At 47.9% G+C, this 135,248-nt stretch overlaps 1 protein-coding gene across 7 annotated transcripts; it reads right to left on the bottom strand.

Annotated features, from left to right (window-relative positions):
* Positions 1–31,575: 31,575 nt before the first annotated feature.
* On the bottom strand, positions 31,576–125,954 carry LOC119431005 (stromal membrane-associated protein 1). 7 transcript variants are annotated; one of them, XM_037698472.2, is made up of 11 exons: positions 125,699–125,953; positions 125,015–125,148; positions 113,678–113,763; positions 103,568–103,655; positions 102,493–102,570; positions 96,418–96,520; positions 86,122–86,388; positions 73,942–74,018; positions 54,469–54,582; positions 54,265–54,407; positions 31,576–32,718 (listed from the first exon to the last, which is right to left on the bottom strand). In XM_037698472.2, exons 1-10 carry the CDS (start codon positions 125,814–125,816, stop codon positions 54,270–54,272), a joined length of 1,203 nt encoding a protein of 400 aa, XP_037554400.1. In that variant the 5' UTR covers positions 125,817–125,953; the 3' UTR covers positions 31,576–32,718; positions 54,265–54,269. The 7 variants fall into 7 exon arrangements, with proteins under 7 accessions (XP_037554400.1, XP_049513222.1, XP_049513223.1 ...); XM_049657265.1 differs by having other exon boundaries at positions 54,469–54,579; positions 125,699–125,952; XM_049657266.1 differs by having other exon boundaries at positions 54,469–54,573; positions 125,699–125,952.
* Positions 125,955–135,248: the final 9,294 nt, after the last annotated feature.

The following is a 135,248-nucleotide window of genomic DNA, read 5'->3' as shown; positions in this document are numbered from 1 at the left end:
GCCCTATCCTACTACCTACCCTCCCGCCCGTGGCACCACTGTAGTGAATGCCATCCTGTGCAAAAGGGTGGGAGCCAGACTCGTACACTTCCCGGTTACCTCCATTATGCCGTACCCGAGTGGTCGGCTCAGATCCCTAATGACCTAGTTAGCCTCAAGCACACTCCGTTCCATCCCGCTAGCCTGGCCCCGGACCTCTGGGATTGTGCATATGGTCACATGCACACTCGCAGAGGTTTCTCTGAGTTTACGCAACCCAACCTCTAACTGTCTGTTTAGGTTCTGGCTCCTTCCCTTCAGCACATCGTTGAGACCAGCATGGATAACGACCAGATGTTCATGCTCGAGGTTGTCCGATACCACCTTCTGAGCTTTTGCCATTGCGTCAACCATGCACTTCCCTGACTGGGCCTCCACCCTCACCCGCCTGTCTGCCTTCACTGTTGTAAGGACGCCCTCCTCAACCCTAGCTACGTTAGAGTCCCCCACCACTAGGACCCTTCGCTCTACACGTTTGCCTCCCGTCTGCGATTGTCGTCCTCCAGTTCGCGCTAGCTGGTTCTCCACCCGCCGTGCGCCACTGACACGTGACGATGTGCTCCCTGCCGTTCGTCCCTTCCCACCCGAAGCCTGCCGCACTACCTCGCTGTAGAGTTGTGGAACCGCCGTGTTGCCGCCGGCTCTCGCCTGCTGTTCAACGGCCCCTAGGCATCCCTCCCTGCTCTCATGGCATGCCTCTGCCCGAGTCTCTGCGCTGTCCCCGCCGCCCGCCTGAGCTGACCCGGGATTACGCGCCACCTGTGCCATTGGCGCCTCCACCCGCTCTTCCAGCACGGCCCGCTTTTCCCGTTCTTCTTGTAGCTCGCCAGCTATTCGCTTTACCAGGACGGCCTCGGCCCCCTCCTTGTCAAGCAAGTCGCCGATCCAAGTTTCGAGCTCAATTCGCCGCTCTCGCTCCACCTTTAGCTCCCCTTTAAGCTCTTCCACACTAGCTGCCCATTCACCTTCCATCCGGCGCACAGCCCCCTTAAATCCTTCACACGACCTGCATGCGAAGCTAGCCTCCTCAGCGTCGGCTAAATTGGCGAAGTGCGTCTCGTCCAACAGGGGCGTAGCCAGAAATTTTTTCCGGGGGGGGGGGGGGGTCACCGGCCCGACAGGGGGGGGGGGGGGGGGGAGCAAGCGTCTGCTTTCCTCTACGTGACGTGATCAATAATAAATATCGGTAGTTTCAGCAGACTCTCTACATATATATCAAAGACATGGGACCCCCCCCCCCCCCCCCCCCTCGCGTGTGCTTGTGCAGAAATTAAGTAAATAGTTAAGTAAGCTCAGTAAAATACAGTAAGTACGACAGGTACAGTGGGCATTAGGAGCAACGGTCTCTCAACGTGCCACTGAATGGACCAGTCTTCGAAAACGCATCATTGCATGAGACGACCCGCCCGATCGGAGAAGACATCATTAATTGTTAATCTTCGTTAAGCGTAGATGGCGTACGTCGTCCTCGTCGGGGCGAAGTGCGTTTCACAAGTCAAGGCCGGCTATACACATGAAAATGCATGCGTGACCAGGCTATACCTCCTCCCATAGCAATAGCTTGTTCGCTGCGTCTTTGCGCTAGCAAACTTCACTACGCGCAAAAACGCGTAAGGCTTTTTTTTTTTTTCCCGAAGCTTTCGTCGCCCTGCTCCCTCATACGAGAGGGTTGCATTTCCTGTGGCAAGTGCATGGGCCGCTGTGTCTTCCGCTGTGTGCGAGCGTGCAGCCGTCATTTGCCTTTACGTCAACAGATTCAGAATTGTACAGAACATTTTACCGCACTGCATAGATATGGCATGCGTACGCATTTTAAGTAGTGCGTGCTAGAGCACTGCACGGGCCGATTATTTAAGCCCGGGCCCGGCCCGGGCCAGTTTTAAGTTGGGCTACCCGCCCGAGCCCGACCCAAAAAATTATGGGGAGACCCGGGCCCGGAAATTTTCTACGTTACCCGCCCGGCCCGGCCCACCAACCCTTTATCTTAGGCCCGATACCGAAAAAGACATGTTTTTCAGAGTCGAGACGCGCGAGGATAACTCGCTGCACGTTACATGCACACCACCAGAAAGCCCGAGCCCGGCCCGGGTCAGAAAGCACATGCAGTGCCCGAGCCCGGCCAGAGCCCGTGAAAAAACTGCTCTACCCGGCCCGGGCTTTCGGGTAAGCCCGAGCCCGTGCAGTGCTCTAGTGCGTGCAACTCATTTCTGCTTCACTTACGCCGGTGCAAACAGGAAGCGGCCTCGTACCTCACAGAATCTCGACTGTTTGGTGTACTAGTGATGCAGGAATGAACTCCGGTCTTGTTCAGTGCATAGTGCAATAATCATTTTCTCAGGACGCGTGAACTCCGACGAGAACTGTCAGCACCTGCAACAAGAGTTTACTTACGCTGTACTGCGCACAACAGTAATCGATGCTTGTCGGCTGTCTGTTTCGTGCATTGTGTTGCGAGTCAGTGGAATTTCACTGCTGGCATCAACCCCTTCGTGTGTACATTGCTGGTTTGGGATTCCACAACACAACAGCAACTACCAGCCTTGCGTAATTGCTGGTTTGGGATTCAACACAACAGTAACTACCAGGCTTCCGTAGGGGCGCAATCGCAAACAAGAGACGTTTAGCGCGCAGACTAAAAGATGCTGCGCGAGCGCGGCCTAACCGCGGCACCTGAAGGGAAGCGGCGGAAATGTATACCGGAAATTTCGACCACCTGGGATCTTTAACGTGCACCTAAATCTAACGGGCCTCGAGCATTTTCGCCTTCACCTAAAATGCGGCTGCCGCATTTGTTGCTTCAGAATGCAGCCGCCACATTCCTGCCCAAAACCTCAGAGAGTGTCATTAAAGCCTTGACGAACACCGTGACAGTTTTTTTTTTTTTTTTTTTCATATGCAGAAATGATTCGCTGTAAATTACCAACCCAGACGGAAGCGCCCAGGAATTGAATTGTGATAGTAGCACCGGTTCCTTGAATTATGTCAGTGCGAAGCGACGAGAACAAAGGGTGGGTAAGTGGGGCGAAGGGGGGGGGGGGGGGGGGGGTGAACCCCCCTGGCTACGCCCCTGTCGTCCAAATAACACCAACGTTTGCACTCCTCGCACTGCACCAGCTCGTCATCACCCCTGTCCTTCCTAGCCTGCCGCACCATTGTCCACCCGACCACCTAACGAGAAAGCCCACCAAAATACCTGAACAAAGCCCCACCGTAAGCCGTACTAGAGTGTACTAGACATTGGTCGAGTGGGCCGAACGGCGCTCTGCCACTAAGGCGCCGCGTGTGGAAAAATAGTGCGAGGGCGCTGCGAGCAAACTAGATTTAGGGTGCCTCGATGCCCAGCGCTGCCGTCGGCGCTGGCATCGAGGCACCCTAACTATGGTGGCTAGATACCCTAACTGGATGCTTGGGAGGAGTTCCTGCTTGGCTGCTCTATACCCTTTACTCTGGATGGATGGATGGATGGATGAGGCTGAACCCTTTAAATCGGGCGGTGGCATACGCCACCTAGCCATGACCATTAACATAATTTGTACTTTGTGGTGGGTGAAATTTCACCCCTGCCATAATTTTATCCACCAATCAGATAACCTCTGCTTGGTCATTTCTACCCGCTTAAAGTCTATTTTGCCTTCACTGTCCCTAAACCCCAATGCTTTGAAAAAATCAGCCCCGTTGCCTTGCACTGTAGGGTTAAGCCCCTTACAGAAAAGTATGAGGTGTTCAGCCGTTTCCTCTTCTTCTCCACACGCACAGCACAACGTGTCTATACCTTGGTACTTGACTCGGTACATCTTAGTCCGCAATACTCCCGTCCTGGCTTCAAACAACAAAGAGCTTCCCCTAGAATTATCGTAGATATTTTCTTTGGCAATTTCTTGCTTGAAAGTTCGGTATGTGCCCAGTGCTGATTTCGTCTGCATCCCTGTTTTCCACAGACCCCTCTATGTTTCCTTAACCTTTTTCTTAACCGCTGTTTCCTGGTCTGCACCCCTCCTGCAGTCCAAATATTTGATTGACAGTTTTCTGGTCAGCTTCCTCCATTTTGTATCAACATTCCTCATGTACAAATAACTGAAAACTCTCCTTGCCCACCGCTTTTCTGCCATCTCTCTCAATCGCTCCTCAAATTCTATCTTGCTGCTGGCTTCCCTGCCCTCGAATGACGTCCATCCCATGTCACCCTGTACCCCCTGATTTGGTGTATTTCCGTGTGCTCCCAGAGCCAGTCTACCTACCCCTCGCTGCTTAACTTCCAACCTTGCTCGAACCTCTGATCTCATGCACAGGACCGCATTGCCGAAAGTCAAACTAGGGACCATCACCCCTTTCCAAATCCCTCTCACCACTTCGTACCTATTGTAATTCCACAGTGCCCTATTTTTCATCACAGCTGCATTTCTGCTACCTTTAGCCGTCACATATTTTTCATGTTCCGTTAGGTACTCAGCCCCATTGTTTATCCACACTCCAAGATATTTGTACTTATCCACCACCTCCAGCGTAACCTCCTGTATCCTATGCTCGCTGCCCTGATTATCATTAAAAGTCATGACTGCCGATTTTTCTTTACTAAACTTCAAACCTAAGCTATCTCCCTCTTTACCACAGATGTCCATTAATCTCTGCAAGTCTTCCTTGCTGTCAGCCATAAGTACAATGTCATCTGCATACATCAGTCCTGGTAATGACTGTTTAATCCATTCTCCCTGCTTGAAATAGGAAAGGTTGAAGCCAAGTCCGCTCCTCTCTAATTTTTTCTCTAATCCTTGTAAATACAGCATGAACAACAGAGGTGACAGAGGGCACCCCTGCCTAAGCCCCTGCTGTATCTCTATAGGCCCAGATACCTTGTTTTCCCATTTTATAAGCACCCTGTTACTTTTATAGATATCTTTTAAAAGATTTCTTACTCCATCTTCCACCTCTAGAGTGCCCAGTATGTCCCACAAATCCTTTTGGATTACACTGTCATAGGCTCCCTTGATATCCAGAAAGGCAAGCCATAGGGGCCTGTGTTCCTTTTCTGCTATTTCAATACACTGTGTCAATGAGAACAGATTATCTTCTAACCTTCTTTGTTTTCGGAACCCATTTTGTAGTTCCCCCAGCACCTCCTCGCTCTCCACCCATGCCTGCAGTCTGTCCTTTATAATCTGCATCACCACCCTGTAAACCACTGACGTCACTGTTATGGGACGGTAGTTGTTTATGTCGGCTTTGTCCCCCTTTCCCTTATATATCATGCTCATCCTGCTCAGTCTCCACCCGTCAGGGGCTTTACCGTCCATTATCATTTTGCTCACTGCCTCTCTTAATGCTTTCTTAGATTTTGGGCCCAATGTCTCTATCAACATAATTGGGATGCCATCAGGACCTGTCGACGTGCTACTAGGAACCCTCTTCTCTGCCCTTTCCCACTCGCTTTGTGCCAGTAGAGCTACTGCACTGACTAGTCCATCCTCACCTGATTGAGCACATGCTATGTTTCGTTCTTTAAATTTTTCTGTCATCATTGTTCTTATATGTTCCATTGCCTCATCTCCCTCTAGTCGAACACCTTGAGCTGTAACTATAAACCTCTGCTCTAGGCTAGTCTTATTCCTCAAGGAGTTGAGATGTTTCCAAAATTTCTTCGCTGCTTTTCTATCCTTTTTGTTTACTTCTGACAACCATTGGCTCTCCTTTCTTCTGATCTTCTCATTGATCAAATTGGATGCTTCCCTTCTACAGTTTAAGAAGTTGTTCCATTTTCTGCCTACATCAGCTTCTGGTTCACCCCTCTGCTTTGAATATCTGTGTTCCCTGGATGCTTCCTGGCGTTTCTCTATGGCCTTCTTAACCTCCTCATCCCACCAGCTCTTGGGTTTACGTCTTCTGTTCCCTTTTGTCCTGACTCGTACCTTAGTAAGCTCTAGCTCAAATAGTCCTGTTAAATTTGCATATGTTCATTCTGTTTTTGTATCCTCTGAAATTACTTCCTCAATTTGCTGGGTTGCTATTTCAAGCTGCTTTTCCGAGTAAAATATCCCACCTGGTTGTTCATCTTGCCTCCTACCTACTTTCATTTCCCTTCTAAAACTCACCTTAATATGTTTGTGATCACTACCTAGACTTCTGGAGCCATATTCATCTATGCTCATTACGTTTAGCCTATCGTGCATCCTATGTGACATTAGTGCATAATCTATCGTGGACTGCAGGCTCCCTACCTCCCATGTTATGTGCCCTTCACACTTCTCAGTACTGTTGCATACAACTAAGTCATGCATTTCACACATATCCAGCATCATGTTGCCTGTTGAGTCTGTGTACCCGTCCATGTCCTGGACGCTCAACGGTCCCTGGTGGCCCGCGCCCGAGCGGCGATCATTTCCAGTGGACTTCCGGAATAGGGAGACCACCCAAGTGCTTCTGTAGAGCAACTCTCTGTAATTTTCTGATTAAATGTTTCTCCACCACCACCACCACCACCACCTAACTGGATTGGGGCGGAGACGCGCTCGGCGGCACATTCAACGTACTTTCGCTGCGGGCGCCGAGGCCAATTGCGCATAGTACGCTCTTAAAATAGCATTTTATTTCTGTTGTGTTATCATCGCCGCTAGAGCGATAGCGGCGGCACGACTATCGTGATCGCTTGTTATATTAACCCAGTCATGTGGCCACCGGGCTGCATTCCGCGACGAGACGTCATGGAATAAACCACGTTTGGTTGTGCCTACGCCTTTTCCTTCGTCTGCGGCCCAAAGCGGTGGCAAGTCAAGTTCAAGTCGAGGAGCGTTTATGAATACGGGGGGGTATACTCTCTCAGCAGTCATGTGATGGCGTCGGCAAACGTGGTGCACGTTCCGGCATGTGTAAATGGCTGCGTAAGACGCTGTGGCCGCTCCCTCTTACTAGAGAGTACTGCACGTTTCTAACGCGTTTGTGCTAGCGTCCCCTTAAGCGGGAGATCCGATGATTCCCTCCGGAGCTTCGCCCACTCATCATCATTCACCTCGTGGATCTGCTGTCATTTTTTGAGTCTCATAGGCCCAAAGACGTACAGTCTTCTCAAGTCGTTGACCGCGCTGGAATTGCCGTCAGCTAAAGGCTTCGAGTTTTTAAAGAAACTTCTTGGTGACCATTTGTCACCGAAGCCGTCGGTAATTAGCGAACGCGCAAAATTTCACAGACGAGTGCAACTTGAGACTGAATCAATCTCGGAATATGTTGCGCAGTTGCGGAAATTGGCACAGACATATGCGAATTTGAATCCGCCCTCCATCAGTCACTGCGGGACCGTTTTGTCTGCTGTCTGTGCCGAGAAGATATACAGCGCGTGTTATTCACGGAGGACAACAAGCTAACCTTCCAGAAAGCCGTAGAACGAGCGCTAGCCATGGAAGCGGCGAAAAAGAGCGTGGCAGAAGTGCACGCTTCGGAATCAAGCGTATCAGACGTTCACAAAGTCGGAGCAGTTGGGAAAACTGATATGACTCAAGGAAATTGCTACCGCTGCGGGTCTGCGAAGCATGCAAGTAACATGTGCCCGCACATTGCGGCCATCTGTTTCAAATGTAATAAGAAGGGGCACATTCAAAGAGTGTGCCAAGCTAACAAGCAGAAAACGACGAAGGGAGCGCGTCGAAACGCGATGAAGGTGTTAAGTCCCATTGAAGCTTCTGTTAGCTTGAAGGGAATTGTTTCGCCTGGTCTGGAGCCGATTAAAATTTCAATGCACGTACAAGACGTACCCTTGGAAATGGAGCTGGATACTGGGGCTACTGTGTCCGTAATGTCTTTGGATCAGTTTCGTCAAATGTTTCCTTCAATGAAGGTCATGCCAACGACGCTGAAGCTGCGGACGTTCGATGGAGCCATCATCCAGCCTGTCAGAGTTGCTCACGTTGCCGTGCAATACGGAGAGCAGAGGGCCCAGCTGCCTTTTTACATCGATCACGAGAGAAAAAGGTCCCCCTCTTCTAGGTCGACAATGGTTGCAAGCCATCCGACTCGACTGGAGCCGTATGTTCAAGCTCAACGATATTCCCAGGTGGGACGATTCCTTCCTAGCCTGCCGCACCATTGTCCACCCGACCACCTAACGAGAAAGCCCACCAAAATACCTGAACAAAGCCCCACGGTAAGCGACCGTAAGCCGTATGGCAAACTCGCTATCCGGCTACCTCCGCTAGCTTCCCTAACGTGGTTTAAAACTGCTGCTTTACACTGCTTTCACCATGCAACACGTGTGCCACAACCCGCTTCCAATATATATATATATATATATATATATATATATATATAACAGTAAAAGCTCGATGATACGAATCTCACGGGGTCACGAAAAATATTCGTATTAGCCGAAATTCGTATCATCGAAACACAATTAAAAGTACTGTCGAATCTCGATAATTCGAACTCGAAGGGGCCCGAAAATTCGTTCGAATTAAAAGGGCGTATTTTTCAAGTATTCGTGCACCATAGCACGATGCACGAACGGTGCGAGTCGTGAAATATCGCGGCGCGCAAGAGCATAGCAAGCGCGGGCCACGAAACTGCCCACGCCGGCTAACGGTCGCTTCCCGATAACGACAGAAAACGAAGCTTCAGGGAGCGAGCGGGCGGCGCCGGCACACGGGTGCGCGCGGAGACCGTCGACGGTGAGGGAGGACGGCGCGCGAGGGAAGCGGATTTGGCCGCGTCAACTCCGCCGCTTCAGTGTCTCCGCTCGCCCTCCCTCTCAACTCCCTCGTAGCTCTCTCACCTTCGACTCCGTGCGCACATCTCCGTGCGCGCCCGCCGCCGTGCTGGCGCCAGCTTATTTTAGCCGCCCCCTGAAGTTTCGTTTTCTGCCGTTATCGGGAAGCGAGCGTTTGCGGGCGTGGCAGTTTCGTTGGCCCGACTGTGCCTCCGCCGCTGCTTCCCTCTGCGCTGCTGCCGCAGCGTGCAAGGTCAACATGTGACTAGAAAATAGAGGAGAAGGGTTCACTGCCATTTTATCCGCGTGGCTGAGACGTCGGCACTAGTGTGTGCCGGTTGTCTAGAACACTCTAGTTGGCACGTACACGCTTGTTCCGGCGCGATGCAGAAACGGCGACCTTGCAATTTGAGAGAGGGGGAAATTTCCGCCGCGGGTTCTTTTTTTTTTCCCCGTTCCTTCGCGCGCGGCATTGAGGGGTCTCTCCTGAGCTTTTGCTCTATGGCTACAGTGGCTAAATAGGGATTCTAGCCACTGTACTATGGCGGTGTCGGAGCAATGCCGGTCGGAGGCGCCGACGCGTTATTTGGCGCGCTGCTAAGAGCATTGTCGGTGCTGTTGAGGCTCGCGTTGATGTCCGGTTCCATCCTACCGCGATCCGCCAGTTGTTGGGGCGCCTGCTACTACAACCTCGACCGGCATCACTTCTAGGTAGCGTAGCGCTGCCGGCAGGCTGCAGACGTCCGGTAGATCATGGCGACCAGGCAGGGCGAGGCGATTTTAAGTCCGAAACTTGCACGGTTTATTTCATGTTGAAGGATTGCAAAGAAGAGAATGAATGAATATAAATACATGGCGGGGTCGCTTAAATAGGCCCTCTAACAATGAGGCGGGATTTCACTCAAGTCACGTGACAGGCAAGTCCAGTCGGGGGGGGGGGGGATGCGGCAGCAGCTCCCTCTCGCCTAGGCGACGTTTCCCCGGGCTTGCCTCCGCTGGCGGCAACCCGAGGCTCCCGAAGACGTTATTCGTGGAAGGCGGGCCTATTCCCCCCCCCCCCCCTCCACGCACATGTAGACAAAAGGATTAGTCACTTGGGCGTCTCAGTCCCCGCACCTGTACACAAAAGGATCGTACACTACTGCGTTCCAGATGCTCTGGAAGAACGTTTCGTAGAAGGCTGGCCTAATCGCCTCCCAGCACCTGCGCACAAAAGGATCTGCCACTACTGCGTCCCGCCCGCGACAACCAAGCACCATGGGGAGACCTCCTCCGTTAGTCCTTTTAAACGAGCTGTCGTATGTCAACCGTAACAGTGCGCGGTATGTTGGAAATAAGCGTGTTCGTATTAACGAGATTCGACTGTAGCTAAATTAAAGAGTCAGAGATGAACTCACTCAGGCACATGTACGTAAAAAGCATTTATTTCTTGAAGCGCCACCGCTTCAAACTCTTCGCGCGCTGTTCTCTTTCGCGGCCGTCGGTGGGGCGGCGTTTATTCGTATCAACCGACGCAGGCTGAAAATCGATTCGTAACAACCGTTCTCTAGCACGTTGCAAAGTAATGGGGCTCGGCCGGGACCACAGAAAAATTCGTATCATCCGGAAATTCGTATTAGCCGTGATCGCATCATCGAGCTTTTACTTATATGTATAACTATTCGCTACCTACTAACGTCCTACCAAACTAACCAAGAAACTAAAAAAAGCACGAAAAACAATTACAGAAGTTAGCGCCACCTCGCGGAAAGCCGGAGAAACACAGCGGCCCCGGGCGAACAATACGAGCGCGGCCAACGTGCCAGGCCACGGCCGCTCCATTCTATGGCCGCTCGATGAAATGTGCGTTTCATCGAGCGGCCGTATTACAGCTGCGTATGACAGCAGCTGTAATAAGTAAGCGCTCGTCCGTGTGTCTTCTTGTGTCGTCCGTTTGGCGCTTTAGTAATTCAGTGAGGCGCCGCGTGTGGAAAAATTGTGCGAGGGCGCTGCGAGCGAACTGGATTTAAATAACTGCATTGGGGCGGAGATAGCGGGGACACGCTCTGCGGCATCATCGTACTTTCGATGCGGGCGCCGAGGCCGATTGCGCATAGTACGCCCTTAAAATAGTGCTTTATTTCAGCTGCAAATTTATATTTACACCATTTTCCCAAACATATATATTTGAGGCATGGATTCTACAACGCGACGTATTCAATTTTGCTGTCGTTGTCAAGTGCGTCGTCTGCTAGCGAGCGCGCGTTCGCTACGCGGACGCCCAGTTTTTCTCGCAGAACGTCTGTGCAGTAGATTTTTTATGCTTTAGTTGCTTTGGTGCGCCCATGACTCTTGACGGCCGGTACCAAATGTAGTTTTAGCCAGGTGAACTGCTGTTTTTACCACTGTCTTCTAAAAAGTAACTGGTATCTCTGCAACATGAATCTACGTAAGAGAATTTTATTATTGATATCGTGTCATTTTACGCGCGCTTCTTGTCGTTGGATATTGATCAGGGACAATGATAGAAGAAAACAATATTAGAGTGAAATAAACCAGGTTTATTAACTGCGTGGCGCGAGGAATGACCAATGTATTTCTAGGTAATTAAATCAAAGGGTACATAGACAGATGTATTCACGATATATATGTGAAGGAAGAAAAAACAAATATTCTAAATGCACTAATTGAAAAAGTGAGAACTCCCGACCGGAATAAGCGCACTTGTTTGCAGTAACAAACACACTTATTAGTAAATACTGCACAGAAAACTCTTATTCGCAGAAATAATATGCATAGCAGGCGAAACCAACAAGTGTACCATCTTTATATATATATATATATATATATATATATATATATATATATATATATATATATATATATATATATATATATTGTGACAGAGCGATGAAGAAGATCGACGTTTTGAGAGCACTTGAAGAAGACGGAGCTCGGGACTTCGCGTGCTTACTATGATCTTGTCAGCCGCCGCCAGTCTTGTAAATACACTATAAATACATTTCTTATTTCTTTTCCCCGTAACATTTTTGGTGGAGTTTGCGGGCTCAAGTTCAAGACGGATTTACGCAGCGGGCGCTCCTTGGCTGCATCTACCATGCCAGCTCAAGGCGAGGATGCTTCGGGCTCGTCGGCCCCCACGCCAACCGTCATTCTGGCACAACCGCGCGACCCCGGCACCTTTTCCGGCACTGACAACACGGATGTTGAAGACTGGCTTCAACTTTATGAGCGGGTGAGCAAGAGCAACCATTGGAACCAGACCGCCATGCTGGCTAATTTGATCTTCTATCTCGCGGGAACGGCACGCGTCTGGTTTCAGAGCCACGAAGAGGAACTTACCACCTGGGACATTTGTAAACAGAAGCTCACGGATTTGTTTGGCAAGCCTGTTGGACGTCAGCGCACCGCTCAAAAAGAACTCGCTTCGCGTGTCCAGACGTGCACTGAGTCCTACCTCACATACATCCAGGACGTGCTCGCTCTGTGCCGCAAAGTGGATCCGAGAATGTCCGAAGCTGATAAGGTCGCACATGTCATTAAGGGCATAGCAGATGACGCCTTTCACCTCCTCGTCTTTAAGAATTCTTCTACTGTACAAGCCATCATTAGCATCAGAAGCCAAGAGCCGCCGCATTGCCCACCCGTTTCCCCGCCTCCCCAACACGGCTGCTACGTCCACCTGCGAAGACCTCCGCAGTCTGCCCACGCCCAATCGCTCTGATGACATCGTCCACATCATCCGGCGTGAAATCGAGGCTGCATCTCCTATCCAAACCCCAACCCTTGGCTCCGGCAATTGCCAGTCCACCGTTTCCCTGATCCAGACCGTCGTACGCCAGGAATTGGCCAACGTTGGCTTGACCAATGTCTGCTCCATAAATCGGCCTGACTACGCTTCGTCCACCTCTGCCATGCGCCCTCGCAACATGAATGCCCCTCCGCGGTATCGCAACCCGGCTGAATGGCGCACTCCCGACGACAGGCCAATATGCTTCACTTGTGGCCGTATCAGTCGTCGCATTTCCTCACATCGTCATTACCATTACGGACAAAACGTCCTGTCTTCCGCTAGTGAACTTTGGACTTAGTGCACAAGTTCTCCCGCGCGGCATATCACTTGCGCAAATCACGCCGGCCGAAGACTACCAGATTTCGGGTTTAAATGCTGACGACTCCTCGTGTGCAACTCTTGCTGTGCCTCCTGCCCCTTCAGACTTGAATGCCTCAATGAAAATGATCGCGCCCGACCTTCCGCCCCAGTGTGCCAATGAACTACGTTGCCTCCTTGCCTCGTACTGGGACTTATTCGACCTTGGAGACCGTCCTCTCGGACAAACATCTGTTTCCAAACATCGCATTAACACCGGGGATGCGAGCCCAATCCATCGGTGACCCTACCGCGTCTCTCCTACCGAGCGAGACATCATCCAACCCGAAGTTGATAAGATGCTTTCTCGTAACATCATTGAACCTTCTTGTAGCCCATGGGCATCCCCTGTTGTCCTAGTTAAGAAAAAGGACAACAGTTGGCGATTTTGCGTAGATTATCGGCACCTAAACAAGGTAACCAAGAAGGACGTCTATCCGCTACCACGCACTGACGATGCCCTTGATTGCCTCCATGGAGCACAATATTTTTCATCCATAGACCTTCGCTCCGGGTACTGGCAAATTGCCGTCGATGACATGGACCGTGAGAAAACGGCTTTTATTACTCCCGACGGCCTTTATCAGTTCAAAGTGATGCCTTTCGGGTTATGTAATGCCCCAGCCACATTTGAACGAATGATGGACGCCCTCCTACACGGTTTCAAGTGGTCCATCTGCCTCTGTTACTTGGACGATGTGATAGTTTTTTCTCCGACTTTTGCGACGCACCTCGAACGCCTATCGACGGTCCTATCTGTTTTTCGTCGGGCGGTGCTACAACTCAATTCGTCCAAATGCCACTTCGGTCGTCGTGAAATTTCTGTGCTCGGACATCTCGTCGATTCTTCTGGTGTCCGTCCTGATCAAGATAAAATCCGGGCAGTGAAAGACTTTCCCGTGCCAACGTGCGCCAAGGACGTTCGCAGCTTCTTGGGCCTCTGCTCCTACTTTCGTCGGTTTGTCCGCAATTTTGCGGACGTTGCACGCCCTCTTACTCAGCTCCTCAAGAAATACGCTGCCTTCATTTGGGGCCGTGAGCAAGCTCGTGCTTTCACTGAGCTGATCCGGCTGCTTACTTCCCCTCCCATTCTCGCTCACTTTGACGCGTCATCTCCAACAGAAGTCCGTACCGATGCCAGCGGCCATAATATTGGAGCTATCCTGGCCCAGAAACAACAAGGACAAGACCGTGTTATTGCTTACGCCAGCCGCCTTCTTTCCACTGCTGAGCGCAAATATTCCATCACTGAGCGCGAGTGTCTGGCTCTCGTTTGGGCAGTGGGAAAATTCCGCCCCTATTTGTACGGCCGGCAATTCACAGTCATCACTGACCACCATGCTCTGTGTTGGCTTTCATCTCTGAAAGATCCTTCTGGGCGCCTTGGCCGATGGGCTCTGCGCCTTCAAGAATACAACTACTCAGTTGTATACAAGACAGGCCGGTTACACCAAGATGCGGACTGCTTGTCGCGCCATCCTGTCGACCCACCGGACGTTTCTATGGCCGGCATTCCTGTCACCGTTCTCTCTTTGAGTGCTTTTGACAATATCGGAGCGGAACAACGCCGGGACGACTTCTTAAAAGACCTTATTCAACGGCTGACTTCAACGACGCCCGACCCTTCCCTTCGAATGTTTGAACTCCACGATGGCATCTTGTACCGCTGTAACATGCGCCCTGACGGCCCTGACCGACTCTTAGTTGTCCCTTCGCATCTGCGCCGGACTGTTCTCGCCCAGCTTCATGATGTGCCGACTGCCGGTCACCTTGGCGTGTCACAGACTTACGACCGCGTTCGTCGGCGCTTTTTTTTTTTTTGGCCTGGTCTTTACCGTGACGTCTGCCGTTATGTCGCTGCGTGTGACCTTTGTCAACGACGAAAAAAGCCGACCACACTCCCTGCTGGCCGCCTTCAACCACTTGACGTGCCATCAGAACCATTCTTTCGTGTAGGCGTTCATCTTTTAGGCCCTTTTCCTACGTCTGTTTCGGGAAATAAGTGGATTGCTGTAGCAACAGATTACGCCACCCGATACGCAATCACACGGCCTCTTCCGTCAAGCTGTGCAACCGATGTCGCCGATTTCCTACTAGAAAACGTCATCCTTCACCACGGTGCCCCTCGACAGCTCCTTACCGACCGAGGCCGCTACTTTCTTTCTAAAGTTGTTAATGACATTCTAAACTCGTGCGCGACTAAACACAAACTTGCTACTGCTTACCATCCACAAACGAATGGTCTATAGCTAGCTAACCGAGCGTCTCAACCGGACCCTCACTGAGATGCTATCCATGTATGTCTCCGCTGACCATCGCGACTGGGACGTTGCATTACCATTCGTTACCTTTGCCTACAATTCTTCTCGCCACGATACCGCAGGCTTCTCTCCATTCTTCCTCTTGTTTGGCCGCGACCCTACGCTACCTTTCGACACCCTCCTGCCTGATAGCCTGCATTTCACATTAGAGTATGCCCGGGACGCCATAATCCAGGCACAAGAGGCACGCCATATTGCCCGACGTCGACTTGTGGACTCGCAGGAAAATCAGCGGCGCTTATATGAAACCCGCCATCGTGACGCCCACTACACACCGGGCGCCCTGGTTCTCCTTTGGTCTCCATCGCGACGCGTTGGCCTCTCGGAGAAGTTGCTTTCACGCTACTCTGGTCCTTACCGCGTCTTGCGTCAAGTAACCGACGTCACCTACGAAATCGCCCCTCTTGACCCCACCGTGGCTCAGCCTCGTTCCGACGTAGTCCACGTCGCGCGTCTTAAGCCGTATCACTCGACCGCCTCCAAACCAGCACCGGGTCGGTGCTTCAGCCGCCGGGGGTCATGTGACAGAGCGATGAAGAAGATCGACGTTTTGAGAGCACTTGAAGAAGACGAAGCTCGGGACTTCACGTGCTTACTATGATCTTGTCAGCCGCTGCCAGTCTTGTAAATACACTGTAAATACATTTATTTCTTTTCCCCGTAACAATATATATATATATATATATATATATATATATTGCAACAAGAGTATTTTGCAGGTAGACTTGATAAAGCGGTTTAACAAGCCGGATCTTTGAAAACCGACCTAGCGCGAACCACACGATCCTCAACGTCTTCTTCCACACACTGGCTGGCACAGAGCTGGTGCCGATGTGCTCCGGTACAATCACTCCTCACGCAGAAAGGAGCCAACCTGGCGACTTAGGGGAATGACAGCACAGGAGGGTCGTAGCACGGTTTCAGGCGAGTGACGTGAACTGTTTCACGCCCTCGGCAGCGGTGGTCGGAAGATGGCTCGAGCGGCTCGATGATGTAGTTGACGGGAGATGTTTGCTCGACTACTCGGTAGGGACCGTGGTAATTCGAGAGAAGCTTGGTCGAAAGGCCGGGAGTAGTGGACGGGACCCAGAGCCAAACTAGCATTCCCGGGGAATAGTGGGCGCTAGATGCGGATTCATCATGGCGAGATTTTTGGCGACATTGGTCTTGCGCGGTAAACGAGCGAGCCAGTTGACGACACTCTTCAGCATAAGCAGCCGCTTCGGAAACGGGCGAGGCTTCAGAGACATCGGGTCGGTAGGGGAGAATGGTGTCCATGGAACAGGATGGTTCACGTCCATATAGAAGAAAAAAAGGAGAGAAGCCGGTGGTAGCTTGTGGCGCAGAGTTATAGGCGTACGTTACGAAGGGGAGCACCCGGTCCCAATTGGAGTGATCATCGGACACGTACATCGCAAGCATATCTCCAAGGGTGCGGTTGAAACGCTCCGTCATGCCGTTTGTTTGCGGATGGTACGCAGAGGTGGTGCGGTGAACAATGCGGCACTCTTGGAGCAGTGCCTCAATAGCGTTTGAGAGAAAGACGCGGCCACGATCGCTTAATAATTCACGGGGCGCACCGTGTCGCAAAATGAGGCGGCGAAGAAGGAAGCGAGCGACGTCTATCGCGGTGGCAGCTGGCAGCGCAGATGTTTCAGCGTACCGTGTGAGATGGTCGACGGCGACAATGATCCACCGGTTGCCTGCAGGAGTGTTGGGGAGGGGACCGTAAAGATCAATGCCAACACGGTCAAATGGTCTTGTAGGGCACGGTAAAGGTTGTAGAGGACTAGGGGTGCTATGAGGGGGAGTCTTGCGGCGTTGGCACGAAAGGCATGATCGCACGTACTGGCGAATGTATCGATACATGCCGCGCCAGTAATACCTCAGGCGTAGGCGGGAGTAGGTCTTGAATACGCCAGCGTGGCCGCATTGAGGATCATCGTGGAAGGCGGTGCATATGTCCGAGCGCAGATGACGGGGGATAACAAGCAGCCACCTGCGGCCATCGGTTCGGTAATTGCGGCGGTACAACAAGCCTTCACGAACGACAAAGTGATGCGCTTGACGACGAATGGTGCGTGAAACAGATTCAAGCGAACGGTGAGAAAGAACGTCAAGCAGAGAAGCGATCCAGGGATCTTTGCGTTGCTCGGCCGGCATGTCGGTGATGCTGAGGGACGACGAATCGCAGGTGGAAGTTTGTAAGCAAAGTAGGTCAGACGGCAGCGGAGAACGGGATAGGGCATCGGCGTCTGAATGTTTGCGTCCCGAGCGATAAATAACACGTATGTCATACTCTTGAAGGCGTAAAGCCCAACGAGCGAGGCGGCCAGTGGGGTATTTCATAGATGACAACCAGCATAAGGCATGGTGGTCAGTCACAACGTCAAATTGGCGGCCGTAAAGGTAAGTACGGAATTTGCTGATTGCCCAAATAATTGCCAAACATTCCTTTTCCGTTACAGAATTGTTCGACTCTGCCTTTGTTAGGGTACGGTTGGCATATGCAACGACATACTCGTCATAGCCGTCTTTGCGTTGGGCGAGGATGGCACCAAGACCGACACTGCTAGTGTCCGTGTGAATTTCAGTAGGCGCATGGGATCGAAGTGGCGCAGTACTGGAGGAGACGTAAGGAGCCGGCGGAGCGTCGTAAATGACTCGTCGCAATCGGGATTCCATGCCGATAGGTCAGCGCTGCTGGCAAGTAGCTGAGTCAAGGGGGCGATAATAGAGGCGAAATTACGGATGAAACGCCGAAAATAAGAGCACAAGCCGATGAAGCTACGGAGCTCTTTAAGAGTGGCTGGCTTGGGAAACTCGGCAAAGGCTCGCAGTTTGGCGGGGTCTGGTTGGATTCCCTCTTGTGAAACGACGTGGCCTAGAATCGTAAGCTGTCTGGCACCATAATGGCATTTTTTTTTCAAGTTTAATTGCAAACCAGCGGCCGTGAGACACTCAAGAACTTGCTCGAGGCGATCGAGATGAGATGCAAAATTGGGAGAAAAGACAACTATGTCGTCTAAGTAGCAAAGACAGGTACGCCACTTCAGTCCCCGGAGGATAGAATCCATCATCCTCTCGAAAGTCGCAGGCGCGTTACACAGGCCGAAGGGCATCACATTATATTCGTATAACCCGTCAGGGGTCACAAAAGCCGTTTTTGGACGGTCCGCTGCAGCCATCGGCACTTGCCAGTATCCAGAGCAAAGATCCAGGGAAGAAAAAAATTCGGCACCTTGTAGACAATCGAGAGCATCGTCTATTCGTGGTAGAGGATAAACATCCTTACGTGTGATCTTTAGTCGGCGGTAATCCACGCAAAATCTGATTGAGCCGTCCTTTTTCCGCACCAGTACTACCGGAGAAGCCCAAGGACTGTGTGACTGCTGGATCACGCCGCGTTGCAGCATGTCATCGACTTGTTCACTGATGACGCTGCGTTCGGTTTGTGACACTCGGTAGGGACGCTGACGCAGTGGAGCATGGTGAACAACCGCTGACGTGCGCCCCAAACAAGGTTGGCCGAGGTCGAAAGAGGTCCGAAAACGGTCAAGGAGTTGAACGAGCTGATTGCGCTGAGCTTGCGGGAGCGCGTTATCGACGCGGCGCAACAAGACGTCGTGGTCTGGTGAGGCGGGAGCGGCGGCAGAATTGACGGCATCGATAGGCAGTGGTATCGTATCGCAAGGCGCATCAAACGGAAAGATGACATCAAAAGTGTCGAGACGCCCAACAGATTCGTCATGTAATAGAGCTGAAGGGCAGGGAAACGGATTACACGCGTAAACTGCACTGGAATCATCATCAAGTGAGACGACTGCGAACAGTAGGACAACGTTCCGGCGACGCGCACATTCCTCAGACGGTACAAAAAGTGCAGTTGAATTGGGGACAGCGTCACAGGTGACGGACACTAAGGCGACAGAGAAGGCAGGGATGATGACGTCAGCAGCGACAACCACTTTAGCAGACGGGCGAGGGTCATCGTCGGTTGTGGTACAGGACGGAGACAAGGCGAGTTGTGCACGTGCGCAGTAGACAACTGCATGATGCGTGGAAAGAAAGTCCCAGCCCAGGATAACGGCGTGCGATGCATGAGAAAGGACAACAAATTCGACAATGTAGAGCACACCTTGAATTAAAACACGAGCGGTGCAGGTGGCCGAAGGCTTGACGTGCTGCGAGCTCGCTGTGCGTAGCGAAATATCAGAAAGCGGAGTCGTCACTTTGTTCAGTTTGCGGCAGATAATCTCACTAATCACACAAACAGCTGCTCCTGTGTCGACAAGAGCGTTCGTCGCGACACCGTCTATAAAAACAATACAATCTCGTTAGGCGGCGAAAGAAGAGGCCTTGCAAATTTCGACGACGGCGCAGTTCTTGCCTCAGGAACTGCGGCTGTTAGTTTTCCTCCTGGTCATGGTTGGAACGGCGAATCATGGGGCAAAGGGAGCGGCGGCGGGGAGAAGGAGATCGGCGTGAACTGAAGGCGGGGCGACGTGAATACGAGTCCGTGGCATCAGATGTAAGACGGTGTGTAGCTTGCTGAGGGACATGGCTAAGGTTGGGAGCGCCATCGCGAAAAGGAGTCCACGGCGGCGACAGAAGCGCGCAACATGTCCCGGAATACCGCAAGCGTAGCACACTGGCCGGTTGTCCGGAGTGCGCCAGGGGTTTATAGGTGGTCTCGGATGCGAGAACAGTACGTAAACCGGCCGTACCGGACTTGGCGGAGTGTAGAAGTTGGTGGCTGGGCTGGATGGGACTGGCGTCGGTTGGGCATGAGATCGTGTAAGGGCCTCAGCATAAGTTAGCGGCGCCGTTACTTGCGGCGGCGAAGCGGGGGACGGTAGGGCCTCAGCAACTTGCGTCTGGATAACCCGACGAAGCGACTGGTCCAGTGGGGGGAGAGGCTCAGTGACCGATGCCACAAGAGAGAGCTGACGTGCAACTTCCTCACGTACGTATTGCTGAATTTGAGGCAGCAACGAGGTGTAATCAATACCAGCGCTGCTGGGAGCCAAAGCTGAAAGGTCAGCCGTTTGCATTCCAGGGCGACGTGTGGAGATGCGCTGTTTAAACAGCTCGTCAAAACTTTGCAAAGTTAATAACTTCAGTAACGCTCTGTGGGTTTTTGGCCACGAGCATATGAAAAGCGTCATCGTCGATGCCTTTCATGATGTGTTTGATGCGGTCAGGTTCCGACATGGACGCATTCACTCGCCTACAGAGGCCGATGACATCCTCAATGTAGCTTGTGAAGATCTCACCAATTCGTTGAGATCGTCCGCGGAGGCTGTGTTCAGCGCGAAGCTTGCGCACCGCTGGCCGACCAAAAAACGAAACGAGGGTCTCTTTGAAAGCTGACCAGGTGGTAAAATCAGCCTCGTGATTCTTGAAAGACAGATGGGCCACGCCGGTAAGATAAAAGATGGCGTGAGTCAACTTGTCGCGGTCATCCCACTTGTTGTGTGCACTAACACGTTCATACTCGGCCAGCCAGTCTTCCACGTCGTGATCGTCAGTGCCACTGATGACTGGAGGATCACGCTGACGAAGCACCCCAGAGCACACGACAGGTGTGGGAGCGGGAGAAGCTCGCGAGGGTCCGGCGTCCTCGGTCATTGTGAAGGCAGGTGGTAGCGTACAGCTGCGGAGTTCCAGGACGCTGAAGGGGACGACCCAGCACCTCCACCAAATGCAACAAGAGTATTTTGCAGGTAGACTTGATAAAGCGGTTTAACAAGCCGGATCGTTGAAAACCGACCTAGCGCGAACCACACGATCGTCAACGTCTTCTTACACACACTGGTTGGCACAGAGCTGGTGCCGATGTGCTCCGGTACAATATATATATATATATATATATATATATATATATATATATATATATATAATGTGGCGCGAGCAGGAGGTTGCGGACGTAGAACATGGTCGCCCGAACACTGCCTTTTTATTCTTCATCTTCGTCTTTCTCTCCTTTCCACGCTATTGCACCGCACCATCCTTGTGCGCTATGTCACACGCTTCCCCCTGCCCCCGAGAGAGCGCGTGCTGCAAACAACATGAGAGGCAGCAAGGTGATGATAAATCAAAATATCAAAAGGTGCAGTTATTACGACGTCCTGGCTTTAAACCACGGTGTAAGATAAATACTCTTTAGGTGAGGACACTCGCCAGACTCGACCGACCAGATAAAGTAGCAAAGGCGCGCGCCGATCGGCCCGGTGACGGCAACGGATACCTATCGGCAGTACGACGCAACTTCAACACAAAGCTTTTTATTGGTTTACTCTCCCGTTGTTATAGCAACCGGCGGTTCGCGGGAAATCCGAAATGATTTGAGTGACGCACGAAAGTAGGTCACCGGGGAGAGGGCATGCGCGCGTTCCTTGTCGGCGCACGCTCTCGCCTACGTTCTAACTGAAGTTGCGTCGTTCCGCCGATAGGTATCCGCTGCCGTCACCGCCCCGATAGACGCGCGCCCTTGCTACTTTATCTGGTCGATCGCGTCTAGCAAGCAAGCCGAGAAGTGTCCCCACCTAAAGAGTATATATCTTACACCGTACTTTAAATTCATTCCAACTTCCGAGAAATGTGCGGCAGTCCGGTGACGTCCAGCATAGCTCGGGTGGCCGAGGCTGGCTGTGGCACTCCGGACGGCATAGGAATGCCCCGATGAAGGAAGGTTTTGACACATTGCAGCAGTGGGAAATCGGATGTAGTGGGTGTCGACTGATTCGTCGCGACTTGTAGACACGCGGTGTCTCTTGCTCGAACGTTCGATGGACTGAGTAGTCGAGGCGAAGTCTTCGCTCGTCCGGTATGCCGAGAAAGTTCCCGTGTCGTTTTCGTCGTTGTGCACAGCGTTGTCGCAGGAACCTTCGGGATGGGAGCATTCCTGATGGGTGGTGCTGAAGGTGTACTCGGTGACGCTCCTTTCTTGCAAAACACAATAGTACTCGTTGAGTTTCGCCTTGGATTGAGTTGGCTTGCGCACTGACGTTTTCCTTGCTGTTGCAACTGTGCTTTAGGCGGTGCTCTCCGTCGTCGTCTGTGTCGAAGTCGTCGTCGAGGTAGCTGAAGTTGACCATGGAGTGACTGATTTAGATCATTCTGATGTGGCAGCGTCAGCTGATGATGTAGCACTGATTCTTTAATAACGCTGGTATCTGGTTGGTATACTCGTGCCGTCAGTGGCAGGTAATTGACACACTGCTTGCTTTCGTGTGGCTTATCTGGTGGCGAGGGCAGTTCGCCAGCTTTCTCAGGAGACTTTTCAAAGGCTACTGCGACGTCATTCAGGCTGGACGCTTCTGTAATCTGACAGTGTGCGATGCTGCTTGGCAGGTGCGATGCTTCTGCAGCGGCAATCGTTTGTTGAGCGTTAGTACGCACACACAAGCTTGAGAATCGCGAAGCAGCTTGATCTTCAAATGTATGTGGCTCCAAATTGTCTTCGCCTTGAAAGGTACGTGCATTGGTGCTGTTGCTGTTATTCTGATTTCTTGTTGGCGGTAAGCAAGTTGGCTTCATTTGTGGGGTCTCACACATGTGCTCTTGGGACAAAGGAACAACACAGTAGTGCAAACAATCAAAAGGGCATTTATTGCACCTTTCATATACTAATACACACTAGCCGAATTACAACCAATAGAACATTCACACGGGCGCGCGACAAATCAAGGAAGTCCGACTCACCGCGACCCGATAGCGAGCGAATACGTTCGCCCCATGCTATGACACCATCGCCTAGTCGCGTTCACGTGTACAGTCACGCGAACGGTAGCGCGCTCGAACGATCCGTGTTCGTCCATACCGGTGTCCTGCTCTTAGCCTCGCGCGACGGTCGCGCGAAGCGGGCCGGGCCGGCGCACGCGCGAAGCGTCCGTGCGTGTCGGTCGCCGATCCCAAGCCAAAGAAAGAGCGCCTCCGACCTTTTTCTCCCAAATGACCTCGCCGTCGCGACACTAGCGCCATCTCTCGCAACGCGCCGCAACCACCGCCGGGCTAAGCCACGCAGAGAAGCCGGACTACAGGAGACATGCGGGGAAAACAACATCAGGGGACGCGTGAGAGTCGCGCATCCCCACAACCTTAAATCACTACACATACGCCGGCGAAACATGTCACAAGGCCTATCAACGCGCGCGTCGCGAACAGAAGTTAGTACATGCGACAGTGGCGCCGACGAGTAAATGTCCACGCGTTATCCACAACATGCGAGCCGACATTGACTCTGGGGTTCACCGCTGGCGTCCGTTGGTCACAGCACCACGTCTGCAGATTCGATGGCACGACTCCAGCCCAGGACTCCGGAAACGGCGACGCAGAAGTCGGCACGAGCAAGCGTCGCTCGCGCCCTGCTGACGAGAGCCGCAGTAGCCGCTGGTGACTGCCGGCTCTTTTCCCAGCCGCCGAGGGTTGCGAGCCGGACATTGGCGGCCGCCGAAGTCGCTGCGCCGAATTGACCACAGGCATCTCCAAAGCCTAGCTCGATTGTAGTCCGGGGCAGCAGCGCTGACGATGTGCAGGTGACAGCAAACCAGGGGTGACTCCGCTCACGCTGCGTACACTCAACGCACTCGACAAACACTAAAGTAGTGCAAGGGAGAGGAATTCGGCATACGCATCGCCCACGTGGTACGATGTTCAATTCGGCTAGCCAAAATTTCAGGCGGCATTTCAGATGCCAAGTTCACGTGAACAAAGCTTACTTTCTTGAGTCGAACGAGTAATTTCAATTCGTGCGAGGCGAACCAATGAAGGAAGCAATGTGCGACACCTCAACACCACGGTCCACCAGGTTGTGTCCCTCAACGTGCGACAGGCGGCTTTGTTAAGCCTTAGGCCTAATGCGTCGCTACTTTGACAACAACCGGCATCAAAAAAAAAAAAAAAAACAACACCCAAAATGGGCACAAGAACAGGCAGCCGCGAGGAGACGTTAGCTCTGTGAGGTGGTCCTACTCCGCTCGGTGCACACAGCATCCGAGTTGACGGCGCCCACCGTCCCAGACGGTGTCGGAGCGCCCGGTGCCAGGCCGCAATACCAGTCAGCCCGTAGCGGCACCCGTGGCCCGCGGCCACCCGGCTCCCTGAGCCTCGACATCCGAAGTCAAAGACGTAGAAGAAGCTATTTACATAAGAAATTCGGACCACCCACGAGGCTTCCGTACTCACTCGCTTCAGGCTTGCCAATGCTCCGCGGGCGCTAGGCCTCGCTCTCCCAGGATGCAGACCACGTGGCTCTCGTACCCACGAGTGTACTTCAAAACACTCGCGAAAAGGCTTAGCATGTTGAAAAGTTCAAACACGCTACAGCAACCGTCGCCTCACTCAAGAAAGCATGCCGCCGACACTAGCGCTCAAAATCCACGCTAGGACTACGCTTCGGTTGAAACATCTCGAACCGAGCAAAACTTAAAATTATCGTCCGATGCCCCAAGAGGCCCCACGTTGGGCGCCAGATGTGGGGTCTCACATGTGCTCTTGGGACAAAGGAACGACACATAGTAGTGCAAACAATCAAAAGGGCATTTATTGCACCTTTCATATACTAATACACACTAGCCGAATTACAACTAATAGAACATTCACACGGGCGCGCGACAAATCAAGGAAGTCCGACTCACCGCGACCCGATAGCGAGCGAATACGTTCGCCCCATGCTATGACACCATCGCCTAGCCGTTCACGTGTACAGTCACGCGAACGGTAGCGCGCAGTGACGCGAACGGTAGCGCGCTCGAACGATCCGTGTTCGTCCATACCGGTGTCCTGCTCTTAGCCTCGCGCGACGGTCGCGCGAAGCGGGCCGGCGCACGCGCGAAGCGTCCGTGCGTGTTCGTCGCCGATCCCAAGCCAAAGAGAGAGCGCCTCCGACCTTTTTCTCCCAAGTGACCTCGCCGTCGCGACACTAGCGCCATCTCTCGCAACGCGCCGCAACCACCGCCGGGCTTAGCCACGCAGAGAAGCCGGACTACAGGAGACATGCGGGGAAAACAACATCAGGGGACACGTGAGAGTCGCGCATCCCCACACATTTCACCAGAAGTGATTGTTGTATCTTCTCGATTCGTGTTGCTGATACAGAAGTTTGTGTCTATGCAGTTTGGAATTTCTGGTGGATCATTGCTGGGTGGTGTCACAGCAGGTGTGGCTTGACCATGTTCTTCCAAAGAAAGGTAGTCTGCCTGCTATGTCCTGATGTCGTGCTCAATTGCGTAGAGCATGCACTGCGGCCTAATGTTCATAGATGAGTTGTGTGACTTGAAAGTGCGTAGTGGCCAGCACATTATATATGAGTGATGGAATGTGTCAGAATCTTCAACAGTGACATGAGCACTGCAGCGTGCTGAAGGCGTACGTATGGTTGAATGATGTGCCGTTGTCAAACCTGGTTCAGAGTTGGGTTTCGAAGCAACGAATTCGCGTGCATTTCGCTTAGTGCGCAATGGCTTTTCGTTTACTGGGAATGTCAAGTTGATGCTATGCGTGCGATTGCGTGTCCTCTTCACGGGAGAATCACGACAAGGAAAACTCGCCGACGATCTTCTCATATGAGCCTGTTCATTAGTGCAACGTTGTGACTGTGCGTAACTGCATTGAAATTCCTGCTGCTGGTGAATGATGCAGGGCTCTTCATCATATTCTTTGAAGCGACTGATCATTTCATCTTTGCTTTCTTTCCATGATTCTTTATATTCAAATACGTGGGTCAGGTAGAACCGAAATGCCTCACCGGTCAGGTATTCATTGAAGCTGGCGACCATCTCCCGTTCCGACCATGATGCGGTGGTTGCGTGGACCTCGTAGAAGCGGAACCAGTCTTCCACGGGCCCATCGTCCGCTGATCCAGCGTACTTGGGGACGTCCAAGGCTTCCGATGGTGTGGTCATGATGCTGGTCGGTGTCGGTGGTAGATCTCTGCGCTTCGGGTTCACGGCGTGGTGTTTAATACTTGCATGATGATGTGAGCGTGATGCGGTGGCTGCAAGGTCTTTATCCTGTCGGCTAGTGTGGCGCGAGCAGGAGGTTGCGGACGTAGAACAACATGGTCGCCCAAACACTGCCTTTTTATTCTTCATCTTCGTCTTTCTCTCCTTTCCACGCTACTGCACCGCACCATCCTTGTGCGCTACACGTCACATATATATATATATATTTACGCAAGTGTTATTGACATACTGTACGACGCCGAATAGTCGTTACCGTTCGAATATCGCGCATAACAGCACTATTGAAGTCTCAAAGGTGAGTGACCGATGCAAGTGCGGACTGTTATTCCGTATGATTGTGCTGCCGGAGAGTCGGGGCTAGCTGTTGCGCAGAGGCGCAGTTCCTGAGAGAACTAACGCACGGGTGGTAATAAGTCCTGCTTAACAATTTCCTAGCTGTCATTCAATATAAACGCGCCTAATGGGGCAGCCTGTAAATCTGCTAACTTGATTCAGACAAGGAAAACTTTTTTTGACAATCTCACCATGTTTGCAATCCATTAAAACTGGGTGCCCCATGTAGTATCACACTTAATTATCTTCTTCAACGAACGTAACAGATCTGCACATATCTCCATATGTATGTGAGATATGCCGTTCCTTTAATTGTTTCATTATGGTCGTTATTAGTGCATCGGATAATAGAAAGCAGCCATTTATAATATACAAGCTGCTGAGCTGAGTGGTCATACATTTGGGGAACGGCATTACATTTATGTATGAAATATAGGATAAGCGTAACACGCTTTTCTCGGAAATCAGACTCGAGAATAATTAATTTTGTTTACACCCATAGAAAAAAAATCCGCAGAGCGCAGTCACCTGTTTTTTTTTTTTAATTTAAACAAATGTCTTGGTTTTACGTGGCAAAACCACGATATGATTATTAACCACCCGGTTTAATTTTCACCACCTGGGGTTCTTAACGTGCATCTAAATAGAAGTACACGAGTCTTTTTCCATTTCGTTCCCATCGAATTCCGCGACCTGGATTGAACCAGCGAGCTCCAGTTTAGCAGCGCAACACTGTATCCGCTACAGAGTCACTAATTAGGATACCGCGCAGGCTCTTTTTTTTCTTTGAAGTATCGACTGTAAAAAAATTCCACATACGGCTTACGGCCAAAGATTAGCACATAGAATGACGAACTAACACTGTTTTCGGCGCTCGAAGTCCGACCGCAATAAATGACCCCGTACCAATTACTCCGCATTCTGTTACGCGAGGAAGGCGGAAACTTGAATGGAATGTTGCGCTGCAGTTCAATTTTTTTTTTATCTATAACAATGCTTCCCGTAAATCTGAGTACAAAGGGCCGCATGGGGAAGATATGTTTTATTTGTTTGAAGCGGAAAGCAGGAAGGTCACATACGTTTCTTCGTCTGCGTTTCGCAAGACCTATTTATCAAAAACTATATGTGCCACAATACACACGAGAGATACATGCCGTGTGAAGAACGAGAAAAATATTTGTTCTCGGAAGGGAACCGTACAATAACATAGTAGAAGGAAAGCCGACACTGCGGCCGCAATGCACGCGCATCACCGAGCGGCATTAAAAAATAAAATAAAGAAGAGAAAGAAAGTAATTTATTCTTAAGACAGTAGCGTCGAAACCTAACATGCAGAGGAATCCGCAGAGGTAGCCATTGCCCTGGCCCTGTCGAATCCGGATTGCAATACCGTCCTGAGAGACTCCCAGGCGGCGGTGAGAAACTTAGCCAAAGGACGCATTTCTCCTAAAGCCAGTAGCGCACCCAGGATCTTTCCCAGGGGGGGGGTTGACAGTTTGCCAATACCATCTAAACAGCACTAATTTCGATTTCTTCACAGCAAATTGTCAAAAAAATTCGCTTTTTGCGTGTGTGCAGATGATTGCGCGTCTTACATCTTAGTTGCCTAAGGAAAGAAAAGGGGTTAAACAAAAGGGCGGGTTAAGTCGGCCTCAGGGGGGGGGGGGTTACAACCCCCGAATCCCCCCCCGTCGGTGCGCCACTGCCTAAAGCCATCAACATTCATAAGAGAATACGCACCCCCAAGGACCACCCGAGTCGTATGGTTCCCCGCCCACGTCAACACGGGTGACCAGGCACCCCCGAACCTCAACGAGGTAGCCCACCGCAGAGCGCGAAAGCTGACGAACCGCGCCCGGCCGACCTCTCGGGAAGACCCCCGAAACGAACGAGACAGACTGACCACATACAACGCCATTACAAAGATGTACCAACAAGCCAGAAGAGTATTCCTACCATCACACAAAGACCTAAACAGGGCACAAGCAGTGGCCCTACATCAACTGCAAACAAAAACCTTCCCGAACCCATTTCACCTCAAACGGATATTCCCCGAAGTACACAAAGAAGACACATGCAAGATATGCAAACAGGAAACAGCTACACTCAAACACATGCTACAGGAATGTAACGCCCAACACAAAAACGAATTAAACTCCGAGACCTTATCGCTGAGGTGGGCCGCCGCTCTGCGCAGCTCCGACCTCGGCGACCAACTCTGGGCCGTCCAGCAGGCCCGCGAAGCGGCGCTGAGACAAGATCTCGACGTCCCGTCGTGGGAGACCTGAGCCTGGGTCGTCAAAACTGTAGGACAATTCAATAAAGTTATTACCATCCATTAAGGCATAAATACATGCCATATGCAATTATGAACACCATTAGAGCGGTCTGAACGCAAATACCAGCGCGCGAAGTAGTAGGAATGACCCTACGGAGCAGTATCGCCAGCAGTTTCCAAAGGCGCAACCTTGATGCGGCCCAATTCACTTCGATCGCAGCGCCGCCACAGTATTTTTCCACGTTGGGCGCCTCATTGCAAGGCATGTGCCGCCCCAGCCGCTCGTCCCACTCGACCGTATTCTAGTACACTCTAGTTCCGAGGCCGTCCTGGTACAGTGTACAAGAAGGGTACACTAGTCCTGGGCCGTCGTTAGTGAAGGTCACTCAACCGGTCTAGGTCACTCAACACACAATCACGAATGAGAGCGATATCGGAACGCGCGTCACATTGTTCAACTCGTTGTAGCAATGGCCATAGGCGACTGAGTAGCCTTTGAATATATATCTTTTTATTGCGATAGCAATTATATGGACACTCAAAAGCAGATTTCTGCCGTCGGCGTCGCCGTCGCCGCGAGGTTCCGTATGACGTCATTTGGAGAAGAAATCGTCGCCGTGCGCCGAACGCTGTATGTGCGAGTGAAAGGGCGCGAGGAGCGCGTCTTTCACGGGGAGTGAACGCACGGCGGAGAACAAACGCGCGTTCCGCGCCGTGCTCGCTTAAGGGCTGCAGAAGTAGGCGTCTCTTTTCTCCTTTACAATCACCATATATGTAGAGCAAACGCACCTTCTTCCGACGCGCGAGAAGCCGTGGGGGAGGGGGAGGGAAGGGAGGCGACGTTTAGCTGCGGCACCAAGTGCCTATTTATATCACAGGCTCCGGCAACAGTCACCAACGCCGCACGCATTTTGAGCGAACGCGGGCAAAACGCCGATGGCGTCGACAACAGTTCTGCGTGTTGCCGATGCTGCTGCATGTCCAAGTTTATACAGCTGATAAAGCTAATATCATTACTCTGTATAGCTCTCTACAAGTTTGCTATCGCAATTGATGCTTCGCCTTTCAGGTGAAACTGCGACCACTTTTTTTTTTCAGAGTCCACCGAAAACTTCTGTCGTCCACAAAACCGAATAACCTTTTGGTAAATTTAAGTGAGAGTACTGAATTTAGTATATTAAATGGTTGCACGCATGATAATTCACCCATATTTCGTACGTAATTGAACAGCAAGAACATTTGGAACCAACAGTTCCAAATGTTCTTGCTGTTCAATTTGGTTTACCTTAGGGCATTTACGTTCGTGCAGAAAAAGAATGCATCCCGAAAACTCGAATGAACCCGAAAAACAAGAAGAAACGTGCAGGTTGGAAAGGATGCAACGATAAAATGCAGAGTAGTCCATGTAGCTATGTCGGGTTTGGCAGCAGATGCCTGTGTCACCCAATTGCTTCGGTATGCAAGTTGGTAATCTTTAACGGTGACTGTCGGTGCAAACAGGTGGGACACTGTCCAATCGGCTTGCGCTGCTGGTCGTCGTTTGTTACTAGACCGCCATGTGTGACGACGAAAGTGAGCAGCTTACGAGCTCGCGTTTATGGTTTCAGCATATGTCAACATGCAAATTTTATTGCTGCTCGTGTATGCAAAGGTGCACTGCTTGTCTTCTTCTAATAAAGTCGCACGTCCTGTTCACTCACTTGTGGCTTTGTGTGGGTGTCAGTAGAGGCTCTTTGGCCTCCTGGCAATTAGAATGCACCGGCTAAGTGGCAGCCAAGGCACTCGGGCGTGCCGCAAAGCCAGCCGGGATGAGCGCCGCGCATTCCAGCGTATGCTGCTGTTAAAAAACGCTGGATTGGATTTGGCACTAAAATATATACATTGCATTTCCGCTTTGTTTGAGCAGCGCTATCTGTCGAGTCCCCCAGTAAGTTCCATGCGCTACTGCTTTTTATTTTCGTACCATTGTGGAAGGTGCAGTTTCCCTTCTCTAAAGTTGGTTCTTCATTCTGTGACAGCCCTTTGGACTCCCTATGGGACGGACGCTCGTTTAACATCTTCCAGGATCCTGACGATGCCGTGCAGTGTGTCGCGGCTATGAACGCTGTGGCTCATACGCTAGTCTACAATGATGGGGCAGACTTGCCACGGTGGCTCGGTGGCTCAGGCGTTGCACTGCTGAGCACGAGGTCGCAGGATCGAATCCCGGCGGCGGCAGCGGCGGCCGTATTTCGATGGAGGCGAAATGCAAAAACACTTGTGTGCTTGTGTTGGACTGCACGTTAAAGAGCCCCAGGTGATCAAAATTAATCCACAGCCCTCCACTACAATGTGCCTCATAATCAGAACTGGTTTTGGCACGTAAAACCCCAGAATTTTATTTTTATGACAATGGGGCGGACTTGGCACAGCAAACGCACTACTTGACCATCGTGCCATGCGAAAACAAGACACCGGTGTCCTAGCTCTTTGACGAACATGCCGAAGACGCTCAATATAGTCAATAATGATAATAAATTCACTATAACAATATTCACCATAGTCACAACTTCGCTGGCTTCCATCTTCACAGTAGTGGAAGGGCTCTGAATGTTTTTAAAAGCCTGCTAGTGTGTCCCAGCACTGTTTTCTAATACCAAGAAGGTTACTTTCACAAGTATCAATTATCTTTAAGAAAGGAAAAGGTGGTGCTGATACTAAGCACATAAAAGTGAACAGTATATCATTGTCATTCAGAATCACATGCGAACTGCTCTTATATTCATGCTGCTCAAAGGGATGCACTACAGAATTGTCTGAAATGGTGGCCCAGTTATCCAATGACAACTTAACTTTATTCAGGACAAGGAACTCGGACAACAGAACTGACAGAATCATTATACTGTATCTTTTACTTTTTTTTTTTGCAAAAGTTAAAAAAGAAAAAATTGTACAACAAATGGTTTTACAAAGGCAATGATGTTCAGTCAGCTTGTCGAAATACAGACAAGATTGTGTGAAAAACTAAACTAAGCAACAACTGGAATGTCTTCAACAGCACACTAGAAAATCATTGCAACATTTTTTTATTCATGCAGAACAATGTGTTGCAAAAAGCGATGGCTAGAGCTTCTTAACAAAAACACTTGCTGAGCCTCGTTAAAAAAAGGACCTCTGACTAAAAAAACAATCAGCAAAAATTCATTGTCTATTTTACACCAGCTTTTTTTCATGTCTGCCATTAAACGCACAGTTCCCAGGTAAGAAAACATGAACTATGACTGAGCCCATTGAAACAAAGCTGCTTGCACCTGTCCATTCCCTAAACTATGCCAAAACCACAGATGGACGCAACAAAAACTAAGGTTATGCAAAAAGTCATTGTCTAGCAAAGTAATATCAAACCGAGTAAAAAGAAAAGAAATTGAAAGGAGATTAGTCTTGCAACACCTCCACCAGTGAAGTTATTAGGACTGTAAAAGTAAAGGTACATAAGAGTGCTAAGAAGTAAGAAAGCAAATAAGTTTTTTTTTTTCTTTTCTTTTTTGAAGCAAAGCACAGAAGGGTAGCCTACAGTCCTTCCTTATCCTTCCACATAAACTAGCAGTGCAGCAAGCTCAGCTTTCTTCTCAATTAAAAAATAAATTACAGCACGAGCTTTCAAATGGTACATTTTTGTGCAAGGCAACACTGTACAATTACATGGTCTTGAGCCCTTTAGAAAAAAGGGCATGGCTTCAAAGATGACTTGGGGGGGAAAAAAACTAGGTACAGGATTGTGGCACAGCCTTTCTTCAAACCTCTGACCGTGCAGATATAAATAACTTAAGTGGGCAAAACGCTTCCTGCTACTAGCATTCCATGTTTCAGGCTCTGTGGCATCATTTACTTCCAGGATATGAAGCCAAGGTGCAAGGTCCGGATGAAGTGGAGCCGCGCAGCCAATTTTCGTCCCTACCAGACACCTGCAGGGAGTTTTATGTGGTAAAAACATATTTTCAACACTTTTGGGATTAAACGGCTCTAGAAAACAAGCAATCTGTTTTCACTCTCAGTTTACCTGCACTTGTGCAGTAAAGAGCAATACCAAAGCTGCATAGGAACTATCCTTAGAAAGCTTCTTTCACAACTCATCCAAAGACAAATATCTATAAGGTTATGAGAAGAACGCAGTGGCTGACATAAGAACAGCGATGGAAGCATCATTTTACTTTTTGGAGCAGATTTCGGAGCAGAAAAACATGCTAGTTGGGGGCAGCTATTGAAGTTTTTGGAGCAGATGGCAAAATATGCCATACAACTCCAAGTTAAAAGCATCACCAAGGCGTCAAATAAATATATTTTTACGAAACATATTGCACATACAATAATCAAAACAAATTGCAAGAAACAAAAATTAAGAAGATAGATGGATATTGAAAGCGCAGTAACATGAGCTATATATTAAAAATGCCAGTTCTTGTGGCAGGAATCAGATCAAAGCCGATAAAGCTGAGCATCACGATGTAAAAGTAATCAGTCACATACCACAGTTGCCACAGGAGCAGCTGGTAGTCACTGAGATCGAATTTCCCAGTGCAGCTTCAGAGCAGTTGAACAGACAAAAATGACAGTTTGGAGCAGCCCTTCCACCATTGCATAAGAGGTTACTACGAGTGATAACCAAGTCTGCACTAAATATGCCACGTCAGATCATAATACCGAGAAGTGGCCCTGTACACTGTTGTGCGCCTCTTGTTCAAGCCCATCATCAGAGAGTGCTATATACCACATTTTTTCCCGAGATTTCTATAATAAGAGATCTTCAAGCATCATTCTCTGCAAAAGCAATGATGACAACGACAGAACTTTGTGGAAAGCATATGCCAGGAGTAACTTAAATATGCATTCGACCTGGTTATGCTGAATGGCTTCTATGAGCTCCAACAACGCAGCCTATCTTTACACTTCTGCTGTAACTTCCTTGTGGATCATCCGGGCTGGTATTTTGTAGCGATGCGTTATGCTTTATTCTATACTAGTCTTATCATCCACCGCTCACGGCCGGCTGATCGCGTTGATAACGTGAGCGGACCATCGCTCTGACCACTGACCAAGCGAGAAAAGCGCGAAAAGGCATTAGCATCGGAAAGGCATCGCTACAAAATACTGGCCCAGGTCAAGCTGCTGCGCCAGACCATTGCAAACCGACAGTACGCTACGAAGCTCGAAGGTACTGTTTGGAAAAACTATAATCCAAGTTCATAGTCTAATACAGCAAACTTTAGTTAATTTGACTATGGCTAATTCGATTTTTCGGTTAATTAGACTGTGCCTGAAAATTAGACTGGCCCTCATCCGAACTTGATGAACCGGCACAAATGCACCCCACTCAATTGGTTACCCCAGTAGTGACTCCAATGGCTGCAGTGTCTGTCTTGACATTGCTAGGGGACAGTGAATGCATTAAAGACATGGCTTCTCCAGCTGGAAATTCCTGTTCTTGACCTGCTGTAGCGAAACGTTTCAAGCGAAAATGGCAGCTCATAATAATAACTGTATTTACCCGTTTCTACCATGCCTTCTTTCACATGAAAATTGGTTTGCAAATTGCCTGTGCAAGCAATCCGGTACGAAACTGCAACCTTGTTTTTTTTGCATTCGTCGCAACAGTATGGAACAGCCAATCACCAGAGCCAGCATCACTGCCATTGCTGTCAGAAGATGGCGATAGAACAGGTTCTCAGATAGGATACCGACAAAGCGCCACTTTCAGTTTAGTTAGGAAAGCTCATAAAAAGAAAAAGCTATGCTAAGCTAGCGGCAACAAAGTTATGCGGTGTTTTCAGCATTCTATAGAATTGAATTAGCAAAGTGATTACGCTAGGCGAGGGCCAACATCTAATTTGCCATTGTTGTAAAGTCGTTCGATCAATAAAATGTTGAACGTGCAATAGGCCAGATGAAGGACAACTTGTGGCCCACAGACAGCTATAAAATGCTGTCCATGAGCAAAAATGTTGGGCATTAAGTGCAACTAAACTTAACCTCTGTGAACGTAAAGTTTGATGCTTACCAGAGCCGGAGGCATGCTTTTTCTTGATAGAAGATTGGGTGTGCATTACCTTTATACTTTGTTTAGCTCTATTTTATTTTTGTCACTTCTACTTTAGGTTTCTAGTATGAAGCCATAAAAGTGGTTGCACGTTAGGTTATGCGACATGTCAGAATTAAGCAAATGCTGTCAAATGAAGGAGTAGTGTGTTAACGTCTTTTCTTCAATTTGACCTGCCAGATGATTAGATTAATCTTGTCTGTCCCATCAAGGTCGAATAAAAAAAAAAGTGCACTGTAGCACAATGTTTTGCCTAGAAAGAAAGGCTCCTTTCATGGAAAATAGACCCCCCCCCCCTCCTCCTTTTCTTACATACTTAACACATGAAAACACTACAGCTCGCTTTCACAACCACCCCTTGGTACCGTTATGGCATTCCATTTTGTAAATGTCCACAAGGTGGTGGCATAGTGCAATCAAAAAGCGAATTAAGATCCATAAATAACAACATGAACACGATTCTTGTGGGGATCGAGGGGCCTTCCCGCACCTCGCACCCCAGCTTATGCATTGTGCTTGGCTCAATCTCCGGGAACTGCCACCCCAGTGACAACATGGTGGACACCGCTAGCGCACCAGAGCTAATTTACTGTGCAAACCGTGCTTCTCCCTCCCGGGGTCGAGTCACCGCGCGAGCATACGTCACCTGGACGGGTCCCGATTGGCCTCCCAAGTGGTGGCGTCTGGGCAACCTCTCCACCCAAGCTGTCTTCCGCTGAGCGCTTCGGTGTTGCGGCAGATGCTCACAGGCCCACAACGAGTTTGTTATGTAGGACCCTTGCTCCAGCGACTTCTCATTCTTGCACTCGGTGGACTGCTACCCGGTTAGCCCTAGTGCCGCGACCGTGCCTACTTGATCGGTCTTGCATTGAGCCTTTGCTCGTAGGAGCTGAGACTGTTGCACTGTGTTTTATCTTGGGTTAATAAACCCACGTTTGTTGGTGACCCGATTCCAGAGCCTTCGCTGCGCTGTGTCAGAGTATCGACGAACCCTGCCGTGGTGCCTTTGTACGCTGTGCAGTGGAGGAGCGTCATGCCTTTTCCCCTGACTGTCGCTTGTAGGGTGAGCCTTTTGCAAATTCATCTCCACAATCTGAGCAGTGGCCCATTCACTAAAATTAAGTGCTGAAGGGACACACAGTCAAGCCCACATGAAACTTGTACACAGCAAGCACACAGTCAGAGCCAACTCTAACTTCTACACCAACTGGACCCAGAATGAAAACCAACTGTAACTGAAAACCCAATTGTGTCTAATTCCAACTATTCTAACACCATTTGTAGTGATCCTAGACGAACAGATAGCGAAGAGGACAAAGATGAAGAGGCAGAAGAAGAGAAAGACGACATGGAGGACCATAATGGCAGCTGACTACTATATTTAAAGTCTTGAAGGCTTTTACCGTGTGTCGGAACTTCATATTTGGCCCAGCCGACAACAGCAACCAGATGTGGGTGACATTCTACCTTGCAAGACGGGAAGGCCGCTCCCTCGTCACGGTGCCCGAAGAACCGACTACACCTCGCCTACTCAAAACCATCACCAACAAAGCCAAGGCCCCGATCAGCGACGTCACTAAAAGAGGTACCGTGAAAATTAACATGGCAGAACCTGAATCTATGAGGAAACAAATCACAAATAAGTACGACGCTCAAAGCGACCCACAGGAATGCACGGCCGCCTCTGCAAGGCATATTAAGTGCGATAGCTCAATTAACACAAACGCAAATGCGGTAAATGGAACAGCAGCAAGCAATTTTGAATGTACTTGCCGCTGGTGCGATACGTCGAGAGAAAGTGAAGCTGAAAATGGTTGATGATAGCATGGATGCTGCCGTTTTCACGCTGGATTTTCTCCTGTACACGTGCAAGCAGAACTAGCGGTCCAAGTGACTACGATCGGATACTTCACATGCACCCGTACCTATGTGGCAACGCTAAAAAGTGGTATAATCTCTGCATCACAGAACATATGAAAGAATCATGGGACACAGTGGAAAAAAAGTTTTATTCGTGCATTTCAAATGAACCCAGTCCACTTGTGGGGACCAAGTAATTTTTTACTAGCAGAGAGACAGCAATTTGCTGGACTATTACTTTGAGAAGAGGCGCCTACTGCGATTGGCGGATCCCACCCTTCCATATTCCTCTGTTGTGACACTAGTGTTACACGGGATGACAAAAGATTGCCTGAGACAAGTACAAGTTAAAGCACCGTCCCCTTCCGAAGACAGGGTGTCTACCAAGTTGACATTTTCAGATTCCCTGAGTTTTCCAGGTTTTCCCTGAGTGATTTTGCTAAATTCCCTGAGTGAAACGGAACTTTCTTTTACATCAAGATGGGCTGACACCATGTTGCCTGATGCTGTCACTCTTTAGTAAGCATGTTTAAAAAATGCGAAGCATCAATTGCGATAGCAAATTAGTAGAGAGCTTTACGGAGTAAGGATAGTAGTTTTATCGATCAGCTGTATAAACTTAGACATGCAGCAGCACCAGCAATGCGCCGAACTGTTGTCGACGCCGTCGGCGTTTTGCCCGCGTTCGCACCGAACGCGCACAGCGCTGGTGACTGTTGCCTGTGCCTCTGGGGGCGGCTCCGAAGTTTTCGACGAGATCCGAACGGGACACTTGTCGAGCAGCGTCCAAAGTCTTTACCACCTTCTCGCCTCACCGCATTTTTATATAAATACGCATTTGGGGGCGCAGCTAAACGTCACCTCCCCTCCCTCCCTCCATTACCACAGCTTTCGTTCCCTTTCAATTAAATTACAGCTAATTTAGGGACGGGCGATTAGTGGATTTGAGTTCGAAGCGAGTATTGATTTGGTCAAATAATTTCGAATCAAATAGTTTGAACAGTATATATTACATATTACAGTAAAACCTAGTTAATTCGAATTTCACGGGATTGAAAAAAAAAATGTCCGAATTATCAGGGTATGCCGAAAACAATAAGCAAATGCTTACTACGTCAGCACGATTTTATTAGTATAATGTATGAGCAAATCCTTTCGCTATTTAGCACAAAAGCAGTGCGGAAGCTGCAATTCTCGTCATCTCGTGACTGATTAGCTCTCGCAGCGGCGATTGAGGCCTCGCGACTTCCTTCGCAGCACGTCTGCGGCGCGCGCCATCATTTCCGACACGCTTTGCACTACCGCGCGCACATCCCGATTATTTTTTCGCCAGTAAGCTCACAGCCAACGTATCGCACGTCCATCGTGATGTAGCCGGTGCGCTTCATCCTCGACAGCTTTGCCCCGAGTCAAACCGAAACAACTGCTTGTCGCAACCGCGGTCGCTATAGACGTCAGACTCTGGAGTTTTGCAAGACGCGTAGCGCCACCTGTCGGTGCGAAGAGGTAATAATTGAGTAGTGCAAAGTCCGACTCCCTTGCTAAGTTGCCTAAGCAGCTAGCGAGTGCGAAACAACGATTTAACTTAATTTTTGTTCATATTGCGAATGTTTTGCGCATTTAACAGCCAGAATGAGAGCTATGAATTTCTCCGCTAGTCGGACGTGCCGCCGAACTGCCTTAAAGTTCTTGTTGGCTCACTCCTTCTATGGCGATGGCGAGCACGACGGCAACCGCGACAGCTACGCGCGCTACGAAGAAACGCCGCAATCGACGTTACTGTTGCTTTGTAAATTGCCATGAACGTGAAGGACTGAATAACAACGTTCAGTTTTACCGATTTCCATCGCGGTCGTATGACGGAGAAAGGAGAGAGCGCTAGATACGGGCCGTTCGCATGTTGGGTAAGCGAATTACTCGCATTCTCCACAACACAGCCGCTCACATGAGAAAGTGTGATAATGTTGTTCTGCTGTAATTGTGTTGCGTAGCCCTCACGGGGGACTATGGAAACCAAGCGAAAACTGAGGAATCTGCAGCCGCCTCTTCGTTGGCAACAGAATAAACAAAGTTGTGAACCATCCTGCGTATGTGCCATCGATGTTTCTACCTGTTTACACACGTCCGCCTCCACTTTACTCAGCAAGTGGAACGGAGAGATTTGGCAGGTCAGTTTAACCAAACATTTTGGTTCCTTTATGAATTCAAAATCATGTTCTAGGGCATTGTGGTATCGCGAGCTTATTTCTAGTTTCGCCTTTTTCGATACAACGAGCACGTTTCGCAATGCACTGAGCCCTCTTGACAGCGTTTTTCTTTTTTTTTTTGTGATCTGAGCAATAAAGTTGCTGTGGGAGCACTGGATGAGTAATTGCGAAGTAACGCACGTGTTTAGAAAAAAAAAAAAATGTCGCGTTTCTTTACATTAATTTGTGCGCGTGTGTTGTTTTAAGCGTCTGCTGGTTTGTTTTGCCTTCGGTTGTATCCCGCGAAAGCGGACACGCACGTATCTCCATTTGCAGTAAATACAAACGGAAGACAACCGTGAAGAAAACATTCGAAGATGCGCGATAACACGCTCGAACGCCCAGGAAGCCAGAGCTGAAGCGAGAACGCAACTGAAAAGGCGAAGGTCGCCAGGGCCGTCCGCCCCTGATAAAGCGAGCTTTGTACCACTGACCGTAAGCTACATAGTTACCTGACTTAATCATATATGTACTTCATCGCTTTGACATTATGTACGTACCCAAATTTAACACATTTAGGCGCTAGAGAACGGACGTCGGAGTGCTTGCCTCGAACTCGACGTTGTACGATGCTCGCTGTACTTGCGAGTTGCAGCGCGCCGAAATAACACCTGAAACTTCTTTTACATTGTACACGTACTTCGCTCTGCTCCCTTTCCGAAGCGTGGATGGGCGGAAGAAGCTTTCCAGGTCCTTGATTTTTAGGAAACCGTGCCTTTACAAAACCGAAAGACGGGGCTCTGTTGTGGCCTATGCAGCTTCGCTTGCGGACAGCTCTCTTTGCACTACTCAGTTTGCGCCAAGGCTGCGATGGGGGCGCTGGTGGCGGGTTTTTCCGCAGCGCCGCCTGGGCAGAGTCTGATGTCTATCGACACGATTATGAACGGCGACTTTGCCCACGATAGCGGCAAAAACGCCCGCGTCATGCCGCGAGCGGCAACGCATCATGACGCGCGCGGCAAAAGCGGCAGGAATTACGGCTTGCCGAGGGTGCCGAGAGCGACGAGGGTGACGTCACGGAGCCAATGGCAACCGGACCTCCGCCGCTCCGCGCCGGGTTATCAATCGACGATTGTCGTCTCTCGCGGTTCTATCGAGGGATTTCTGGACGCTGTCCGATCGCACCCTTTTCGCTCACGGTGATTCCGCGTTCCGAGAGCGCGCGAGATCATATCGCGCTGCCGCGCGGCGAGACGCGATAGCCACGGTGGACTTCGCGGCAAGGCGCTGACGCGCGGCAACTTGCCGCTAGTGTGACCATACCCGGCCGACGCACGCACCGAGTCAGAACGAAACTACCGTTCCCTGCAACAACTTCAGACGAAATCGCGGTCGCTATCTATGCGATCATGGATGGCCACTAGCAGTAGCGCACCCAGTATCTCTGCCAGGGGGGGTGACAGCTTGCCAATACCATCTAAACAGCACTAATTTCGATTTCTTCACGGGAAATTATTTGTCAAAAAAATGCGCTTTTTGCGAGTGTGCAGACGATTGCGCGTCTTACATCTTAGTTGCAGCACTCAAATGCGTAAGGAAAGAAAAGGGGTTAAACAAAAGGGGGGGTTAAGTCGGCCTCAGGGGGGGGGGGGGGGTTGCATCCCCCGAATCCCCCCCCCCCCCCCCATTCGTTGCGCCACTGGCCACTAGGCAGCTCTTTAGGCACGCGGCCGACGTGCGCATTGAGTCAAAACGAAACTAAACGAAACCGCTGCGAAAGAAACCGCGGCAGCTATCGACGCGATGATGGGTGGCGACTATGAAATCCCGCGGCCAACGCGTTGTTATGCGCGGCGGTAAACGCAATAAAGGCACAAATAGGCACGAAGCGTTGCGTCGTTGCTGTCACTCACGCACGATTTCCGCTGCTGACTATGGCCATGCGGACTCCGCCGCTTCGTTTCGGTTGTGCGCTAGCGCCGTTTCTGCTCTTCTGCGTCGCACATTTCAGGCTCTTTAATGCAAAAACATATAGCCTTCGAGATTTATGGTTGATGTATGGTAGCCATGACGTGAAGCAAAGCCTCCGAGATTTGCACCGACCGTCCGTGGCTTTTGGCTGCCTATTCGGGACCGCTGAATAATTCGAAAATATTGAATCCATGAATTGGAATCGAAGCGAATAACGAACATAGAATTATTCAATGAAATATTCGACAATATCCTATATTCGCCCATCCCTAGAGTAATTTTCCCCGATAGAGGCACAAATTCCCTGAGTTTTCCCTGAGTTTTTCCAGAATATTCAAAATCCCTGAGAATTCCCTGTTTTCCCGGTTTTCCCGGTTGGTAGACACCCTGGAAGAGGTTCTCTACTGCTTCAAATATGTGTCGTTAAGAGTCTTGGCCTCGCGAGGTGCAACACAAATCGAAAAGGGTATGGACACAGAACAGAAGATTATTCTGCCAAGAGGGGTTGTCACAACTCCTAGTCATGGGGACTCCGCTAGGAAGATACTCGAAAAATCCATAATGTAAGGACGCCCGAGACGTAGGAGACAATATTTCTCATGAAATCAACTATTTTGTTTGTCCCAATGATCGTAAATAATATAGAGATGCCTGCGGTCATTGATACTGGTGCCTCTGTCAATCTGATTAATGAGAAAAGTTGACAAAGACGAAATCTTTGCCGGAAGAGCTGTCAAAATTCAAGGCTACGACGGCAACTGTCGAGAGCTAGAAACATGGATGGATGCAAAAGTGAAATTCAGAGATCTAGAGCTCACCGTGAGGAGCCTTGTCATGTCAGGAGTGGAGTTCGATTTCCTTTTATCCCAGCCTGACATGAAACTTTTAAAGATGAATATTCTGTGGAACGACATTATCATCACCGAGCATTCCAACCTCATTCAGACGCAAGATAGGACAGTCACAAGCTCTATCGAGGTTTCATTGAAATTTCCAGAACTTTCGTGAGTCGGCACCTATCCCCCACAACGACTGCAATCGAAGTGCCTTTTGATCTTCGAGAGAAAAGTGTTGTTAGAAAGAAACCGCATGGGTTAAGCCACGAAAAAAAAGTATGGCTTAAACAGGAGCTACAAGGAATGTTGGATTCTGGTATCATCAGACCTCTCCGTTTGTCTCACCCATTATCATAGTGCCAAAAGACGACGGATCCTATCGCTTGTGCACTGATTACCGGCTTATCAATCGGCAAACAGACTTGTTCCCATTCCCGAGGCCACAAATCGATGAAATAATTGACAAGACTGGTGGGTGTCAATGGTTTTCCAGGATAGACCTATATAAAGGGTATTGGCAAGTACCATTAAAGGAGGAAACCAAGATGTTTACTGCGTTTATTACACCTTTCAACATCTACGAATATAACCGGCTGCCATTTGGGTGGAAAAACTCGGGCGCCTGGTTCCAGAAAATGATGAACTCTGCGCTCAAAGAATTTATTGGCAAATTTTCTAGTGTGTATGTCGACGACATATTCGTCTATTCAAGAACAAGAGATGACCACATTAGTCATCTATCAATGGTTCTAGGTGCATTGAGCAGGGCACAGCTTAAGATCAACGTAAGAAAGAGTGAATTCTTCTCCCAGAGGGTAGTTTTTCTTGGCAGAGTATTTGATGGGAAGACAAAAAGTACCAAAGAAGAAAGTGTTCAGCGTATTAAGAGTCTCATCAAGCCTTTTGATCTGCACTCGCTTCGAGTGTTTTTAGGTCTTGCCGGGCATTTCCAAGCCTTCATAAAGGATTATGCAACAAAAACACTTTATACCAATTAGGCCTATAATGGTTCAAATGGACAGGTTTAGACTGTGGTGAAACGCTACAAAGGTGTAATAGGTGGTCAAATTTTCTTTGCCAGAGCTTCACAGCACAAAAAGTCCTGCCTACAAAAACCTATGCTGCAGAGTGTGCCAGAGGTAAATTAAGCGTATCAATGGAAGCCACTGCATAGCAGGCGTGTGTGGGCACTTCCGTCATGCCATACTATCAAAACTTGATTTTTTTTCTTGCTCTTGGCCACATCGCTTGTACTGCACATTTTCGCTTTGTAGGGCGTCTAAATTTTGCAGTGTTTTCATACTCTTTGTGCACTTTTCATGCTATCAAAATATTTCAGGAAGCTTTCTGTTTAAAGGTCACAATACACTCAGCAAAAAGGACAAGTAACTTTTTAAACCAAAAGGATTCTTTGTCTCATACCAGGCACTTTAGGTAGGTAAGTGGGTTGGGTAGTAGGCAGACTAGGTATGTAGGTCCCTGTTTAGTCTTGTTTCGGGCTTTTTCAGTAAAAAAAATATGTGTCCAATGGTGGAATTTTACCTTGGTTTCCCAGCCTAACAGCCGGATAGTCTAACTATAAGGCCACATTCGCAAGCATATTTATCTCATGCCAACTATACTCCGAGTAGTTCCTCGCAGCAGAGCCAAGGCTACAAGATTTGCGAGCGCAGATTCTTACGCAGTGAGAGGTAGTGCCATAGTTTGGAACTCATTGCTTGACTGAATGGCCGTTAGAAATGGTTAAGTTGGCAGGTGTTTATTTGATTACAGTATTTTCCGGTCTATAAGTCGCACCTTTGTATAAGACGCACCCCCCTCAATACGGCAGTTCTTCCGGGAAAAAAAAAAAAAAAAGCGTATATAACTCGCACCGGTGCATAAGACGCACCTGTTTGTTCGGGAAGCAATTAAAAAAAATACAGTGACGGTTCACTCCGTGAACGCAGGTGCCATATATTTCCTATATAATTGCAATGGCGATGATACGGACACTCCAGGCGCATTTCTGCCATCGTGGTTGCCGCGATGATTCGTCCATTGCTATGAATTCCGATTAAAGTCCAAGGGCAATAACATCGTCCCTGCGCACCGTATGCTGTATATGCGATAACAAGGGCAATAACTTAAGCAGGTGGAGTTCCTTCAAAAACATCTTTTATCACTGAAGATTCTGACTACCTTGTTTCTAACTCAGAGGCAGTTATTCAGTACGTGACTGATGATAACCATGGAAGTTGCAACGCGTTCAGTGTTGATGTTGAAGGTTTATTTTGTACCGCACTTCATGTTGAGCTGGTCAATAGCATTATAGTGTGCATTCGTGAAGACGATGACGAGCAGAATATTACAGAACTGCACAGAATTTCTGTTGAAAGTTTTCTAGAGATTCCATTTCATCTTAAATATACATTCTGTAGTAAAGATGAAGGCTGTGCGCTGTACCCACATCACCATTCCTCAGCTGGTAGCAGCGCTCTTGCTTCTGGAGTCCTGATCAGTTTTGAAAAAACAATACTGTTGCTGTGGCCAGTCATTCCCTTGCTTTATAATTCATAGAATGGAAAGATACCATGTACATTAAAAGACATGCACATGTACTCGTACAAAGGTTGCACTGGCCCTGAGCAGCAACTTCTTTGCTAAGGGAGATTGAAAGTCTTTAATGCTGCTTGAGGGGCTAAACCACAAGGCTTCAGATTCATTGATGATCTCCTTGTACAGTTGAATCTCAATAATACAAACTCGGAGAGGGCCCAAAAATGTATTCGAATTAAATGAAGTTCAAAATAAAGTCCATTGAATGGGGGACTTGCATGTCAAGTTGAACATTTCAACTGGTTTTCTGGTAACAAACAAGACCGCAAAAAATGTCACAATAATCAGGTAGTTAAAAAAATGCATTGCGATTACAATATAAATTTCATTCATTTTTAAGAACTGCAGCAATGTTTGTTTACAATTTACAAATTTGTTTACAGAATTTTTTTCTATGTTGTGCTTCATTGAAAGGATACTTATCTGAAATACCGTGATGGCTTAGGTTGTGTTTTGTGCTCGCCCAAGCAGCCCCGATGCGCTTCGTCGCTAAATTCAGACAGTTCAGATACTGCGCACGTGACCTTGACTCAGTGATGCTGTCAATTTAGGCAGTGTCGCGCGAATACAATGCGGAGCGTTATGCCTGCAAACGAGCTTAAGTTGTTTACTACAGAAAGTACACATATGGTAGGCGTTTGTGGTAGTTTCCAGCAGATCTTCACCAAGCCTAACTCTACTTCATGCTCACAGCCTTCTGCATAGCTGGTGTGCATGATGACCTCATACTTGATCTACCCGGTAAGTTGTCTATGATATGGGGGGTACGTGCAGCTAGGGCTGAAGGTAAGCTCTGGATCTAGTCACACACAGTCCAGGGCGTCTAGCAAATTGCAAAATTCAAATTCCCTGACCACCGGGAGAGACCCACGCTCTCTGGCACCCCTACCTTGAACCTGCCGTAACGGATTTTACCTGCTGTAACCCATGAGTGACCTCGCTCACGTGATTATTACACGCAACGAGGCAAGCCTATTTATTATTACAGAGTAGACTTCCCTCAGCAAGTTTGCCTTATTGCCCGCAGCAATAAACGTCGAGTTGACTTGGTCGTTGCCTTATTCGCCCGAACCCTACGTAGCTGCTATTGCACGCGCAACGGTTTGGGGAGTACGACAGAATGACTGTGTGGCTAGATACGGAGCTTGCCATCAGCCCTAGCCTCACGTAGAGAACACTCCCACAAAGTCAAGCTGCAATTTTTTTCTTCTACGACTCAGACAAAAGTTGCTTCAAGCTAGCACACTAGCGTCACCGTACCATACTCTATACGAGGCCAATGTGCAGCACCGCAATGCGTGTGTGCCAAAACTGCGCCTGGCTGCTTTGCCGACCAAGCTAACAGACCCACTGAGAGCTCACGGTCGCCATGTGATCAGCTGCACAGGCTTTCCAGCAGCAGCGACCGATGTGCCGCCGGGTCTGACCACCAAATGGAATGGTGCACTGTTGGCAGAAGGGTGATGTGAGGCGCAGTCTGTTAGGACTAACTAGCGCTAACCTTCAGGAGTTTGAATTACCACGTTTTTCCAGCATTGAAATACATGTGATTGTGATGGGACCGCAGCACAGTTCAAATTAACCGGAAATTCAAATCAGAGCTCAAATTACTGAGACCGTACTGTATGAATAGAGAGGTCAAAACTCTCATGCACCGCTGTAGATTTTCTTACAGTGTTTGGTGAATGTGGATTAACGTTCAATTTTACCCATAAAGTGTCCCAAGAAGGTGAAGTATAATTTCTTGAGTTCAAGCTGCGGCTACGAATTTATAATTTATAATTTAGCAGAATATATAATTAGAAGTTGGTTAAGCATCTTTTGAATTAAAGGTCTGGCCACTCAAAGATTGTAAAAAATGGCATTGCTGTATCATGTCTTCGAGCGACATTGTTTAAATCGTGCAACACACGATGCCTAAACGCTTCAATAATGAGGTGCTAAAGGTTAAGGCGGCCGTTCCTTCAAGAGAGCATATGCGCAGTTGTTGAAAAAGTGAGCAACGAAGTAAAAGGCGCAAGACAAAGCAGCAGCTAGGGGAAAAAAAAAAAAAAATATGGGGTTTTACGTGCCAAAACCACGACCTGATTATGAGGCACGCCATAGTGGGGGACTCCTGAAATTTGGACCACCTGGGGCTCTTTAACGTGCACCTAAATCTAAGTGCACGGGCATTTTCGCATTTCCCCTCCATCAAAATGCGGCCGCCGTGGCCGCAGCAGCTAGGGAACCAGCATGTCCAATTTCTATGCTGCGATACCATACAATCACAACTTGTCATATGGTTTGAAGAATGCAGCTGGAGAGTGCGGTCTTGCTAGTCCTCAGTACCTCTATTAAGATAAAACACCTTTGCCAAGCAGTGCAAAAGACGGCAGAGTTAGTAGGGCAAAGTAAGAAATGTGGCTGTGGAATTGAACAACAGACTTAGGTTGGTGACATACATAACTAATGTGGTACACATGATACTGTTTACCTGTGACCATGTTAAAAGTGTGCAAACGGGAAGATGTACTAACATGTATTAGCACATGCTTGAAGGAGCATATCTATTTTCTGAAGTGTTCACACTTGGCTAAGCACTTTATAATGATTGTGCTTGTTAAACTTTTTTCAATGACATTAATTTTGTTTATACTCACAAAAGCTCACATGACATAACAGAAGCATTTCATATCAAGAAACGCACAGAGAGCTTTGTTAGCTGCCTATCACTGGCACACTCTGACATACAACATGAATTTTTGAACGCTTTATTTGCTTTTACTAGCCCACATTTATATGCTCCGCTCTGCGCATGCTGAAATGTATTTGTTGCTTGTGTACATTTTGCTGTTTTCTTTTCTTTACGATTCCCCATATTTGTGGGTTCCTCGAAATAAACAGAGTTGCGAGTCAGAGCTTGTGTCCGTGTGTTCTTTTGTGCCCTTGTTGATTCGAAATTAAAATTAAACTCTGGGATTTTGCATGCCAAAAACACAATCTGATTATGAGGCACACCAAAGTGGACGACACCGTATTAATTTTACAGTGATGGAAGTGACATTTTACTTTTTGGAGCAGATTTCGGAGCAGGAAAAATGCCACTTTGGAACAGCCATAAGTGTTTTCGGAGCAGAAAAAGTGCTAGTTTGGAGCAGATATTGGTGCCTGCGGAGCAGATGGCAAAATACGCCATACAACTCCTGGAGTTAAAAGCATCACCGAAGCGTCTCACAAATATTAGCATACCATAATCAACGTTGACTGCAATGAACAAACAATTAAGAAGATGGATGGTTATTGAACACACAGTAAAATTAGCTATATACTTAAAATACCAGTGCTTATGGCAGAAATGAGATCAAACCGGTAAAGCTAATCACCACACCATAAATAACCACATTCACATATCACTGTTGCCACAGCTGCAGTTGATAATCAGTATTAGATCAAAGTAATCTCAGTCACTTTCACATTTCAACATAGTCTACATGTCAAGTTCAAAAATACAGCTAAATGAGCTACATATTTAAAATGACAGTTCTCGTGGCATAATGAGATCAAAGCTGATAAAGCTCAGCATCACAATGTAAAAGTAATTAGTCAAATATCACAGTTGCCACAGCCTCAGTTGGTAATCAATACGATATTGAATTTCCCAGCACCGTTTTAGAGCCCTTTCAGAGCTGTTACTAACAAAAACGACAGTTTGGAGCAGTGTGTAGCAGCATTTCTCTTTTGTAGTAGTTTGGAGCAGCACTTCCATCACTGATTTCGACCACCTGGGGATCTTTACCAGGCATCCAATGCACGGCAAACAGGCATTTTTGCATTGTGCCCCCATAAAAATGCGGCCGCGACCTCATGCTTAGCAGCCCTACAACATAGCCGCCAGTCTCTTCTGCACTAGCTAACATACAGGCGTGGTACATAATTATACCAAAATAAATATTGCTACTGCAAATATATGCATCTGTGTCTAATTGTTCGATACTTACTACTCTTACGCGAAAGAGTTGATAGTCGCCCACCTCTAAGAATAATGCAACCCCTGCCAGCCGACTGTCCGACCAAGCTTTAATCAATTGTCCTTGTGGCTTCCACTGCCCTCATCGTTTAAGAGCTTGCCTCATCGGCACCGATCTCAAACTTTCATAGCCTATAGGAGGTGCAGCTGTATGTACAGCGCCTGTCCTGTGCATCTTTCTTGTCTTGTGTTTTTCGTGCTGTTTCCCCATAAGGTGGTCGTTGAGATCGTCAATTGCAATGCTGCCAGAACTTTATTGAAAGGAAGTGATAAGATTTTGTCATAACTGAATAAATATTGGGTACATAAGTGGGTGCACACTAAACAATGATATGCATAAAACTATAAATGCTGCAATCACAGCAGCGTGTTGCTTCGCCACTATGAAAGCATCGATGGAATTTTATTGTAAAGAATAAAATGAGCATGCATACAGCCCAGTAAAGTGCGAAAAATTATTAAAGACGTGATCCACTGAGCTGCACTGTAATCTGCAACGCAGTGTTTTAGTTCAGTTTATTGCTGGTAGAGAGCAGTCAAACTCATTATGTTTTACTACAGCATGTTGGAAGTACGAAGTGAAAATGAAAATGACGAAGTGGAGTTTCATGTTTCTTTAAGCGAAGTAGTCAAAAAGTTGCATTTTGCACTTTGCTACCAAACAGGAAGAAAGACTCTGTAAGCCCATCCAATTCATGGCCTTGATTAGTTTCCTTGATCAGAAAACGGTGAAAGACTTGGACAGGAAATCAGTCAGCAGCGAACAATACCGGTGAAAGGTCCAAATAGACATTAAAAAAAATAGTACCTCTCTTTCTTATTCTTCGTTTTCAGTGTTTGAGGAATGCAAGGAAAGATAAAAGAGTGAAACCTTGATATAATGAAGGTGCACTTGCAGTGAAGAACTTCATTAAATCATACATTTTATTACAGTGAGGTTTTAAACCTTCAGCAGTATAAAATTATTTCACAAATTCCCAGGATATTCCTGGTGGAGAGTAGCCTGTCAGTAAGCACTTATATAAAGACGCCTAATGAGACTTTTCCCAAGTTTTGTGCTCTAACGTGAGGATGTGAGCGAAAAACATGCAAGTAAACACAGTATGTTTAAGTGCCTCAACGAGCATCAATCTACAATCAATACAATCAGCTATGCACATTCAACTCATTGTCAAAGCTGTATATGACAGCTGAAATTTTAAACGACCAATCTACTGTATTAAAGGGACCCTGAAACGATTTTGTAGAAACGTAGAGTCATTAGGGGAGATCCTTCTGATAATTAATTGACGCATCTAAGTGTTTTGCATAAAGCATGTAATTTATTATAAGGTTCTAAAATTGTACATCGCTACCGAACGCCAGCACACGATCCCCCGAGTTTTCAGTCGCTCCTGACCAAGTGACGCAAAGTGACCACATGACGTCACAGTAGGGCGAGCTATCCGATTGGCTGCTCAGGACGTATCATTGATAATTTCTCCAACTTTATGGCGAATAAATGCTGTTCGTAATAGGAATGTTGGTTAACTTGCTTCTATACAAAACAAATAACAGAAAGAGAATGCACAGGGACAATTTATCACTACACTCCAGCACCTCCGACACACAGCAAGTGTCATGTGCTTGTGTTACAATGTGCTCCGTGTTCACAAGAGCTGCGTGGTCAGTGTCGGTTTCAATCTTTTCACGAGCACCACGGGTTGCCCTTGTTGCGTTGTGGGCTGCAAACGTAGCAACTGGCAATGTCAAGCTGCAACATCCTGTCCCTCTGCAAGGCAGCATGGAAGCTGAGTGGCTGCAGCACATCGGGCTGTCTGTATCTGATTGGCACCAGCATCTACGCGTTTGCGACCGTCACTTCACGCCGAAGGATTGCTACTACGACAATAGACTTTAGCGTGTCCGGTATTCCGGTAAATGCAAGTGCAGGTGGACTGGGCGTTTTACGAGATGAGCGGAGGCGCAAACGTGAACAGCGTGGTGCAGCCACCTGGTGGCACAAAGATCAACCAAATACAAAACTAATATAGCAGTAACAAAGTGTATTCTACTTTGCTGCTGGGGTAAATTTTCGGCAGGAGCACAATCTTGAACAAGTCGTTTTTAAAATTTTTAAAATGTTTTACACTTGGTTACAGTGATATTAGCTCTGTGTTTGGCTAGTTAAGCTCTGCGGCACCAGGTGGCTGCACCATGCAGACCGATCAGGCCGCACACGTTTACGCTAAAGACCCTTCACCACAGTGGTAGTAGCATGGAGAGGCTCCAGTTTCTGTCAAAACACCCAGCTCGCCTGCACTTACCGGAATACTGGACATGCTCGGCGCTGCGACAGAACGTTCGCAACACACGCTGCTTGGATAGCTGTCACTGGGGATCGATGGTCAGGCGGCTAACGGAGAGGTGGGAGAGGCTTCATGCACTGGTTCCAAGACAACCGTCAGTAGACGGCAAGACGTCACATCATGACGCAGAGCCAGTGAAGGCGGAGTTTAGTCCTGATCACTCGGAAAACGAGTTGAGCAAAAGCATGGCTAGGGAGGAAGGTAACTTGTAATTGTCCGTAGCCCTCTCAATATTTATTTATTTATTTGATATACCCTCAAGGCCGAAGCAAGCTCCAATACAAGACGCTTCAGTTTAATTGGGACGCAAATGTTAAATGTCTTACTGTAGCTGTACACTATGCGTTTACTGAATTTGTCCGAACCGTTTCAGGGACCCTTTAACACCATAATTTGACCAGCAACCTTCTGTGGTCATGTGTCGGGCCTCTCTTGACACAAGAAAAAATTAGTTCCAGTCAGATGTCGGGAAGCGTCCAAAATGTGCATGTGATTGCAAGTGTTGTTTTTTCTTTGTTTGTTGTGGCACCTTTCAGAAACTTTTAGCAATTCATAATTGCACTTTGGTAGCACCTGTGTAAGAGGGCTGCACCCTTTATAAAGGCACACATGAAAGAATTTGCAAGCGCTTTTCATGGCACATAACACCGAGAGGATAAGGACGTTTTGCTCTGCATGCATTGTACTGAAGGAACTCATGTTTAGCGAATCTGAAGATTCTAATGCCAAGGGGGAATATACTTTTCCCTCAGTTGACCAGCAAGCATCCTCGGATGAGAGCATCGAAGATGAAAGCAACAATAAGGGCCGTAGGAAAATTAGTTCCTGTGGTGATCCCCCAAAATATGATGCTGGCTGGAGACTACACTGCACACTCTAGAGCCTCAGGAATAAATATTTTTCGATATACACACTTTCCTACGTATTTCATCATGCAAGTGCTTTCTGCACGGCGCCCAAAACAAGATCGAATTCCTGACCCGAATGACCAGAAAGCGGGTAAAGCTCATGACCACAAATGAGTAAAGTTATACCATTTACAGTAGACTTCCATTAATTCAACTATGGTTAATTTGAATTTTTGTTGAATTCAAGCTTGAACAATGTTCCCTGCCAGTGCCCATGCATTTCTATGGGCCCAACATTCGTTATTTTGATCTTAAATTTTGCCTTCGCCAGATAATTCATTTGCAGAGTCAGCATGCATGCACCCGACCCCCAAGGTGGCCCCAATAGCGACCCCTTTTGTGGCAGTGTGTCTTGGCAGAGCTTAGGGAACAGTGAATGCGTTCAACCCACGTCATCTGCAGTCAAAAACGCCTATTTTCAGACTGCCTTAGGAAGGTTTTCAAGCAATTACCGTAGCAATTACGCGATTCTAACGCGCACTTTTTTTTTGATGAAAATTAGGCCAAAAATTGCCTGCATGGTGCAATCGGATATGGAACTAAAACCGCCTTAGCGACATTTGTATGCTCTACTGAACACCACAAATGTACTGTCGCGACGCTGACTTTAACAAAGTGCGCCAAAGCATTTAGAAAGCAACAGCTGTGAGGAGCGGAGAGGGAGACACTATCTACGTTTAGGAGTGTGGTGTCTCAAAAGAGAAAAAATTAACTGACGATCACAATATTCCCTAATGCGAAATTAGAGAGCAGCTGTATACGTGCTTTCATTTCTCAATATATTGGCTGGCGCCGACAATCTGTCTCGTGCAGCACGTTGCAAACGGAGCGAAGTGTAGCGCGACAGCCTCGCTGATCGGGAGATCACGAGAGAAAGCACATGGGTGACGCGTGGCCACAATTCGCAGCAGCAGCCACAACAACTTCTGTTCATGCCGCACTTTGTTTCCCTACAAACGATGCATGCTACTCTGGCGCCATCTCCTATCGCTGCAAAGCACCTCGTGCGTGGCACTATGCTTTTCTTCTCACGCTTTCCGCTTCATGGTTCCGCTGCACCCTCCTCTTCGCACTCATTGCTCTCGCCACTTTTTTCATCCCCCGCTGCACTCAGCGTTTGCTCTCATCTTTTGCTGTGCTTGACCGCTCGGTTACTCCATTGCTCGCCGCAGCAACGGCCGCCTAAGAGCTGCACTCTAAAAACCGTGTGATGAAGCTGAGTTCAGGAGAGAGCCCCCGGTTGCCATTCTCCAACGCATATTTTTCTTGCTAAAGATTGGATGCGTGCTAGGTTTCTACTTTGCTCAAGAGCTTTATTGTAATTTCTACCTTAGTTTTCTTCTTTAGACACATAGCAAGTCGGTGCATATTTGATTCGGGGGAGTGTTTGATTCTGGTAAATACTGCCAAATGAAATAGTGGTGCACTTGGACATTTTTTTATGCATCTTGTTTAATTAGACCCCTTGGACAATTGAATCCATTTTGTCCGTTCCGTCAAGGTTAAATTAATGAAAGTCGACTGTATACCACTATATAAAAAAAAGGAGTAGTAGGATTTGCAAGAGCCAGTTGTCTGTTGCCCTCCTTTGATTCAAAGGTATCCTGTTACGAACTGCCATGGCAATTCTAAATGCTAATATAGAGCAAGAGCTGTGAAGCACACGGTGGTCCTGCAAAAGAACCTCCATCAATGAAAACATTTGGTTGATAGTGGTTGGTTCTATCATACCTGACTCTTGGTTGATTGATTTGCGAGGTTTGTTGTATCAAAGCAATGCTGGGGCTATGAAAGAGGCTGTAGCAGAAGGCTCCAGGTAAATTTTGACCCCCTGAGGTTCTTTAAGGTGTTGACAAGCGAAGTTTGATTCATGCATTTTCCCCAGTTATAGCCATTTCCAACACTGAAATGTCCAAGCAGGAGTTGCCTCTTCTGGCATACGCAGACCCAATTTGTGTCCATAGCACACTATGGGGATAGACTTTTGTGATCTCATAGGTCAGAGCAAGCAATGACATGACCGAAATGCTAATTGTTTTGCAAAGACCTGCAAAGTTCACAAGTATGGCTTTTTGGGATAATTGGTTATATACATCAGAGGTGGTCATAGCGCTAGAAGACACGGACAAGAACGAGAGAACAGGACAAGCGCTAACTTTCAACTAACTTTTGAGTTGAAAGTTAGCGCTCGTCCTGTTCTCTCGTTCTTGTCCGTGTCTTCTAGCGCTATGACCACCTCTGCTGCAAAGTTCCATGCAGCAAATTTTCCCCCTTATGCTACTTGGTGAACATGCAGGGAAATTCTGTCAAGTGAAGAGACATGAAAAAAAGTCTTGACCATGGCAAAACTAAGTGGCCACAGGAAGATGGAGACAAATTGATCAACAGTGGGTGAACAAAGGGAGCCTCACAGCACAGAGTCAATGTTTTGACAGTAGGACCTGTCAGCAGATATTTTTATGCACAAATTAATCTTTGACAAGGAATCACCTATAGTTTAGCTAAAGCTTCATGTGTTATACTGGCATTCGAAAATAACATTTAATCTACAACATTCCCTGCTGTGCATATGGCAATCCACGTAACCTCGTGCCATCTTTGTTTAAATCAGTAAACAGTATACAACCCTTCGTTCCACAAGTGTAAACAACAGTGGCGCAGAGGCTCACAATGTTATCTCACGGACATGCGAGAGACTGACCGTCCTCACTGCCAGAGGTTAGTGGAGAGTGTGTGCGCCTGGTGAGCTGGGTTGCTGGACCACGGCACACGTCCCACAGCCGTGTGCCCCCCCCAGGCAGCATTGCTGGCACTGAGCTGCAGGCCAGCCATCTGCTGTTGCAGCTGCACACACAGACATCACCAGTCAGAGAGTCACTGCTGCAAACAGGCAAGGCACACACACCTGGGGCAAGTTGCCTGGCTGCGTCACTGGGCTCAAGAAGGGGTTGCTGGGAAACGGCTGCACCTCGCCCGTCTCACTGGTGCTGCTCCCCGGCATGTGCTGCTGCTGCTGCTGCTGCAAACAGTAGAAACCCCAACTGTTGCAATTTATAGCTCCCCTTGCCTATGTTGTCACAGCAGCTCTGGAATTCCCTTGAGATTAGCAGCATGTCTGTTTCTCCCACTTGAGTACTGCCGTCTATTTTTCATGTTTCAGGCAAAAACCATCAGAGAAGGGGATAAATAAAATTTTATCGATAAACTACAGTGGCTGAACAACCATTTGACCTTTTGGCGCAGGTCTTTCAATTTGGCACAGCGATAAACTTTTTTTTAGCTCAGTGTACATGATCGATCTATAGAGCAGATGTGGTCCATCTTAGCTGAAGTAACTGATAAAAATAGCAGAGCGTGCTTTATGCGTATCAATGAGGCATTCAGGCTATAAATGACCAAACAGAGCAGGTGACCCTGGTGTGGTCACACACCTGGCTCATGAGTTCCATAGCTTTTCACAGTTGGTGTTTGATCTATCCACTCAATTTGTGGCCGACGTTTGACTGCATTGATATGTACAGTAAAAAAAGAAAACGGCAAATGACTAACCCATGAATCACACAGGAGCCACGTAAACAGATTAAAAAAGGCCCTGCAATGCGCCAGAGAAAGCTTGACCAGCACTGATGGCATCACCTTCATGCGGCGATGTGCCGCTATCACGACTGTGCTGCTATCATGATTAGCTAAAAATGTAATGCGGGATTTACGTCAGCACGATATTGTGACAATTGCAGAAAAAGCAATTGCACAATATCGCAATTGAAAAAGCAAGTATTACAGAGCCACGAGCGAAGTGTTGCAACCAAGGAAATGACACATCACCTGCTGAGAACTTTGGCACGCCAATGGCCGCCTCGCGATAGCTGTTGTAAGCACAAAAATGACGCCATGGTGTCCGAGACTAGACCAGGTGCCGTGCGATTGCAGAGGCCATGGGAACGCCATCAACAGGCTTAGCACTAAGGTTTGAGAACCATAGCACGCCAACTTCCTCTAATGCCCTGCTGTCACTGGGTAGCATTATATGACGTCAGGAGAGAGTGAAATGTGCACATTGAGGCTCCAAAATATGAGTGGAGGGTAACTCATTTTGCATGTACTTTGTTTTCCCTGACCAACACCTCGAGTTTGTATGAATAAATTCTTTATAATTCCTTTTGTTCTTTGTTCTATGACATGCTGAGAATAGATCTACAGTAAATCTCGTACATACACCAAACCATCGAAATGTGGTCGCCACAGGTGGGATTTGATCATGGGCTCTCAGGCTTAGCAGCGCAACACCATAGCCACTACGCCACCATGGTGGGTGAACTGCAGTAGGGTTCCCACTTGGGCTTCGTGTGTGTTATATGTGTTCCCTCTTTTGTCGATGTTTGCACGCAAAGATACACGGTCTTAATGGTGGGTGAGCTGAAGCATCCTGTTAAAGTGTTTTCTTTGCATTTTATTACAGCACAAAGGTAAGCAATAGTATAGTCCTTTACTATACCGTCAGAATGCACTGATGAAAAAACATTGCAAATGACCACAAAGGCTCGCTTTCGCATACGCGCTCTGTGCGACAACACTGCCGGAGTACTAAGACTACCGGCGTGCACCATGACAGCGGTGGTGTAGGGCAACTCGTACTGAGAGAAACTGGACAAATGCAGACTATTAACTCTATCCCTAATGCGCCATTGGGCATGGTGAGCCTGCTAACAATGCAGTAGGGTTTCCACTTGGGCTTTGTAGTCTCCGGGTTCTCTCAAGCCGCCTTTGTGCGTAAGGCTTAGGCTTGACGGCTGACTCCCTTGTGCTTGCCGTACAGCCAGGCTTCAGCGGTACTAGGACAAGCAGAAACACGCCAACACACGATAGAATAACAAGCACAACAACCTTTACTGCTCCAGGGGATTCGCGTGGAAGCAGGCTAGGTTTGACTGCGACGTTGCGAACAAAAGCAGGGCGCGACAAAGGATGTGAACGAGATGTTTACCTGAGCTCTTTCCTTCGTCGTACCTCGCAGTCTTCTCCCCTTACCGGCGTTCGCCGGCCGCGCCGATCTCGACCGCCCCGCCTTGTTCTTGGCTCGGTCCAGTGAGCGAGGGGCTCCGCGTACACGTCACCGCTGCATTTGCAATCGGTTTCTAAGAGGGTCGCGCCGCCGCACGAAAAGCCGTTTGGCTCCCCGCATGGGAAGAGGAGAAAAGGCGTCTGCTCTCCTCACTTCCGCGGCGCGCGTAAGGACGCGGGAAAATATGAACCTTCATAATTCCCACATCCCTCCCACCTTAAGACCGAACGCCCCCTTGAATCCAGTGGCGCAATGTTACGGCGGTCTCGCCACAACTAACCTACTCGCTGTCGCGGTTCCCTCAATGCAGTCGGCGGGTCGATGTCTTTCAGATTTCTTCTCATCAGAACCCATTGTCTCGTAACATCCGCCGAAGTCAGCCACACCAGGGTCAGCCAACGAGGGCATGGTGCACTTGTTGGGTTGTCCATCGTCGACCTCTGATCGGATGGCTTGTGCCACTCCAGCCCCGCAGTAGCATGGCGCAGGGACAAAGGTGCACTCTTTAGCGGGTCCTCCGAAGGTTGGCTCTCCATGCCGGAACTCGTCTCTTGTGTCCAGTGGGCCCAGGGAGTGCACGAGCGCGGCTATCTGCTGGAAGGATGGTTGGTGGCTTGTCTTGATCAGCTGAGGTGCAGCCATGGCACCGTGCCGTATGACCTCATTGACTTCCATGCCTAGCTTTAGCTGCTGCTCCATAGGTGCTGGCTGGGCTGCTTCGGGTGGTCCGGACTGGCTACGGTCTGTTCTGCTGACTGTGGGTATTGTAGGGGTGCGCCACGGGGGTCGATGGACATTCGCTTGCCTGCCCACGGGTTCGCGGTGCAGGCGCCGCAGCTTCCACAATGCCTTCCCTCCGGAAGTACCGCTTCAGCTTACCGACGTGAATTGGTCCACTGATACGACCTGTGTTCAGATCCCTCAGCTTGTAGTTAAGTCGCGAGAGCTTCTCAGTAACTTCGAAGGGTCCAACCCATTTGGGTGCTAAACCCGCTGCAAACCCTGTGCTCGCGTCACTGAGTGCGTGGTTGCGTTTCAGGACTAGGTCTCCCATGTCCCGATGCGCTTGGTCATAGGAGGCTTTTTGACTCACCCTTGCCCCTGCGCGGTTGCGATTCGCTTCTATCAGGGTGTTTGCCAGGCGATCACGCAGCCATCGTGCATAGTCGGTGATTGGTGTTCTTGCGCCAGCTGAATCTGTCCGTTTGGCCAAGATTATGTCCGTTGGCGTCTGGAGGTCTCTCCCAAACATAAGGAAAGCTGGCGTGAAACTCGTCGATTGGCTTTCACTCGTTCTTAGGGTGAAGGAGATCGCATCTAGGTGCTCGTCCCAGTCGACGTGCGCTTGGGGGTATGCCCCAAGTAGTGGCTTCACATCTCGATTCCGGCGCTCTGTCATGTTCGACCAAGGATGGTAGCACGTTGTCTTCACTTGCCTTACACCCATCGCTGCGCACGTATCTCCAAAGATTTTCGACGTGAAATACGATGCTTTATCGGTGATCAGCCACTCTGGGAACCCATAGCGGCAGAAGGTCTACGATAGTTTTTTCAGGACCTCCTTCGTTGTCGCTGCTTTAGAGGGTACAGTTCAGCGATTCCACTGAAGTGGCAAGTGATGACTAGCACAAATTTGTGCCCTCTCTATGCGGCAGCGGCCCAATCAAATCGCACGCCACAACTTTCCACGGCTTTGTGCTCACAATCGGTTGCAGCAAGCTGGGCGGCTTCCCGCCACTCGGCTTTCTTGCTTGGCAGACATGGCAGGTTTGCACGTATTTACATACATAACGCTTCATGCCAGGCTAGGTTGAGAATCGACATAGTTTCTTCCATGTCTTTGGTGCGCTCTAGTGGCCATCTATGTCGTGGTAATGCTGCAATGCCGCTCGTCTGAGCTGGCTGCGGGATGACGGCATTGAATCTCTCATTTGAGTCTTCTTTGCCTGGCACATATTTCAGCAAAACTCCGTCCACAGCAAGCAGATAGTTCTCCAGCTAACCCTCAGCTGCCCTAGAGTCCACGCCCACCGTCGTACCGGCAGTTTCGAGGCACTCTCCGACTCACTCTCTCTGGGTCCGTCTCTTCCCTGAAGCTGGCGACCAGGTTTTGAGAACCGCGATGAGCGGCTCGGCCGCCCCCTTCTCCCCCTCATGACCGGCCGGTGGGGTGTCCTTCACCGGCGCCCGTGACAGCGCATCGGCGACCATGTTTGTGGTTCCTTTGCGATAGTGGATCTCGAACTTGAAGCGCTGTAAGGTCAGGGCCCAACACGCAAGCCTCCCGCTTGGCTCACGGAGGCAGGTCAGCCACGTCAAGGCCATGTGATCGGTGTCGACCGTGAACCTTGTTCCCTCTACGTACATCTCGAATTTTCGGAGTGCGTAGATCACTGCCAAACATTCCTTCTCCGTCACTGAATAGTTGCGCTTTGCCGGCGTCATCGCGTGGCTTGCGAATGCCACCGGACTTATCTCAGTCCCTTCTGCCTGAAGGAGCACTGCACCAATTCCGAAATCGCAGGCATCCGCCTGGATCACGAAATGCCTGTTTAGGTCCGGTAGTTTCAGTGAGGCTGTGTCTGCGATGGCCTGAGCGAGATGGCGGAAGCTTTCCCATTGCTCCTGCCCCCATTCCCAAGCCATGCCCTTCTTCAAAAGCTTCGTCAAGGGGGCTTGCATGCGTACGCAGTTGGGAATGAACTTTTGGTAGTAGCCTACCATCCCAAAAAAGCGGCGTACACCACTCACGTCTTGTGGTTCCGGAAACTCGATGATTGCTTGAAGTTTCTCTGGGTCCGGGGACACCTGCCCTCGTTCCACCCAGTAACCGAGCAAGCCCACTTCCGCTCTGCTGATTTACGCCTTGGCGGGGTTGAGTGTGAGGCCGGCTGTCGGGAGCTTTCCCAGGACGTCTCGGAGATGATCCAAGTGCTCTTCGAAGGTGTGCGAGTACACAACGATATAGTCGAGATAGGCAAGTGCGTGATGCCATTTGGCGTCCCCAAGTACGCGGTCTATCAGCCGTTGAAACGTGCTCGAACTTCCAGAGAGGCCGAAGGGCATCTGCACGAATTCGTAGAGGCCCCTGTGGCAAGTAAATGCTGTTTTGCACTACTGTTTGCTGTTTTGTCGTCTGGTCGCATCTCTACTTGGAGATAACCTTTGCTAGCATCCAACGTAGAGAAGTACTTCGCTCCGCCAAGGTTGGAAACTATCTCGTCCACCCTTGGGAAGGGATACGCATCCTTCTTCGTGACTGTATTCAGCCACCGGTAGTCCAAACAGAGACGGGAACTCCCATCCTTTTTGGGGACGAGCACGACTGGGAAACCCCAGGGGCTCGTGGACCGCCGGATGATACCAGCCTCTAGCAGCTCCTGTAGCACCACGTCAATTGCCTCCCGTTTGGCAGGACTGACCGTTCTAGGGTTGGATTTCCAAAGCTGTATGTCACCCGTCTCGATGCGGTGTTGTACCAACGTCCTGCATCCTGGGCGGTCTGTAAACATCTCATCGAAGTCATTTAACAACGATAAGACGCGGTCTCTCTCGTGCTCTTTCAGATCACCGGCGTCTGCCAGGAGATCGCACCTTTTCTGATCCGGTCTCGGCGAAAATCCGTGTTGACAGGCCGCCGCCAGTGGTTTCGGCAGCGCGCGTTACTCTCTTCGAAAAGATTCCTCCTTTCCACTTCAGTTAATGCCGCTACGGCGAAATGCGCGAGCGGCGCCAACGAGTGTTCCCGGTAACCACCATTGCCTAAGTCGATCAGAATGCCACTCTTCACCAAAAAATCTCGGCCGAGGATTACTGGGACCGCGAGGCCCGCCAGATGAATGAATCGCTGCCTCTGACGCCGCTGATTTCTGCGTACGACGAGTCGCACGTCGCCATTCGAGCAGGCCTCTCCGCACGCCAATTGAAGAGGTAGTTTTCGCTGCCGCAACTTGACCCCTCTCTGTTCGAGGTGGGAGGCAACCTCGTCTCCGATCATCGATGCACTTGCCCCGGTATCGAGTAGTGCTTTGAAGGTAGTCCCCGCTATTACGAGATCTATAAAAGGGGCATTCACACTGTTCGGCGCTCCGACTCGAAAGACTAAGATGCCACAATAAAGTTTGCCTCGCAGGCTGTTGGCGTCGCGGCCGGCAGTGTTACCGGCGGCCCGCCTCGTTTCCCTGCTGGTTAGAGCACTCACGTGCGATGTGTCCCGTCTGGGCACAGTTGAAACAGCGCACGGTGTTCCTCGCCGTGGCTTGAGCGAAGCGGAGCTGCTCTGCCGATCCCCAAGCGTCGGGATGAGGTCGGCCATACGTGATGGTTTTTCTAGCGGGTCCGCCTAGCTGCGTCACTGGTCTGCGATCGTCAGATTGGGCGTGATGTTGAGCGCCGGACAAGCCTCCCGACTGTTTTGCTTGCGCGGTCTTCCACCCGTATGAGCAGGGATCGAGGGCACAGTCCAAGATTTCGAACGGTGCGGGTGCACCCGAGGACCGACCCGGCATCGCAGCATGTTCGCTGCTCCTGCACCCGCTGCCGTGCCAAGCGCAGCTTGGTTCCAAGGACTCCGATGGAGGCGGCAGTGGTGGGTAAGTGCGGGCTGCCGATATTTCGGCTTGCACCCTGCGTGATTCTGCGGCCAGCTGAGGTCTCTGCAACGTGAACCCCGCAGGTAAAGTGCAAAGGTAGGATGGCTCTGTCGAATTACTCGTTCCACTCACTCCGTGTTTGAAGTACTCGGATCAATATACTCGAAAAGCTCCTGCATCGCCCGGACGTACTCCACCAGCGATTCGTCCGGGGCCTGCGTGCGTAGCTCTAACCCCCTCCGCATCTGCAGTCGGTAGTCGTACGCAAGGAATTTGTCTCTGAATAGCCACCGAAACTCGTCCATGGTGCTCGCTGTGTGACCTACCAATTGGTATCACCGGGCGGCCTGGCCGACCAGAGCAACCGGGAGAACTCTCTCCAACACCGCACTCTCACGCATGCCAGTTGCTTGCTCGTACTGTCGCAACACCAGTAAAAAAAGTTGGCGCTCATCTGATCGCCGTAACCACTGTACGCCGGTATCGGGACTCCGATGCGAGGCCCGCGTGAAATCGCGGTTTGCAACACCTGTTGCAAAGAGCTCGCCAGCGTTTACAGTAAGAGTTTACTGCAAGATTTGCAAAACTCCCCTGTTTAGGAACTGCTTTTCTGCATGGCTTGCCTAAATTTAGGGCTTCCAGCAAAATTTATGGAGCACAAGTAGTTTTCAGGTAAAATTTTCAATTTCTTTGCAGATAGTGGTTATTAGATAGGGAGGCACTTTGTATATTTCAAAAATTTTGTAGCATTTTTTTAGATACAAGCATATATTTACAAAGTGTTCAATTTTATTCTACAATCTCATTTTTGGCAATTTATATTTTTTATGACAAATCTCATTATTGAAAGTTGTACACCTGAAAAGCACATGTATTCTGCTTTGCTTTCAGGTATTGCATAAAATTATGAGTGCAATAGTTTTTTTTTCTTCTTTTTCCGGAAGAAAAGTGCAATGTAATTATAACCATAACCTATAACAATGTAGGTGGGCTCTGTGACTGCACCTCAACGCAGCCATCTAACCCGCTAATCTTTGCGATGCAGGCGATCGTTCGTGTGTTCGCCAGGCTCCTACTACTGACCTCGGCGCGCATCCTTACCGGTGCGTCATCGGAGTGCGGACTGCAGTGCTCCGAAGCGGCATCGGGATGCTGCCAGCTGTTGCGTGTCGACGATCGGCCTGAGATGGCCGTGCCACCATGGGAACAGTGGTTACCGGAACCAAAAGCATCATGGACGGCCACATCATCATCGACATCCACAGTGTCATCGGCTATAAAAGCGCACCCACCACTGGCATCGCCCCGTGGGCTCTGTGACTGCACCTCAACGCAGCCATCTAACCCGCTAATCTTTGCGATGCAGGTTAGTAAATCCTATACCCTGTTTGCCAAAAAATCAAGCAATTATGTTTTGGTGCAGCTCCCGAGCCCACGGTGCTGTGTTGCCATTGCCGCTAAGTGTACTTGTGTTATTCACTCTTTGCTCATGTTATCGGGAGATATTGAAACTAACCCTGGTCCTGACGGAAATGATGCTGTGCTGGCGGAGCTTCAGAAAATAGCCGTAGGCCAAACCAAGTTAATTGCCGAAGTACAGAGCCTCAAATCCCAGTTAGGTACTACTGATAAAACAATAACCGACTTAAGCAAACGAATGACCGATCTAGAAATGCACTACCAAGCACTCCTTCCCCACCGAAACGACATTGAAAAGATACGGGCAAACACGACCACCATGTCTCGCACGATTGAGGAACTAGAAAACCACTTAGACGATGCCGAAAACAGATCACGTCGAAACAACCTCATATTCTATGGTATATCTGACCCTACTAACAGCGAAACATGGGCCGAATCTGAAAAAGTGATCACTGACTTCTGCCGTAATAATCTCGAAATGACTGTGGAACCACCTGACATAGAAAGAGCTCATCGCCTCGGTCGTCATTCAGTTGGTAAAAAACGTCCGATAATCGTGAAATTCATGCGTTCGAAAACCAAAGACGCAATTCTATCAAATGGCCGTAAACTAAAAAATACTGACTTTGGCATTGGCGAGGACTTCTCTCACCCCGTTCGACACGTGCGGAAACAACTAGTTGCTTTTGCGAAAGGTAGATCTGCAAAGTTTTCCTTACGATTCAAAACCCTGCACATCGGCACGAAACGTAACGTTTTCGATATCTCATCCAACACCGTTAAAGAAATCGCATAGCAATCGGTCCGTCATCATGCTCCAACAAAACGCCAAAGCGCATCCCCTTCCAATCTTCTGTCGTTTTCCGTGATATTCACTAACATCCGCAGTTTCCTTCCAAAGCGTGAACTCATATCGAACATAACTTCATCGTCCAGCAGCAACATACTGATACTAACTGAAACCTGGCTGAACGATAGCATTTCAGATGCTGAAATTCTATCTGATTTGCCCGAATTCCACGTGTACCGTAACGACCGAAGAGGGTCGCGGGGGGGCAGTGTTCTTGTGCAATTCACTGAGGTATACCATGCTCTGTTGTATGCGGCACATCCGACATTGAATCATTATGGCTGATCTGTCACACTCCCCCCGTAACGGTGCTTCTTGGCGTCTCCTATAGACCACCCCAGACTAATCCAGACTACTGTCGACATCTGAACAATTGCCTAAAGCAACTTGTTGCCACTTACCCAAATGCACACATTCTCCTTTTCGGTGACTTTAATTATCGGGAGATTGATTGGCAGAATCTAGGTACTTCCTCATTAACATGTCATTTAGAAGCCAAAAACTTCATTGATGTATGTTTAAACTTTATCCTCAGTCAATTGGTCTCAGAACCAACTCGCATTACGCAAGAAACAGCCAAGATCCTAGACCTAATACTAACTAATACCTCTGAGAACCTATCATCCATCAGTTACCTCCCGGAAATAAGTGACCATAAAATCATACATGCTATATTCCCATTTAATTCCGCCCCAAATCACACATCCGCGAAAACAATATGTCTTTACGATAAGGGGAACTATAATGCAATAACGGAAGATCTTAACACCTTTTTTTCCGAGTACAAATCCCTGTTTAACACTCGCACGATTCATGAAAACTGGTCGATATTCAAAAATAAGTTAAATCTGCTCACTAACACGTTTATCCCAAGAGTCACCTTTTATACTAATCACAATAAGCCATGGTTTACTTCACATCTAAAACGACTAGAAAACAAAAAGAAACTGTGATAGATTGTGAAATCACACGAAGTGACGTCAGTGGGCAACGAGAGAGCGTGCGCCAGTTTTGTGCCTGTCTTCTGTTATCACCAAGTGTGCTGATACCTGTCACCGTCTTAGCTATATAAGCAGTGTCCTTCTTGTAATAAACGCTTTTGTGTTCCGTGTCGTTGAGACTCACGCGTCCGTTCATAACAGTGGCGACGAGGCACGGTCTAACCCGTGCGTGGGCCAGGGTTTTCCGGCAGCATGGCAGCCGGTAGTCGCATTCGAGAGTTCAACCTCAGTGAAAACTCGTCGTGGGTGGAGTATGTCGAGCGCATTGAGTTGTATTGTGCAGCGAGCAAGCTCACAACGGATGAGGACAAGCGAGCGGTGTTGCTCAGCTGCTGTGGCCCAGAGACGTACTCCCTCATAGCCACTCTCGTGAAGCCGTCGCGACCGCCAAACGTGGACTACCAAGTCATCGTTGATGCAGTAAAGAAGCACGTCAACCCGAAGCCATCGGAACTATACGCGAGGTACGTCTTTTCTAAGCGAGACCAGCAAGAAGGGGAGGGCGTAGCCGACTATGTCACTGCTATGCGCAAGTTATCCGACAACTGTGGATTTGGCGGAACAAAATTTCCATTAGAGGAAATGTTGCGCGACCGGTTGGTTTTTGGAATCTCGGACAATGTGGTTCAACAACGATTGTTGGCGGAAAAAAATCTGACGTTCGAGACGGCATATGAATTGGCAATCACAGCAGAAGCAGCTGTCAAGCAGCAAAAAGTAATTCGGAGCAACACACAGGAGCCCGAATTCCAGCAAGAGTTAACGTCGAAAGTAGAAATGGAAGCCAACAAGAAGCAACCAGAGAGGCAGAGGGTTTGTTTCCGCTGTTTGGGAGCGCATCCAGGATGGCGTTGCAGATACAAAGATTCGGTGTGTTTCAACTGCGGCGGAAAGGGGCATTTAGCCAAAGCATGCTGAAAAAAGCCAGCGGAGGTGGAAGCGCAGCTCGAGGATAACAAAAAAGCAGCGAAGAGCGAGTACGACGATTTGTTCAGTATCAGCCAATTAAAAAGCGGGACGCCAAAGTACGTCATCACTGTAGAGATCGGAAATGAAATCGTGCCGATGGAAGTAGATTCTGGAGCGGCCAGGTCGATTATCAGTATGAACGAATTTCGGAAGCTGCAAGTGGCGAAGCGGATCAAGCTGGACAAGTGCGACACGCAACTGGTGACCTGGACAAAGGAAGGTCTGGACGTGCTGGGAAAAGCGTCTGTGCCCGTGAAGTTCAAAGACCGAAAATTTCAGCTGCCGCTACTAGTACTGAAGAACGACGGGAACGCTCTACTGGGCCGAAATTGGTTCCAGCCATTGGGAATCAGCCTAACAGGTCTTCATAACATAAAGGTCGGACCTCAAGCGATAATGGAAAAATTCGCAGACGTGTTCAGTGAAACATTTCCAGGCGCAAATCTGCCACGCATCCACATCGAACTAAAGGAGGCCGCCCAAGCCCGGTTCCTGAAGTGCCGCAGCATTCCGTTTGCCATGAAGGAGGAAGTAGTTGCTGAGTTAAATCGCTTGGAGGAACTGGGAATTCTAAAACCCACCCAATATTCAGACTGAGCAACGCCAATCGTCGTGGTGCGAAAGAAGGACGGCTCCCTACGAATATGCGGAGATAATAGGAGCACGGTGAACCAGTCCGTAAAAAGTAATGTATACCCGTTACCCACAAGCAAAGAACTGTTTGCCCGATTAGGAAGGGGGCGTGTTTTTTCCAAACTCGACCTGACGCAGGCTTATCAGCAACTATTAGTGGATGAAGAAACGGCGAAGTTGCTCACGATAAATACCGTGCAAGGGCTGTACAGGGTTTGTCGGCTGCCGTTCGGCGTGTCCGTTGCCCCTGGGGTGTTCCAAAGAACCATGGACATGGTGCTGGCCGGAATGCCGCAAGTAGCGGTATATCTGGATGATATCCTGATTGCCAGCGAGTCTATCGAGGAACATGAACGGATGCTTGCCGAGGTCCTCAGCCGATTGTCCAAAACCGGGCTCCGAGTTCAAGCGGCGAAGTGCGAATTTTTCAAGGAGGGCCGTGAGTTTCTGCGGCATCGAATTGATGCTAAGGGCATCTACCCCTCGAAAGCAAAGGTTGAGGCCATCCACCAGGCTCCTGCTCCGAAGAACAAAAAGGAACTGCAAGCCTTTTAGGGTATGATCAATTTCTATAATCATTTTTTGAAAGGCAGGACAGAAGTAGCTGAAAAATTGTATCGGTTGTTGGATAACAACGTACCATGGAACTGGAGTTCCGAGCACATGGAAGCGTTCGAGAGCCTGAAGAAGTTGCTGACCTCTAACTCGTTACTGGTGCATTTTATACCTGATGCCCCATTAGTGTTGTCATGCGACTCGTCATCTGTGGGAGTGGGGGCAGTTTTGTCTCACCGCGACAACGAAGGAAATGAGCAGCCTGTGGCCTATGCGTCTCGAACATTATCTAAGGCTGAGCGTAATTATGCTCAGATCGACCGTGAAGCTCTTGCCGTGGTTTTTGAGGTGCGACATTTCCACCAGTACCTTTGTGGGCGAAATTTTCTTATTCTCACGGATCACAAGCCCTTGCTAGGAATCTTTCAGCGGAAAACGCAGATTCCGGCGGTTCTTTCGCCTCGCATGTTAAGGTGGACTCTAATGCTATCAGCCTACGAATACGCGCTCGATTACAGGAAAACCCAGGACCATGGAAACGCAGATTGCCTGAGTAGGTTGCCGGCTCCCTTAACCCGACAGGACACTGAAGTACCGGGTGACATACTCCTACTGGAAGCTGTGGAGTACCCTCCAGTGAGCGCACGAGAAGTGGCAGCGTACACCAGCAGTGATCCCCAGCTGTCCCAAGTGAAGAAATGGATCCTGGAGGGTTGGCCACGCGAGCGAGTAGCCCCGGAGTACTCTGCGTATGAGCACTCTACGCCACACTCCGAAACCGGCAAATCACCTGCAGAAGTCATGCTGGGTCGGAACTTCAGGACGGCCATATCGACCCTTCAACGGGACGAGAGCGAAGCAAGATGCCTGCTGCCGCCTCCACAACGTGGGTTCCTGCCGGGTGATACTGTGTACGCGAGAAACTTCCGGCCCGGCCCCGAGTGGGTTCCTGGTCGTGTGTTGCGACGTTTGGGCCACGTCATGTACGAGCTGCGGACTGCAGACGGTACTGTGCACCGACGCCACCGGGACCACGTGCGCCGAGCATGGCACGATGAGCCCGGAGGCCATGAAACGTCGCCCTCTTTTGCGCTCCCGGATAAACCAAGCCCCACCCTGGGACCTGTCGGGCCTGAGACGCCGCAGCCTCTCAGGCGTTCCACTCGCCAACGCCGCCCAGTGCGACCTTACGGCATCGATGACTAAGGGAGAAGGGATGTGATAGATTGTGAAATCACACGAAGTGACGTCAGTGGGCAACGAGAGAGCGTGCGCCAGTATTGTGCCTGTCTTCTGTTATCACCAAGTGTGCTGATACCTGTCACCGTCTTAGCTATATAAGCAGTGTCCTTCTTGTAATAAACGCTTTTGTGTTCCGTGTCGTTGCGACTCACGCGTCCGTTCATAACAGAAACGCTTGTTTCGTTCATCTAAACGCAACGGTACTCAAACCGGTTGGGAAAAATACCTCGAAGCTGAAAAATCATACTTGCGATCCAGAACGCCAAGCACTCATTTTATCACAATAACCTACAAAACCTACTAATCAGCAATCCCAGACAATTTTGGAAAGTTTTAAATCCTAGACACATTCATGATATTACACTTACTAATGACTCTCACGAACCTGTCACTGACCATGAGTGTGGGGAAATATTTAATTATGCATTTGCATCTGTGTTTACTAAAGAACTTGACACACCCTTACAGTTACCATTAGTTAAGATAGAAGCAGTTATGCCAGCTATCACATTTTTCAAGGAAGGCATTGCATCCATAATTGATAACATGAAGCTTTCTTCATCAGCCGGTTTGGACTCGATCAATTCAAAACTCCTGAAAAACGTTTCATCAATTTGTGCCGCATATTTATCCTTAATCTTTTCACAGTCACTCTCCTCAGGAATCATTCCAGATGACTGGAAAATGGGGAAGGTCGTTCCCGTTTTTAAATCAGGTAACAGAGACTCACCCCTGAATTACCGCCCCATTTCATTAACTAGTGTGCCCTGCAAAATCATGGAACACGTCATCTACTCTCACATTATAAGTATCTTGGACTAATGCCATTTCTTCCATCCTTCCCAACACGGGTTTCGTAAAGGCCTCTCTTGCGAAACAGTTAGCGCTCTTCCTTCATTACCTACACACTTATCTTGACCGTAACATGCAGACTGATGTCATCTTTCTAGACTTTGCGAAAGCGTTTGACAAAGTTGCTCACCGCCGTCTTTTACTAAAGCTTTCACAACTGAACCTTCATCCTAACATTCTTCAGTGGATTGAACAGTTTCTAACTAATCATTCTCAGTCAGTCTTTGTTAATGGTCACCTGTCTAACACTCTCCCAGTCACTTCAGGCGTTCCGCAAGGATCAGTACTCGGCCCACCTTCAATGATTTACCCCAGCATGTTTCCTGCAGCATTCAAATGTTCGCCGACGACTGCGTCATTTACCACACCATCAGTAACGTTGCGGGGATTGAGGGAGGCGCCGGTGCCATTGCGCGGGCTCTGCCATCCCTCGCCATCGTTCCCCGCAGGCCTCCTTCTCCGCCCGCGCCGCCTAACCGGTTCCCGCGGTGGCGCTGCGCACGCGGCGGTTGGCGGTGAGGGCGGGGCGCTGACGTCACTACGCGGCCGGTTGTCGGCTGCTAGCGGCGTAGCGTGCCTCGGGACTTCTCTCCGGGACCAGCGCACGGTACGTTGATGCTTTCCTCTCGTCCGCCGACACCTTTGTGACTAGGACTGGAGCTCACGCACGGTGCCTTTGCCCGTGCGGGGAGCGCGTACTTTGTGCTGATCCTTTCCCGACGCTAAGCCGACGAGCGGTGCCATTAGTGCTCGCGCGAGGTCGTACCTCGCCGAGCCGCACTTGCCGAAAGCCTAAGCCGAAGGATATTGCCCGTGCTCTCGCGAGTTGACCCATTGGTTATCGCCAGAGCAAGTAGCATAGCCGCCGGGACTTTTCCTAGCGGCGTGTCCCAGCTTGAGCCTGTGCTCTCGCCGCGACGTGCTATAGGCGCCTGTTATTGTATTTTCGCCCTGGTGCGGGAACCCTTTGGCTCCCCTCCGTGCAGGCGTTTATGAAGTGCTGGTGCCGACGGTTTCAGTAAACGGTTTCCGTCAACTCAGGGCTTTACTGTGTTTTTGCATGCGCTCGGTAGCCCCTTGCGGCCTCTGAGCTCGCGAGCGAGCGGTGCTGGAGGCGACGGCTGATGCGGCCCTGTGGCTCGCTAAGCTCGAACCCGCGGTGGTTGGTCTCCTGTGAGACACCAAGAACCCACAACGTTCATGATCAATTTGATCTTCAGGCAAATCTTAACAACGTGCTGAATTGGTGGAACAACTGGCTAATGTCCCTCAACCCTACTAAATGCAAACTCGTCTCCTTCTCGCGTCGCCACAGTCCACATCGTTTCCAATATTCTATCGCTAACACCCCAATTGAATTAGTACCATCATATAAATTGTGGGGATGCGCGACTCTCACGCGTCCCCCGATGTTTTCCCCGCATGTCTCCTGTAGTCCGGCTTCTCTGCGTGGCTAAGCCCGGCGGTGGTTGTGGCGCGTTGCGAGAGATGGCGCTAGTGTCGCGATGCTAATGCCACCGAACGGCGGGGTCACTTGGGAGAAAAAGGTCGGAGGCGCTCGCTTTGGGTTGGGATCGGCGGTCAACACGCACGAACGCTTCGCGCGTGCGCCGGCCGCTTCGCGCGACCGTCGCGCGAAGCTAAGAGCGGGACACCGGTATGGACGAACACGGATCGTTCGAGCGCGCCACCGTTCGCGTGACCGTATACGTGAACGACTAGGCGATGGTGTCATAGCATGGGCGAACGTATTCGCTCGCTATCGGGTCGCGGTGAGTCGGACTTCCTTGATTTGTCGCGCGCCCGTGTGAATGTTCTATTGGTAGTAATTCGGCTAGCATGTATTAGTGTATGAAAGGTGCAATAAATGCCCTTTTGATTGTCTGCACTACTGCGTTGTCGTTCCTTTGTCCCAAGAGCACATGTGTGAGACCCCACAAAATATCTAGGATTAACCTTGTCTTACGATTTATCATGGCAAACCCATATTGGTAACATCATTTCAGCATCGAATAAAACACTCGGTTTTCTCAAGCGCCATCTCCGTCTTGCCCCCCCCACATGTAAAATTATTAGCATATAAATCACTTATTAGACCAAAATTAGAATATGCATCTGCCATATGGAGCCCGCACCAAGCATATTTAATCAATGCATTAGAAGCCGTCCAAAATCGTGCCGCCAGATTCATTCACTCTTCCTACTCATACGACGTCAGCGTTTCATCCCTGAAAGCGAAATCCAGCCTACCACCCCTTTCTTTTCGTCGCCGCATTGCAAGTCTCGTCCTTTATCATAAATCCTTTCATTCTTCTTTGAATCAGCCACCTTATATAAGAGCCGCAACACGCATATCTCACCGCACCAGTCATCAACTTCAGGTTACCCGCCCACCATCGCGCACTACTACTTTTGCTGCCTCATTCTTTTTTCGAGCAGCTACAGACTGGAACGGCCTGCCCTGGGACATCGTCACCATTGCTTCATCATCTACTTTTCAAGACTGTATTAGTGATCACCTACAATACTAAAACTGCTTGTTTGTTAATATAAATAAAATCCCACCCCTTATGTAATGCCCCCCAAAAAGGGGCCTTAAGGAATAAAACTGAACTGAAGCTGAACTGAAAAAAAAACGAAAACTTTCTCTACGATAGGGAATGAGTTAAAGTAATGAAGTGTGAAAATCAGTCAAGGACCATACTGGTGATTACCGTATTTTATCAATTTTAACATCCCCCAATTTTTGCAGGCTTAATACGAACATACAATTACAGCTGAACATAACGTTCACCATCAGAAACACAAAAACAAGGCTTTTATGATGAAAAAGGCGTGTCGTGGTCAACATTTGCTCTTCATTGGCCACAGATAAAAAGCATACGGGGGCAGTACTCTTGAGTTTAAACATACTATCATTGTCACGATTATGCATCGAACTTGTCGAAGTATGTATCTGACAGCATTCCTGGTGCAGATGGCGAGCTCGGCACAGTGCCAGGAATGCTGGGGCCACATTCCCGACGCATTCAGTGCCGAGTTGCACGAAATCTCGCAAAAGTGATGGTACAAGCAACGTCCAGGGAATTTCTGGACTCATTTTCTCTAAGAAAAGGTGCATGTTAGATTCGGATAAGTACGGAATTGCACAATTTTCCATTTTTGTCATTAGGCAGTGAAAATGATTATTGTGTCTCACTTAGTTTTAATTACTTCAGACGTGTGGTTAAAACACTGGCAAAAATATGAGTTATTAGCGGAGAAATTCGTAAACAAAGACCAAATATCTCTTCCTCAATTTCTCTCAACCCAGATTCGGCGCTGAAACAGTGTTGTCATGGATTTCATTGCTCTCAGCGAATCAGAGGCCACCATGATACGTCACCGCTTGCATAAATGGTTGAGGCACTCGCTCAATCATGGGCTGCATGGCTGCTGCGTTTGCGTTCGCTGCGACATTTGCTTAGGTGTTCTGTGGCTGCTATGGATACCTTTGCTGACGCTGAACCTTGCAACGAAGAGCTCGCCAGGGAAGCAGGACTGCATTTGAGTGACTTCAGTGAAATGGAGCGCGAAATGATACTCTGTGCTCGCGCGGTAGGTCTTTCTGCGTACGATGGCGGTGAGCAGCCAGCCGTGCCGATGGAAAGCGAAGCTTCGTTTTGTCGACGGAAGGCGAGGCGGCCGGTCCACCAGTCGATGTTCCCGACACAACAAGCGTAGAACGTTGCGCGTGTACTTGATATGGTCTTTTTCGTTTTTTTTTTAATGACATTCAGCACTCAATGAGCCATCAGTTTGCTGCTGCAGGGTATCAGGAGGGGATTTGATGAAGGCGACATTGATGGGACTGCTGCTCGAGAAAGGACTGGCCTCTGGGCACGCCAAGATACTTTCCGAGGGCAGGATTATATACATAATCCAAGGGCGAGAAATGCAGAGAGCCCACCATCGGTTTCTCTGGCTCTTTTGCCGTTTTATCATCGGCAGAGCACAGAGCCATTGCGAACGCCGGGGCTCATCGCGCGGCACCACATGAAAGGACACAGTCGGGTCGACACTGCCGCTGCCCCTGAGCAAGCACCTTGCGCTGTTTATACAGCCCTCAACACTACACACACGAGGCATTTTCTGGCTGTTTCCCACGAAGTCACCGTTCTTCGAGCCACGCAATACGCAACCAAACAATGCAACACTGTAGAGCGGAACAGGCGCGCGCGATGATGCATGGAGCAAAAATGAAACTACGAAACTATCACGACCCCATGTATTGCCACGGCATTTTTTTATATTACTTGTTTGATTTTGCGCTAAACTTGTACATCCTCGCTTGAAACGGCTTAAAAAGTTGGCAAATGCTGCTTATGTACGTTTAAGGTGTACTTCATTTTGCGTTTTATTAACAGCGATAAATCGCTCTTGTTCAATTGCGGCCGGGCTGTGTTTGTGATCTTCGACATCACGAACGTGTAGTGCGGGAAATTCGAAGGGGCGTCAGCACCTATCCTTCAGTTTTTCGCTCTTTTCTCGCTTATTAAACATCTGTTCGCAGTAAGAATGGTATTTCTGTGATGGTGATAGGATCATCTACCATTTAAGCTGAACTTCCGGTTTCTCTTTAGTGTCCCTTTAAGCCAACATGAAATGGAAAAAAAAAATTGCGTAGCTTGCACTGGAAGCGCAATGCTAAAGAGACAGCGGAGCTGATGGGCACCTAGCTAGTCCTGACTTTTGGGCTAGGCTAAGCACTACCAAGTCATCCCCAGCATTTTCCGAAACTTACTGATTATTTGTCAATTATCGATTAGCTATTATTGGCTATCACAAGGTACTGGCTACGTATATGGGCTAGGCTAAGCACTACCAAGTCATCCCCGGCATTTTCCAGAATTTAATGATTATTGATCGATTAGCTATTGATTGGCTTTTGATGACTAAGCTTAAGTAGTCCCAACCATGCTTAGCTAGACTTAGCCAGGCTCAGCTTCGCTAGTTCACAGGGGTATGTGCAAATTGCGCTTGGACCCTTTCTGCCCTACTGCCAGGACTGGCCCACATTTTCTGTTCGCAAATCATGGGCTAACGGCCGTCTTGAACAGCTCCGTTGTTAAAACAGAAGTTTGTGAGCACTGAGGCATCTGGGGACTATGCACTAACCCAATTCTGTCAGGTTATGTGCTACTAGAATGAATTGCAATACCTGAGGAAGATGCATGCTGCCTCCAGGCATCGATGCAAGCCCTTGGAGAAACACGTTTGGAGTTGTGTAACCACCACCTGAAATGCACAAAGAATGTTAGGCCAATCAGGGACACATTTATTGTTTCTTCTTTGCCTTCTGTACACAAACCGAAAGGCCACTATGGCAGTTTGTGGATGTCTTACCTACAAGGCTGCGCCTAAAGTACCATATAAACAGGAATATAAGCCGACATATTGTCTGAAAGAAACCTAGCTAACTCACCCTCATCTCAGAGAGCGGTCTTTAGCAGAATGTGAGTTAATTGTCCTCTGGCAACCTACGGTGTGCGCGTATGCATATTGGCAAACGCATAACCAAAGCCGTTTCCATGTACAAATGTTATCTTGTTACTCGTGTCTCTTGTTTGCACTCTTCTCATCGATTCCATGAGTGATTTGTCCGTTTTTTTTTTCTCTGATGAGCAATGAGTCATCATCATCAGCCTATTCATGTCCACTGCAGAACGAAGGCTTCTCCCTGTAATCTCCACTTACCCCTGTCTTGCGTTAGACTATTCCAACTAGCGCCTGCAAATTTCTTAAAATTCATCACCCCACATAGTTTTCTACCGTCCTCGACTGCGCTTCCCTTCTCTTGGTATCCATTCTGTAACCCTAATGGTCCACCGGTTATCCATACTACGCATTACATGGCCTGCCCAGCTCAATTTCTTCCGCTTAATGTCAACTAGAATATTGGCTATCCCCGTTTGTTCTCTGATCCACACCGCTCTCTTCCTGTCTCTTAACGTTAGGACTAACATTTTTCGTTCCATCGCTCTTTATGCGGTCCTTAACTTGGTCTCGAGCTTCATTGTTAACCTCCAAGTTTCTGCCCCATATTTTAGCACCAATAGAATGCAATGATTGTACACTTTCATTTCAACGAAATTGGTAACCTCCCAGTTAGGATTTGGCAATGCCTGCCGTATGCACTCCAATCAAATTTTATTCTTCTGTAAATTTCTTTCTCATGATCAGGGTCTCCTGTGAGTAATCGACCTAGATAAACTTACTCCTTTACAGACTAGAGCCTGACTGGCATTCCTGAATTCTTGTTCCCTTGCGAGGCTATTGAACATTATTTTTGTCTTCTGCATATTGTCAAGTGCCTTGTGAGAGAACGGGCGACGTGACGTATATTGAGGGTAGCGGCTCCTGAAAAGCACGGCGCTGGGAGCTGGCTATCGAGCGGGCGGAGAAGCACGCACACTTTCTTGTCCGTGCCTGCCTCTTAGCACTTACCCACTACTGCTGGTGGCATTTCCCCCCTTCATCGGAAAGAGCATCGAGCCATGCTCAAGAAGCGGCGTAAGAAAAGGAGGGGGGAAAAAAAAATGTGGTGAAGGCAGATGCTTGTGCAAAGGACACAATGACAGCTACAGGAAAAACAAAAGCACAGCAGCGGTGAAACGCGACGGGCCCAGTCTCAAGAAACAGAGAGGTTGTAAACAGTAGCGTAAGTAGAAAGATGAATAAAAAAAAATAATCACATATGGTTTCATGTGATATGGTTTCATGCGCACAACGTGAACTACGTCAGGGCGAGGTTGTTGACGCCATGTTGGTGCCGCACCATCCGGAACGACTTCGTAGTTCACATCACTAATGCGGCGCAGCACTTTGTATGGGCCAAAATAGTGGCTAATAAACTTTTCACAAAGGCCACGGCGGCGAACAGGGGTCCACACCCACACTTGGTCTCCGGGATTGTAGCACACGTGTCTGTGGCGGATGTTATAACGCCGTGCATCTGCGCACTGCTGCTGACCGATGTGCAGCCGCGCGAGGTGGCGGGCTTCCTCAGTGCGCTCAGCAAATTCTTCGGCGTCAGTCGTTAGCGCGGCGTCTGGACACTGAAGCATAAAGTCCAGCACTGTCTGAACTTCGCGGCCGTAAAGGAGGCGAAATGGTGTGAACAGCGCCGCCTCTTGTACGGCGGTATTATACGCGAAGGTCACATAAGGCAAGATGCGATCCCATGTTTTGTGCTGGACGTCCATGTACATAGAGATCATGTCTGTGATGGTCTTGTTTAATCGCTCCGAAGTCCGTTGGACTGCGGATGGTAAGCAGTCGTCTTTCGATGCATGGTGTTGCTCAATTGAAAAATTTCCTCCATGAGCTGTGCTGTGAACGCCGTCCCTCTGTCGGTGATGACTAGAGACCGGATTTTAGGCAGATGCCTTTTTTGTTCCTTGCGCTCCTATCGCCCCACTTTGATATATGAGCATGAATTAGAGGTTAAGAAGGGCTTTTATAGTGTTTTTATAGTGCCTATAAATGCCTATATTGACGTTTGTGCCTAAATGCCTATAAATGCCTATTTTCAATATTGGCGCCTATATGAACACTATTTAGCCTCAAGTTTCACTTTCGAGTGTAGTTACAGACCGTTATTGATGTTACCGGGCAACATTGATTGTTCAGAACTCTAAGGGGTTTGTGGAGATGGGTTTGCACAAGGCTTACCCTACGAGCGACGGTCAGGAAAGGGCACGACGCTCCTCCACTCCGCAACGCACAAAGGCGCTACGGCAGCGTTCGTCGACTCTCCGACACGGCGCAGAGAAGGCTCCAAAGTCAGATCGCCAACAAACACGGGTTTATTCACCCAAGGTACAGCTCAGTGCTACAGTCACGGCGCTTACGGGCCAAGGCTCGCCGCAAGACCGATCGAGTACGCGCGCCCGCTGCGCTAGGGCTAACCGGGTAGCAGTCCGCCAAGCGCGATAACGAGGAGTCGCGAGAACAAAGGTCTCATGTAACCACCTCGTTGCGAGCCTGTGAGCCTCTGCCGCGGCGAGGAAGCGCTCAGCGGACGAGAGCTCGGGTGGAGAGGGTGCCCGGGGGCCGCCTCGCGGGAGGCCAATCAGGGCGCGTCCTGGTGACGTGTCTCGCGGGGCAAGTCCAATCCCGGGGGGGAGAAGCACGGTTTGCGCGGGAAAGTAAGTCCGGCACGCTCGCCATGTTGCCGTTACGGCGGCGGTTCCCGGGGATCGAGCTAAGTGCCACGCGCGAGCTGGGGGACGAGGCGCCGGAAGGCACCTCGATCCCCACAGGTTCAACCTAGTCCTTTAGTTCAACCAACCCCCGGAAAACAACTGCTAGCAGCATTGAAATGGGATGCGCCGGCCAGCATACGCCGCTGCGTTGACATTGCGCGAGTGGTTGGCGAAAGCAAAACCTCGGAGAGCCGTCTGGGGAAAGGAGAGTGAAGAGCAAAAGAAGAAAGAAAAATGTGATGTGCGCGCGGCTTTTGTTTTGTTTGTAATTTACTTTTTAAGGTGTTTACCGCCGTCGCGTGGTTCTTCTCAGCATACGAGGTCATTCTCAGTGACAAGAGGCACAATTTTGAATCCAAAAATCTGGAGATGGTATGGTAGTTTGCTATTGTTTCCACAATCGTCACAGTGATTCTTAGACTACATTCCGCGTGCTCTCCAAACATGTTTCTTCAAGCATGTGCACTTCAAATGGGCGGAAGTGTATTTGGCAGTGTTCGGACGTCTTGCCTGTACAATTCGGATAATGTCATTGTATATGAGGAAATTGCGAAGAGTTGTACCTAACAGTCCTCATGTAAGAACATGCTCATTTCTTAAAAAATCGTAGTCTCTCTTGCATTTGTTATTTGTCTGTTTTTGTTGTGTCTTAATTTAATTGTGCCAGGCAGACATAAAGTATCGTTTTTTAAAGCAGTATTCCAAGCTTTCAACTATTCTTTTTCATGCTTGTTTCACTATATGCGACGTTCGAGTACAGTGGCCGTTGAACATGAATATGAGCAGTGTGCGCCAAATGATTGTGATCAAATGATCGTGATCGTGATCAAATGATCAAATGAATTACGCCAAATGATCGTCATTAGTCCAGCAGTTTTATGGGACAATTGCACGGTTATTTTCAACTGTTGGCGCCTTTGTGCCATAGCCAATAACATTTCTTGTTTCCCTATCGTAGATATAGGCCGCGCACGTCTTCGTATGAAATTATTTGCACTTATGTAAAAATTTATTGTGTCTATATTTACGACGTTGGAGGCCTAAAACATTGTTTTGCCTAACTATTTTTGGCGCCTAAAACGCCCTTTTTTAATGCCTAAAGATCCGGCCTCTAGTGATGACAGTGGATGGGGCACCATGATGCAATACAATGTGACACAAAGAACTGCGCTACCTCAGAAGCCGTGGCGCGTGGGAGCGCCTAAGTCTCGGCATAGCGCGTTAAATAGTCAGTTGCAACAATCATACACTTGTTGGCATCGGGTGACAGAGGAAAAGGCCCAAGAATGTCCAAGCCGACTTGGTCGAATGGCCGATGAGGTGCTTCAATGGATTGCAATAACCCGGTGGGCTTCATGGGCGATGACTTTCGTCGTTGGCATTCACAGCAGCCTCTAACGTACTGAGTGACACTTGCCGAAAGCCCGGGCCAGTAATACATGAGGAGCCTAAGTGGCCAGACGTGGGCTCGTCATGGCAAGCAAAAAGAATATCGTCCCGCAAGTCTTGAGAGGTAAGCTCGGTCGTTCGAACAGGCACTTTTCTTGTAAAGCATGTTATCTCATAGACAGAAGGACGTCAAAACGCGATGTAGATGGCGTGGTATGATGGTTGGGCGGCCCTCCAAGTGATCCATGACAGGTCGAATTTCAGGGTCGTCCCGCTACCATCTGATTAAGCCTGATGCAGTCATGGCACCCAGGAAGCCGTCATAGTCCTCCGACTCTCGATGGACAGATTCGGCGGGTGCACGCAACAGTGTGTCAGCGTCTTCGTGCTTGCGCCCAGACTTGTAAATGATAGTGACGTCAAATTCCTGTAGCCGCAAGCTCCACCGTGCCAGTCGTCCTGAAGGATTGCGTATTTTTGCCAACCAACATAGAGCATGGTGGTCTGTCACCACTTTGAAGGGACGGCCGTAGAGATAAGGATGAAACTTCGTGATTGCCCACACCACCGCGAAACTCTTTTTCTGTGGTAGAGTAGTTTGCCTCGGCATGGGACAGCGAGCGGCTAGCATAAGCTATCACTCTTTCATAGCCGTTTTGACGTTGGACGAGTACTGCGCCAAGACCGATGTTACTGGCGCCAGTATGCACCTCTGTGTCAGCCGCGTCATCAAAATGTGCCAGGATGGGTGCTGACTGCATGCGCTGTCGGACTTCAGCGAAGGCCGCCTGTTGCTCATTCGTGCAGGTAAATGGCGTGTCATCCCTTGTAAGGCAAGTCAGGGAATCTTCTATCTTTGAGAAGTTTTCAATGAAACGGCGATAATACGCACACAAGCCCAGGAAGCGCCGCACGGCCTTCTTGTCGGCAGGAGGAGGAAATGCTGCTACCGCAACAAGTTTGTCGGGATCGGGTCGGACTCCTCTGGCGCTTACGACGGGTCTGAGAAACTTCAGCTCTTCATAACCAAAGTGGCACTTTTTTGGTTTAAGCAAGATCAGCCAATTGGAACGCTTCTAGCGATCCGAATGCTCTTCGAACGTTTCAGAAAATACGACATTATCGAGGTACACCCAAGACAAGTCTGCCACTTCAGTCCAGAGAGGACAGTATCTATCATTCGCTGGAAAGTAGCTGGGGCTAAACACAAGCCGAAAGGGAGCACTCGAAATTCGTAGAGGTCGTTGGGAGTAACAAGGGCAGTTTTTTCGCGGTCTTGTTAATCTACCTTGATCTGCCAGTACCCGCTTTTCAACTCGAATGATGAAAAATACTGGGTGCGCCACAGTCTGCCTAACGAGTCGTCGATACGAGGCAGAGGGTAGACGTCCTATTTAGTTACGTTGTTGAGCTTCCGGTAGCCAACACAGAAACGTAGCGTTCCATCTTTCTTTTTGACAAGAACGACCGGAGATGACCATGGGCTGTTGGAAGGTTCGATAACGCCGTCTTCAAGCATCTCTAGGACTTGTGTACGGATCGCCTCGCGTTCTTTTGCCGACACACGGTAGGGCTGCTGGCGTATTGGGCGTGCGCTATCGCATGGTGGTGATCCAGTGTGATTGACGTCTGGCGAACTTTAGAAGAACTTGCGAAACATTCCCTGAATTCAAGCAAGAGCTCCCGCAGTGATGCCTGGTTATCTCTCGATAGCTCTGAATTGATGTCGATGCTGCCCAGTGACTTGTCAGCCATTCCCACAGCTTCAGAGGTAAAACATTCAGCCACGTTCTCTATTTGGTCGGCAAACGCTATCGAAGTACCGTGGAACAGGTTTCGATGGTCGTTACTGAAGCTGGTGACTGTCACGAGTCGGGGGTGTGCGGGTGTCATAAGAGATGGAGGAGGAAGACGCATGTCGACACAGCAAACAGATTTTTTAATTACAACCAAACTCCAAAACGTAAAAGGACACTCACTCAAACTAATACATAACCGTAACACTAATACAACCTAGTTTGTAAACACTAAATATATCCTTATTTCCACCTACGTTAAGTTCTCGGCGTTTACCACATCAAAGTCTGGCAACCCTGGCCTACATCTGCAACGCTACGAAAGAGAGTCGTCTTACTGCGCTCGTCGTCGCACGTATGTTCCAGTTTGAAGCTCGTCGGCTCTTTTCCCAAGAAATCGGTGCTCTTGTCGATGGTTTTATCATTGCCTTGCCGTCGTCACGTCACCTCCGCGTCGGGCTCGTCCGCAGCATTGAGGGCGCCGACGCCTCGCGTTGTCGGTGGTGAGCTCGTCGGTGATGGCGCTGCTAGGCCCACCTGGATAGGCCTAACGTCGGGATGCGTCGCAACTTCTTGAGTGCCGACGTGGCGTCCCAAGGAATATCGAATGGGCATTTATTGTCTGCCGCAGAAGAGGGATCCTCTCTGGGGTGCCCGGCCCCGCCGTGAGAGGCTGCAACCAGTCCAGGAGCCTCGCTCGAACTTCGCCGAGGTCGACGGCCACACCTTGGACGGCCAACGTCACGGACTCAGCCATACCCCCAAGTCTCCCGTTGCCAGAGCATAGCTGACGATGCGACCTTCCTGGCCCGGAGCCACGTCGATAATCGCCGGACAGCCCTGTTCATCCCTCGATTACGCCTCGGGTCACACGCCTCGAGGGCTCGTGCCGTTCCGAACGCCGTGCTTCTCGTCCTCCTCTTCCTTTTCGCACCAAAGGCGGCCTCTTACATATGACAGTAACTCAGGGCAATACTGCGTTCTTGCGTGCATTGCTCGGTAGCCCCCTGTGGCCTGAGCTCGTGTGCAGTGGTGCTAGAGGCGACGGCTGACGTGGCCCTGTGGCTCGCTAAGCTCAACCCCGTGGTGGTCGGTACTCCTGTGAGACCCTAAGACCCCACAGAGCCGTATCAGGCACTTTCACTGTGACATGTGTGTGCATTCTGCTGATGTCGTTATCGGGTATTCAACAGTTTCAGTTTATTATCCATTCAATACAATGATTATGTAAAAGATAGTATACAGACGAGGGTCCCAAAGTGAAAGACTGCAACACGATCCTTGAACAAACGAGACAATCCTCTGTTGGAAATATTTCCCTGTTTTTAATGTTTATTCACTATACAGTCATACTACGTTTTAATAAATAGTAGTGTGCGGAAACGAAACTTATAATGATCCGTATGCACTTGGTTGTAATAGGTGCACTCTGCAAATGTTGATCGCAATTTTACGTGGGAAATAGTGTCATCATACCAAAAACCCGCTATAAAGTCCTCTTAGCAATAGATTTACTGATTGCCAGCAGCAAAGATTGATGTAAAAATACTGTACCTATGTAGCATCATTTGCAAACACTGTCTAGGTGATAAGCTTCTCCATATGACCTATACCGGCCATGCCCACTACAATGGAACCGCATATATACAGTATAGACCACTTATAACGTAACCGTTTATAGTGCAAGAGCGGATATAGTGGGGTCTTTTCAGACTCCCGTTAATATTCCCAAAGCACCCCATGTATTCGCATACTGCTTACAGTGCAGCCGCGTGAGACGAAATGCCGACTATAATGCGGCTGCCGCGGGAAAATCTCGCCGACAAGGGCAGCAGAGAGCACGCTTCTCAACAAGGTGCGTGCTCCTGGCCGGCATATGCATTATTCAATGCAATCAAACTCGTTAATTCAGACTTATTTGGCCGCACATCGGTTAATTCGGAGCTCGGTGAGCGAGGAGCGCCGCAAATGTGCGACGCAAAAGAGCAAGAACGGCGCTAGCGTCCAACCGAAACGAAGCGGCGGAGTCCGCATCTCCACAGCCATCAGTTGAAATCGTACCTGAATGACAGCAATGCCGGAACGCTTCGAGCCTATTTGTGTCTTTAAAGCCACTATTCTTGCGTTTACCACAGTGCATAAAACTGTGTTGGCCATGGGCTTTCGTAACTGCGTAGTCGTCATCCACGATCGCATCGATAGCGGCCGTGGTTTTCTCCATAGTGGTTGCGGCGAAGAGTAGTTTCGTTTTTTTTCGGTACGCGTGTCAGCCGCGTGCCTTAAGAACTGCGTAGTTGCCATTGATGATCGCATAGATAGCGACCGCGGTTTCGACTGCAGGTGTTGCAGAGAATGGTAGTTAATTCGTCCAGACTCGGTGCGTGCGTCGGGCGCGTGCCTTCAGCGCCGCAAAGTCGCCGTTCATAATCGCGTCGATAGCGGACACGGTTTTTTCCGCAGCGGTTGCGGCAAACAGTTGTTTCGTTTTGACTCGATGCAAAGCTGTCGAGCTTGAAGAGCACCGGCTACATCACGATTATGTTTTCGCCAGCTCACTACGAAAACGTAATCACGATGTGCGCGCGATAGTACAAGCGTGTCTACATTCTTAGTCTACATGTTTTGCATACGTGCAGGGCTTGAAAATCGTTTTGGTTATAGTGCGGTACCGCTTATAGTGCAGATAATCGCGACTCCGGCGACTTACGTTACAAGCGGTCTACACTGGAACTGCCAAGTGTGGTCTGCCTATATTATCAACGCAAACAATTCCACTTTTAATGGGCCCATCTATAACAGACTATCAGCTACAGCAGACAATCTTTTGGGCAAATTTTGTCTAAATGGTGTACATACAACGTACTCTGGCAAGGCGATGCGTACGTGTGGCAGTAGGCTGCGCGCAACTATTTCTCCGCATGTAGAATTTGTGGAAATGCACTTTTTCTTAAGGAACAAATACACCAGCTGCAAGCTCACTGCAATGGCATGTCGTGCAATGACACTGTCTTGCATGCATAATGATGCGAACGGCAGTGAAACTTCGCAATTCGATATCTCAAAGCACGGATATGCTAGAAGAATTCTGCCAAGTGGAACTCTGTAGAAACACAACTGCCTCTAACTTTTCAATACAAACGTGCCTGCTTACTGCAGCCAGTCAAAATATAATTATAAAATTTTTTGTAAATTTCACTGCTAACAGCGAGAATTCTAACTTTGTGTTCCCCTCGCCACATAGCCCTACTGTAGAGGTGGTCTTCAATTACGTCTCAATTAAAAACTGCCAACTCAATTTTGATCACCCTGTATATTTAGCATCTACAATAACTAAGCTTTTCAATGTTATCTAGTTAAACCCATGATATAACACACTTCACTATAACAAAATTCGATATAACGTAAGTATTACTTTTCATAACTTCTTGCCCATAGAACACCGTGTATTTAGAACCTCAACATACAGAGTGTTTATACACGATTTCAATACTACAAAATGTCACTGTCGCCGTGAAAGAATACCAGAACAATAAATGGAAACTTCCGCGGACGCAGATGGTCAAATGGTTGAATTACAAGTGGCGGCTTGCGTACACACCTCTCAAATCGTGCGGTGCGCGACCTGAAGTGACTGCTGAAGTTGTGCAGCGTCGTGTTCTGTATGAAGTCCAAGTGTGATAAGATCCTATTGTGCCCTGCGCACTGTATGATGTGGGGATTGAGGAATGCGCCGGTGCCATTGCACGGGCTTCACCTGTTCTGCCATCCCTACGTGTGTAAAAAAAAAAAAACTATCGGCGACTATACTTATTTGCAAAAGTGATCGAATTTCAGTAAAACAAAATTTCAATATAATGAAGCGAATTGTCGATTTTACCGACTTCATTATATCGAGGTTTAAATGTATATGACAACTTTATATGATAAGTATAAGAGTCGCCACAGCTGCTCAAAAAACACCGAAATCTGAGTGTTTATGCCACCATAGTAGGACAGCCACTTTAAGCGTACTGTTTATACGCAAAAAATTTATAGGCATAAGATACGGTACTCAGATGGACGTTAATACCTGTGTTGTCTTCTTGAATTTGTCTGCATTTTTTTCTATTTCTGCGCTAAATATCTCTCAGTGGTGTTCCGCAACCTGCCCCGACATAGCAGCCAACGTTCGAGATGGCCTCAGCGTAGATGAGATTGTTTGCGCAGATGAAGATGTGCACAAGGAGATGACTGACGAGACTATCATAAGTAACGTCTGCGAAGGGGACGATGCTGAGGGGCACCAACAACCAAAACATCAAGAGAAGAAGGCGCACCAGCAGGATGTGTTAAACACCTTCAACACAATTAGTGTGAACGCAGAGCTGTCAAATTGCTGCAAGGCAAGGCTCGGCAAAATAATCTTACCAACTTTAGGCAATAAATTTTTGTCTTGCAAGACATTTCCCTGTCCTTTCTGTCTCATTCTCGCGCCAACAAGATTCCAGTGAAAGTGAATTTTTTCGTTTTCCCCGACAATTTGGTATTGCGGTGCAATGGCAATGTCAGAGAAAGCCCATGCCTGCTTGGCAGAGGAGCCTTAGGTGGTGCCACCTTGCGTGCACCTCAGAGAAGCACAGGCCATGCCATCGGTCTGAAAGTGGCTGGCAGAACCTATTGACACATGAATCACCTCGGTGGTCGGCTCGAGACCAAGAAGCATTGCTTGTCGCAAGCTAATCAGAACGCAGAACTTTTGCCTTGCTGGCTCTTGTAAGTTTTGTGTCCCGATTCCCACAGTCTAGAATCTGCATAATGCTTTGGGTACACACATACCAAATACAGTAGGACCTCGTTGATACAATCCTGTTTCATACGATTTCCTGGTTGGCAACGTTAGCAATCGAGAACAAAAAATGACCCCCCCCCCCCCCCCAATACAGTTACACTTCTTTTCTACCGGTTAATTTGTTCCCAGAAAATCATCTATCAGCAACATTCCATAAATTGTTAAACTTCGGTTGTATGACATGTTTTCTGGCCGCTAGATCCCATGTGAAGAAGAAGAAAAGGAACAAAGAACACGCGATCGAGAGCAGTAGGCATGCACTATGGCAGCTTCCACACAGTACTTGACTGCCCATGTCATGTGAAAATGCCAACATACACTCTATTTCGTCTTCTGGTACCAGCAAATCTTCTTGCGAGTCATCGCACGTCGCATTCACATCTACTGCCACTAACCCTATTGCAATAAGCATGTCCACCTTATCACCAACCTGTTTCTTAGTGTGTGTGTGGCCTAGTGCCGTTGGAAGCATTCTGCACGCATTTAATAGGTGATAATCCAAATCCCTGCGGCATGCATCATGTTTCGCTCTGGTGGCATCGTATTCTTGTGCCACCCACCAGCTCGATTTCGTTTCTCGTCGCCAACTTAAAACAATACACAATCGGAAAAGGACATCTCGTGCCACAACGATTCTTGCTGAATGGGCATGTTAACACCTCCTGCCAAAATGCCCCACCCAAGGAAGCTGCTGACCCAGGCCGAATTCAAGAAGCACAAGCGAGCCTGCCAAAGCTGCAAAAACGACATCTCTGGTCAGTTGGGCACCGCGTAGGCATGTCCTGCTGCAACAATTCACACCATGCTTTGCATTACGTCAACTACAGTTGGGCCTGCCTATTTATAGTGACGTACCGGGTTGTACCGGTCGTACGTCTTGCCGGTTAGTTTACGATTTTATTTATTTATTTTCTTTCCCATAAATTCTGAAAGAGGTTTTACTGCACTCTTGCACTGACCATGAATTCGGACCTGTGAGAAATGATCTTGTCAACTTCCGTGTATGCAATGTGCATCTCCTGAGAGTTGGCGGGCAGCAATGAACATTTCATCACGCACGAGAGCTCCAATGTGAACGCGGCCTAAGAGGACAGCCTTTCTTTCAAGGCATGCTTGCTCACCAGGTGCCATTCCGTAGACAGCCTGCATGGGCATTCCGGCAGCAGGTGCAACGAAGGCTGGAGGCTGTGTGGTGCCGTAGAGGGACAGGATCGACTCCTTGGTGAGTACATTGCGCCGCTCTGTAGTCTGACCGAAGAAGGCCTTCTCCTCAGCACAGGGGTCCAATGCCGAAACAGCAGCGGCGACGGGGGCAGCACTTAAGAACTCATCAAATGGATCTTCCTCTGCCTGTGGTCCACAAGCAGTGCTTCCAGATGCATCAATATCTGCGCCATTTGAGACCAGCACTGCTGTCATCTAGACAGCTTTGGCAACATTTTGAGCACATTTCGTTTGGGGTATGATCAGAGTCACATAAGCACATACGCCACATACATTAGCTGCATAATGAAGCGGAGTCAAATCAATTTACTGCTCCCTACGAAGACTGATTACATTTAAGATTGAACTTAGGTTCATTTGCTAGAGCAAGTTCAACTAAAGGATACAAATGAACTTGGACATGAATGAATGAATAAAGCCTTTATTTTAAGGAAGGGGGCAGCTCTAGGTCACTCTTGGGGATTAGGAGAGAACGGAATGTGGATTCCCGGATTGTTGGTTGAGGCACATCTTTTCCGCGTTATGCAGACTCAGGTGCATGTTCAGTTCCGTCGCTGTCGCAGGGGCTGATCGACCCCTTCTACACAGAAACTTTGCGATTGCTTCACTAGGCTAACTAAATCTACGCCAGAGGTTTTTCAACTGTGGCCTAAGAAACTCGACAAGCTTTCACGTGGTTCCAAGCATATGTCTGCACGCTCACTCACGAGTACAGTCGGTGTACACGACACTGAGCCTACCAAAACCCTAGTGAGCGAGTATGACTGAGCTTACACTGCCAGCTTATGGTTCCATGGAGCCTGCTTCCCTACATCCCTTCTTCACATGGCCCTATTCCAGCTTCATTATCAGCCTCTCCTAGCAACAGGCCCAGCAAGTTTCACTACGCCACCGCAATGCATTCCAGTAATAGTGAGCCCTTCTGAAGTGCGTCCATAAACACTGGCTTCTTGCTGCCACATTTAAAACCAAGTGTTTGTGGACACATTTTCAAAATGGATGTTTTTGGCTGCCTAGTGAAAAAACAACTTTCAATAAGACCCTCTTGACCATATTACTGCATCGTCAAGCATTACTGGTCTTACTTACCTTGAACAGTTAAAAAAATACCAGGAATTTCATGATTAAACCGTCATTGGCACCAGAAGGCACACATTATCATAAGTTGACCAGTCATTGGCAGTTAAGGGGTTAAAAGCCTGTCCCTTCCAGCGAACAGTTTTTTTTCCCAACATTTTCTATGGCACCACATACATATAACTGAGGAATATCACGAGCAGTTTCAGTATACAACCGCAGCAGCAGCCCCACACAATGCATTCAAGTCACAATAGTCCCCGCTGTCTCTGGTCTCTGCATTAATATTAATTGCTTTCCTGTTGGCATTTCAGCTGGACATCAGGTGTTTTTATAGAGTGAATCGACCTTCATACATGAGCAATAACTGTTGAGTTTACGTGCTGTGTGCCAGGATGCTTTAACAATAGCAAGAGGCATAAAGACATCAGATTGTATAACTTTCCAACCCAAAACCAACAGAAGAATGAATCCGGAATATCAGCAGAGCCGGGAAGAAGCAGATAAGGTGCTTTGTTTCGTGTTTTTTTTTTTTTTTCAAGTAATATACTGCCACTTGCAGTAGTGGGCACAGTGTAAGAGAAGAGGCAGGCGAAGACAAGCAGAAAAAAGTGCAATAGCGATAACCACTCCACTATAGAGCCAGGTCCCACCTACGTGTTTTTCAGTTTTCAGGAGCCAGCTGCTCTCAATAAACGTTACCAGTTCCTTTTCAAGATACATGACAAAGTGGTGGAGGTGCTGGGTAACTCTTGCCCATGCCGCAGACCCCTCCTGGGAGCGAAACCACCAGCCCAGTGCTAATGGACAGGCTGTAGGGACATCATGCAGTTGCTCGAGTACGGTCGCCCTAAGATGTGCAGGAACGACGAGTAGTAGTTCCTGCCCGTCAGGGCGCATGTTGCGGTGATATAATGTGCCATTTACAATGACGAACAGGCGAAGTGACAGGTCCGACGAGCCAGACTGCAGGCGGTTGACGAGATCATTTAGAGACGTGTCCCACTGTTGCTCGTCACCAATGTGGCTGAAAGCGGAGAGCAAGAAAAGGCTGGACGGTGTATCCTCCGTGGTAGGCTCAGGGGCATCAACAAGGTGCCAAGACAAGCAGTCGGCATCCTGGTGTAGTCAGCCGGACTTGTACACCACAGTGTACGTGAATTCTTGGAGACGTAGAGCCCAGCGACCTAGACGTCCAGTGGGGTCCTTGAGGCTCGAAAGCCAGCACAGAGCGTGGTGGTCAGTGGTGACAGTAATTAAAAGGCCGCCCGTATAAGTAGGGGCGAAATTTGCTAACTTCCCAAACAAGACCGAGACACTCGCGCTCGGTAATGGAATAATTGCGCTCAGCAGGGGAAAGAAGCCGGCTGGCGTACGCAATAACTCGATCACAACCAAGTTGGCATTGAGCTAAAGCAGCGTCAATGCCATAGCAACTCATGTCTGTGCGTACTTCAGTTGGAGCATTGGGGTCAAAGTGGGCGAGAATCCGCGAGGTATGGAATAGCGTGATAAGGTTTGAAAAGGCTGTGACTTGAGCGAGACCCCACAAAAACGGAGCGTCTTTCCTGAGAAGATCTGTTAGTAGACGGGCTGCTATGTCTGCAAAATTTCTAACAAATCGGCGGAAATACGAGCACAAGCTCACAAAGCTCCAAACATCCTTGGCACAAGTTGGTACAGGAAACTCGATGACAGCACGAACCTTGGTGGGATTGGGACGGACGCCAGTTGAGTCGACGGGATGCCTGAGAGTGGTAATTTGGATGTGACTGAAGTGGCATTTCAAAGAATTAAGATGTAGCCCAGCCGCACAAAACACTGACAGGATGGATGAAAGACATGCGAGGTGTGTGGCAAATGTCAGGGAGAACACGATCACGTCGTCCATGTAGTACAGGCAGATAACCGTTTAAAGCTATGCAATAGCGTGTCCTTTCGCTCGAACGTGGCTGAGGCATTGCACAAGCCAAATGGCATAACTCTGAACTGATAAAGGCCGTCAGCTGTAACAAATGCTGTCTTTTCACGGTCCCTGTCGTTAACAGCGATCTGCCAGTAACCAGAGCGCTGGCCGATGGATGAAAAATATGTCGCGCCTGAATGCAATTCAGAGCGTCATAAATTCGTGGATAGACATCCTTCTTGGTGATCTTATTGAGATGCTGATAATCAACGCAGAATCGCCAACTGTTGTCTTTCTTTTTAATTAGGACAACAGGGAAAGCCCGCGGATGGCTCAATAATGCCTTTTTAAAGCATCTTGTTGAATAACTTGGTGCTCGGATGGTGACACGCGATAAGGTCGCCGGAGAATCGGAGGCACACCGCCAGTATGTATGCGATCTTTGACTAAAGAGATTTGACCTAACAGACGGCCGTCAAAGTCGAAGATATCGGAGTATGTGACAAGCAAATGACAGAGGTCGTCTACTTGAGAGGGCAGAAGGTCCGGGGCAATCATCTTTGTGCCATAGCTCTGTACCGACGGAGAAGTGGGCGCGTCGGCGGACAAAATTGCGGATGTAGAATCAGGTGACAGTGATGAAATCTGGCACTTGTCTAATGGCGACAGAGTGGCCAAAGCTATGCCTTGGGGAAGAACTTGAGGACAGAGTCCGAAGTTCAAGAGGGGCAGCCAAGTCTGGTTGGTTGCAACAGCTACAATAGTGTGGGAAAAGAAAATGTGCTACAAAAGGACACTGGTAGACAGAGTAACCACATAGTCACCATCCGGTATACTGGGGCAGGGTACAGTGACAAACACGGCGAGTGCTTGGGGCGGCAAACGAGCAAACTCGGCACAATAGATCTGACTCTGGACTGCGTCAGGAACGTCTAGTGAAGCGGGAAAGTCAAGTTCAACGACATCGGCCGAGCAGTCAACTACAGCGGAGTGGTCAGTCAAGATATCAATTTCAAAGATTATGTCAGAAATCAAGTCCCAGCGTCACCTCCGGGAGCTGCATTGCTCAGTTTTCCTGCGAAAAGCGGCCAGAGAGGTGCGGCGATGAATAGCGGCGGGGCAAAGGTGACCGGGAACGACGATCGTGCGGGGAAGGTCAACAGCTGGAGCTCCGGGTTAGTGCAGGAGAATCTCGGAGCGGTGAGTTGTTACGAGCGGGAAACTGCAGGGGCCGATTGTCGTCGCCAAATGTAAAAAAATGAGTGAGGGGAGGAAGGTTGGTGATACCGGCAGTGATGGGAAATATGTCCAACGCTGTGGCAATGAAAACATATGGGCCTATCGTCTTGTGTTCTCCACTGAGCCGGATCACGATAGCGGCACAATGTTGCTGTATTTCTGTATAGGAAGGTGGCGACGTCACCTCAATTTCAATACGCACGATGCAGACAAGGCTATCGGTGGTTGGTTGCTGATTGGGCGGCTGAATGTCCGCGCAGGATGATGTAGCGGCCGTGTTTGGAAGCAGCATGAATTGTTGGTCGATGCAGCGACTCTGCAGAGCTTCAAAACGCCGGCATTCCTTGAAAATGTCTTCAACAGTTGAGTAGTCCTTAAAGACCACCAAATTTGCCACTTGCGGTAAAAAATCGACGTTGTAGAAAGTAGGCTGGGGGAAAACAAAACGTTTATTTATACCTCTAAATAACGTCACAGTCGTCAGGCGCGCTGAAATAGAAATCTGCGCTTGGCTTTCGCAGAAGTTTCGGATTCACAACTGCCGTGTGCATCGCGCCCAGCTGCTGCGCGAACACTGGTGGCTATAATTTAGCGTGCGTGAAATCAATGAGCGACTCGATCGAAGACATTGCACTTTGGTTGATCATCGGGGTCGGTGTCAATGACGGGCCATTGTCAATCTCGTCGCCACTGTCGCACAACGTCGCCGTCTGTCGCGACAACGATTGCCCAGGTGGAGATCTCTTCGCAGAACGAGGCAGCACTGCCTCCAGTTAAACTCCTCCTTTGAAGCACCACCTATTTCATCGTCAGTAGCGACGTGCTCCCCAGAGTTCGGTAATGTCAGCGGCTTCCACTGTGTTAGTTTCACCCATGAGGGTTTCGTCCTGGCGCACAAAGCCCGCTTTTTCCGTTGATCGGCATGGCTGCTGCTTCTAGTCTTCATGATCGTGGCGCTCCCGTTTTTCATAATCGTCGATATCGACTGCGCGAGCTCGTACTTCTTCGAGTCTTGCTAAATTTGCAGCTTCGTCTCGGGAGATACGGCTTGGCGCTTTTTTGGCGCACCTCCCGCTCGTTCCGCGGCGAATTTCCGCGCTCGTTGAGAGCGGGAGATTGTGAAGGCAACGTAGGCCGCGCAGGCGCCGCTCGCTTATCACTTTCTTCCTCCTCTCCTCTCCTCGCGCGACCGCCGGCGACGCGGATGCGAAGCAGCTGGCGCCATCTTGTGCGCACTGCACCAACTTGTGATGCTCTTTGTGGCTTTCGTTCGCAATCAGCATGCGGCGGGATGCGCTGCGTGGCAATGGCGGCAAATACGAACTCGCGTAGGCAAACTGCCCCGTCTTAGGAACAGGCAACTTAGGAACACAAATTGCATGATTATTCTGCATGAAAAACGCTGCCCAAAAGCAAGATTTCGATCGTTATATCCGATATGCGGTGAATAATATATTGTTATATGTTTTTTTTTTTCTCATAGCCCTAATGCATAAGTTGATACTCTCAGGTCGACTCATCGTTATAACCGATACAGTATATCGTTATATGTGGTATCGTTATACATGGACTGCACTGTAGCATCTATATTGAAGAAATCCTGAAGCTTTGCGTAATTGTGAACGCAAACATGTCGGACAAGGACAAGGTCGGACACCTACTCTAAGGAATTACCGAAGATGTGTACAATTTTTTATCTCTAAGGAAGGCCTCACTACCCCGTCCAATTTAAGGCATCACTGTCATACGTTCGAGGCTCTGAAGACACGCCGCATTCTTCGGAAGTTTGGTCGGCTGGACATTGGACCAACATAGCAAGTGCGGATGTATCTGCCTCTAACGACCTGGCTGCTTTGGTACGGCAAGTTATTAGAGATGAACTGGCTCATTTTCAAGGCCCAGATGCCAACCGCGTGTGCCACCAATGCTCCGTTGATGAGTGCTACTTGGAGGAGCCGGTGGCCTGGCCGCGACCTGCCTGTGGTGACCGCCCCGTTTCCGACAACGCCCATGCCCAGAGCACCATGATCCAGCCACAAACAACGAGTTTTGAACGTCGACATGACAGATAGCCTCGACGTGGGTCGTCTCCCGTCTACAATACGCCTTGGAGGTTTGTACCCAACATCAGTGAAAATCGCAGCCCACCTGTGTGCTACATCTGCGGGGCTCAGGGACACATTGTGAGGTATTTCCGCCGTCGCCCACAGCGTGGTCCGCGAGATCGCGCATATCTGCATCGCATGCAAGAAGCTACGTCCTGGCAACCATTTGTGCTTTTCTGCCAGCCACATCGAGACTACACGTCCATGCCAAGGAATGACACCCCCGTGTCCGACCGCAGCCTGACTCCACCGCCAACTTGGACACGTCGATCGCCATCTCCATGTCGCCGCTCGCCTACGCCGCCCAGCTGGGAACTACCTGGTGCGACCGATGGAGGTGAGGTTGTGGGACGGTCACAGTTTCAAATGCCTCCGTCTGTTGTGATGGTAAAGAACAAAGTGTGTGTTTGTGTCGATGCTGCTAATACTGTGGCTTTAGTAGATACTGGTGCTTCTACGTCTGTGATGTGTCTTACATTCAAGAATCGCCTCGGACCGAAAGTGATGTTTGCTTGGGATGGAAATACCACGTTTCACGAAGTTTGCGGTGAACTGTTACGTCCTGCGGGAGTCTGTTCAGTCGTGATAACCATTGGTAGAAAGGCATTTCGAACTGAATTTATTGTACTAGCACGTGCCACGCATGACATAATTCTTGGTATTGACCTTTTACGGGAGTGTGGAGCAACATTAGACTGCAGGGCTGGTGAAATTTCACTCGGCAGCGATACCAAACCACCCGTGCCAGACGACATTTCATCCGATCGTCAAGAAGTATTTTCCGTGTCCACTGATGTACTCTTGCCTGCGCTGACGGCAATGTTCATCCCTGTGACCTTGTCGCACGTCTGTACTGGTTCCTGCTCTGGATTAATTGAAGCTGAATACGTCAACAATCTGAAGAATGTACTTGTCCCTCGGTCACTGATCGAAGTCATAGAAGGTTGTGCTGACGTTTGGACGGTGAATGTGTCCTCCGAGTCAGTTGTTTTGCTTGCCGGACTGAAGGTAGCACGCTTTGAAGATGTGTTGCGAGCATTCGTGCAGTTGCTATTTCTATGAACGCGAGCTCACCACTCAGTGACCACTCTTCAACAAAATTTAGGAGCATGATTAATAAATCGATCCCATCTTCCCACCAACAAGCAGTCCAAGAGCTCCTTGCCTGCTATGCGTCAATGTTTGACTTTGCTCAAGAGCGTCTGCAGTCACCACCGCACTCCCGTGTGTGCACTGACGTATGTGTGCAGACCACTGCATCAATACTGGAACAGCGTCGCCAATACGACTGAAACCGTACCGCGTCTCTCCTGCCGAACGCAAAGTGATCGCCAAGCAAGTTACACACATGCTACAGAAAGGCGTCATTCAGGAGTCCAATAGTCCCTGGGCGGCTCCAGTTATATTGGTCAACAAGAAAGACTACTCGGGGCGATTCTGAGTCGACTACAGACGTCTAAACGCAGTAACAAAGGATGTGTATCTTCTGCCACGTATGGATGATGCCATTGACTGTTTACATTCTGCCTCGTACTTCTCCTTTGTCGATCTGCGCTCAGGCTACTGGCAAATACCGATAAACCCGCCAGACAAGGAGAAGACTGCCTTCGTAACGCTGAACGGACACTTCGAGTTTAACGTAATGCCTTTCAGTTTGTGTAATGCTCCGGTGACGTTTGAGCGATTCATTGACACCATCCTGCAGGGACTGGTAAATCTGTATATGTTACCTTGACGACATTGTCATTTACGGCAAGACATTTCATGAGCACAACCGATGACTCGAGTTGTGCTTGACTGCATACGGCGAGCTGGACTGATACTAAACTCCAAAAAGTGCCACTTTGGTGAATGTTGAACGCTTGTTTTGGGTTTCCCCGTGGACAAAGAAGGCATCCGCCTAGACCCCCAGAAGCTTGGTTGGACTACGCGATCCATCTAGCCGATTAGCTCGGTGATCATTACGGCTTCAAGAATACGACTTTTCTATCACTTACAAGAGTGGTCGAGATCTTTCAGTTTCCGTGAAACTTTATGCAGATGACTGTATTTTGTATGAAAAGATATCTTCTGTTGATGATCAGGTGCGTCTAAATAATGACCTGGCAAAGGTCGTTGCTTGGTGCGAACAATGGCAAATGTCTTAATTTTGAAAAAACTGTTTTTATGAGAGTCACACATAAGAAAAAACCTCTTCAATTTGCATATAGTGTTGACAACATATCTCTACTAGAGGTAACAGAGTATAAATATTTGGGGCTATGGATAATCAATGAGCTTTCCTGGACGAAGCACATAGATACTGTTATTGCAAATTCTTTACGTAAACTGTTTTTCTTGAGGCGTTCACTAAAATCATCTACGTCTAGTGTTCGTTTATTGGCGTACAATTCCTACATTCGTCCGTTGTTGGAATATGCCGTAATTTGGGACCCATTCACTTTAACCAATATTAAAAAACTGGAACGTGTACAGCATAAGGTAGTTAGGTTTGTTTTTAATTCATATGGCCGTGCGTCTGTTAGTGAGCTCGTAAGACGCAGTGGATTACCCCGGGTGACTGTGCGCAACCGTATCTGCCGATTAAAGTTCCTCTTTCAACTTGTAAACGGCCATTATAACATTAACACTTCCAAGTTTTTCACTTACTCATCAGGCTATAACACAAGACGAAGGCACGCTTTATCAATAACTCCCTTGAACGCACGGAATAACGTTTTCAAATATTCTTTTTTTCCTAGGACAATAACAGACCGGAATAATCTTAGTTCTGATATTGTTACGCAGAATTCCTTATCAATGTTTGAAAAATGCTTGCAAAAATTATGAATTTATGTGAGTTATTTGCTTCTGCTCAATAAAATGTTCTCAAGGTATCACTCTGAAACTTTCATGGAAGTATCAGGGAGACATTCTAGACATTTGTGCCAATTTTCATAAAAATCCATAAAGAAATCGGGAAGTTGATTTTCAAAGCCACGTCCCCCCAACCAGTCCTCGATGTCCTCATTCGCTTCGCCTGAGAATGTGCGTGCTTCTTGATGAGGTGTCCAGTAACCGGCTTGCCTCGGGTGAATGCTTTCTGCCGCGATTTCTTTGCGAACGTCGCCCTTCGTCCGAATCGCTCATGTCGACGTCTCCCAGTCGTAGCCCGACCAACCGTTTGCTGCGTCGAAGGGGTAGTAGAGCTCGGTCGTCCAGTGTGATGTACCCAGCACCTTCCACCAAATTGTAACAGATGGGATGGATTTATTTAAAAGAATAATGGATGGTTAGCATAGCACAAGAGACAGGACGGTCATCCACGCCCAACAGGCAGCGGCCAGCTCCTCGCGCACACTTCTACTTCCTCTTCCTTCGGCTGCGCCGTGCAGCGTGACAATATGAGTACGCAGGTGCAAGCTTACTTTGTGCTAACGCATGTGAAAAACGCACAGGGGCAGAATGAAAGCCTCCGTCCCTATGCCACATTGTCATCTCTAATAAAAGAAATCTGAAAGGACTCTCTGCTGATAATGTTTGAAGTTAATGGCATGGTTTGGAATCAATTCAACTACATGGTGCACTAGCAACAAGGCAACAGAAGCTCAATTTCCATTGCAACATCATTCCCAATGTGCACGTCTAACAATGCACTTGTTAAATTTGGATTCGGTTGATCTTCAAGGGCAGGACCTGTTTTAACATTTGTTGTACGCAATAAAAATGCAGCGCAAGAACCACTGCTTATGGGAAACACAGCATGTGGATGACCACCACAAATGAAATGCAGCTGTACATCTGCAGCATCACAGTCGGGATGGAAAGCCAAGCTGCAAACCTTTGCCTGGCTATAACGTTCATTATAGGCTAGAAAGCAAACTCACCGAGCCCAAGTAAGTCAGCCGTGTTTTGAGAGGCGTTGACAACAGGGACAGGCGTAGCAGTACTCTGAGGTCTTGGCAGCACAACCTTGTTCACTGTAGGTGCCTGCATGTCATATTTGCACAAATAGCAGAACCAGAAATAAAACAAACATTTTCTGACACCCCTTATGAGAAAAAAAAAAAAAGCAATGCAAACTCATAATATGGAGTGCCACCGCACACAGTACTTAGCAGGATGTCTGATCAAAGGCAACGTGTGAGGCACATGAAGCACTGGATCATGTGCATTGTTACCAGAATGCACAGCTCCGACAGGCCAGCTGTAGGCACGTGAAACTGTGCTCGAGACTGCACAAGGATGGCAAACGAGAAAAGATTGCCATATCCAATCGTGTGACTGTTGCACTGAGTGAAAGGGGCTACATGCCCAGCACTTGCACAGATGTCCGAATTCTAGCAGCAGCTGTTGCTCCAGCTTAACATGTAAACTGAGGTGGCATCAGAGGCAACCTCTTGACTGAAATGTAAACATTGACAATTTTCAGTTTTAGCAATGTACACCTATTTCAAGACTCCACAGAGAGCCTGGCAAAAGCACTGGGAAATGCTCTGTTCAGCTTGCCTGTATGAGTACTTCCTTGCATCTGTGCCATGTCATGAACAATTTGTATTGCCCTGCAAGTTCCTTCCCGCTGTGTGATTACTGCTACTGTTTTACTTTGCTGTGCAAATACGCTTGTGGCAAGAGTACTCTTGTGTCTGAATAAGCCATGACAGCTGGTAAATAAAATGTATGACAGTGCTCGCCTTGTCAAGTTTCGTAGTTGTTGGTAGGTGGATGGCAACACATTCAGTGCCATGCTTTAAAGGCTAGCTGCATGAATTTGACAGTGTGCTATCTTACGTCAGCCATCGTCCATAACAGGCACACTTCCCGCTAAGCCTGTGTTTTCTTTGTGGGGAGCAAGTTTGCCTCAAATAGAGGGTCTGCATGCATTGTGCGCTGTTTGTGTGTGCAAGTATTGAAATTTCTCCCGGAGGTGGTGGGTAAGTCTACTTTTGAAAGCTGCAACTGACACAAAGAAGAGCATAGAGAGCATGGAGAAGACCGGACAAAAGCTGCCACAACGACAATGAGCCCTCTAGACCACAGCCATGAGAACCTTTTCCATAGCATGCCGTGCACTGGTTTGAGTAGTTAAACATGATAACCAGCAGAAAGACAAGGCCAAGCTGTGACCTCAGCCTAGAACTTGCACTTACTTTGAAAAACAAGAGCTTGCATCGCAGGACACTTTCAAGAGAAGCCTCCTTTATTATCAGAAATGCTGCTACAAACAAGGCTTCAGCATGCAAACGAGAGTGGGAGAATATTTGCACAAGAAATAAAGTGTCTTCTCAGTGAGGCAGATGCCAGAATGCAGAAGCTAGGTTACCTGCTCAAAGGCGCTAAGGAATAAATCTTGGCAGAGCTGATACAAAAACCACCAAGAAACCTAGACTTGATTACCAAAGCTGCTAAGATCAAGAAGATGCTGGAGATGCAAAGGAGCAGCCTTTCCATCAACAAATTTAGTGCATTATACTCCGGCTTATGCATAGCATACAACGCTGTGGAAGCTACTCAAGTCGTACACGTCTCACTCCACGTTTCACAATACAGTTGTCTTTGATCCATGATGCTTTCTACGGAGTAACAACTTGTAGTTGCAGTTATTTGTCAAATTATGTATTTGTGCACATTTGTGCTTCTAGTAGGTGACATGTTTTGGTCATGAGCAAAAGTGGTGTGCTGTGACCACTGGTCCAAGAAATGTATTGATCTGCAAGTTTACAGTGAAACCTCCTTATAACGAAGTTAGAGGTGCGCCAGAATTACTTCGTTACATCCATTATTGCATGTATGATATTATGAATCTATATAAGGATTTAAAGAAGAATTTCGCTTACTTAGTTATGTCCATTTTTCGTTATATCTAGTTTCGTTAAAACTAGGTTTGACTGTATTGGTATACAGTAGACTTCCATTAATTCGACTCTGGTTAATTAGATTTTTGGGTTAATTCAATCCAGACAAAAGGTCCTCGTCGACGCCTGGGCATGTCTGTGAGCCTAAACTTTCAATATTTAGATGCTAAAATTGGCCTTTGCCAGATGATTCGAACTTGACTAGTGAGCACACAGGTGTCCGACCCCTATAGTGAAACCAATAGCAACCATTTTAGTGGCAGCATCTGTCAGAGCTTAGGGGACAGTGAATGCATTGAACACACATCATCTCTCGTCAATAACACCATTTGGTAGCAAATGCTACCAAATGAATCGGTGGTGTGTTTTGGAGTTTTTTCTGCACCTTGCTTATTTCGACCTGCCAGATAATTTGATCAATTTTGTTGGTCCCATCAGAGTCGAATTAACGGAAGTCTACTACATAGGCCGAGATCCCAATCGCCTTCCAGGTAATAAATATGTCGCATTTTGCGACATACTTTTGGACATTTTTTAAGTTGTAGGGCAAGAGAACCTTCAAAAAAAGTTTACACCCCAAGTCGTGATGCTCAACATTGTCATCAAGCAAATTCTGCAAGTGTTGGGATGCACCACGCCTGTCCTTCAAAGTGTTTTCTAAGTTGCCACTGACTGAGAACTCTTCACATTCTATGGTTCATAGAAGCACCATTGAAAATCAAGGCACGAACAAAAGCCCCTGCCCCCTTTAGAAGTAACACTGCTTTTATGACGAGACACGCAAGGCCAGTGCTTTTGGTTGGGGCTATGCTGGCAAAAATGGGATCGACTGAGAGTATGCAGCTCCAAAAGAGCAGAACATAAAAACAAGTCCATCATCTGCTAGCTGTTCTTCGCAAGGCAAAGGAAAACCAGAGTACATCACTGTCTTTGGGTGAACAGTTAGGTCTCATCACACCTGAATTTTGTAGAATATGAGAATGCCATACACATTCAAATTTCCTGCCTTTTCAGCATCTTTACATGTGCTGCCATGAACCAACGCTGATGCCAAACACCATTCCTGACAACCACTTTTCCTAGGCGTCATCACGTCATCATGGCAATTGTCAGAGCGGCATGGTGCTTGTATGTGCTATGATGAATACAAGAAAATGCCAACCAAAAACTAACAGTGAAAAAATTAAAAAGATGTTTTGGCTCGCATGTGGGAGTCGAAACAACCTTTTATTTTTGTTTTCACAAAATGTTTTTTTTTTTTTTACTTCTTGGTCAGCTCTTTTATTCATCACGCCTCACCCTCACCAAACGGGATTCCATCAAGCCCTAGATTTCATGTATGTACTACGATTGCATTGAATGTACTACTATTCAATGCAATCAAACTCTCGTTAATTCGGACTTATTTGGCTGCACATCGGTTAATCTGGACTACTTTCGGAGCTCGGTGAGCGAGGAGCACCGCAAATGTGCGACGCAAAAGAGCAAGAACGACGCTAGCGTCAAACCGAAACAAAGCGGCGGAGTCCGCATCGCCACAGCCATCAGTTGAAATCGCACGTGAATGACAGCAACGACGGAACGCTTCGAGCCTATTTGTGTCTTTAAAGCTGGAATTCTTGCGTTTACCGCCACGCATAACACCGCATTGGCCGCGGGCTTTCGTAACTGCGTAGTCGTCATGGACGATCGCGTCGATAGCAGCCGCAGTTTTCTCCGCAGCGGTTGCGGCGAACAGTAGTTTCGTTTTTACTCGGTACGCACGTCGGTCGCGTGCCTCGAAAACTGCGTAGTCGCCATCGATGATCACATAGATAGTGACCGCGGTTTCGACTGCAGTTGTTGCCCCAAATGATAGTTACTTCATCCAGACTCGGTGCGAGCATCGGGCACGTGCTTTCAGCACCGCAAAGTCGCCGTTTGTAATCGTGTCGATGGTGGTCACGGTTTTTTCCGCAGCGGTTGCGGCAAAGAGTTGTTTCGTTTTGACTCTGTGCAAAACTGTCGAGCTTGAAGAGCACCGGCTACATAGCGATTATGTTTTCGCCAGCTCACTGGTGAAAACGTAATCGGGATGTGCGCGCAATAGTACAAAGCGTGTCTATACGCTTGGTCTACATGTTTTGCATACGTGCAGTGCTTGAAAATCGTTTTGGTTATAGTGCGGTACCGCTTATAGTGCAGATATTTGCAACTCCGGCGACTTACGTTATAAGCGGTCTACACTGTGTATATATATACATGGGTAGGTATATATATACACCCCCCCCCCCCCCCCCAAAATGAAAACTTTCCGCTTATAATCACAGGCTTTAGATGTTTGCAGCTTGGGCGATACCTTGTGCACAGAGAGCAAGCGCGACCGGCCCCGCGAACGGAGAATCATGCGCCGGAACCGTCAGGGGTTGAACCGGAAGCACTGAGCAGACGAAGCGTCCCATGAGCCTTTACGAGTTTACGCCTCACCTATACGGTTGTCTAGTAAACTCTAGTTGGCATGCACACGCATGTTCCGGCGCGATGCAGAAACGGCGACCTTGCAATTTGAGAGGGTGAATTTCCACCGCGAGTTATTTTTTCCCCCCCTTCCTTCGCGCACGGCATTGAGGGGTCTCTCCCGAGCTTTTGCTCTATGGCGGCGTAGGAGCAATGTCGGTCGGAGGCGCCGCCGCGTGCTTTGGTGCGCTGCTAAGAGCATTGTCGGTGCGTGGTATGTTCGAATTAACCGCCGCAAATGCGTTCGAATTACCGGGCGTTTTCGCCCATTAGAATACATGCAAGTTTGACGGGACCACAGCGTCAGTTCGAATAAACCGGCAGTTCGAATTAAGCGTGTTCGAATTAACGAGATTGGACTGTATTTCATTTTCTCGGGGACTGCATTTCACCCACTAACAACTTAATGTTATCGCTCAGCGCAAGAGGCTCCTGCATGATTGGAATTTACTGTAATGTTATCGATGGTTGTCTGCTGTCACCGAAGCTTATGTAATCTAATTGTACGCCCAACGCAAATTGTGTAGTACTATCTGAAAGACATGTGGGAACCAGCGATTACTCTGGAAACTTCGATGACGCATGTATAAAAGCAGACGCGCTTGACCGGCAGATCAAATTTTCGACAATTGCCGACTGTGTCCTCCGCCATCATTGTGCTTCCAGTGTAGCCTGTCTTTCTGGGCACAGGTTCGCCCAATAAAAAGTTGTGGGAAGCACATGCTGCCACCTTCTCCCGCGGGCGCTCGCCGACACTTGCGCACAGAGCGCACACGGCGGGAGCCGGGCGGACATCTCGTGCACGCACAGCTTGCGTAGTGGGAGCCGGGCGGACACGGAAGAAATGCAGTTTGCCCTCTCCCGGTTCTCGCACGTCTCTCGCGACGCGCGTGCCTGCGTGGGAAGAGGGAAAGTATCCGGCGGGCAAGGAGGACATTCCCCTCACAAAAAGGTAAAAAGGTATGAAAGAGCGCGACCGAGAGACCCCCGGGCCTCTCTGACCTCGCTACACCTACCTGCCCATACGGATTTACCCGCTGCAACCCGTGAGTGACCTCGTTTGCGTGACTACCACACGCGATGAGGCAAGCCTATTTTATTACTTATTATACAGAGCGGACGTCCCTCTGCAAGTGTGTTTTATTGCCCACAGCAATAAACGTTGAGTTGACTCGCTTGTTGCCTTATTTGCCCAAACCCTACGTAGCTGCGATTATACGCGCTACGGGTTGGGGAATACCCCCACAGAGTTCCCCATTCACAGTTTTGCTACTGTGTTCTTGACCGTCACTACAACGTGACAATACTCTCACCAGATTGGGGCATGACAATTTCTCTTTACGCAAGCTAATCGAAGGCTGAATTATGTACATACTGCCACTTTTACTCGTATGCCCCGCTTCGACTATAACATGCACTTTTTGAAAAGAACCTCATTACTTCGAGAAAGTTACAACAGAGAATCAAAATGTGCTAACCTGCTCAACCATTCTACAACACAAGCGCAGCTCCCGAGAGCCATCACAGTAAATGAGACCACCATTTTCCTCATGACACTACCTTTAAAGTGAACAATGAGTGATGCTTATCAGTAGGAACAAATTGTCTCACCGAGACATCACCAGTGGATGCTTTTGGCTTTGGTCGTTTTTTGTCCTTCTCCCTGCGACGCTCTTGCTCAATGTCGAACTGGAGCAAAGGAAAATGCAGGCAGTTCAATGCTTCATTGATAAACGAACATTATCACACATTGCAAGTACAAAAAATATTTCGGCTGTTCCCTGTCTCAAAGCAGTTCCGCACAATTGTGTACACGAACCCATCAAGCATCTGATCAGGTCAATATCCTCTGCTGACCTGCTATGGCTGCTGTGCCAAAACTTTCTTGCTTGCATGCACATTTTCCCTCTAAACAGCAGAATACATTTCACCCCTGTCACAGCTTGCAGCTTCAAAGCACAACATAAGCAGTCATGTCCATTTGAATGAATAACTGTAACGAACAGCCTTAAATCTTTCCTGCCCACGGGAAAAGTACCCGTTTCAAGTTAGTCTGGTACACATTTACTTTTTTTTTTTGTCCCGGTTGCCATAGAAGACATTCAATGGCATCCCCACCTGCTAGACAAACACTCCTTCACTAAAGGGCAAGTTATATTCCAGTGCTTTCAGCTCACCAAACTACGCCGATGTCGGGTCGGTAGCACCGAGCTTGATGAAAATTCAACACTACATTACAACCAACTGTAACTGCACCAACGGTACATGTTGCCAAATCAACCATCGTGCATGCGCAGACAGCCACTCCCATTGGTGTGTGCTGTCGCTGGACCATTCTTTTCGGCTCCACACAAGAAACGCAAAGACGTTTGGCCGATGCAGTGTGGTGTGGCTGGTGAAAAATAGGAGAGGAGCTATCAATGCATCAGCGACGTTGGAGCACACTTGATGGCACCCCTTAAGGCGACTGAGTTGTGTCGCTGGAGTATAGATGGCAGTTGTTTGCCACAGTAACGTCACTGAGTCAGAAAGCACAGGGGCGCATGCGTTACGCTGGAGTATAACTTGCCCTTAAAAATATGCAATGATCAGCCTTTTCCAGTACTGTTGTTTCCAGTACCCCTCGAATTCAGTCTTCTGGATAAATCTGCACCAAAAGCTGACAGACAAGTGTGCACCAACTTACAGCAGGAGGTGGCATGGGAGGTGGCACCCACTCTTTGGCTATGTACTTTTTCTGCTCATACTTTGAGCGGATGAAGGCCTCCAGGGACCTGGAGAGAACAGAACACTCGTTCAAACTGCTCTTCAGCGAATGCGACTTCTGCACAAAAATCTTGCGTAGTTTCAGCACAAAAGCTACCTTAATGGGCCCCTCACCACGCCACAAAGCAAATTTCGGTTAGACGTTTTCAGCATATAACCGTAATTTGCTATTTGCCCTCTAGGAAGCGCTCTACCGCAAGAATTTTTCAAATTGGTTCATTATTAGCTGAGCTAGAAATATTTGAAGTGCCGCAAACCCATGATTTCAGGAGACGAGCGTCACTTCCAACAGACACTCTCTCCTCTTGCCACCCGTCTAGCCTCTGAAAGCATAATTCCTTCCTTGCGTTCTCCCATACTGGAGCCAGAGGATCGCGTGACGCATAGGTCACAGGGCCCTCCTTTTTTTGTGTTTTTTTCTCTCGCATTCTTGCTGCGCAGCGCACTTCCATTGACGCTCTAGCTTGAGCTGTTGCGTTGGTCTCGTTTCGTGCAGCGCACGATTTTCCCCACGGTGCATGAGAACACCTGACTAGCAGCTTAAGTCAGTGCTATACTGAGGCAGACGCAAGTGGTTCTCAGAGCATGATTGCACGCTGGAACACGGTAGAAAATGAGCTTCATTCTCTGGATGGGCAATTGCACAATGTGGGAACAAGCAGACAAAATGGAAGTAAAGTAAAACCTCATTAATTCGACCCTCGTTAATTTGGAAAATCGAATAATTCAGACTCGTCTTTTGGTTACGGCAGGCGTATGCATTATTTAATGCAATTAAACTCTCGTTAATTCGAATGTATGTGTCCGCACATCCATTCATTCAGACAACTCTCGGAGTTGAGCGAGCGCGGAGTGCCTCAAATGTGCGACACAAAGGGGCAAAAACGCCATTAGCATCTACCGAAACGAAGCAGCGGATTTCGCATCATCATAGTCATCAGTGGAAATTATACCTGAATGACAGTATCGAGTGAGATGTGTTTGTGCATGCGTGACACCATGTATGTTAATTTAGTTCGTAAGCGAATGTTTACAAGTTCATACGGCTGATAAATCTACTACCCTTACTTCGTATAGCTGTCGACTAATTTGCAGTTGCAATCGATGCTTTGCATTTCGGGCGAAACTGCGACTTTTTATTCCAAATCCACCATTAACCCTTCATGATAGGTCAAAATGGCTCAGGCCTCGCCCATATGGGCATAAAAACAGATTGGACTAGTTTTAAGTTTACCAGCCCTGGGGACAGGGACGCCCACCCACTGCAGCGCGCCTTCCTAATATCTAGTTTGCTGGCAGCGCCCTCAGCCTACTTTTCAACGTTTTGCTTCTCAGCTAGGGAGCGCCATACCGCTCGGCCCGCTCAACGGTATTCTAGTACACTCAAAATACAGCCACCCTCGCCGTTCCCACAGCTACTAGCCACCGTACGGCAGCAGCAACAAAAGCCGGGAGTGGCCGCGGTGCGCCGGCCATAGTGCCGGCCATTTACCAGAAGCGGCCAAAAGTCCATTGTTATAAGGCCTAAAATTACGAGAAACTGTGCGGAATGAACGGCTGCGCTCTATTTCAGAGAACGAATCCGCTCGCTGTTTGTGGCCACTGCCGGAGCCGTTCTGGCGCAGCGTGGTCAGTCAATTTTCTGTGTTTGGCGCAGAAATGTGCGTTTGTAGCAAAATGGCACAATTGGCGCAGGAGTCCCACCCCTGCCAATTCACAACAGTGCTACCCCATTTGGCATTCCTAGCCTTTTCTGCATGCCTAATTGGATGGATTCAAAAGATTGTCTTTGAAACGAATCTTTACGCGCAGCAAGAAAGCAAGCACTACAGCCGCGTTTACATGAATGCGACAACTGGCGCATCGCATCAACTTTCTAGTGCTTCGCATACATGTAAACAGTGCTGATGCACTAGGAAAGTGCGTCACATTAATGCGCCAGACAGGGGTGGATTGAGACAAGTAAGTCGACTGTCGCAGTGCACGCAAACGCCATCGCATCGCATTATGAATTATGGGAAACAGAACTTGCTGCAGATCTGCTAAGCTCGCTGAGCTGTGGCGTGGTGTCAGAAGCGCCTGGATGCGTTGCTTTGCCTTTTTTTTTTTTTCAAAATACCCCCAAAGGCCCTCATTATGAGGGTATTACATGGGGGGGGGGTCACAGGCACTGGTCATAGATTATACATCATATTAAAGAACAAGACAATATAACACAAATGATAATAGAGTGATACAAAGGTAATATACAAAATGAGTCACAATTATTTCAGAGAAAACATTAGTACATATTAGGAGAACATAAGGTAACTGCAATGAAAAGCAAAACAGCAACAAACATTGAAAACACTGTAAAAGTCCCAAGATAATAATAAGATTAGTTGACAAGTCGTGAGCGAATTAAATCTTGAAACTTAGTCAAGTCAGGTTCCGTGGAAATGTCTGATGGTAAGGCCCTTCCACTCAGTTATTGTGCGCGGTAAGAATGAATATGCATAATGGAATGACTGGCAGTTAATGCGTTTGACTTTGTATTGATGGTCACGACGTGGAAAGATAACTTGTGGTGACTGAAAGAAATCATCATGAAGTGATGGATGATGATAAAGCTTATGGAAAAGTGATAGGCGAGAAATTTTACGGCGAAGTGCTAACGTGTCCAACTCAGCTTTATTCTTTAACGAGGTGACGCTGGTGTAACGTGAATAATCTGAAAAAATGAAACGCGCAGCACGGTTTTGCAAGGCTTCGATGTTACTGATGATATAAGTTTGTTCGGGATCCCAAATGGCAGATGCGTATTCTAGTTTAGGACGGATTAATGTTGTGTACGCTAGTTTTTTAACATGCATTGGGGCTTCTTTTAAGTTATGTTTAATAAGTCCGAGAGTACGGTTAGAAGAGGCAAGGGTAAGATTAATATGATTATTCCATGATAAGTTTGACTGAAGATTGATGCCAAGGTGCTTGTAAGTTGTGGCGAGTTCCACAGCGTTGTTATCAAGAGAGTAGGTTGTTGGAATTCGTGGCCTATTGGTGAAAGACAAGAGTTTAGTTTTGGAAACATTTAATGGCATTAACCAATTAGAACACCATGCACTTATTGCCTCCAGGTCAGTTTGTAGTAAGTGATTATCAGTGTTACTTGTTACACATCGATAAAGTACACAATCATCTGCAAATAGTCTGATTTTGGATAACACGCAACTGGGTAAATCATTAATATAGATTAGAAAGAGTAAAGGTCCAAGTACGCTGCCTTGTGGAACTCCAGACGTAACATCAGCATGAGATGAGTTAGAATTGTTAACTGATGTAAACAGTCTCTAGATAAGAGAAAATCGGTGATCCATGCAATTATAGTAGGGTGAATGTTAAACTGTGAAAGTTTAAGTAACAACCTATGGTGTGGAACACGATCAAATGCCTTGGAAAATCTAAAAATATTGCATCAACTTGAAACCCAGCGTCTATCAGTGCATGTATGTCGTTAATAAATACGGCTAGTTGGGTTTCGCATGAGTAGCCCTTGCGAAAACCGTGCTGATACTTGAAAATAATGTTATGGTCTTCAAGGAATTGAATGGCCTTCTAAGTGCTTTATGGCCTTCTAAGTGCGATACCACCTCCTGCCGCCATCGCACCACGGGTGGTGCGCTACATGTAGACGCTGGTGCATCGCATTACTAGTGATGCGCTATAGGAAATATAACGTGCTACTGTCGCATTCTGCCGCTCATGTAAACACGGTTTATGTTCCGACAACAGCCAAAGAAATGCGTGCATTCTTGGGCCTCAATTAGTTGATGGGGCTGAAAAGGAGTCCAAGCTATCGTGATTATATGAGCAGCACTCCTGATATGACCGACTCGTTTATTTCAAGACTGAATCGATTTGATTGGCTCCTATCCCACCTTCATCTAAATGACAATGCTCTGCAGCCAGAGAAGGACGATGCCACCTTTGACAAGCTGTACAAGGTATGTCCACTTTTGTCGGAAGTTCCCAGCAGCATTGCCGAGCGCTACCAGCCGACAGAATATTTGGCCATTGATGAATCAATTATCAAATTCAAAGGCCGAAGTTCTTTGAAACAGTATATGCCAAAAAAGCTGCTGAAATGAGGCTACAAAGTTTGTATGCTGTGTGCCAGGACTGGCTACAACCTAAAATTTCAAATTTACACTGGTAGGTCTAACGACGGGGTTCAAAGAGAGTTGGATGCATGTGTTGTAAAGACACTGTGTGAAGATTTGGCTGGAAAGCACCACCGCATATTCTTTGACAACTATTTTACCAGTTACTACCTGCTGAAAGATCTCCCAGAATCCGGGATATATGCTTGTGGTACAATAAGAGGAAGCAGGAAGCACTTGTCTCAGCTAAAATCTGGCAAGACAACGAAGAGTGGAGAGACAAGTGGGCTGTTCACTTGTTATCAAACTTCCACAGCCCCCCGACGAAGTCCAAGTAAACAAGAAAGATAAAGATGGAACCATCACTAAGGTAAACTGCCCTGGTGCACTTCAAGAGTACAACAAGAACATGAACTTCGTAGATAATTTCAACCGGATGAAATGGCAGTATGAGGTGGATCGCAAATATGGTAGCACCATATCTTTTTTTCACCTTCACTGCTGCATTGTCAACGCGTTTATAAATTTTTGGGAACATGACGGTTTGGAAAAAATGTAATTGAAAGACTTTCGAGGGAGCCTTGTCTCACAGATGACTGCTGAAGCCTGCATGAACCCTACAGTGAAGCGGAAGTCATCTATGACTGTTCAACCAAAGAAGTCCAAACCATCCGTACAATGGAGTCCAAGAATCAGCCAAAAAGGTGCTCGTAGCGAAAGTGCGCAAAATGCAGCACAAAGGCACAACCATCCCAAACAGTTTCGATGTGTCAAACCTGCAATGCGCCACTATGCCTACAGAAGGGAAAAAACTCTTTTTCAGACTACCACACAAAGTAATTTTCAATGTGGAAAGCGCAAGGTATGCCGCTACATCACAAAGGACCACATGATAATTATGTCCTATGCAGAAACCCTTCCGGCATTGTGATGAACAGCACTGACGACCTCGTGGGAGCTTTATTACACATAATTTTTTTTTATGTGTGCGATATATGCTGCAACCTGTTTTGTGCGCTTGAAAATTGTGTGCTTGAAAAAGTTAAGCATAGCTGTGCCGCAATACAGCTGTTATGTGGTGAAGTATAACAAGCAAAGAAAGGTCACTTATATGGCGACCGAGCAGGTGTTCCTTAATTTACACACATGCACATGCGCCGTCTCCAGTTACAGTGCGAGCCGGTCATCAAGACGCATAATAAGTTTACTGGCAGTCCTTCAGAGTTTTAGCTAGACCCCCACTCTTTTGTTGGCTTTAAACGCCCCCTTGACTTATGACTTTTTCATCTTACCGCCTTCCTTCTTGTTAGCTTTCCCAAAACACAGACGGCTTTTCTACATTTTTGGGTGCACAGCACACGCGTACAATTGAGGAACACTAGGCCCCGTTGACGGTCTCATATACAAGACACGCATGGCAGGCGAAACGAGGGCTCAAGTCGCCACAACAACGTCAGAAACAGCTCTGAATGGCTGCCAGTATGTTCATTAGGCGCCTAGGTGCTTGTACTGTGACCGGAGACGGCGCATGCGCGCCTGTATAATTAACACGTACTATGTCTGGTGACAGTGGTCCCTTTCCATCCCTAATATGCTTCACCACAACAAATTGCATATGCTTCACTGCAAAACACTGCTGCATTGCGGTGAAGCCGACCAGTGAAGTTCGAATTATCCCGCCAAGGCCAACTTTGAGATTGAAGTAACGAAAGTTTGGACCCATAGAAATGCATGGGTGCCCGCCGGCACCTTCGGTCGGGTTCGAATTAACCAGAGTCGAATTAACGGAAGTTTACTGCATAATGATTCCTGGGATAGTTGTGCACCCGAAATGCTGCCCACACCTAAGGAAGCAATGCCAGTGGCTGCAGACATGTATGAAACAAGCTTTGTTAAAATTAAACTATTTCCACAAAAGCTATACATAGAATGAAGCGTTGCAACTATTACAAAAATTGGGCCTTTTCTGATTTTCCACTTCTTGCTACCCTACAGACTGCCAGAGCCAATCATTCACAGGTCACTATACCAGAAACTTCTGGTTCCTCAAATTGAACAGCTTCTGGGTGCCCACGGGCTTGCCACAGCTGCCAGGACGTTTTAAAGCGAACAGCTTTCTCGGCCACTTTTGCCAGTTTTCGTTGTTTGCTCTTTCGCTTGTTCGTTCGTTTGCACGTCCATTGTTTCGTTCGGCAGCTCATTCTTTCGAGCTATCCGCCTACATTAGCAATCATCGTCGATGGCTTCTGCAGTTTTTTGGGCTTGTTGTCTGCTAGCAGTTGCAACTGCCAAAGAAGTGAAAAGCGCTCTGTCCTTTCTGATGCAAAGGTGTGGTTTGCAAATGTGCCTTGAACAAGAATATTTCCTTGCGGCACGCGACAGGTTTAATGCTGCATTATGGCACGTTGGTCGCAGTGCACGGCAGGACTGTGTACAAAGCAGTTCGCCGCTTCAGTGTGGTCCCACTCTGGGAGTGGACGCAAAAGCTTCACTTACATCAATTTCCAGTGCGCTTGGAATCTGCATTATTTTTCATGAGAGAGAGAGAGAAGACACTGCAGTTGTGAGAGAATTTTTCATGAGAGAGAATTGCAGTTGCAATTCCGACATCGCAATTACTCTTTCTCACAAGCCATTTCTTTTTACCAACTTATTTTCTTATTACATATGATCATCCTTTGTTGAATTTTAATGCCTTTTGTATGTCTATTGATTGATTTTAGATTTGATCACTATTATCACTATGTATTTCTCTCTGTCTCCCTCTCTCTCAACTTTCGACAATTACTATTCCTACTGATTGCTTTCATTTCACATTTGTTTTAACTGGACACCTGTACATACGGCTCAGTTTCTGTTAAGCTCATTCTCTGAAATCTTTTTCACTTGTTTCTCAACTGTGCAAAGCCCATCTCTGTTCCTGTTTTGTGGGAAAACAGGAAGTAAATATCTGAAAATGCCACAGGTGATAAAAAATTAAAACAATCTAAGTGGAAACAGGCATTGTGAATCCGGTAGGGTTAGCTTTCCCAGGAAATAGGGAGTAAGAATAGATTGGCTTTGGACAATTCAAAAATGAGCAATAGAAACATTAAAAAAAAGACAAAAAAGGTTAGAATAAGGAAGCCTTATCAAGAGTTGTACTGCACAATGCTCATACATCAATATAATGATTTGCGCATGTAAATTATTTGCCAAAACCGAGACACCCTTTTAAAAGGTACTCCAGCACTGTTTTTGTGCAAGAATTTACTGTGGTTGGCCGCTCAACACTCATACGTCACATCAATACAGTATCCATGTTATTTGGGCATGTAAATAATTTATGTGTCATGCATATGCAATTTCCACCAGTAAGAAGCAATGCAGCACTTGGTAAACAATGCACCTAGCAGTTAAATTGGTGCATGGTATGCTTGAACTGCTTGAGAGTGGCAGGGCCTGGGAAAGGCACCATCTGATTTCGAAGCCATGCTAGACACTGCGCATGAATGTGTACAGTCAAATCTCGATATGGCAAATCACGCAGGACCACTGAAAATCGTGTGTTATTCTGAAAGGTTCTTATAAAGAACACCCCAAAATTAATCATTCCAACCACCAACCGATCAGTTCTTAAGTTGCCACTGTTTGAGCTATCCACGAAAACGTAGCTGTTGGCTCTTGGCCCGCGCTGTTGCTATTTTCCATAGATTCCACCGCCATGTACTACCAAAGCATTGTATAATAAATGGAGACGCACGTAGAGCAGACGCTGAGAAAACTGACAAAAAAAATGGAAGCTCCATGTCGCCTCCAAAGCACAATGTTTCTTGTTTGTTTTTCACACTCATTGGCGTGGACACCGCAACCATCTCACTCGAGGCAGACACCTGAACTATTCTAAAGCGCAAGCGCGCGTAAACAACACCGTTCGGAAAGTGCAAAGTGCGACCGTGTGGCAGCCCTGCGAGTGCAGAGGTTACATTTCTCCGTACATGTAGCTAGTACGGCCCCAGAAAGAAGGGTGAAAGAAGGAAGCCTGTGTTGCTAGGCGACACTTGCTTGGGCGGAGCATGCGCTCGCAAAACCTGATGCGTAGGCGCCTCTGCAATAGATTTTAAAAATTTCTCTCCCACGTTTTTTTATTGCGCGCCATCATAGGTTTTCTCAACTCGTGCGCCGCGGCGCCCGCTTCCTGCGCCTTGTCTGCGAGCCTACTCTTTCGGCTGCCGTGAGGGATACACAGAAATCCACAAATCCCCAGATTTCGGAATATTAGTTCCTAGTACTGAGGTGTTAACATGACACGGAAACTGAATAACGATCGTTATTCTGAGAAGTTCGGTATTCTCAAGTTCGTAGTACTGAAATATTTTTACACTTGAAACCATAAGTCAGCAGGGGATTTCTGAAAAGTTAATGCGGTGTTCGTAGTAATGAGATTTTACTGTAGTACGTTTTCATTAGTGACTTCTCTAGCTGCAAAAAATGTTGCCCAGAAATATCAGCCCACAGCAACTAGTCCCTTTCCTTGCTTTATTGTAGTGTAATTTAATGGGACCAACAATTGTCCAGAATGTGTCGAGAGATGATAGTGCCGATGGAAAGATTGACTCACCAAGATATCCCCCCTAAAGGGGCCCTAAACATTTTTCTAACTAATAAAAGAACGACCTCACTATTAAAGGATGACGTCTCACAAATTCAAGGATTCTAAAAAAAAATTCACATCCTTCAATTATAAGGAGCTGTTGCACTGATACCTAGCTTTCTCTTTTCATGTCCACTAGTGCGTCGGAAGCTACACAGAGGAAAAGCCAGAGAGCAAAGCCCCGGCCAAAAGTTGAGTGTCAGAGCGATGAATGGGCTCGTCACAGCATTTTGTGGTGGCCACGTTAGACTAAGCTACACAGCACGGTGTTGCCCTCTTTGAGTCCACACACAGATGACATAGCTTGTGCAGCGCAACTGTGAAATAATTTTTCTGTCTTTTTGAAATTGCATACACACATTTTTTATTTATTTAACTTAAAATTAGCAATTATGTATTACCGATAATGCTCTTGCAATCACGACATCAGCCAATAGCATTGGTCGGCCAGCTGCTTGCGATGCGACAGCATTGCGGAAATAAGGGCAAGCAATTTTCCGCTGTGACACGAGATTGTAAATTTCTTGCTGCATGCAGTTCAGTAATATTTGGCTGCTTCTACGACAAATCGGCAACACTTATTTACTATGTTCAAAAAGTGCTTCAGGGCCCGTTTAAATAAGGAATTATATATTTAAATCAGTACTGAAACTCTTGCAAAAATGATGCGCGGTGACTCTCAGCAGGAAAACATTGTCATTATGGGGAGGTACACCTCAAAAATCTATTTTCATTAATAAAAATTCTATATTGAATGCAATTTAGGTATAAAGTTTAACCTTCCGTTTTAATGTGTTTTTACTTTATATAAGTACTTTCTCTGTGCCCCCAGAAAAGTGGAAAAGTAAGATCTTTTGTGCAAGTGTTTTAAAATAGCCTTTATTGTTCCACATGGAGCACAGATACCAAGAAAATTTAAAAAATTGTATTGGTGTACTATTTAAAGAAAACATTTTAAAACCAAACTGCCATTTCAAAGAACACTGTCGAGTGGTTTCCCAAAATGCACATAACCAAAGGAGACTTGCATTCTAAACATCCTTTTGCATATGCATGTAAAATTCAGTCATTATTTTGTTAAATGGCAATTCTGCTGCTGAAACGTTTGAGCTCAAAGCTCCACTGTCTCTATACTATAAAGGCGCTGGCCACACGAGTTTTTGAGCACATCTATCATGTCAGTGGTGCTGTGGAGCTGCAGCAGCAACAACCGCAAAGCATTGCTCCCCGCCCCAGCTGTCAAAAAGTGAATAATACGTACGAGTCTGTCTGAGGACGTCTAAAGTTGTCTGGTAGGTTAGCTTCATACACTGCTCTTCCCTTGCTGTTGCCCATCTGCTGGAGGCACTGTATAGAAGGAGAGAAAAGGCCTGATCAAGTACATGCGCAGAGCTGCATCAATTGCTGCTGTCGGGCCTAGTCGCGAAGAACAAACCAAAATTTAGTGCCCTTCAGTGATGCAGTGGTGAAACAATAGAGATCCATACATTTACCATTATTCCAGCTTCAGCAACATGGCTTCGGAAAACACTTCTAGCTTCTTTCGCTAGCTTCACGACAGCAACTGTGCTGTCACGAAGCTTGCGCCGTAGACCGCCTCAAAGGACAGCACCATTCAACCCATGCTGACTGACAAGCACCGATCAACCAATCAGCACAAGCCAGCTATCACCTGGGTAGCATTTACTAAAAGTATCTGCTTTTGCAGGTAAGCACCCGCCAGGGGAAACTTTTTGTTCTTTTACCGTGCTGCGCACTGCTGCCGCAGATTTTACTGTTCCATTTCTTGTTTTCCTTTTTCTCCAATATGACTAAGAACTTCTCAAAAGCTTTGGATGGTTTTAAATGTGAAATGAGATTAGAGCTTTCGTTCTATGAAAAAGTGTGAAATTCTGTAGCGACACTAGCGATGAGACGAGGAAGATCACCTCTGAGCTCAAGGCATTAAGAAAGAAAGTCAGTGAACTTGCAGGACTGGGACTGCCCAAAGTCATTTTGGAGCAATTTTTGGAGCAAGTAAAATAGTGTTTTGGAGCAGTTTGGAGCAGACTAAATTTAATTTTGGAGAAATGTGAAGCAGATAAAATTTCGTTTTAAAGCAGTTTGGAGCAGGCCAATCTACATTTTGGTGGAATAATAGAATATGAAATATAGCAGCGCACTTCGAAACCACGATGGAACACAGAACCAACACGAGCGCTGGACTGCTACTGTCATAAGTAACGTCTTAAGCTGAATTTTAAGGCAGATTACCCTGACATCGTCTAGTGCATGCCGATTTTGGTAATAGTGCCTCACACTGCCTGTAGAGTTTTAATTAGTGGTAGGAATAAAAAAAAATGCATTGTGCAATGGTAAGTGCGAAATTTCTAAAAGTAGCCCAAGACACTCTTTACAAATAAATTTTTCTTTAATGTCTCGACAGTGTGAGTGAAGTGCCTGGAAATGCGCTCACCAACAAAGAGAAGCCAGAGTTATGAAATACTGCGGTTTATTGAAAGCCATTTCTACATAATAGACCAGGCCGATTCCAAAGCACCTAATGCTTAACTTTGTGGTATAACGTAAACTATTTTCATCTGTTTTTATTGTGATATCAATTGTATGGACACTCCAGGCGCATTTCTACCGCCGAAATCGCCGTGATGTTCCGTATAAAGTCCAAGGGAGATAGCATCATTGCCGCGCGCCGTATGTACAAGTGAAAGTGTGCGAGGGTGAGCCGACGATGGCGGCTCAATATAGCGCTCGCAAGGGGAGGAAAAGTGGGGAGGAAGCGCACCGTCTTCCATCGTGTGCGAGGAACCGGGGGGAGGTGAGGGAGTGGAAGTTCGGAGGCTGCTGCGTATGGCACGGCTGATCGCGGGCCCGATCTTGAAAGCGATCTGCAATGGGGACTGAGTGAGCCAAGTGCTGATAGGTTCGTGCGTGCTGTGTTTTTGCCGCTTAGTTCCCGCTAAGGCGAGAGGCAGCACCAAGGTACATTCGTTCGCATCTGGTGCCGCACTTCCTCACTCCAGCGTTTTGACAGCGAGTGCACGCGGTGATCGAGTGAGATGTGTTAATTCACGTTTGCTTGTGCGAGCGTGGCACCATGCTTGTTAATTTAGTTAGTAAGCGAATGTTTACAAGTTTATACAGCAAAACTGCTAACCTTACTGCCTACTGCTCTTGCAATCACATTTTGCTATCGTAATCAATGCTTCGTCCTTCGGGAGAAACCGCCTTTTTATTCGAAATCTGTCATTCGCCCTTCGTGATAGGTAAAAATGGCCCATGCCTCGTCCATATGGGCATAAAAAGAGATTGAAATAGTTTTACGTTAAAGCGGGGGTGGGGACAGAGACTCCCGCCCGCTGAACCCGCTGCAGCGTGCACCTCCCTTCTATGAAGTTCGCTCGCAGCGCCCTCAGCCTACTTTTAGTCGTTTATTTGCACCTCAGCTAGGGAGTGCCACGCTGCTCGGCCCACTTAACCGTATTCTAGTACCTACTCTAAATACAGCCGCCTGGCATGCCCTGGCCGTTCCTACAGCAGCGGCGACAGCCGGGAGCCGCTGCCAGAGGCCGCGCGCACGCCGGCCACTTGCCGAAAGCGCCGAAAAGTCCAGTGTTATAAGGGCGAAAATTGCGTGAAAATTACGAGAAACTGTGCAGGAGGCACCGTCGCAGGGTGTGCGGAATGTGAACGGCTGCACTCTTTTTCGAAAACGAACCCACTCGCTGTGTGCAGCGTGGCGCATTTTCGGTCAATTTGCTGTGTTTGGCGCAGGGATTTGCGTTTGTATCAAAATGGTGCAATTGGCGCAGGAGTCCCACCCTCTAACTTGTTAAGTGTAATGAAGGTTTGAGGAGCGAGAACAAGCAGTTGGCCCGACAAGTTCAAGAGCTACAGCAGTACACGAGGTTCAACAATTTGGAATTAAAGGGTGTAAAGTCGAATGCAGAGCCTGTTGATGTCAAAGAAATTGGCAAAGTTGTTGGTGTATCAGTCAGTGACTTAGACATCGATATTGCAAGCCTGTACTCTGATGAAGAGGACTATGTGAGCAGGCATGAGCGTTTCTATCAAGGCGCAGCAAAGAAGTAGCGGTAGCGCGCAGTGTAAAAAAGGCGACCTGCTGCTTTTCCTCTTCATCAGTGCTGTACGACCTCTGTTTTTGATGTTGCGACACTGGTGGAGGTGCTGCAGCCTTGAACCTCATGCGTTCAACCTCTATCAGGCCCCGTACACCCAGTCCGGAAGATCTCTCGTCACAATTCCAGTCCACTGATTCAGTCGGCGCCTGCTCGGCCTGAGCCCGGAATTCCCTCCCGTTGCGACTCCCACCAGCATGGCAGTTCCTACACCCCCATCGGCCCCTCTCCCTTCTCGGACGGCACCGAGCCTTTCCCAGGTGACTCGTGAACAGCCTCGCGTTCCCGCAATCTTCCATGGCGATGCTTTTGAAAATGTTGAGGACTGACTCAATCCGTACGAGCGCGTCGCTATGGTCTATCACTGGACCGAACAACAGAAACTCACCAATGCTTATTTCGCACTCGAAAACAGTGCTCGCACATGGTACGAGAACAGGGAAGCGAGCTTCCACACGTGGGGCAATTTTCGGCGTCAGCTCCTCGATACATTCGCAAGTTCGGACCGGCGGGACTACGCGCAACAACTTATTGAGGCTCGCATACAGAAATCGACCGAATCCATCATCATGTATGCGGAGGATATGGCCCGATATGAACGAGGCAAAAAAAGAGCATCACCTTATGCGGGGAATTAAGGAACCGCTGTTTGCAGGCCTTGTACGAAACCCGCCCACAATGGTCAATGATTTAATCAAAGAAGCGACTATCAACGAGCGGGCACTTCAGCAACGTTGCTGCCACTTTGACCATCTGCCCAACAACACACCAATAAGCACCGCAGCTCAGAATGTTGAGCGGACTTCTTTACGGGAAATGATTAGAGTCATTCTGCGTGAAGAGCTGTCAGCGCTCGGCGTTCCTCCTACGAAGTATCCAGGCTTGCCGAAGTCGTGCGCTAAAAGTTGCGGCAAGCCTTCTCTTCACCAGCTCCATGCCCATTGAGCTGTGCCGACATGGTCCGACATCCTCTGCCTTCACCGGAGGTACCGCCATTTCAGCCACGGACCGTTCCCATGCCGTGGTGGCAACTGGAGTCTGTGAGACGCCCTCCTGTTCGTCGTACTGACTTGTGGCGCACGGCCGACCATTGACAACTCTGTTTCCACTGTGGGGAACCTGGCCACATTGCCCATTCCTGTCCCCATCGAGAGGCTGGGGTGGCAAACTTTTCACCTACTGCTTCTCTGATCTGTGACGATCGTTGTGCCCTGAACAGTGATCACCTGTCGACCAGCCAAACAGCTTCACCACGTCGCTGGCAGTCCCCATCACCTGTGCGTTACACTTCCCCGAACCGCTAGAGTTTCGCCGACGTCGTGAGGGGTGGTCGTTCCCCTAGTCCGCGCCGGGGAAACTATTGGCAGCGACCTCCAGGGGGAAGGTTGCCCAGTGTCGAGACGCCAAAAATACCCCCCACGCTACCCAAGAAGACGATATGATGACAACGAATACTAACACCGACGGCGTTGCCCGTGCCGATCTTAATATTCTGATAGATGGACATCACGTCACAGCACTTGTTGACACTAGGCTTCTTCGATTTTCCACTTCTGGCTACCCGCGGGCTGCCAGAGCCAGCCAGGACGATTTTGGTCTGGCAACTCTCTGGAAGTTCTCTGGCTATCAGACGACAAAAAGAGGCGATGAGCGCTCGCCACCATCTTTGTGGGGACTCGACGGATTGCAACGCGGGCACTTGACTTTCACCTCACTCAGCCAACTGGCTTGCGTCGAACGCTAGCACGCGCCCCCCCAGCGGGCGTGCTTTTGGACTCGCATACTTGTCGAAGCGATTCCCGATGTCCGCGCGGTATGCGGATCACTGATTGCATTACTTCTAGCATTATCTTATTAGGATTCTAACGCACCTTCCGCCTTGCTAGGCGGTGCCGTAGTAGCGGCGGCATACCATTTGAACCTTTCTTTTGTTTTTCCCGTGAATGCTTCTTCTCGGACGTGAACAGCGCGCTGCGCTCTCGATCATGCTTGCACGGTATCTTCATCGTGTTCCGCGCAAGTTGTTGAAGCTGCAGACACTCATTCATACACATTGCGGTGCTTTTCGGTTCATGTAATTTTCTGGTGGTATCCCTTTTCACATTGCTCGCGTATTTTATTTATTATTTTATTTATTAGTTACCTGCATCGCCCCGTAGGGCATTACAGCAGGGAGGTTACAGACTTAACTAAATACATGAACAAATAATTACAATGCATGGAAGAAACCATAATTTTCTGTGATGTATACAATGCGCAATGGCAAACTGTTCCAATCTCGAACAGTTCTAACAAAAAAAGAATAACGGAAAACGTCACCCCCCTACAAGAAAATTCCCTGACCTTCAAACAGTGGTCCAGTCGCTTAGATATGTAGTGTGGTGCCTGGATATATTGTTCGCGGTTTATGCCTGTTTTAGAATAATAAATATCGTGGAAAAATTTTAATCTGATATGCCTTCTACGATCCTTCAGCTCTTGCCATTTAAGTTTGCTTTCTGTCATGCTAAGCTGCCGACTATAGTTACCAAGAACAAATCTAACTGCCCTATTCTCGATTTTATCTAATTTATAAGCTCAAATGTGTATGGGTCCCAACAAACACATCCATATTCAAGTATTGAACGTACATGACTGAAATACAGCTGCGTTTTTAAGTTACTCGGTAAATGCCTAAAATTGCGGCGCAAGAATCCCAAAACTGATGCTGCCTTTTTTACAATATAGTTAACATGCTTGTTCCATCGTAAATCAGAAGTAAAAAAGACACCTAGATATATAAATTCCTTGTTTATCTTTAAAGTAATATGAATTCTATACCTATACAGATGATTAGCTCGTTTTCTTGTGAAGGTGACGATGATGTGTGGTGTTTTATGGCGCAAGGGCCAGTTATGGCCAAAGAGCGCCATGCCAGTGTTTGTGAGTGTGCGGTCATGAGTTCTGAGTAGATGAAACGTGGCTGTAAAGGGGCCTAAAATAATCGCTGTAAAGTGCGTAAAATATACATGTACTAAAATCATGGCAATGACTAATGATGTGTACTATGAAATGAGGAATGCATTGAGAAAAAAGAATAATATATTTAAAATATTTAAGATACAGTAATTGACAAGAAGCACTACTACCTAAACAAAGCCCTTGAACAAGGGCCTGGAGGCATGTGCTATAAAAAAAACTATCACAGCAACATCCTCTGGAGAGAGGCTGCGCTACGAACTTATTGGGCTAATAACATGTAGCACAACATCATTAAAAAAATCGAGGACTGCTTTGGCATTAAAAAGCGGTTCTTCACCAATAAACATCATGGGATGCAGAGGGATATTGTAGCGGTATGCTACAGGAAAATGTTTCCTTCTCTCAGCTTCGGCTTCCCGACACTCCACGAGGACATGGAGGACGGTCAGCCTCTCACCACATCTACCACAGGTTGGTGGTTCATCACCAATAAGCAAAAAATTGTGGGTGCCATATGTATGTCCTATTCTTAGACAACAGAACAGGACATCAGTTCGTCATGTTTTAGTTATGGGGGGCCAGTAACCTAAGTGTGGCTTAATCAAATGAAGCTTATTACTTGTTTCTGTGTCCCACAAGCGTTGCCAGTGGCTTTACAGTTTCTTTCGCAAGAAAGGTTTCAAATCTGTTGCAGAACAGCAGCTGTAGAGTTAATAGCGGGTGATGTCACTGATGTGGCCATTTGGTCGGCAAGAACATTGCCCTGGATGCCTCTATGCCCAGGCACCCAGCATATAATGACATGCTGGTTAGTTGCGTATGCTCTACAAAGAACAGAATAGAGCTCAATGAGAACAGGGTTTTTCTGTTGACAGGGTGACTTCAAGGCTTTTACGACGCTTTGGGAGTCTGTAAATATAATAGTTTTTTCAAGTTTTGATTTCTTTATATGCTTTACAGCTGACAATATTGCGTAGGCCTCAGCCGTAAAGATGCTTGTTTCGGGGTGGAGTACACCGGATTCCGAGAAGGACGTACCAATGGCTGCATAAGATACTCCGACATGCGATTTAGAAGTGTCTGTGTAAAATTCTGTGCACGTTTTCATCTGCCCACTTGGACACCTTGTTCAAGCCCTGCTGTACCTGTTTCTCGCACACTGCGAGGTTACTTGACTTGAAGCCTATTTGTAAGTCGTCTACGTAGACGGAATAAAAAATACCCGGTGGAAATAAAAAATAGCCGTACACGTCAATGACTAGGCGATGGTGTCTGTGATGTGTTTTGTCACTGATCTCGGGGGCGTGCGGGTGTTATGAGAGATGGAGAAGGAAGACGCATGGCGACACAGCAAGCAGATATTTAATCACACTCGAAACCAAAAAACCTCAAACTAAAAACTCATTCAAACTAGAACGCACTGAACTAAAACACAATGAACAAATAAAGGTTAACAAAAACAACCTAATGAATCAATAAATATGCTCTTAAGTTTTGGCTCCGTTAGTCCTGAGCGTTCTCTCTACGAAAGTCTGGCAACTCTGGCCTACTGTTGTGACGCTACTAGGATGGGACGCTCTTACTGAGTTCGTTGTTCCCGTTGCACGTATTTTCCCGGCGGGGATCTCGTTGGACCTTTCTTAATGTCGTCGCCTTCGCCGACTGTCGTATAGTCGTTGCTGCCTTGCAGTCGGTCCTTCAACTGGCTCGTCTCGGGAGCCTGGGTAACCCGGTCGCTGTTTACGTGGCAGGGAGGCTTGACGGAGTAGGCCTATTGACGTCCTCGCCCGTTGCTTCCGTCTCGCTCCTTTCACGAGTGCCGACGTGGCGTTCCGGGGATCATCGAACGTGCCGGTCTGCCGTGGAAGAGGGGTCTTTTCTGGGGTGTCCGGTCCTGCCGTGAGAGGCTGCAGCCGGTCCAGGAGCCTCACTCGAACTTGCCGAGGTCGACGGCCACACCATGGACGGCCAACGTCACGGACTCGGCCAGAGCCCCAAGTCTCCCGTCGAGAGAGCGGAGCTGGCGATGCGACCTTCCTGGCCCGGAGCCACGTCGATAATACCAGCTCAGCCTCGCTTCTGCCTCGATTATGGCTCGGTTCACGCGCCTCGCGCGCTCGCGCCGTTCCGAACGCTCCATTCACGACGTCCTTTTCTTTTATTTCGCCGCCGGCGTCTTACTCATGACAGTGTCATAGCACAGGGCGAACATATTCACTCGCTATCCGGTCGCGGTGAGTCGGACTTCCTTGATTTGTCGTGAGCCCGTGTGAATGTTCTATTGGTTGTAATTCGGCTAGTGTGCATTAGTGTATGAAAGGTGCAATAAATGCCCTTTTGATTGTTTGCAATACTGTGTTGTCGTTCCTTTGTCCCAAGAGCATATGTGAGACCCCACAGACATGGTTATTTTTTCTACAACTTTTCCTCAGCACCTTGAGCGTCTGGACGACGCTTTAACATGCATTTGTAACGCTGGATTCCAACTCAACACAAAGAAATGCCATTTTGCCTGATAGAGCATCAAAGTGTCAAGCCTCCTTACCAGTAAAGATGGCGTTCGACCAGATCCTGACAAGGTTGCTGCCGTGATTCGCTTCCCTCACCTTGAAAATCAAAAACAGTTAAGTTTCTTGGGCCTAGCTTCCTATTTCTGCCGCTTGATCAGGCGGCATGGCGTCACCGCTGCACAAGTTGCTGACGTTGGGCACTGCTCTCACTTGGACCCGACGACGGCGAACTTTCTTTCCAAGCCCTCGAGCAAGCCTTAACATCCGACCCCGTCCTCTGTCACTTCGATGAGAACGCATCAACTTGTTTGCACACCAACGCTAGTGGCCATGGCATTGGTGCTGTCCTTCTACAGCGTGATACCACTACACGAGAGAGAGTTGTTGCTTATGCCAGTCGCGCATTAATGAATGCCTAACAGAACTACTCGATAAAAGAGCAGGAATACCTTGCAGGTGTTTGGGCCATACAAAAATTTCAACCATATCTTTATGGACGCCACTTCACTTTCATAACAGACCATCACGCCTTATGCTGGTTGTCGTCACTGAAAAATTTGTCTGGACGCCTCGGTCGCTGGGTGGTCCGATTACAAGAGCACGATTTTGACGTTTGTGTAGAATTCTGGGGAAAAACATCAAGATGCCGATGCTCTGTCTCGCTGCCCCCTGCCACTATTATCTTCGAGCACATCTCTCCATTGCTCGCCACTTGATGATGAGACCCGAAGGTATAAAAGATCAAAAAAGAAAAAAAAAAAGGCGAACGTTATGGCATATCTTTTACTCACGTTTAAGTCGGAGAAACTGCCTTCACTCTCACGAAAGCTGATCCTCCGGCCTAAACGTTTCGTCAGTAAAAGGTATGCCATAACTTTCGTCTTTTTTTTTTTTCTTTTTTGAACGTTATACCTTCGGGTCTAAGGTCATTAGGCCATGGACACATGCATAAGATGGCTGAATAAAACACGTACCCTAACAAATTTCCTTTGTACAAACCCGCACTTTCAGATTATGGCATGTTAGCTGTGTCGCATCGCAACAATTTACTTAAAATGGGAGTGTGCATATATTCTAGTTGATGAAGAGTTAAGTTTGGGTACGTGTTCGTCACCTAAATTCACAGCATGTGTCCCATCGTAGAGTGGTGCTGTGGCGCGTTTCTACAAGATGGAGCATGTCGCATCTTGCGATTCAACATGTTGAATGTTTGCACGATTCCCACAGTGCATGCAGCCACTGCCTAATGAGGAACTCATGTACATGCAAAAATCCTGCAATGAGACTTTCAAAGGAATCATTAGTTGGGGAGAGACACTCTTCTCGATTAAGCCACTGTTGGAGGCTGTTCCTGTCTATTTCAGCAAGCATTTCGGTGTACAAGTTTACCAGGAACACAAAAAGACATGATAAGCTTCTGATCTCTCGCTACGCCAGAGTCAAGATGCATATACACCTGCGGCAAATGATGCCAAAATCTGTCAGCGGGAAGCTCGTACAACTTGTGCCGAAGCTACTCTTCAATGAATTCATGTTTGTCGTCTTGTCTATGCCCTCGGATATATTGTATACTGTACTAATTCACTGATCACCTGCTTTCAATAGCAATTGTACGTAGCGGTGGTTGCGGCATCAAATCGCTTATGTTGTTTGTGCTATTTCTTTTTAAAATTTCTTCAAAGAGCATTCGATAACGATTACTGCCTTGGTTACACCAAGTAGAGCGATAAAAAAATGGTAACCTTCACAACAATGTCACATTGAAGTGGCATGTCCTATTAAGAGATTCCAACCCTTAATGTTTGAGTAGAAAAACTAGACACACAAACTTTGCCTCCATAGCCCCACTAGATAAAAAGGCAGTAAGCTGTTCATTTAGTATGCGGAAAGCTAGGGTTTAGTCCCAGTATTCATGATCTAAATTATGGGGAGCATGAGGACCGAACCACATTGCTCTGCGTTCAAACTCTGTTACATGATAAATATGTATAAAGCTAAAACTGGCATTTTTACAATTTTGTAAGATCGTAAGACAGCCAGCAATTGAACCTCTTGAGTGGTAACGCTTACTACTAATTTCATATGCATTGTTTTCTGCACAAAAATGCTTCTCTCACACCCAGGCAACATCAGTGCACTGCCGAGGAGTGGGCACTGACATGGCGGATGCTGTAGCAGACTACACAGTTGTCACTAGCCCAAACAGAGCGACATGAGGGAGACATCGAGGCACCACAATGACCCCTGACCTGTAGCACCCTCTAGTGAAGAGGAAGACTCTTCGATCAAGAGAAACGCACATTACCGGGTGTTTTTGAGACACATGCTTATTCTTCCACTATGCTCAGTTTATATTAATAATCTTATGAACTGCATCAGCTTTTCAATAAGTGTTCTCAGATGACTATGCACTTAACTACAAAATAATAGACCCTGCACATTACCAAGCTCTTGACCAACACTTCAAAAGACTGTATAGCATGTGCTAATTTTTGTCACCTGGCAAGTGCACAATATTTGCAACAGTTGGCTTGTGGTTGGTGGTGCTGGCACCTTTTCTACCTGTACAGGGCAGTGACAAAACTTCAGCAGGCACTTGTAGCTAGGCTGCTAGCGAAGTGGGTGTTAGTGGTTTGCACTGTATGCGAGTGCAGAGGCATGCCCTGCAGCCTAATCACGAGCGCAAAAAAGACACATTGGCAAATGAGTTTTCCTTTGTTGCACTCGTTACACCACTGGAGTGTCGGCTCTGGCTTTGTGCTGGGTTCACGGGCTGCTTAGCAGCTTTGCGATTAGTGCAGAAAACAGCAGCGTGTGCTCTGTTGTTTGACTCGAGAAAAGAGTGCGATGTGCCATGTAAGGCAGAAATTTCGCCAGAAGGACAAAGCACTGGTACAAAACAAATATACCAGCGGTTCACCGCTTGGTTTCAGACAGCCCACCCCCGAAGACGACAGCAGGGAATCGACACAAGAAAACGACGACACTTACGGCCACCTGCTCGGGAGTCCAGGTGTCCAGGTTGACTGACTTGACCCGTGATATATGGACACCAAGATTCCGGTGTATGCCCGCGCAACGAATACAAAGGAACATGCCCAGGTTCCACGAGGCCCATCGCGGTCCTTGAAAAAAAAAAAAGGCATTTTAACATGAGCGCGGCTTTTGAAATACGGCATCCGCCGCTATGAGCTTTACAGCAGGGCTAGTTAATTCTGCAAGAAATGCAAATGTGCTAAATAAGACCAGCAGCACACGTCCCGCCTCCTCAGTATGGCATTATTATTACTCTTTTTAAGCATCTTACCCACTAAATTAGCTGAGGCTAAACTGAAACTTGGGTAGCCGGATACGCGGCGATACAGCGCAGACCCGCCCCCAATGGAACACAACCGGTGCATGCTTGCTGCGTACTTAAGGAAGAAAGCACAACAATCCGTAAAACACCCCCTCAGAAATACGATTTGGTTACCTCCAGCGAGACTGCTTCCGTCACCACTTCTCTGCCTGGCAACCAGCTATCAATACGGCAACCCGCGCACAGGAAACACTGCTATCATCGGTTTTGAGAAAGTAAATGCCCCTAACTTTTTAATTTTAACATCAATACTCAGAAGGCAGCCGAAATCTAAGCCTTATGAAAAAAGTGTTGTAATAAAGCGCTGGAACACGGACCTTTAGCGTCGCAGTCAACGCAGTATTTGTTGTCCTCTTCCCGAAGAAGTTGGCCCAAAATGGCCTGGCACTTGTCTTGTATCTGCTTCTGCTTCTCGCGCTCGGTCTTGCTCGCCATCACGAAGCGGCAGCCTCTGCGACCACAGCACGACCACTCACCTCGGACCAATTTCTCAGACCTACGGAACTACCACCTGTACCACGGACACCCTGCCTGTGCGGCTGGCTTGAATAGGCCCTGACGTCACTTTCAGAAGCCCGATATTGGGAAGAGACCACGACCTACTGAATACACTGACCTACCCAGCTAGCGACGCTCTACGGAGCCGCCTGCGCCGGTTCTCATTCCATACGTTGCCACCAAGGGGGCGCTACAACTCAGTAGATCTTTGTTGTTCGAAGAAAATGGAGGAAGCTGACCAGAAAATTGTCAATCAAATATTTGGACTGCAGGAGGGGTGCAAACCAGGAAACAGCGGTTAAGAAAAAGGTTAAAGAAACAGAGAGGGGTCTGTGGAAAACAGGGATGCAGACGAAATCAGCACTGGGAACATGCAGAACTTTCAAGCAAGAAATTGCCAAAGAAAATATCTACGATAATTCTAGGGGAAGCTCTTTGTTGTTTGAAGCCAGGACGGGAGTAAGAGGAAACGGTTGAACACCTCATACTTTTCTGTAAGGGGCTTAACCCCACTGTGCAAGGCAACGGGGCTGATTTTTTCAAAGCATTGGGGTTTAGGGACAGTGAAGGCAAAATAGACTTTAAGCGGGTAGAAATAACCAAACAGAGGTTATCTGATTGGTGGATAAAATCAAGGCAGGGGTGAAATTTCACCCACCACAAAGTACAAATTATGTTAATAGTCATGGCTAGGTGGCGTATGCCACCGCCCGATTTAAAGGGTTCAGCCTCATCCATCCATCCATCCGTGTACCATGTTTGTGGTTTGACTTTAGTACGGTGGCTAGAAGGGGGAGGTGGGAGCAACGCAGCCGTCGGAGAGCGCGGCGCTTGTTGCAGTGATTCATGATGCCGAGTGGTGGCGTGCGCGTCGACACTAAGATGCCTCCGCTGTAGTTTGGCTGCTGCCGGAGCTAGCGAGTGCGCTCGGTTTGCATGGTTCTGTTCGGTTCTTTTAGCTTCACGGCTCATATATGTTTGCATTCACGCTGTGCAGTTGTTCCGCCTTGTGGTGACAATAGTTTTACACGTTGCCATGCCGTAAGAAGCCATGGTAAGTCGCATGAAACGACAGACGCACTGTTTTGCGCCGGGCTGCACAACAGGCTGTTTCTGCTAGAAAAGCAGAAAAAAAAAAAACAAAAAAAAAAACATCCCTTTTCTCGGTGCCTGATGACGATGAGGCACTTAAAGCGTGCCAGCGGCTCGGGCCCCATGCATATAAGGCCTTAAACAGGACTTGGAAGATATGCGAGCTGCACTTCGAACCCCAGTTGAATCATCTACAGGGTGTCCCAACTATCATGCAACAAGATTTAAAAATATCCTAATGCCCCGTAGCTGGACATAACAAAGGTAATGTTGTTTGCCGTCGCTTGTAGATACTCCGATTATTGTTTGCATTCCGTTTAATTACATACTTAGTCTTAATTAATCAACTTCTCGAATAATACAATTAGATGAAAAGGGTCAATGTGAAAATTGTAGAACAACTTAATAAACTACCAATACAACTTTCTGTTGCTCAATACGTGGTAAATAAAAGTGTTTTTCCGAGCGTGAAAGAATCCAGCGAATACACGCAAAGTGCCTTGAGCGGCCATGGAGTCGCACGGCAATTTTGCGTGTGTTCGCGGGCTTCTTTCACGCTTGGAAAAACACTTTTATGTAGCACGTATTGAGCTACAGAAAGCTGTATCGGTAGTTTTTCCAAGTTGCTCTACAATTTTCACATTGACACTTTTCATCTAATTATATTTGAGAAGTTGATTAATTAATGAAGACTAATTATGTAATTATAGAGAATGCAAAAATAATCTGTGTATCTACAAGCGACGGCAAACATTGCCTTGGTTCTGTACAACTACGGGGCATTTGCATATTTTTAAATCTTGTTGCATCATAGTTGGGACGCCCTGCATGTATATTGGATCATATAATCAAGTGCTGTCTGTCATCCTTTTGGGTATTCTTCATGGTCCCCACCGTTCTAGTTCATCGCATTGGCGACTAAATTAAGGTTGTTTACTTAACTCCTATGTGGAATGATTTCTAAAGCATCATATATTGGTATTAACCAATTTGACGAGCAGGATGAAGTGCGTCGCAGTAATATGACCTAAGGAGCTCTTCACTGCGAGCCTAGAAATCGGTGCAGCTTTTTTTACCCACACCACTAGCATAATCTTCTTCGCATTAGCTGAAATAATTCTTTTTTTCACTCCCGACGATTCGGGAAAGCACGTAGAACGCGTGCGACCGAGACGAGCGAAAAATATTTGTGCCGGCCGTGACGTGTCCGAATCTAATGCATTTTAACACTTAACCGCTCATCAGAGGATAGCTGCTATTCATTGATTGTCTCCTCTACTAACAAGGCACGATATGCATTAGCTTAACGCTAGTTATGTCAAATATGCGACCGCTAATTGCGAACAGAAACGCCCGCTTCGAAACCCGCGGCACCAACCGCCGTGCTTCCGGGCCCGGGGAGCGATCTTGCTGTCGACTGCAGCGCCGCCATTGCTGTCATGATTGCTTGCAACACTCCGCCGCCGCCGTTGCTCTCACCTCCCCCTTCTAGACACCGTAACTTTAGAGTGTACTAGAATATGGTCGAGTGGGACGAGCAACTGGGGCGGCGCATGCTTTGCAGTGAGGCGCCCGACGTGGAAAAATACTGGGGCGGCGCTGCGGTCGAAGTGGATTGGGCCGCATCAAGGTCGCGCCGTTGGAAACTGCTGGCGATACTGCTCGGCAGGGTCAGTCGTACTAATTCGCGCGCTGGTATTTGCGTTCAGACCGCTCAAATGGGGTTCATAATTGCATATGACATGTATATATGCCTTAAGAATAAATTCCTTTCCTTTCTCTTCTCTATTTATTTTTTATTATTTTCTAATGCCGCTCGGTGATTGCGCGTGCATTGCGGCCGCAGTGTCGGCTTTCATTCTACTATGTTATTGCACGGTTCCCTTTGGAGAAAAAATGTTTTTCTCGTTCTTCAAGCAACATGTATCTCTCGTGTGTATTGTTGCGCATATAGTTTTCTATCAGTAGGTCTTGTGAAACCTTCCGGCTTGCCGCTTCAAACAAGTAAAGCATACCTGCCCCATCCAGCGCCTTGTACTTTAGATTTACGGGAAGCATTGGTATAGATTTAAAGAAAAGAGTAAACTCCAGTGCAACATTCCATTCAAGTTTCCGCCTTTCTCGCGTAATAGAATGCGGAGTAATTGGTACGGGCTCATTTATTGCAGTCGGACCTCGAGCGCCGAAAACGGTTTTAGTTAGCCATACGTGGAATTTTTTTTCCAGTCGATACTTCAAAAAAGGAAAAAAAAAAACAAAGAAAGAAAGGCTGCGCGGTAACCTAATTAGTGCCTATATCGTGGATATGGCGTTGCGCTGCTAAACTGGAGCTCGCGGGTTCAATCCAGGTCGCGGAATGCGGGTGGGACGAAATGGAAAAAGGCTCGTGTACTTCTATTTAGGTGCGCGTTAAAGAAACCCAGGTGGCAAAAACTAAACCGGGTGCCTCATAATCATATCGTGGTTTTGCCACGTAAAACTCAAGAATTTGCTTATATTAAAAAAGGAAAAAGTAGGTGGCTGCGTTCTTCGGCTTTTTTCTGGGGATGTAAACAACATCAATTACTCTCGAGTCTGATTTCCGAGCAAAACATGTTATCCTTATTCTATATTTCATGCGTAAATGTAATGCCGTTCCCAAATGTATGACCGCTCATGCTCTGCCGCTTCTATATTATAAACGGCTGCGTTCAGTTATCCGGTGCACTATCATATAACGACCATAATGAAACAATTGAAGGAACGGCATGTCCCACATACACGTAGAGATATGTGCAGATCTGTTGCGTTCGTTGAAGAAGATAAGTGTGGTACCACATGGGGCACTCAGTTTTAATGGGTTGCAAATATGGTGAGACTGTCAAAAATTCTCGTCTGAATCAAGTTAGCAAATTTACAGGTGGGGCGTTTATATTGAAGAAGAGCTAGGAACTTGTTGAGCAGGACTTATTAACACTCGTCCGTTAATTCTCTCAGGAACTGCGCCTCTGTGCAACAGCCACGACTCTCCGGCAGCAAAAATCATTCGGAATAACAGTCCTCACTTGCATGCAGTCACTCACCTTTGAGATTTCAATAGTGCTGTTATGCGTTACATTCGAACGGAAATGACTATTCGGCGTCGTACAGCATATCAATAACACTTGCACGCATGTGCCACGCACGCACGCACGCACGCACGCACACACACACACACACGCACGCACACACGCACGCACGCACGCACGCACGCACATCTTTCTGGGGTTTTACGTGCCAAAACCAGTTCTGAATATGAGGCACGCCGTAGTGGAGGGCTCCGGAGTAATTTTGACCACCTGGGGTTCTTTAACGTGCACTACAACGCAAGTACACGGGCGTTTTTGCATTTCGCCTCCATCGAAATGCGACTGCCGAGGCCGGGATTAGATCGATCCCGCGACTTCGTGCTCAACAGCGCAACGCCTTAGCTGACTGAGCCACCCCGGCGGGTCCACGCACACACATACACATTATATATAAGATGGTTCTGCCTGCTATGAATATTATTTCTGCGAATGAGAGTTTTATTTCCAGTATTCACTAATAACTGTTTGTTACTGCAAACACGTGCGCTTATTCCGGTCGGGAGTTCTCACTTTTTCAATTATTGCATTTAGAATACCTGTTATTTTTCCCTGACATATATATATATATATATATATATATATATATATATATATATATATATATATATATATATATATATGTCTATGTACCCTTTGATTTCATTACCTAGAAATACATTGGTCATTCTTCGCGCCACGCAGTTAATAAACCTGGTTTATTTCACTCTAAGATTGTTTTCTTCTATCATTGTCCCTGATCAATATCCACCAACAAGAAGCGCGTGCAAAATGACACGATATCAATAATAAAATTTTCTTACGTAGCCTTCATAGTGTGGAGAAACCAGTTACCTTTAGAGGACAGTGGTAAAAACAGCAGTTCACCTGGCTAAAACTACATTTGGCACCGGCCGTAAAGAGTCATGGGCGCACCGAAGTAACTAAACCATTAAAAAAATGTAGAGCACAGAGGTTCTGCGAGAAAAACTGGCCATCCGCCAGCGTCCGCGTAGCGAACGCGCGCTCGCTAGCAGACGATGCGCTTGACAACGACAGCAAAATTGAAGACGTCGCGTTGTAAAATCTATGCCTCAAATATATATGTTTGGCAAAATGGTGCAAACATAAAGTGGCAGTTGAAATAAAGCGCTACTTTAAGAGCGTACTATGCGCAATCGGCCTCGGCGCCCGCAGCGAAAGTACGTTGAATATGCCGCGGAGCGTGTCTCCGCACCAATCCAGTTCGCTCGCAGCGCCCTCGCACTACTTTTCCACACGCGGCGCCTCAGCGGCAGAGCGCCGTTCGGCCCACTCGAGCATTGTCTAGTACACTCTATTTGACTTGGCTAGAGTGCGCTAGAATATGGGAGAGTGTCCAAAGCGCCGGCTCCGGCGAGGGCCTTTTTCTGTGAACTGCCGCGCCGCGCCGCTGCTGCTCCGGACCCGTGGGCTTTTCGCGCTCGCGAAGCGCGCGGGAAGCGAGGGTCGTCTGCTACGCGCTATAGTTTTTTGCGTTCATTTTCCCCGCAAAGCACTTAAACTGTATTTAACTTCAACAGTGTGGCGCTGCATGGAGCTTACCCATATTTGAGCGTTTTTTTGTGCTTGGGCAGCAAGATCATGCAAAAACTAACGTATCAAACTCATTAGCGCGGCCTAGCTCCGGTGCTAGAGTTCGGGAACGGTATTACGGTCTCTGTGCGTGCGTAGAAACGCTCTAAATGAGTCCGCGCAAGGAAAGAACGTAAAAAAAGATGGGCACGTGGGCAATAGCACCATGCTTGCAAGAATAAGAGTAACGAAAAAAAGTAAATTACTCGCGAAGTCAAGTGAAATACTTACGTGCGTGCAGTGACCGCTTCGCTCACCACTACGCGCTTTTCACTCACGGTCGGTAGTAGTTTAGAGCCATATGCATATGTATTTATTCATGAATTTTTTAGCCTCGACAATACTTTATCATGAACAGAGCGCAGTGAGAAGGTGTAACGGAAACAAGAGAAGGAGCAGAGACGGCCCTAACGCCGCAATATTGTTGGCCAATTTCGCTTCAGGGGATAGCGCGGTACACGAACAATTCTTGCTGTACGCTATCTCTTCAATACAAACTTCGCGCACGTTGTACCTTAAGGTTCACCGTGAGCGAAGATGGTTTCAAATTCAGACATTCGAAAGAAAAGTCATCCCAGCCAATAGGTAAACAAACATAAAAAAGGTAAACAAATATATATTTTTCGACATTGAAATGAATAGATAGCTACTACTGGCCTAGCTATTTACTAATTTCTTATGCAAAAGTTATTGCAGCAATAGCCTTGTTTTATTAATCCGTGAATCCTCTCTGAAATTACCAACCTATAACTTCTCATGATATAATAGTTATTGCTTAACGTGTGATTTTTTACATAAACTAACAAGCAATCATGGCGCGTGATGATGTTTGTGCTTGCATTATATTGAGTGGAAAATCTTCTTGAAAATTACAATCTTTTATGCACTACAAATATCGCTATTGATTATACATATCCCTAAAATAGTTACATTCAATCAGTAAACATGAAAAGTTTATGTTCTGGTGATTAGTTGCCTCTTTCATTACGTAACTACAAGTACGTAATTATTCATCGTAAGTATGTGCGCTGTGTACGAACCAGCGTGCGTGCGCAATAAATCTTCCTAAAGTACGTTACTTTCACGTTTGAATTCGCTTAATGTTTGCGCTCTTGCAACAAGAAGGCGAAAGACGAGTTGCACATACGTAATCCATCACGTTCGTTTTCTGACGCTTGCTCGTAATTATGAAATGAGGCGTACGTACACAATGTTGCACTGTTAGCGTTTCATTTATTTTGGTTTGTCTTGTTTTTTGCCGCCGTGTATTTCTCGCGAACCGTTTACCTACACGCCGTGGTAGCTTAGTGGCTTTGGTAGGTTGGACTGCTAAACTCGAGGACGCGGGTTCGATTCCCGGCCACGGCGGCTTACATTTCGATGGAGGCGAAATGCATAAAACACCCGTGTACATAGATTTAGGTGCACGTTCAAAAAACCCAGGCCATCGAAATTACCGGAGCCCTCCAATACGTACGGCGTTTCTCATAGCCATATTGTGATTTTTGGATATAAAACCCCAGAAATTATTATTACCCTTTACATTTGCTCTCAGTTCTTCATGATATATGAGCAAGTTCGACACACTGAGGTCGTGATTGGCATTCAACATGGTCTTAATTATCGTCACACCCACACCATCAGAGGGATTTCTGCCCAAAAATGCGGGTTTGCACCACACGTGATATTGTTTTCATTAATCGCGACGTGAATGCAAGTGTGTCAAGTTACTAATGCCATGACCCATCGGTCATCTTATTCACACATTTGTGCCTTTCCACGCTATACTTTGGAATATATACCAAGTGAACGAGACGCGAGAGTTACGCGGTTCGTATTTTTTTTTTTGGTACCGCGGCCGCACCGAAGGACGCATTACGCTTCCCAAGAGCCTGTAAAGGATTTCGCCTTAATAAAGAAACAGCAAAGCGCGTGAGGCAGTCTTATAAAACAAATCGAATGCATGAAATAAAGAAAGGGAACGATAGGGTGTAAAAGCGTTAGCATGAGCTAGCCATTTTTCCATGTTCTCCTGGTTGTCATCGCGATATCCAGCTTATTTTATTCTGCAGCACGTTCAGGTTGCTCATTCCACGCATAACTAAATGAAGTGAGCGCGCGGAATGCGTTACTCAAACAGCCGCGTAACGCGGACCAAACGAGCGAGAAGTAAATACCCGTATGCACAGCCGGCAAACGCGTTCTCTGTGCGGTGAGTCACTGCGGTATTACCTTGCGGTGACGTGGTACTTAATATATCCCAAATTATTGCGATGTTGGCTAATAGCAAACAAAATATCCGGCTCGTAGCAGACGCCCGCTGCCTTGGCGCGGCTTCCGCAGCGGAGAAAGCCACAATTACGATGTGCAAGTGAGAAAGCCCACGATGGATGGATGGATGGATGGATGGATGAGGCTGAACCCTTTAAATCGGGCGGTGGCATACGCCACCTAGCGGATGGATGGATGGATGAGGCTGAACCCTTTAAATCGGGCGGTGGCATACGCCACCTAGCCACGGCTACGGTGGCTAGATGGGTAGGTGTGCCGACCGAGCGTAGTTCACCACTTCTCCGCATCATGACGCAAAATTGGCGCTGCGGACAGTAGAAAGGTTCAGCGGCGCACAACGGCGGCTGCGCTGTGTAGACGAGCTGCGTGTCTGATAGTATCGCTTGCCTCTGATTGTATATTTGAAGTGCGCGTTATAATACCGTTCTGGGCAGTGTAAGCCAAGCCAGAATGAGGAACTTGTTGTTGTCGTCTAGTCAGAAAAAACGAAACGCTGAAGTAAATTTTCTAGCTTGGCAATCGGTCACATTTATTGATATAAACGCGGCGCTCCAGCCCATTGCATTAAAGACGTAAATGCATTTTTTCCATGCATAAAACAATACTGCAATGGTTTTATACGGTATGTGGAACCGTGTTTACATGATATTTAGCGAGTTCTAATGCTTCAATTTCGAGAAATCAGCTATTGTTTTATTGCTGCGTCAGTTACGGTATCTAAATTGGTGCGAGAAGAATTGTGTTGGTAAGTGCATATGGTTCACTGTTTCATTGTAATAAAATAAAGCAATATGTCTTGGACTAGATTCGTGAATATATTTAAAATACAAGAAAAGCTCTCGTAACTTGAGTCAGCAGACACACCAACATAAATTAGCTAGCGCCAGCAAGGCCGCAACGTTGGTCCACCACATCATAGCATTGTTCACAGCACACGCCTCATCTTCAGGTGCTTCCTCTTCTCCCCTGTTACTTTCGCGCGCCATGTTCTTGCCCTTTACAAGAAAGAAAGGCGTGTAATTGAATAGAACTTCACAACATCGTTTGTGAGCTCTTTCTTGTGCCGCTTACAGCCGATCAAATTCGGGGGATTCAGCTGCAGAAAGGATGCAAAGTTGGCAATACTGTTCCTTCGTAACTCATTAAACAAGCACAGCTTGAAGGCGTCTTCGAGCGATGCTACCAGTTTTTTTAGTGCTTCAGAAGGGAGTAACAGCCCTGACCTACTCATTCTGTTGAATTCAGTAACGTCCCTGAGCAAATCGGAGCACTTGGCTCTTTGCAGGAA

This window comes from Dermacentor silvarum, chromosome 10 (genome assembly GCF_013339745.2).
Source record: "Dermacentor silvarum isolate Dsil-2018 chromosome 10, BIME_Dsil_1.4, whole genome shotgun sequence".
NCBI classification, from domain to species: domain Eukaryota; kingdom Metazoa; phylum Arthropoda; class Arachnida; order Ixodida; family Ixodidae; genus Dermacentor; species Dermacentor silvarum.
Note: the sequence above shows the minus strand (reverse complement) of the source record. Positions and strands in the feature narration are given on the sequence as shown.

What these genes read in the sequence shown, in the direction of transcription:
- LOC119431005 (XM_037698472.2), bottom strand. Translation starts at nt 125,816, where the DNA reads ATGGCGAGCAAGACCGAGCGCGAGAAGCAGAAGCAGATACAAGACAAG. An exon ending in CTCCCATGCCACCTCCTGCT is followed by an intron (nt 102,571 to 103,567) that starts GTAAGTTGGTGC and finishes CCTTTGCTCCAG; the next exon opens with TTCGACATTGAGCAAGAGCG. An exon ending in AGCCAGGCAACTTGCCCCAG is followed by an intron (nt 54,408 to 54,468) that starts GTGTGTGTGCCT and finishes CTGTGTGTGCAG; the next exon opens with CTGCAACAGCAGATGGCTGG.